The following is a 144,179-nucleotide window of genomic DNA, read 5'->3' on the forward strand; positions in this document are numbered from 1 at the left end:
ATGCACTTTTACTTACTTACTTTTACTTAATTTGCAATTTTTTAACTGGTGTTGAAAATAATCACTTCGACACCCAAACTTTACACATCCTATCTTTACACCGTATTACAGTACAGTTGACATGATACGACTTCCTGCATTGGACAGACATAAGTAAAGCTCATGCAACAGGATTGCAAAACAAATGACAGTGATCCTAGACCATTTTTCAATCAAGGTAAATAGAATTAGAACTAGAAAACAAATTTCCCTTTTTCAACTTGTAAAAGCCAAGGTTTTCAAAGGCATCACAGCCTTATTCTCAAAGAATATTTCAACACAGATGTCTGCACACATTTTGTGAGAGATAGCTGGTGGAAGAAATCACTGATTTTGTAACGGTCAAAATGGGGTGAAACCTGCTGGATCACAGCCACTAATACAGTTATTTCATGCTTTAAAATCACTCCACATAGATATTCCAAGTATAAAACTGAGATGAATTATTGCCTTTCCCGCAGTAATGTTAACTGACTCTTTTTTGGTATAGGAAAGAAGAAAGCAAAACTTCAGCTTCCTGAGTTGACTAACCATCAACAGAACAGCACTTTAATCTTCAGGCAATCATTTTATCATGCATTTAGTTGACCTTTCCCATAAATCACAGCTGAGTGATCTGATCGAACTCTGCAGGATGTGGAAAAGTTTGCTGTATAATGCAGAGTACCCTTTATGTGTTGGGAAGCATCTCTGTGCTGGCTGCTGCGTGTTCTTTCTCCCATATACCCAATTTGCCTGCAGATGTGCACTGCAGCTGACAGCTGTGTTGGTGGCTCAAATAGAATGAGCAATTGCAGGCAAACATTTCTTGTTAACAATTACAGTTGAATAGTGATCTGAAGGTTAATTTGGTAATCAGTGAATCTGCAGTAATGATAGCTGCAATAAATTATAACAACGACATTTATCATTGAATCAAAAGAAAAGGATTTTTTCCATCTGAAGAATGAATATCTAAGCATGAAACATGGAACAGCATAGTGACAAATAAAATAATGTATACATTTCAACATTTTATTAGTTTTATCTATTATTTATGTTTATCTATATTTTATATATTACATCCATATTGTGTCATCTGTGTGACTTTTATTTTAAAGAACATTTGGATGTCTGATCTTCAGACACATATGGGATATATATGATTTTTGAAAACTTAATCAATCCACAAGATGACATATAATTCTGTCTTCCTCCTTTCAGAGGTTAGGGTGCATGCATGGTCAGTCAGCAGGTGCACATTTAATGGGTCAAACTCTTGTGGACAAACTTCCCCGGACCGTCTTCCAGTAATTTATTTGAAGGAACCTGTATAAACTCCCCTGAGACAACAATAGCTAATTTCCCTAGAAATATTTAAAAATAATAATAAAATAAACTGAAATAACTGATAAAGAAATACACATATTTAATATATGAGCATTGCTATTTTTAGTTAACTTAACCACTAAAATATTCACATCAATAATGATCATTTTATATACAACCAAGCTCCATCGTTTAAGCCCAATGACTGATGGGTAATCTTGCTTGACATCTGCCAAAGTTATAAACCCTTGTTCAGTTCTTCATTACACAGTTCACAGTTCCCTTTGAAATGTTCTGCTCCCTATGGTTTGGAATCTTAATGTGTCTGAACTGAGTCTACTTTTCAGGGAACTACTAGGTAATCGGAACACACCCTAGGCTCTTACAAAGATCACTAGGGTTCTACTGTCACTCAGGGACATCACTTGGCTTCTGCTGTAGTCTTTAAATAGTTGTACTGTAGCTGTCTGTTGTAGCTCACAATGGCATCACTAAACTTCAACTGTAGCTCGCAATGGCATCACTTGAGTTCTGCTGTAGCTCACAATTAAATCAGAGAGATCTCTATATACTATCTGTAATGCAAGTTTAGCCCAATAGAGTTTTATTCATATTTTATCACGTCTGAGGAAAATGCTGATATTCCTAATGGCCTCACCTTTCTCCTCAGTAATTATGCCTGCATTATGTTACCTACTTGCTAGCTTGGTAAACTGTTAGCCTTCCTGCCTTCTAGATGCTGTTGTCTGGTTGTGGTGTTCTCAGACTTAACCACTTGTACATGACTTTCCATGTTGTTATCACAAGCTCACAAGTTCCATTTGAAGGTGAGGTCATTCTCAGTGACATCACTAGAGTTCTACTGTAGCTCCTAAGGACATCACAAGCTTATGACATCACGGGTTTTCTACAGTTGCTTACAAAAAAATATCTGGAATTCTGCTTACTCTCTCAATGACATCATGTGTGTTCTATTCTGCTCACAATAACATCACTTGAGTTCTAAGGTAGCCTTCCATCACATCACTTAGTATGTTTGTTTTAACTCTCATTACTCATAGTTATAGGCCAAGTTCTGCTGCAGTTCTCAATGCAACAATACAATTAAACTGTTACAACTCAAGTTTTAAAGGTCCCATAATATACTGTTTTTCATCAATTTCACACAGCTGTCAGAGGTCCAACAACACTGTATTCGAAATGTATTGCCCCAAACCCATCCGTGGTCCTGAACTTCAGCTGTCTGAAAGTGGCTCAAGTGAGCTCTACTGAGAGCAGGCTGTTTCTGTGCCTGCACCTTTAAATGCTAATGAGCTCCGTCTGTCAGCGCCTGCCTTGCCTGCTACACGCCCCTCTCAGGGAGAGGATGCCGCTTACGCTAGCGGTAGCATGCGCTAATGTTTACAGTGGATGTATCACTATGGCTCGCCGAGATGCTGTCGTTCAACTGGTTGTATAAACTTAATAAGCCAACACTCAGGAATTTGTGTGTCCACCATTACATGAGAGACTCCCCACTCCCCAACACAACCACCAGGCTCCCATCCCCCACTGACCTGCAACAGGTAGCATTTAAAAACAGCTAGCGAAAGCTGTGTTTGTCTCCAACACAGTCTCCAAACTCTTGGACACTGTTCGCATAGTCTCTGTCTCCAGTCTGCACGTTTCCAGACTTTTTACCGTGACAACCAAGCTCCCTCCTAATATTATTAACATTAAACTCGCTTTAAACGCCATTGCATAGCGGACTGAAGTGGAGCTAACTAGTTAGCCAATTTCAAGCTGACTTCACCATACTCGTGGGCAACTGTAAATACTATCAGAACATGGCGACACTTACCTGTGGCTCGGGTGCAGTTGCTGGGTCCCGTATGGTTGGGACTGATCCTTTTACGAGGGTCAGTGTCGAGGCAAAGCCAGCTTTGTACTGACCCTCGTTACTGAAGCAGTCCGATGTGAAGTGGTTAGTACACACAAACAGACTCACAGGAACCATAGCCGGCACGTTGTCGTTAAAAATGAAACACAACCACTGTCTCTTCTGTTCTTCTGTAGCTGGGACAGAATATAGGCACTTATGTTGATTTTTACAACCAACAACAGAGCAATTTGTGTGTCTAGCTCTGAGCGACGACATTGCGAAACACTGCTATCTTACCGCTGGACACACCGAACTTCACCTCGGGGATGAACGCCCCGCTCTCGAATATCTCCGGGGAGAGGGGGGAGTGTTTTCGCGCAGAGGAGCCCGGCCTATGCAAATCACTCCTGTCGTTACGTAACGAAAGGAGCTGAATCTGAACAGCCTGTAGGAGCCTCGTTTTACCAGTGGGTGGGCTGCAGAGACCATGCAGGACTCGTTTGCTTTCCTCATTCTGGGAGTTGGTAGGCTCAGGGAGGACCAGTTTATATATGTAGAGACCAGAGAAAACATGTTTTTCATAATATGGAACCTTTAAAGTAGCTGTTGGTGATAACAAAAGTGTTCTACTGTCACTCACAATTTCATCACTAGAGTAATGACATCACTAGTGTTCCACTATAGTTCTCAATGACATCACTAGTGTTCCACTATAGTTCTCAATGACATCACTAGTGTTCCACTATAGTTCTCAATGACATCACTAGTGTTCCACTATAGTGCTCAATGACATCATTAGAGTTCTGCTCTAGCTCACAATGTGATCACCATTGTGTACCTATCCACCTATCCAGGAGAGATTCCAGAATGAGTATAGGAATGCTAACATACGTAAGTGCACATACACACAGTAAAATAATCGCAGCACTAAAATTACTGTGACCAACATATTTGCTGTAAGCATTTAAAAATATTTCTATGCAAATATATTCGGTAGTTGAGTGAATCAATGAATAAATGGAATTTTAAACTTAAAAGGAAATTATATTTCAAGCTTGAAGTAATCAGTTGGTATGAAAATTCCTTGCTGCATAAACTGCATAAATCGGTGCTCTTGTCAACAGTTCCAACTGGGCATTATTTCAAGCCCCACTCCAGTGTGAGTTGCTATTTTTATGATCTTTCCTGACAACGTTTTATAATTTTGGACAAATTACTTAATTTTGTGATTAAACTTTAAAAATCTAAGCTGCTGCTAAAATGGAATGGACTACAGTAGAATCTGTGACTTTCATCTCATCCACCAAGCTTGGCTTCTGGTGTTGAAAGAGTGGCGTGGCACCTTTAAGAACAGGCCAGTTTGTAGTGAGTGAGTAAAGAGCTAAAGTTGGTGACTGAGCTCAGAGCAGACAGCTGTTAGCCACTGGAGCAGACGGAATGTTTAGCAGTGAAGTTGTCTAGTGGCATTAAATGTACAGTACAGGTTACAGTTTGCCCATGAATAAACTCTGCAGCTCTTTAATACACAAGAAGACATCATGTTTGAGTGACAGTTATTGCTACCACTCCTAATATCAATAATGATCCATGCTAATGATCTTAATCATGCTGAAATGGCAGTCTGGTATCAGTGGTATAATGTTCAACTATTTACCACAGTCCATTCTCAGTTTGAGAAAGAATGTTAATCATTTAACAGTTAGAAAAACTGGCTGGAGTGGAACTTTTCCATTCAGTAGGCCTGTGCTCAGCAGCATTTAGTCATCTGTCCATCGTGTTTACAAAGCTGCTGTGGGACGTCAAGGGAACGTTCAGTGATGTAAGGTCAAAGGGGCATCATTGAGTAAAATGTTTTGATATACATACTGTACATACACACACACATACACATACATACATACATACACACATACATACATACATACATACATACATACATACCTCAGCATTGTTTCCCAGAAGAACCATGCTGATGCTCACACGCCAGCAAATGGGCATTACTTAACTTGCATCTTTGGCACCCAAGGCTGACCCAGATCAAACCAGGCAGTTTGTTTATCTGGCCTTAAGAGTGACCATGAGCCTCCTGCACCATGTACCACACTTTATGTGTAAACATACTCTGAAACCTAGTTTACATTCAATATACCACATCAAGGTCATTATGGGACATGTAGGCTATATATCATAGGTGGCGGTGAGCACTTATTCAAAGGAGGAGTGAAACACTCAAGGGCAGCCTGGTTTTTCCAACATGAGCCTCCTCAGCCTCTCTTGTACTAAAGTTCTCAAATAAACATCGTCCAGAACAGTTTTGTCTATCTGAAGGACATGACAAAGTGAACACATCCCTTTCTTTCTGCAGTCTTTCCCATTATACACATGGGGTGAACACCATGCTTGGATCAATACAGGCCCCATTAGGGACCCCTATCGGGGTTGGCTTCTCAGCATCAACCCGCCCACCCCGGTCAGCGAAGAGACCCTACAGACCCACCAGCTGCTATGGCACTCGTCCATTCCGCTCCATCGAGCTACAGCTCCTAAAGGTGCATTACGTGCATTACTAACCTTTCATGCATTCTAGCTGAGCACTATTATTATTACAGTAATTACTGGATACTGTGCAAGGCGCATATATCAGCTGCGTTTATCAAAATCAAGCTTCCTGTGAGAGGACAGCCAAGCAGCTGTTTGCCAGTAGGACCAGACTATTATACATTCAGTCTAAGAGTTGCAATGAATTGTGGCTGATTTCAGAGGTTTCTGAATGTTATCTGCAAATGTGTTTGTGCAAAATAAAGCAGGGAAGGGACAGATGTTAACAATTGCTGTTCATTTTATGAAAATCTGCAAACGTGCACAGTCTAATCATCCCTAAAGGGATGGCATATCATGCACGTTATAGATCAGTTTGTAAGTAATCTCCAGGCAGCGCTTCCACTACAGCGACTGCATAAATACTCATCTATTGTTTTGTTTGCCCGTCTCCACTCACCCAAGCCTTTGGGATCCTCCATCTATTCATTCGCCATGAATAATGTGCCACATCTCATGTCAGATGGAAAGATAATAGTGTCACAATGCTGGCCCCACATCTCCTGCTCAGCACAATTTACAATAGACCATTCTGTGATTTCCCAGCTACTTCATGCCTCACATTGCTGCCCAGTGAGATGGTGATTTGCAGAGAGGCACGTCCTGACCTTACACAGGCATACACCCACTCAAATCGTTCTTGTTGACCTCTGACTGCTGGGATGCTACTGATCAGTCCGGATTAGACTGGTTCATTCACTTCCCACAGTTCTGCTGACAAGATGCCCAATACAGTTTTGCCTTACACACAGAGTATGTAATTTCAGCCACTAGACGTCTTTCAATCAATACAACAACAAAAGACAGAGTTTGAAGATGTTATGAAATAGCATGGGATCATGAGAGTTTGTTTTCTGCCCAAGTCAAAAAATAGGCTATACAACACAAGGTCTAGTCCTTTTTAGACATTTTAATGTGGAAATGTTAATGCCTTTAAGAGATAATCACTGGCTGTTAAGTAGGCTACAATTTGAACAAACTGCTCTTGATGACTCAGTTGTTCAAATTTTAGTGCAATGGGTTAGCTTTAGGCCTATAATGAAATTAATATTGTAGGAATCACTCTTGACTTGGCATTTAGTTCCTGCTGTCTTTCATACTATATTTGTAAGAGTGAGAGAACTGGATATTTTTGATGAGGGACAACAGCATTGTTAACATTTATAACCGTGACACGCCTGAATATTTTAAATCAACCTCTCTGTCTTAAAGGGGCAACATTCTTTACTGTACCATACTGATAATGATAATGATCTGCAGAAGATTAGAATTGTTTATAAATTTCAATAACCTTGTGATTTATTGATTAGGTATGAATTTTCACATATTACATATGTGGTTATTCAGTAGCACCACTGAATCACTGCTTTGTGGTGAAAATGTGACTGTTGAGTGGTGTTGCAGATGAAGAGGGTTTTTATAAAACTCATGCAGTCCACTTTAAGTTTGAAGCAACCCAAACACACAGCACTTGTAATTAGAATGAATATCAACACATAAACTGTTTTTCCAAATGTCACTGCATTATTGCCACCCAAGTGAATCTGTTGAACTTTTCCACAGATCACTCTGTGGTGTAACAAAATTCATTCAGTCTGATTACCAATAGAGGCTGCTCTGCAAACTGTTGCAAGTTAGAACAATGGCAGCAGATGCTGTAGACTGTTATACTGTATACAGCACTTATCCTCACTGATATTACAACAAGACTATAACCATTACAAACAGGAATCACACAAATCAAGTCTTTCAAATGCTTTTGTTTTTGCTGCTATAACTGCATTTCATGCTCTTCACACTGCTATTGGCTTAAGGGCAAAATGTACCGGCTCCTATGAACCCCCATTACTCACACTCTATACCATGTGCACAGTTACAATGTGATACTACCTGGCCCAGGTTTGCTTTGCAGTAAAATTAGATTTATAAACATAAAACTAAACTACTGAAGGTAGGACTAGATTTTACCACAGGGTGTTTCTTTAGATCAGAGCTCCATGATAAGGTAACACAATTGATCCCATCTTAAAGCCCTCATCATGTCTGTCATACTGTCCTGCTGCATATCCCATAATGAATTTTTAATCAAATAATAAAACATAAAACAGTTTACACAACATAGGCAAGGAGCATGTGGTTCCAACACATTATCCGCCACCCAGTTCTTTTCTTCTACAGCAGTTTTTGTTACCTTCTTTCATTATTTCTGATTATTTGTGTTTAAATACACTTTGCACTTTTCATTTTACTCTAAGTTGGATCATCTCATCTCATATTAAATCATTAATTTTATGCTATTGACAATTGAGCAAGATTTGAGAGCTAATTTCAAACACCAAAGTATAAGTACCAAGTATATGAAAAACCCTCAAAATATCAAATTGAAATACTATACCTACATTTTCACATTTTTAATTTCACATTTAATAGCAGTGATAATTGGTATAGTTTTATTTGAGCAAACACTATAGGATACTTGTAAAAAGACATTCAAAATATAGAGCATTGAATATGGGACATGTGTATGCAAAGATGAAAGAATAAAAGAAAACAAAATAAAATAAAATGAGACAATTTGCTAAAAATAGCATAATAACAATTAACACAAACAAGACTCTATGCATGCAAACAGGATAAAAACACCTCTTTCCATTGTTGTTCTGCTTATAATTATAATGAATCTATATACTGTAATAAAATTTCCATGTAGTACATTAGTTTATGTGGTAGAATTCTTTAAGAGTCTCTTCAGAGTTGCACACAGGACTGAACTACTCTCAGCAAGCAGCAAGCAAATGGCAGCAGTACCATCACTCATTCCGTTCCACTGTGTCTTTGAAGAAACCATTGTATCTGCCAAATCCATCAGCCTTTCCCACAGAGGCATTTGCCAGCCAGTGAAACTGATCATCTACCTTTGGGATTGCAGACCATAGCACAGGGAGCCATATTTTACTGCCTCCTTAAATACTTAATGCAGGAAGGTGCCACAGGCCTGGACATAAAAAGGACCCCATGAATCCAAGGCGGCCAGGCCACTCTCAATCAGCCCAAAGTATCCTGAGACACTCTGAATACAGACATTTGATGAATCAGACTGTAGCTGCAACACTTAATCAAGATGAAATTTAGCCAAAATGGCATTGAAATAAAGCTGCGGCCAAAATTTTGGCTTGGTATCCATGTGAATTATGAGCATGTTGGACAATTCTGCACTACATCATATTGAACAATTCTGCACCTCGTGATTTTAGTCAAATGCCAACATTCTGTGTACTGAATGTGGTGCATCAGAAATCAGTGTTGTGGTGTCAGATGCTCATGCATGAGACTGGAGCTTACATCCTGTTGAAGTTTCAATATCACACTAGTGTGGTCTGTGTCTTATCCATTCACCTCCAATACATTAAGACTGAATTGGGTAGAGATGTTGCTGTTGGATTTTTTAAAATGCTTTTTCAATATTGTGACAAGTGCAACCAAAATTCTATTAAGCTCTGTTTTACATGGGTAGAATAATAAATCTCAGGCACACATCCTTTCAGACAAATAAAATCATAAGTCATTTTTCGGGGTAATTCGGGTGAGCTGACCCTTAAAATGGAGGAACAGAAAAGTTCACCTCACTGAAACACTGTGCAGTCCCAAAACATTATGTAACTCCAAATATCAATATACATCACCACAAATATGCATACAATCCGACTGATCATGTTGTCATGTCGACTTGTCGAGGGCTGCATTTCCACTAATTAATCAATGATGCTGTACCACGTAGTTCTCAGTTGCTGGGCAAAAATGTTGGCGTTTTACATTTCTGCAAACCACAGATATGTTTAATTTGTACATTTCATGTGTGTCATTTCGACATTTCAACAATCCATGTCATATCATGTATATATTACACATACATGAGCTGACGTTCATGCCAGGACATGGAGGGGATAGTGCTGGTGTGAACAAGGCGAGACATCTGCCAAGTGAGAGACCACTGTTTAAGGCAGAGAGTAAAACCACTGGATATTTTTAAGCAGAACTTGGGACAATTTCCAGCTTTTTTTGTTGCAATAAAACCTGATGTTTTTCGGTGAGATGTTGGGACAATTTCAGGACTGTTTGTGGTGACAGAAACAGGTGGCTATAGGTATTTATTGAAATCAAAGTAAACCTGCAAACAGACGTGGGCCACAAACAGAACATCAGTGTGGATGTTTCTGCAACACTTTTTTTCATGGAGGAGTGGCTATGTGGCTTTGTTTCCTTTGGCATGACATTTGATTGGACAGCGTGAGAGCCTGAGACTGAACCTGAAAGTGGTTGTCTCACACCAGAAATGTCAACTTACACATCCAGCAGACGGAGAACTATTAATTTGATTATAAATGACCTGTAACAACAAACGAGACCATCAGCAGACTCGCAACAGACCACTTTTTTTTATTTAGTTATTAATTAATAATAATGCATTTTATTTATTTAAAGGCTCCTTTCAAAGCACTCAAGGACACCACACATAGCAACAACAGTACATCAAAAAAGAAAAATAGGAAACATTTTAGTGCAATTATGAAAGATAAATAAATAAATATATATGAAGAAGGGATTACATAGTGCAATAATAGAGTATAGGCAAGGGTGTGATTGAATGATTAGTCTGATACAGAGTAAGCCACTCGGAATAAGTGTGTTTTCGGGCGGGATTTAAAGGTGGAGACAGTGTCAGAAGTGCGAATGTCTGGTAAGAGAGAGTTCCAAAGGCGGGGGGCAGATCGGCTGAGAGCTCTTGAACCCATGGTGGTTAGGTTGGCAGATGGGGCAAAGAGCTGGATGGTAGAAGAGGATCGGAGAGTGCGGGGAGGTGTGTGGATATGGATAAGTTCAGAGAGATATGATAGTGCCAGGTTGTGAAGGATCTTGAAAGTGAGGAGTAGAATCTTAAAATCAATGCAGGATTTGATAGGGAGCCAATGGAGTTGCTGCAGGGCCGGAGTGATGTGTTCAGTAGAGGGAGTTCTGGTGATGATACGAGCAGCTGCGCTCTGGACCAGTTGGAGTTTATGGAGTGATTTCCGAGGTAGACCATAGAGGAGAGAATTACAGTAGTCCAGACGGGATGTAATCAGGGTGTTTACGAGAATAGCAGTGCAGGTTGGTGTAAGTGAGGGACGGAGACGGTTGATGTTGCGTAGATGGAAGTATGCAGACCGGGTAACATAATTGATGTGGGCTTCAAAGGTTAAGGTGCCGTCCAGGATGACACCCAGGCTCTTTACCTGAGGTGATGGTGGAAATGAAATTTCCTGAGAATGTGTCCAAGGGGCAGAAGATAAATAGTGAACAGGAGGGGGCCAAGGACAGAGGCCTGGGGAACACCGCTGGAGACTGGGGAGGAGCCAGATCTTAGGTTCTTTAGTTGAACAAATTGGGTGCGACCAGTGAGGTAGGATTTCAGCCAAGCCAGAGGGATGTCAGTGATTCCAATGGAGGCCAGTCTGTCCAGGAGGATGCCATGAGAGACGGTGTCAAAGGCTGCGCTGAGGTCGAGGAGAACCAGGATGGAGAGTAAACCGGAGTCGGATGCCATCAAGAGGTCATTTGTGATTTTCACCAGGGCTGTCTCAGTGCTGTGAGGGGGACGAAAACCGGACTGAAATTGTTCAAAGAGGTTGTAATGAGACAGATGCGTATTTAGTTGAGCTGCAACAGTTCTTTCAAGTATTTTAGAGAGAAATGGCAGGTTTGAGATGGGACGAAACTTGTTCAAATCATTCGGGTCTGCACCAGGTTTCTTGATAGTTGGAGTGATTGCAGCAGTCTTTAGTGATGATGGAACAACACCAGAAGTCAGTGAGGAATGAATGATGTCAGTTATGAGAGAGGATAAGGCAGGCAGGCAGCTTTTTACCAGGTAGGTAGGTAGGGGGTCTAGCTGGCAGGTTGATGATTTGGATTTAAGGATGAGTCCGGTTATTTCAGAAACAGTTGGTAGTTTGAAGCTGGCAAGTGGAGAGCTGATGGAAAATGTGGGCAGAGAGTGCAGAGAGGATGTAGAGTTATTTGAAGCAGTCAATGTCTGGTGGATGTTTTCAATTTTGGCATTGAAGAAGGTCATGAATTTATTGCCCTGTGTAGCTGTGAGTAAGTGAGGTGGTAGAGCATCATGTGGTTTCAGGATACTGTTGATGGTTGAGAATAGGGCTCTAGTGTTCACATCCGCTGTCTTGATTAAGGTTGAGTAGTATGTGGTTTTGGCTGAAGAAAGAGCATCCTTGTATTGGAGTATGTGATTATGGTACATTTCTTTGTGCACTGCTAGGCCGGTTTTGGCATAAAGGCGTTCCAGACAACGGCCTTTAGTTTTGAGCTGGCGTAATGCTGGTGTAAACCAAGGAGCAGAGTGGGCAAAGGAAATAGATCTTGTTTTCAGAGGTGCAAGAGTATTTAGCAGTCGATGAAGTTCAATATTGCAGTGGGATACCAGTTCATCTGTGGTGGATAAGTTGTCTCTACTGGGAAAGTCATAAATTCCATTAGAGAGGGCCGACAGGTCAATATTTTTGATGTTTCGAAATGTGATAGAACGAGGCATGTTGGTCTTGGATAATCTTAGATTGATATTGAAGGATATTAGCTTGTGGTCTGAGATAGGCAAATCTGAGGCACAACAGTTTTGAGGGGTTACACCAGGACAGCAGATTAGGTCAAGAATGTGTCCTTTGGAGTGTGTCGGAAAGTCAATATATTGCTGTAGTCCAAAGCTTTCAAGGCAAGAAGTAAAGTCCTTTGTAAAAACATTGTAGATGCTATCCAAGCGGATATTAAAATCACCCAGCAATATTAAGTTTGGGGACACAGAACATATGGTTGTTAAGAAGGCAGAGAATTCCTGAATTCCTGCCTTCCGGAAGGCATTATTCGTCTTGCGTGGTCGATAAATAGTGGCCAGAATAGTTGGAGTTGGGCCCTTGATTTCCAGAGCAATGGACTCAAATGAGGGGTACACAGGCATTATAATGGAGGACACTTTCCATTTTTGGTTGTATAATATCGCCAGGCCACCCCCTCTGCCAGAGGTACGGGGTTGTGATGAGTAGACAAATCCAGGGGGAATAGTTTGATTAAGGTGTGAAAAGTCATTAGGTTGCTGCCATGTCTCAGTCAAGCAAAAGAAATCAAACTTACGGTCATTCAGTAGATCATGGAGTAGAGGTCCCTTGTTGGTCAGTGAGCGGATGTTAAATAACCCAAAGGTTAGATTGCTGGTGGGAGGTTTGGTGTTAGCTGATCTGGTTGGATTAACAAGTCCAGTCCAGTTAATCACAGCAGTGGAAGTGACTTTATGACAGCCAGTAGGAGACAGTGGACCATGGTAGGGGCGTTGAACCATGGAGAGTGTCAGTACCTCGGTTGGCTCCCAAGGGGAGCTTGTGGCAGACACAGTACTGTGTGCTGCAAGAGTAGGTGGAGAGGAAGAAGGCTTCAGGTGGGGGGCGTGGCAGGTCAGTAGTCAAACGGAGCGGAGCAGTGGTCTGGACAGCATGCTGGATGTTAGCTGCTACTGCTGTGCTACTGAGACTGTTCGGGGGAAGTCCGTCGGTCCGGAAGAGGGAAGGACGGTTCCAGAACAGGTTGAAGTTATCGATAAAACCAGTGTTGTGGATTCTGCAGGCAGACTGGAGCCAGGTGTTCAGACTGAGGATTCTGGAGAAACGCCCAGCTCCACGGCTGAGAGTTGGGAGAGGTCCGCTGAGCCAGACATTCTTTCCACAGCTGTTTAAGAAGCTGAAGAGGGCATTAAAGTCCTTTTTAGTCAGCTCCGACTGCCGACGAGCCGTGTCATTGGTTCCAACATGAACTAGAACCCGATTAATGGATGGTGGGAGAGAGCACAGTAGGTCGGGGAGCTTATCAAGGATAACCGGCACCATGGCTCCAGGAAAGCAGTGTGTGGCTGCGTTGAAAAAGCAAATCTTCCTAGTGATTGAGTCTCCTATGATGAGTGTGGTAGGAGCGAAGAGGGGACGAGGAGAGGATGGCTGTGAGCTTTCAGTACTCTGTGTCCGAGCAGGGGAGTGCTTTGGCTGAGTAGTAGCTATGTATCTCGGAGAGGTATTGATAGCTGGCTTGATGTGAGGAAGAGCACCGGAGCACCGCATTACAGCATCCCTCAGGATCCGGCGCCGCGAGGAGGAGGTTTTGGACCTGGATGAGAGCTGCTGGTTCGGGCCCAGGCAAGGAATGTTATCTGGATCAGCAGGCGTCGTCATCGGGCGAAGAGGAGCAGCAGGCGGACCATCTGGGTCAGCAGGCGTCGTCACCGGGCAAAGAGAAGTCGCAGGCGTTGCCATCAGGTGACGAGTAGCCGCAGGCGTCATCATTGGGTGATGAGGAGCCGCAGGGGGGTCATCTGGATGAGCCGGGTCGTCAGCCGACAGGGCTGCATAGCAGTTTGAGAGGTTCAGGCAGGGCGGAGAAGCAGACCCATCTGTGTCCCTCTTTCGACCGCGGACCAAAACCTCGGTCCAAGGCAGCTGCTTGGGCAGGAGGAGAGTTGTGGGCCAGCAGCTGGGTCCCAAACAACCGTGTCCCAGAGGATTGCACTGAGCGAAGCGATCTCTTTGGATTGTACAGACGCTACATCTATGAAGTTGGATAGCAGTGACTCTTTCTTCTGGAGTTCATCAGAGAGCCGTCGGATATCGTCTTTGAGGTCAGAGATCTTTTTGTTTGCTTGCTGTAGGAGTTCATAGTCTACACCGGGCATGGTTAGCAATGTTGTTGTGGTTAGCTTAGCCGTGATGCTAACAAGCGACACTGGTCAGGCAGTTAAACTCTTAGATCAGTCCAAAAAGTCAGGCGGAAAGAGAGTTTCCTCACTGTTTGTGTGTCCTCAGCCCAGATTTGTAAAACTGAGGCTGTACGCGGCTGAGAATGTCCAAATAATTTGCCGCAACAAGAATCTGGCACTTGTTTCTCGGTGTGTCACAGTTTGGAGTTTCGCAGTTAATGCCTGTACTCAGGTCCGATCACATATAAAATCACATATAAATACACTACCTCATCGCGATCCATCCTGCAATCTCTCTGTCACTCACCTCCAAAACAAATGCACACGCCGCCGGCACGGGCTAACAAAGATCTTTACAACAGTAGGTGCTGGTGTCGTACCACTTTTGTCAAAAGGGGGCGCTATAATCAACAAAAACTGAACTTTACACTTTAAATTGTCTGTCTACAGATTTAGCATACAGTGGACTTCTCAGTACCTTTGGAACAGATGCAACCTGTAAAATAGGATTGAAACTAATGGTTGCTTCGCTTAAACCAATGGTGCTTCATTTATACATAAAATATATAAAAAAGAAATGAATAAAAAAAAAAACTAAGGAAAACATGACTTCTTCTTTAATGTGTTTTTTTCAGACAGGAATTCATACATTATTTGAGCTTGATCACTGGGTAAACTTCCACACAAAAGATTGTATCTGATGATGTAACACCACTGCTGTTTAATAATTTTCCTTAAAACCAGATTTGTTGTTTATTTGCCCTTGTAACTGTCACTCAGACTTCTTAATTACCTTTGCCATAATCGTTTATCCTGAATTGACAATCAAATCGGCTTCAGATGGATGCGAATAAGCTGTGCTGAAAATATGATGTTTACCCTTATAATGATGAAACCTGAGAGAAGATTAAGCCGAGAGACGGTGTTTGATTTTCAGATTATTTTGTTGACATCTGACACATAGAGCTGGAGTAGCTTTTTACTCGGGCTTACACACGACATTAAAGGGAAAATCAAGGCAAAGTTCTGTTGTTTTTCAAATCAGAAATTAACCCATTCTCCTTAATACTGCAGACAGTGAATTTGAGCAGTTTTGATGTTGGATAGCTGGGCTGTAGGAGTGTGAAGCAGTGAGATTTGGGATATGAGTGCAGTTAGAAAGCTGTTGTTTTAGCTTTGTTTATTAAATTAACTACTAATAAAGCTAAAGTGCGGACTCCAACCTCCAATTTGTTAACTTTATTTTTCACTTTGTGTCAGGAGCATTCTGGCTTCTGCTAACTAAAAATCAACTGCTACAAGGGGCTGATGATGTGGCTGCACAGCGCCCTGCAGTGTGTGTATTTTTTTTTCCAATTAATTATTTAGCAACGCTTGACATTATGGTCCTTGTAATAAGTGTAGATATTATGTAATAAGGCCTTATAAGATGCTTTTCAACATTAATATGTCAATAAGTGTTAATATTAACATAATAGACACATTACACTAAGACATTTATAAGCACTTAAAAAAGATACTTGTTAACAGTTTATGGACTGCTTAAGAACATCAATAAAAGCCATTTGAGTGTCTTGAATAAACTTCAGTGCATCAAAAATATTTTTTTTAACCTTTAAAAGGTATTTTCTCATTTTAAATTCTGGTTGCTGCAAAAAGTATGTAAAAAGCAACGTTATGTAACTGTTTTAAATCAAAAATAATAGCTTCAAAACCATATAATCTCAGCCACCCCTATCTCATGCTTCTGCGCTATGCAACATCAGTGAACAGGTAGGATCAGTTACAACTCTCTACGGATGTACGTAACACACAGCACCAGCTATTGATAATTTTGGTGAAACTGGTCATATTTTATCGAGAAAATGTTCTCTGGTTTTCTCTGATGTCCTGCGGCTGCTCTGCCTCAACCCTGTGATTTATGGAGTTTCCTAAAAAGCAACCTGTAACTATTACATAATGTAGCTGCCAGTTAGCTCTGTTTGCCGACTCTGCTCGGAACACTGCTGGGGAGTGTCTCTGTTAGTGTGTGGGCTTTTTTTGTGAATGTACCCGAGTCAAACCTTTGTGTAAAAGCATAATTACGACGAAAAAGCCACTTTTAAGATTTACCGTAGTTTCGTTTTTGGGTCAAAATCATTTTCAATTGCGTGCTAGGGGCAGCTGTATGGTAGCATCAAAATCGCTATTTTTAAAACAATAAGAAGACTCGACACAACATGAAACTAAGAAGGTTTTTGAACAACTCACATTAGCAGTAGCTTGCTCCCCTTGCCACCATCCTGCCAGTCGAGATGTGTCGATCCCCGAGTGCGGCGTAACATGGAGGAGAAAGCTCCATGTTAAGCTCTGGCTACTGCTTCTGCTAACGTGAGTTGTTCAAAAACTTTCTTTTTAGTAAACTCTGTGTACAAAAACAATGTTCTCAATGCTCGTGTTCATGTGTAGAGACCCTGGTGATACTACGAGCAAAGTTTCATGTTTTGTTGAGTCTTCTTAGTGTTTTAAAAATAGCGATTTTGATGCTACCATACAGCTGGCCCTAGCACGCAATTGAAAATGATTTTGACCCGAAAACGAAACTACAGTAAATCTTAAAAGTGGCTTTTTCGTCTTAATTATGCTTTTACACTTAGGTTTGACTTGGGTACATTCACAAAAAAAGCATAGGTTGCATTTTGGCGAGAGTTACACTTTAACATAGCTATCACAGCAGCTTTGGACTGCTGGAAGGAGGAAGTTTTGCGATCCTGTGCAGGAATGAATACCAGAACCAGAGTTGGGCGAGTGGACAACGGAGACTTAGAAGAGAAAAAGAGACGACGACTGAGCGAGAAGCAAGACATGGGAGTTTTTAGTCGTTGGCAACAGCTTCTCTAAATAAAAGGTATTAATATTAGCTGGCTTGCTAAGTTCTACGTCTTGTTGTGTTATACTCGCTTGATGTTTGGCAGTGTTAGTAAAGCTGTCAACTCGCTAGTTTTTGATCATATGCCAAGTCAGCCTATTTCAGCAGAGGTTTAGCTGGTAGCATCTTACTGCCAGGTGTTATTGTCTCTGGTTCTAGTTACGTTACCGTAGCTTGACATTACTTCAAGACATACATTTTCAAAGCGTAACATTGTTATGGCATGCTCAGTTTTGTTTGTAGTTAGCACGTAAAGTTACATTACATCTAATAAATTGTTCAGTGTCCTCTTCAGTCTACACCTCTGTCATGATGTCAGTAGAAGCCATGGACACAGAAGGTAGGTGTTCTGAGGGGGCTGCAGCACCTCCTAAAAGATGCCACTATAAAAACCATCAATTGATTTTTTTTCACCAAACATTTTTTTCACTAAAAAAATTGTGATGTGTGATTGGACACCACTTTCCTGTCCATTTTTACACAAAAAAGAAATACATTCATGTATAACATATGCCAATTTTACAAGAAGGCCCAAATAACAATGAATTTGTCACAGTCAGCATTTCAAAGTTCATAAAGTTTCTCCTGTCTCAAAACACGCTCAAAGTTCAGCAGTTTTTGAGGCAGTCTGGGGACTTTCTCTCCCTCGCCATCTCCTTGCTGTTGTTGACTGTAACTGCTCTGAGCTATAATATGTTGGTGTTCAGAGTTGCTGTCTGCTGTAGTACAAAACCTCTCAAATTGTTGAAAAGTGTTTAATAACTATTGACTTTATGCTATCATGGCCATTCAAATTAAAACAAAAAACATTCATGTTGCACGTCATTTACTATGATGACTGACCACTCAGCACCCCCAACTGTGACTGACTTCCAGCGTTCTTGGTAGAAGCTGCTGATCCTGGTTCTGCTATCTGCTCACCTGTTCTGGTGCGCAGATAGCAGAACCAGGATAATTGAAAGTACAGTACAGCAGTAGATGTTTGTATTCAGTGCATTCCAGAGTGTGTACAGAGCTGTTATAGCTGAGCATAATGCTGCTGCCTTGTTGTTGATGCTATGTTTTATTATAACATATTTTTTTATAGTAGCTCAAACCAAATTCATATGACTTTTCCCTTCTTGTGTTGTAATATGCATGCCTAAACCACGACAGTAATAGGGGTCTGGCATCTTAAGTTCACACAAGGACTTAAGGTGTCAGACTATATTTTCTTAAATAAACCCACAATGAAAAAAAGCACTATATTTGTAACTTGGTCTGATTAGCAACAACACTTTTAATTAAACTTTTCAACACAATCCACAACATAATGAGAATGGATTGATGATTGATGCTCTCTTCCTACAAGCTAAACTTTTGATGAAGCACCAACTCCTTTTTTTGGGATACAGGGCCCTTTTCCCTGGAAATGACCTCTATTTTTCAACAAGACAAGAGCAACAGATTATTCGTGAAAAGTCTCCTTTGTTGCATCTGTAAAAAAACACATTATATTTCCTCAGAGAATTCACTTAAACTGTGAAATGCAAAGCCTTTGTTTTCTAAATGGGTCATGATCTGTTTTCCCTGTGGAGTCCAACAGGTAAACCATTAGTCAAGCCTGCACGTTCCTCCTAATCAATTTACACAGTTTACAACCATTCATCTCCATATCCCCGTTTGACTTCTATATTAGATGCAAAATGTCAGATACTGTAATAATGGTGATGCAGGGTTCAGGATTATTGCAGAATCACCAAATACAAATGATTTCTCTCTGTTATCTTCCTCTGGCAGTCTGCCGGGTCCATCAGTGTGTTTGAGAGATGAAGACATTTTGTAATCTGATACATAAATATCCAATATGTGATATGTAATGTAATATGTAATATGCTCATCTCCCACACATTCAAAATTCTATTAAAGAAATACAAACACAGCTACAGTAAGCAAATAGGCTAACAGGCTGGGCACACTGGATGCGTGTGCAGCACTGCTGTGTGGCATTACCCTTGCTTTTCCTTTCGGCATCCATGTTAACAGATTAGACCGTTCACACTTGATGCATGAGAAGCGATTCTCACTGCTGCGTCGCGTCATCTAGAGATTCTCTCTTGCCCAGATGTCCACTAAATATATTTCAGTAACACGTTCAGTCCACAACACAGTGTTCCATGCATAAATGGTAACAAAATGGGTTCATAGCAGACACCATTATATGTCTACATGGGAGATCCTGAGATGGCAGCCATTTGATTGACAGTTTGTTTGATCAGATAGGAGCTTCTATACCTGCCAATGAGTGATCGTGCAGACAAGTGACCCACTCTCTCTCCTTTCTCCTCTCTCCTTACACACCAGCCTTTGGATGATTGATGCATCATGTAGACAATACAATTTCAAATCCAACAATATATAGTTTATATCAGTTTTTAAAGCCCTAAACTTGAAAATTATGCAAGTTTATGTAGTGTTATGCGTTTTGTTCTTAGAATAGGCTATTTTTTTTCCACCAAAGCACTTGTTTTGAATATTTTATATGGTCATGGTTTGTTCAAACTCCTACAGCTTATAACCTTTTCAAAGAGCCCAAAACCATGCCTGTACTCCACAGTGTTCACCAACAGCTTTGAATTTACTTTGGGCTAGACCGGAGCCCCTTTCACATATGAACTTTGAACAATATAAAAAATCAGTTTGAGGGCTTACTCAGTCTGACTCACCAGATGAAGACTGTTGGTATTAGCCTGCCATTGGTCAACTATTTCAGTTGGTATTTTCCTCCCTTATGCTATTTGCGTATTACCATTGTCAAAGTCCCTGTTTTTACAGGAAACAACAGTCACAACCTGGTAGCAAGCAACCTACATGCAGGAAATAGCAAGCTACTCTAACACTAACCTGGTTGCTAACAGTATGAAAGTAAATGAGCCAGCAGCTGTTACCTTTTCTTTTGAGGGGATTTAGCCATTTTGAAGAGGCAATTTGTAAGATATGGCCAGAATTTTAGGTGGATGTAAAAAACAACATTTAAAGGATGTTTGAACGCATTTGTCAATCACCAGAAAATTAATACATGACAATTTTGATAATAGATTAATTGTATATTTGCTTGAATGAGCCAGCTGACTTTTCTCATCCTAGGTTTCTTTGACAGTAACAACTCAAAGGAAGGCACTGATCTGGTCACAGATTAAGAGCACCTTATTTAAACATGAACTTTGATGTTTTTCAACCAGCTTGTGTGTAACTGTAAAATGTGTAACTTCTCTCCATTTTGCCTGCACCCAAAAATCCGCCAACAGCCCTGGGATCGACCATCTGGACTGTTGGCGGATTTTCCGGATTGTTGTTCCGCATTTTTGAACGTGGGTCCACGGACACAAAGAGTGTAGCTGGATCGAAAGAGAGAGAGGGGCAGCTCGTTCTATATCTTTTAGGGGCGTCTCACCAAACTCTGATCAAACTATCTAAACCAGGCAGTGCTGATCAACTAAAAAAACAAGATTATGTTACCACACTGCTTATTCATGCCTAAAATGTTTCAAAAACATTGTTTAGCTGCAATAGAGAAAGATCGTGAACTGGAAGTTGCCACCATATTGTTTCTGCATTGCAAAAGGCAGAGGCTGAAAAAACTCTGTACTGTACTGTTGCACGTTTAAAAATATTTGTGTCTTTCTGCTACATAGACAGCATAGTTGTAAGCAAGGGCCATCTTCCCAGCAGTGAAATACTTCTTTAAATACTGACTATTAAGCTAAGTATCCATGTTTAGATTTTAAAGCCAGGCCTTAAGACAAAGCCCCGGGGAACTATTTCCTTCTGCACTTTCAGAATCTCACTGCAATACTTCTGCAGATGATCTCACCATATCAGCATGATCAGACTGTGCAGCTCCAGTGACTGAGAAGTGAGGAGTAGCCACAGAGAAACACATAGAGGGAAGCCAAATTCATGTGAAAACCAAACTAGGGTTTTGCAGAGACAGTCGTGCAGCAGGCTTGGAGACAGCATGTTGAGCCACTACTGGACTTACCAAAATAAATACCAAAACTGCTGAAAGATGTGATCAGGAGAAATCCATTCAAGCTCCTTCAAGGAATTTGAAGTTCTGGAAGATTAAAGTACAAAACTGAGAAGTTTTGAGGAGTGTTTGGACAGTTCTGGCTGTCTTATCATGTATGCATGTACAAACAAGTATTTCCACACGGTATCACAAGCAAATACACATACAAACCTCAACAGTGGCTGTGAGTGTAATCCAGGAGAAAATGAATAATAGAAAATACACTGTATCAGGGAGAGGAAATCTGTGAACAACCTTTTTTTCTTTTCTTTCACAGAGACAAAGACATTGAGGGGAAACAAAAACACTGACTGTTTAAATTCTGGTTGATAAATAAATAGCAGATGGAATTCATGTTGATCGCTGACTGCTCTTCCTCTATGACTGGTTCTTCTTCCCAGTAGCCAGCCCAGTATTTCTAATAACTATGTCCATATTGGATGACCCTGCATCTCATGATTTGTTCAGTGCCAATGTATAAAGCAATGCAGCCTTTATGTAGTAAGACAGAGAATATGGTGTGGAAGTCAGCATGGTGGGAACGGGTTGTCATATGTAAGATCTTCAGGGATCTAAATTCTGGCCCCGTCACAGACCTGCATAACATCTGTCTTTTTATAAACTGATTTGCTCATGTTGAATGATGTTATTTTGACGAGCAATGCACTCTTATTTTGAAATAAAGGCAACATTAGGAGAGACTCACAACTATAATCGACATTCATGTATAAGGTAGGTGCGTATCGAAGATTCCCAGCATGCACTAGGGCTACAGACTTGTGAAAATGTTGTTTTTTCTAATGTAATGTTTTGCCTTATGCACATCACTCAGTTGTTGTGAATTTAAGCTAGGCGCTACTAGTTAATCACATCCTTTGACCTTAATTGAGAGTACTTGCGAGTCGCAATATCTTAGCTTACATATATTGTACCTATGAATTTCCTCTGGATTAGATTTAAATGTATGGACAACTTCCAGAGAAATATTCATTATATACAGTCAGTACTGAAAGCAAGTGGATTACATAAAATGTACTATTCAAATGACAGTTTTCCATCATAATGTCATATTAAATGCCATATTTTCTGTTGCCATTGTTCTGATAATAAGATAGAAAAAGATAATGGCCACATGTGAAAAAATTTATTTGAATTCTGGCTTTTCTTTCGTCAAAAAACCCCCCAAAAAACGTAAAAGTTAGAGTTCTGAGAAAAAGGTCCCATTGGCCCTAATTGTCTTCCTTATTTCTCGAACAAGAACAATTCTAGTAAAATCTCAAGCTAACTTAAAAAGTTAGAAAATTCCAGACACAGTTATCCATGTAGGATGTTAAATGCTGAGGACAGATCTATAAAGCTCTTATGAGAAAATGATAGTCTTCAATTTCTATTTTTGAAAAAAAGAAGCATTCTTAAATCACACAGCCTTTGTATGGAATGAAATCAGTTGTGGACTATAACCTGGACCTGACAAAAACACTGTACTGTACTATACTGTATGTTTCAAACTAAAACCAGGCTAAAATATTCACAATGGTTTTGGTAGCATTTATCACTGACTAATATAACTAGTGTTTGCCTCAACTAAAATGTTTGTATTTCTTTGAATTTGACAAAAATGTTGTTTTGAGTGGACTAAACATTGGCGACAAATAGGAAAGATATACAGTAATTGACTAAATATGACCAAAACTGACATTGTCTTCTGATCGCTGCAAAAATAGCTGATAAAATGGACACCTAGTGGATAAAACAAATGACAAAAACACAGCAAAGGACAGCCAAAACTTCTATAGAGATTGTATTATATTTCCAAAAATATATGTACAGTCTATTACAAAGGTTACAAAGCAAAAAGAATTGTCTATGTAACAAGAAATTGTCTAATTAAATGATCTTACAGTTCTGCTGCTGGGGAAAATACTTTTGACCAGTGAATATTCTCAATACTTTCATCACAGAAAAATAAATAATAAATTGACAATTTGTATTACTGTACAACAAACTAAAAGGCAAATCAAAGCAACACCAAAGTAAAGATGGAAATCCTATCAGCTGTCTTTGGTCCTAAATGAAAAATTATGTACAACTGAAATCTTGTGGGTGACAATAATTCATCTGCGAGATAGAAAAATATAGTGCATTTTCAATGTATTCAGAGCTCTCTACTGAGTAATATGTGTAAAAAACAATATAAATAAAATGTACAAGTTTTACAATTAGAACATATACAAAGATTCCCTCAGATCTCAGCTCTTTCTGACACAATCAACAATGCTGCGCTCTTTGGAATTATCCACCACCTCGCCACAGTGGTGAAACTAATTTCCAACTGCTGAACCACAAGATATGAAAAATAACTTCATTCTCTATCTGCTGTTCTGATTCCAACCAAGTCCTCTACATCATTTCTTTTTTTTATTTACTTTTTCAAACATTTTTTATTCTTTTTGTGTTTTTGTTGAAATAGAGTTGCAACAAAACTTTTTTTTCTTTTTTGTCCAGAGTTGAGCCACCTGAAGTTTAAAATGTGGATGAAACAAGTTGAACCAGACAGTAAAGTGACTGTTGTTGGGGAAGGTTACAGGTGATTTGGACATTGAATCGATTGTATCCTGGCCTTAATCTCAATTTGGCTCAAACCGCTGTTTCCCCAGCACAGGAAAAAGGGGACAGAGGTATTCAACCCTGGGGTGTGAGGGGCCTCCAGGGGCCCGGTTTTAAAATCAGAGCAGGGAGTGGGGTTGAGAGAGAGTGCTGCTTGTGAACTGGGGAGTTTTGTGCTGACGAAATGACTTTATGCCGGTACTCAATTCAAAGGTCTGGCAAAGGCCCAATTGCTGAGCTCTGCTGTATGGATAAAGGGAGGGTGTGTGTGACATGGGTTCGGAGCTGGTTGGGGCTAATTCCTGGTATCTCCTCACAAAAGGCGTGTCCCATGGTGAAACTGGAAGTTCACATCCAGACTTTGCTGGATCATTCCAGTTGATGTCTAAAAATGACATGCATCCACATTAGCTTTTCAGGTCATTTTGTCAAAATCTCCTGTCTCCTGTCTCCTGTCCTCGCTAAGTGGAATACAGCTACATTTTGTTGTCTGTCAGTTAGCAAATGGCAAAAGTGCATATGCATCCTAGTTGTCAGAATGAAATGTTGGCTGCTAATGTTTCTGCAAACCACTGATTTGTTTTGATTTGAATGTGTCAACATTTATTCTGGTAACTAGGTGGCTTATCACAGTCAGCGCCTGATTAAACTGTGGCACAGATAGAGCTTAGTTAGTGTGCTGAGTCTCAACTAGTTACACCTCCTGGATTTTGTGATAAGTTATGAATCGTTAAAACAAAGTCAACAGGTAGTAGTGCTGTCGTGCTGTGTACGTGAGGTCAGACAATGGAACAAGTACAAAATAATTCATTGATTGCAGCTCATCAATATTACCTGTTAAAAGGCAGACAGTTCTGACACATCTGTGCCAATGACAGTTAGTTGATGAATAAATTGACAGAAATTTTGAATTAGTGAATATTTTCTGTTTTCTGTAGTCCTCTATTAAAGTTCATTGAATAATTTTGAACATTTTGAATGTATGTGTTCGTTGCACCTCAAATCATTATTTTGTTTTTATGATTTAAAAGTTTTTGGGCAAAGCAAACATATACAAATGAATGAGAACAACCTGTTTTTTTCAGCTATATTGCATTTACAGTGAGTGACCACAGATAGGATTATGCCTTAGTGTGGACAGAGGACCAACATGGAGAGAAAAAGATGTGTTCTGGCTTAATGTGGATGCAGACTCAATGGAGAGAATGAAGAAAGCCACTAATGGTTTTACTGTTCGTCAGCGAGCTCAAGGTCGATTCCTGACACCGTTATGGTTTTTCTATGCATTTGAGATGAAAAAAGCTGAAAGAGATGACTGCAGCTTTGAAAATATAGATTTATCTCTCAGGTTACAGCAGCAGCAGTAAAAGAAGACTTTGTAATGGTTTTCTTCGGCTAACACCACTCCTCTTTACATGACAGCTGAACAACTGCATTTTGCCACCAAAGAATACTGCACTAAAACATGGAAACTTTCTCTCTTTTTTTGCATTTGGGGTGGAGACAGATGGCACTGAAAAGGTTGATTGGCTTTTAGCACGTTCTGCAAAGCCCCTTCCACTCTGTTTTCCACACAAAGCTGTATGGAAGAAAAGAGGAGCAATCTTAAGAGACACATTAATGCATGTTCCGTCACATCTATGCCTGTGAGAGATGAGTGGCGGAGATTCATGGATAAACCAAGGAGCTGCGTGGTTGTCTACAGAGCCGGTGATGGTGGGATTCAATAGCACGATTTGACTCAGGCTCCGTCGTTTGGTCCTACACTCTCAGACCCAAACCCTGAAGAGGCTTTGTGACTTCTTGGTGTCAGAAGATGATGTCAACATGACTAATTGGCACCTTTGTAGCATTTCGATTGGTGCCTCTTTAATCTCTTCAGCCACTCGATTCAATATCTCCACACCACGTTAGATTTTCATCAAACGTTTAGCATATTATAGTGGCAAAACACAACATGATTATTTCATTTGATGACTTGGCACGGCAGTTTTCCGAGCACATTTCATACCATTTTTAGGTCAAAGAGGTACATTGCTTTCCTTTTCTGGTGGTGACTGAATCTTTCCAAAGGGTTTGTCTCAGCACAGCACACACATGCGATTAAACCTAGCACCTTAGAAATCTCAGGTGAGGACCATTTCTACCTGGTAATTATTGCTCTATTTAGTCCACTTCTTCTCCTTTGCTGACTGTGTCACTCGTGGCATTAAAACTGTATCCATGCACTTTACCAAGTTCCAGACAAAAAGACATCACACAACGAGGAAAATAAAAAAAAAAACATAGGGAGGGAGCTTGTCCACACTTTAAATGAACCGCATAAAGCATTGCCATTGAAGTGCCTAAAATAGTGGCAATACTTAATCTAACACATTTTAAGGCAGTATTACATCTACACCTTTCCTGGATCCACCCTTAAAAATTGTATTTGCAGCTGAAAACAGACACTGTGTGCAACATTTTAGGCAAATGATGGCAAAACAATTTGCGGTGGCTTCAGTTTCAGTACAATCTTTCAACAGTGCTGCAACACTCTACTCAATAACCAAGTAACAGTTCTGTTTCCTGTAGTGAACACAAGACAAAGGATATTGCTACTCAGATATAAAAGTCTGGTGATTCAAGAACAACTCGCCTCAGTGTTGCACTCATCAGAAAAATCCTTAATAAAAAAATCTAAAACCACTTCAAATACCCACTCCTGTAGGCTGCAAACAAGCACGTGAGGATACCATTTTCACTTCAACAGCACATGAAGGAAAACATGAGTCACTGCAAACAGTTCAAACAGTCCAGCATGTGTCAGCACAAAAAGTACCTTTGAATCTGCGCCTAAAAGGTTCCCTCTGTGTTTGGATAATAGTTTACCCTGTTGTCAAGTCCAAATAGAAGAGAAAAAACAAAAACTTCTGCTGGGGCCACAACGAGTCACTGTGGCAGACGGAAAGAAAATTAACAAAAAAGGAACAAGTGAAACCACAGCAAGTAGACAAAGTTGTTTTTGTTCTGTTTTAAAGGAAATCTTTAGCCATGGTGTGCATGGAAATCATTCATTAAGTTAAAGAAACGTAAGAGTCAAAATCCTGCCCTATGCGCCATTTGATATGTGGTTGAGTTCGTAAGCGCTTCTAAAAAAACAAAAAGAACAAAAAAAGGAAGTCGTCTCGTCCAGGTAGTTTCTTTTTTTGTTGCTGTTTTTTTGCCCTTTTCCTCTCTTAAGTGCCCTTTAAAGAGGCGGACCACAATCCTTCACTGAGGAACAAAGGAATGATTTCACTCTAGACACAGCCAGAGGAGTCAGACATAACAGATGTCCGTTTACTTTGACAATTATCCTAGTTACGTCCGAGGCACTGCTCCAGAGAAGTTCTGTTTTTGTCCGATGTGGCCCGTCCATCACACCTGGACACCCGTGCCGTGGAGATGCAGCATCTGGGCTCTCATAGTCTGTATGCTGCTCATGATCTTTTTCTGATGGCCCACCAGCGTGATCCCCAAGCTCATCACGTCCCTGGAAGACAGGACAACGCATCAATCAATGCACCGGACCACAGTAAGGGGCAAAACAAGTGAGATTTATGGCCTCAGCTTTTTCATTATTGAGAGTAAGGGGTCTACAAAAGGCAACACAGCAGTCCTGTTTATGAATCTCAATAATAAATTTCAACATCAATTTCAAGGATGATGAAGCGAAAAAAGTATGATCTGAAGTTTTGCTCTGTTCCTTGGCAAGCATGTTTGGAAAGTTTATTTGAACCCTTGAGCAGTTTATGGAGATGTGGAGACGGATGTTGACATCTGATGGTCGATGGAAGGTCTGAGTAGCAACTCAAGGGCAAGCCACAGTCTGGGCTCATGCTCACATTCAGCTGCTCTCAACGGGTAAGAATGCAATAAACAGCACAAGGGTTCACACAAGTTCAAGACACTGAATGTGAGGACACACTTCATGAGAATGTTTGACATGGAATGAGGGGAGACATTGAAATGGTTGTTGACCACAAAACATCAAGGTTGCTTCAGACAGCTGCAGCTGATTCAGGACGCTGCTGCTCGAGTCCTAACAAGGACCAAAAAAGTAGATCACATCACTCCAGTTCTCAGATCTTTACACTGGCTTCCTGTCTGTCACAGAATAGATTTCAAAATGCTGTTGGTTTATAAAGCACTGAATGGTTTTTGATCTGCTGCCACGTTATGAACCATCCAGACCTCTGAGGTCATCAGGTACAGGTCTGCTTTCAGTCCCTAGAGTCAAAACTAAACATGGAGAAGCAGCGTTCAGTTATTATGCACCACATATCTGGAACACACTCCCAGAAAACTGCAGGTCTGCTCCAACTCTCACCTCTTTTAAATCAAGGCTGAAGACCTTTCTGTTTGCCACTGCTTTTCACTGAAGCAATTTCAAGGCTTTGAACTGCACTGTGACTTTTACTTTCTATTCTTGTCTCTTTTTAACCTGTTCTATTTTAGTTAATTTTCCTATTTCTTAACTTGTTTTAATGTTTTGTTTCTTGATATCTTCCTATTTTATTTATTTTTAATGTATTTTAAATGCAATTTTTAATGTCTTTTAATGTAATTTTTATGCCCCTGTAAAGCACTTTAAGTTGCCTTGTGTCTGAATTGTGCTATACAAATAAACTTGCCACGCCTTGCCTTCATCCTGTGAGAATTTAGATCAGTCATAAAGCTAAACTAACATGCAGCTCTCAAATAACTGTACTTGTTGGTGTTTCTGTTCATGTTAATTATGATCTGAAAGAACAAATAGATGAAGGCATGGCTGCAAAATGGGCAGAGAATGGCTTTCAAAAGAATATGCAAGTCATTGTTATTTTTTGACATAAAACACTGTTCAACCAATTCCAATAATTTTGGCCTTGTTTTGAAAGTGTTCAGCTACAATCAGCAAAACATACTTTCTTTAGATGTTTACATTTAAAACCAGCCTCTGTGGGGAAGAGTGTTGGATTTTATTGAGGGTAGTTTAATGCTCAACTTAATAATAACGATACAGTAAAGTTATAAATAAGGGAAGAAATACAGGCTCTAGAAATGTTTCAACTAATGGCCTGATCCTATCTGTAGTTTCGTGTAAAGCTGAAGTAGACAATTCTAGAGAAAGACAGGTGATTATTGAGTCTCATTGTCAGGTCGACAAATACTTGACCAACCCAAGCATCAGTGTAGGTGATATCACAGTCTAAATGTGGCTGCTATTAATCTTCTCCACTGATTCTTAACCACTCGAGAACTTCATATCTACTTACTCGATTGACATCCTGGCCACAGACTCCAGGGAACTGTAGCCAGCTGCTGTGAAGTTGTCTCTGTATCGCTCCATCTTGATGGCTTCCAGCCACTCTCCCACTGTGCAGAAAGCGGTGAAGTCTGGTGTGCTCTGATCTAACAGTGGACTAATTGGTCTGCGGGATGAGCACAGAGAGATGTTTATGTCTTATGTAAAAAGGAAACATTCCGCTGAAAGCACAATCAAGCAGGAGACAAGACAAAGCGTCAACCAAAGGCATCCAACAGTGAAGCAAATTGCGAGAAGGGGAAAAAAGTAGTTGATTGGAGTCTTCAATTATAAGAAATTCACAAAAAGATTGAGAATGTCAGCTTTTTGTCTCTGAAAAGTATTTTATCTGTAATATCTGATTGCATTCACTCCATACAGTCTCCATATAATAGTGCTTTTTTAACCAGCTGTAACCTCTGAGTTTGAATCTCACCTCAGGTAAGTATGTTCTGACTGCAAATAGAATTCATCTGACAAACGTTAGACTGAGGTTTGGAGTTCCCACTGCACTTTAAAGTACCAGGAACTCATTACAGCGATTGATTTAAAAGCCCTGCTATTGACCATAAAGTCATGGAAGGTGCTTGGGGGTATCGATCCCCTGGGATTTATCTTTCATCTCTGAACTACAGAGACTAAATCATCCACCGAACACTTTGGATCATCCACTAATGTGCTAAAATAAAAGTTAAAATTCTTTATTGTATGAGGCCACATTTAACATGATTCACCTTAGGGTTTTATTTCCTCACCTTGTACATGTTCCCACTGGGGTCTTCAAGGTGTTAGGGTTGCGGATCATCTTATCAAGGATGCCAACTATCTGATCGAACTTGGGGCGCTCGGCTCTGTCTTTCTGCCAGCAGTCCAGCATTAGCTGATGCAGGCCTGGTGGGCAGTCCATTGGGGCTGGAAGACGGTAGCCCTCCTCTATTGCCTTTATGACCTGGACAATGCAAAACATATTGAGTCATTAGTGTTAGTGTTAAGTATAATTCCTTACCACATCCCTTTGGTGTCAGCCATTATTACCATTAGTTAGTACCCTAACCCCTAAGCCTAACCCGAACCCCTTACAATAACTCATTAGTATCAACCTTTAGTATCAACCAAACATTAGCCCCTGAGCCCAAACGTTTAGTTCCAGCCTTTAAGTATCAACCTAACCCTAAACCATGACCCTAACCCTTTCGTATCAGCCTTTAGAATCAACCAAACCTTAACCCCTGACCCCAAGAATTTAGTATCATTTACTAGTATTAACCTAACCCTAACTCTAACACCTAACCCTGACCCTAATCATTTTGCATTAGCCTCGAGTATCAACCTAACCCTAACCCCAACCTCTGATGATAACTCAAATTCTTCAGTATCACCCTGACAACTCTAAGCTATTCTTACAAAGTGAATAGTTTACTCCTCGCCATGCACATTCTTCAATCATCAAGTTTGTAAACAGAAGTGTCAGAGCTTAATCATTAGTTGGTTACCTACAACAGATGTTGTGCATTGAGGAATAAAGGGCCTAACCAGATTTGATGACTATGTGCCAGTTTTGTCACAGTGAATGGGAACGAAGCAGAAACATTGAAGGTAGCTACACTGATGAGCTTTGAGCAGTAATTGTGGAGTGACAGGTTTCTCACACCCCATTACCTCCTCAGCCTGTCAAAAACTGTTGTATAATATCTTCCTGGCTCCAGAAGACCTTTGTCAAGTCTGAAAAATGTTACTCACGTGATATCACACAGGTATACAGATCCAGCCATTTTGGAACCATTCTAAGGACTAAAAGTCAGGATTTTTGCCTCTTTAGCATCAATTTTGACCATTTTCATTTAAATCTGTTTCTCACAAGTCCCCCCAACTTTATGGAAGTGTAACACTGAATTGTTGGAGAACCTCTTAAAGAAATTATGCCTCGTATTAATCATGTTCTCCATCATTTCTAATAACAAGATTTACCTCTTCAGAGATCTGGTGACACAATGACACCAGCAGACTAATCATTTAGACCACCCATTTGGAAGAGAATGTGAATGTACATGGACTTCACCACAAAAGTTATTTGCATACGGTAAATTGCATGCATAGCTCTGCAAGATCTAGTCGATGGCAGAGTATAGAAGCTAAACATTAAACCTTTTGGAGTCATTTTAACTTTCAAATAAATGGCTTAAATAATATGACTTACTCAAAAGCTTACTGTTAGGTTGGGTTCTTGAGCTATGTGATCTGTTGTTAATCTTTGTTTAGTCTAGTCACCATGTCCCTTCATATCAGCAGGGAAGATGTTAAGCAAAATGTTGAGGTGATAATAGCAAAAACATAAATGAGCTTTCATTTGATGGTCATGCAATTTATTCAGCTCCGGCATGTTACCAAATCAGACCTTTTTTTTTTTTTTTCTAATTTACTGATCCTGAAAAGGTTATGCATGCTTTTATTTTGCCCAGCTTGATTATTGTTTTTCTCCACTCACTCTCAAAACAATCTCTTGCTTTCAGTACGTGCTGAATACTGCAGCTAAGATTTTAACCAACTCTTTGAAATGGGCTCATATCCTTGATATCCATCCTTGTCTCTCTTTACTGGCTGACAGCAAGTCTTATAATTGATTTCAAGATTTTACTGTTGACCTTTACAGCACGATGCCACAGTGTATACTAAGTTGTTTCCCTGGGATTAATTTCCCGCATTTGACTCAACAAAAAGCTGTATTTGGCTCCGATAAATAATAGACAAGATCTTTCTGCAGAGCCTTTAAAACTAAGCCAGTGTCACTCCACATCATGCATGCAGTTTAGCAGAGAGTTCATTAAAAGTAAATGCTGTCAGAACAGTAAGTGCAGCATGCACTTTGATTTTAAGACCCTAGCTCACCTTTCTTTACCGTGTGGATAAGGAGCTGTATACGTTTATGCATGTGTTCATCAGGTATTCCTGTCAGGACTGCTCAGACAAGAATGAGTCATGGAGGGAAAAGGTGTCAAAACACTGAAACTGTTAGGAAAAATGCAAATAATGTTCTCCCTCCAGCCCCAGAGGATGTTTGCTGACATCTTGACAAAGTGCAAAAATTTCTGACATTGATGTCTGTCAAGAAGCAAAGCCTCAAAACATCACATTTGCCACTTTAATGCCTGGCCATCTTGTTTAGCATTTCTAACATCTGATTGTTCAATCAGCAGGCCTCTGCCTTGGAGCACCGGAGAATCTTAATCATGTTTAGCCCTGATGCTGTGGGTGCTAAACACCAGGCGCAGTAAAGCCAGAACTCATTTGCCTCCTGCCATCAATCAAACTGTGTCAAGTGTCCGGCAATAAGGAACAGCTTCAAGTGGTTGGGCGTAGTTGGACTCCCTCAGTGGGAGTTGGCATTGAAGCAGCCAAGAGCACTCAGAAAACGGCAGGTGAGTCAATCATGATTGCAATTTGTGACATCTGTAAAAAGAAGTGTGGGAAAACGTGTTCTTTGAGGAAGAAAACTGTGGGCAATATCAGGTGTCAGCTCTTAGAATTTACTTAATAGTCTTGATCTTGATTATAAATCATGTTTCTACGTTTCTGAAATAAAATGAGTTTTATCCTTCTGCACTATGACGTAATTACAGAACCTAGTAAACCCCAAATCTCTAAAATTCCATTCCAGTTCCAGTGCACTGACTTTCATCACATCAGCAGTCAGGTGGGAGTGGGACGTTGAAGGATTGGGACTGTTTGTGATGTGTGTATTTTTTTCTTTGTTTTGTTTTTCAGTTGTTCAGAGCTACATGGGCAAGTTGCAGGAACTAAAATATCTTGCTTTGACTGAATTTAATGACTGCCCCCTGAGCAAAAGATATCCGAGACTTGGATAGGAGCCAGAATGTTTTTGAGTCTTTTTTAGACGTCTTTTAAACTTTCACTATTAACATCCTTACATGGTTTAAAAATAAAAGTTTTTACAACCTCATTTAGGAGATCAACTTCAATTCAAGATGTCCAAAGGACAACTTCTTGCGTTTTAAAATTCAAGTTTTTATGATGTCTTTCTTGGACTCACTTCAGTAAAAGTCACAGGGTGGAATCAGCCTCCAGCCTCAACCTCAGAACATGGGGCAGACACTCTACCAAGTATGCTACCATCCTGTAGAGTACCATCCTGTCATTTACTTTCAGCTTAATTGAATATGATGTCTTAGTCATCAAACCTTCACCAGGGAGGCTATTGTTCCAAGTGAGATGACAATCACATGCTATTTTCAGAATCTATCAATTATCAATTAATCTATTCAATAAAGTTGGGGGATTTGCAAGAGACAGAAGCAGAAGAGGCTAAAATATCCTGACTTTTGGACATCCTACATTACCCAGCTTTTCATTAGATGCTTGTTGACTGGTAAATGTCAATATCTTTCAGACTACACACCTCCAACACAGGCTTTCTGCTAAAAATGTTTACTTTCTCAGTCAACGCTGAGTTGATCCTGTTGACATCAATATGACACCATCAGCCAGAATTACAGGAAGCCACATGGACCTTTTTTCATAAGTGGAGTAGTTCTAACGGTGACCAGTAAACTAATCTTGATGTGTAAAAATGGTGAATTGACCCTTTCAAATCAGAGCGTATCTATGTCTTTATACTGACTTCTATGTCTAAGACAAAATAACTAGTGCAATGCAATCTGCAGAATATGCATGAGTTGCTTGCTGTGTAATTGGTTCAACACTGCTGCTCACAATGATTCACATTACCATAAGTCATTATAAACATTTAAAGAAGTTTTCTGCATGACAAGTATTTTCCACTTCTGTTATTTATATTAATATCAGCATCAAATCCATGTTCTCAGGACTTCATTTTTACACATGTCCCATTTCACAAATGTTTCTCCTTCAAATTGATTCAAATGGCATGATTATAGCAAGACTTCTTGAACTAATTAAGCCCAAGGTTACTGTCCCCGCCAAGCTGTTCTCATGGGGGTCCTGCAAGGAAGCCCCAAAGACCACAAAACCACAAAACTGAACTGAAAAGATTTTGTGCGTCATTTTCTATGTTTTAGTGGGGAGACTTCAACAGGAATAATTAGACTTGGACGACTACTTGTATGGAGCCATTTTATGTTTGGGGGTGACCCTTTAACTCTATCTCCAACTCTGCCTTTAATCAAACATGTACAGCAGCATTCCCAAATCACTGACAAAGGTCTGGAATGAGAATCTGCACATGAAACAATCTATTAAATGTTCTGTAAAATGTATAAATGAATAATGTCTTCATATACACAGATTATGATCCTTTGTAATGTCTTCCGTAAACAGAATGAAAAACGTATAGTGTTAGCAAGTTATTGACTTCATATCAGGTAGTAACTCACGTCTTGATTGGACATATCCCAGTAGGGCCGTTCCCCATAGGACATGACCTCCCACATGACAATGCCATAACTCCACACGTCACTTGCAGAGGTGAATTTACGATACTGTATGGCTTCTGGTGCGGTCCATCGGACGGGTATTTTGCCACCCTGTTCAGTAAAATTCAGGTCAGTGGCTGGAGTAAAGATCAAATTCATTACATCCTGCAGCTTCCCCTAAAACATCAATTAAGACATCAATTAGTTTTACAGTCACACAGGAAAAACAAACAAACAAAAAAAAAAAAAAAACAAGAAATAGCTTTCTCACAAATTTAAGTAAATATACTGGCACTACTTTCTCACAAGGCACCATTTGTGTTGTCTTTTACTGGTTTTAAAGGCTGCATTACAGTAAAGTGGTGTCATTTTCTGAACTTACCAGACTGTTCTAGTTGTTCTAATACTTGTCTTTACCCACTTAGTCATTATATCAACAGTACTGATGATTATTTATCCATGATCTATTTTTTCAAAGTACCAATAGTCATATTGTGATATTCAGTCGTAGTAATTAAGAAGTGGTCTCGGGGAGATTTCAAAATATTGTGATTTATATTGTGTATTGTGTAGGCTACAATATAGCCTAAAAATGTAACAATATAACTTCAAACCATATTGCCTAGCCCTAGTTATTAACAGCTTATTACTTTAAGAAGCTATAGTTAGACTATGGGTAATAGGAATTAAAAGAACTAATGACCTTTTATGAATGGCTTGAAGACAATTGTTTCCACTTTTTTATATTTGGATGTGAATATGTGAATATTGTAATATTCGTTATAACTTGGCTTGTTATTCATGTATGTATGTATTTTTTTAATTTGTTTATTCATTTAGTTCATCTAAAAGTCAATTACTCATTTTAATGCCATTGACTTGTTACGTGCATTCTAAAATTCAAAATAATTCAATTTACAATGATAAAAACAAAAACAAAGGAAAGATGCAATTTCTCACGTTTGATAAGCAATCACTTGCACATTTCTTGACTTACAGTTAATTGACCATGACAATATGTGCTGATAGTTGATTTTCTGGCCATTGTATATGTAGTAAACTTGGTGCTGACAGTGTACAGGAAACTAATATATTTGGTAAGTCACAAACCAACAAAGGTGATTTCCTAACCTGGCAACCCAACAGTTCTTCTTATTACCTGCTTATATGTAAAGCATTATTCATTAATTAATCCTTTCATCATCATAACCGTTATACAGCATTAGTAAATGATTAATTAACCATAAATAAGGCATTAGAACTTATAAAGCCTTTATAGGGGAGCCTTGTCAGAAAGTTGTATTGAAATATAACTTGTTTTGCATATTAAAAATGGTGCTTGGTCGTGCACCCGAACTTCTGCTCCATTTTCATGCACCGACTGTGACTTGATCAGAGAATTCAGACAGGGCTCTGGGTAGAGAGAGTGAGTGCTTTAATTGACTCACAGTTGTTGTGTAGACAGCCTCGGGATCGTCGTCTATCACCCTTGACAGGCCGAAGTCCGACACTTTACATACAAGATTGCTGTTGACAAGGATGTTTCGTGCAGCCAGATCTCGATGGACGTATCCCATATCAGAGAGATATCTCATTCCTGCTGCGATGCCCCGCAGCATCCCCACCAACTGGATGACTGTGAACTGACCATCATGTTTCTGCACGGCACAGAGAAACACAGGCAGGTCAGCCATCTTCACTGACCATGAGGGAAATGTAGGTCACAGCACTGCAGCAGCTCTAGCACAAGATTTATGATATTTATGTGATGCACAGATCCTGCTGCAGACTGCCTGCTGTCTGGGACACTTTCCAGCCAATGCAAAGAAAAGTTAGAAAAGATGCTGCTGCTTTGAGCCTCATGCTCTATGAAGGTGATACTCACCCTGAGGAAGCCGTCTAATGAGCCGTTCTCCATGTACTCGATGACAATCATCACCGGTTTTCCTGGAGAAAAAAAAAGATGAACAAAAAAGAAAGTGATTAATTGATACCTGGATTTTGTTTGCTTACATAATGCTTCACAATAAACAACTGCGCCAGAACTGCCTCCAAGTTATTATTAGCTGCGTGTTTCATTGGCTTTTAATTAAAAGTTACCATCTGTTCATTTTATTACAGTGTCTAAATGAGAAAATGTTAAACAGGGAGTGTGGCTAATTGAATCAGATATAATGTCACTCTAACTACAGCGCCTTTACCTCCCAAAGCTAAATATACTCAGATAAAAATGATCTTACAGGATTTTTAAACTGTCTCATGGCATTCACAGTTTATATTGTAGTTTTTGTCAACTTTTACAGAGGAGCAATAGAAAGCATTCTGACTGGAAACATCACAAACTTGCACGGTTCATGCATGGCCCAGGACAGAACGGCTCTGCAGTGGGTGACTAAAACCCTTATAACTCCTCAATAGATATCTTCCACCAGTGCCTATATTGGTATTTTTTGCTTATTGTGATGTCATTTCTTCAAATGCTTCATATCCCTGCAATTTGTATAACCTACGATACAAATTGATGTAAGTCAATGAACAACAATAAAATATTTAAGTGTTGACATTTTGTCATAAATTTAAAAAAATATAAAAATCTGACATTTTCATCAAATTTCGCTACATAAAAACTCAGAACATATAGATCCAAAAGATTTCTAAATGTAGAAACAATCCATGACTTATTTTTGTTTTGATAGTTTCATCTGCAATGGAAATACTCCCTGTGTCTACATTGGTATTTTTGCTTGGTGTTATTTCTTGGGTTATCTTCAAATGCTCAATATGCTCACAACTACAAAATATACGTTAATCAAAATTACAAAACACACTATGCTCAGAACTACTGTTTCTTTCAGTCTTTCTCTGACATTGGCCTGCTTCTTTGCTCCACTCCCAGCGCTCACTGGCGTCTCACCACATCACGTGACGTAATGATGTCATCATGCACATACAACATAATTAGATGGAAAATTAAATATTGAACATCACTGATACCCAACCACAGAGCAACACTGATATCAGTGAGGAGTCTGTTCACCCTGCTGCCATCTGACAAAAGATACAGAAGTATCTGCTGCTACGGAGCAGCTTCTTTCCACAGGCTGTGAGGCTCGCGAACTCATTTTCAATGATGCACAACCTTGTGTTGTAGAATTACAAAAACACATTAACCTTGAGCCTTGATGTCACATTCAAGTGTGATTACCTCTCGTCACGACCCCCTCCAGATGAACTACATTAGGATGGTCGAACTGGCCCATAATGCTAGCCTCGCACAGGAAGTCCCGCCTCTGCTTCTCCGTGTAGCCCACTTTTAATGTCTTGATGGCGACCGACACGTCCCGTTTTCCAGGCAGCTTGAGCCGGCCGCTGCACACCTCTCCGAACTCTCCTGTGTGGGATGAAGCCATTCATGAGTGAGGGGCGGGTGGGTAGAGAAAAAAAATCAAGCACTTCACAATGACAAATTTATTAGTGTATTTTGAGACAAAGCAGCTGTGCAGTGGTGGAATACAAATTGGAGTGCGACATCTTGTTATACTCAGGGGAGTGTAACCGAGACCTATAATAAGACATGCTAGAGATGCATACTGTCATTGACCGCCTCTGTAAAACCCATGTGGCAGCAATTTTTCAGCTGCGGAAACCTCTGTGGCTGCCTCTACCAGACGCAGCCCACACATTAATTGCAATGAACTTTTTCCCCTCTTTGCAATTGCACTATCAATATACAATGCATAAAGCTGTGTCTCCATTCAAGGTGTAAATATTTGGCTGTCAGCGTGATATATGAGAGCACTGTGTAACTAAACAGCAAGAGCTAAGAGACAGAGGATGGGCTCACCTGCTCCAATAACCCGCTCAATTTTAATGCAAGAGGCGTCCAGCTCCTTGGCAAATTGATGGACAGCCCTGTTTGGGTCCTCGTAGGTTTCAGGGTCAATGTAGGTTTTGGTGCCTGGAAATTTGACTGTAGAAAGGTAAGAGGATTACTGTTATGATTAAATATGCACACTGCGCACCAGTGGATGCTTGACAGGCAAACGATTACTAAGACCAGTGATTCAGAGGGAGTTGCTGAACAGTCAGCAGCCGGTGTCAAAAGGCTTTTCACAAAGGAAAATGGGAAGCAAAGATTTGAGTAACCCGAGCGTGGTGCTTTTTTGAGGCTGTCGGTTACCTTTCACCTCCCTGCAGCTGAGACTGCCTCACTGAAAGACATGTCTCATGTTGTGTCACAAACTTATCAGGCCTGGTGGTCTTATTCATATTGACATTTCTACAATAAAAAGTAGGGAAATTAAATAAGCTTGTGTGAGGAAAAGTGGGATACTAATTCTTTTGTTAGACTGATGACTCCTGAAAGACATTTAGGATTTTATGAAAAAAACAAAACAAAAAAACAATCCGTTCAATTTCAAATAACACTGCTGTGGGAAGAGTTCATGAATATCCATGAAGTAAGAGAGGAGGCGGTTTGTAGAAAATAAGAAAAACAAAAAAAGGTTAGAGAAAGGCCAGCGACAGGGTGCAGGGTTACCATTTTGCAAAGTGCTCCAAATTAACAGCAAATTACAATATTATGGACTGTTAAGTGAGCTGTCCACTCATGGGGGCGATTACACTATGCATTTTAAATTCCACTGATAACAATATAAACTGTCAACTTTAAAATTTAATGAGATAGTACAGGCATAATACACTGGGTAAACGCTGGACCAAAACAACAGAATAGAATAGTGAGCTCATCCAGCTGGAGAGACACTTATTCTCTGCATGGAGGACAGGCATGGTGGCCAATCCAACAGTATAAATACAACAAACGCATTGTGCTCTGGCGAGGGGACGCCGGCAGCTGAGATTTCCCTCCACTTGCTCCTATAATTGCTTCGTCCATCTGAGATGTCAGTGGATCTGATAGGAGATGTCTTATCACGACTTCCTCGCCACTACATGGCAGACAAATTGGGTCTACATGTTGAATTTGCGCAGTATCTCGCTTCTGTCACTCTGGCAGCCTTTCGTCATTTGATCTAGCATGGTGGATCCTTCCATTAAGCCTGACACTAGCCTTGTTTGTGTTTTCTTCTAGTTTCCTTTTTTTCCTCCAGCTGGTGGGACCTGTGCTGCTGAGTTGGATCCGTCAGGTACTTAGCAGTGGCCAACCTGGGCTCAGCAGCTCTGCCTCAGCTTTAGTCTTATACTTTGTGACACCTGTGACCCTTTGTTTCCAAATCAGCAGTTTGCCTACAGCGCGGATCATTACGGCTCCACTTGGGGAGGCTGTCTGCAGCTGTATCTCCAGGGGCATCATTAGGGGTGGTGTATCAGTGTTAAAAAAAACCTCTTACTGATAGAAGGCACCTAGAAGCAGCCCCTACGACGAAGCTAACTGATTGTAAACCAGAAACTCTGTCGCTCTCTAAAACCATTGGAGTTATGGCTTTTTTTTAAGAACACGCCTTCCTCACGGGTCATCCTCCTCTCCCTCCTTGACAGCTGTCACTTTCATGCATTTGTAGCCTGCTAACTTCTTCATCTCCACATACTGAGACTAGCCAATCAGCAGCAGATGTTAGCCTGATTGTTACCGGCTTTGACTCAAAGCAAATGAACTGCGATCAAATAGCCCTGCCGGTGGGTGCTAATGGGTTTTAAGGCACCCTTCCTGTTCAGTATGCAGTGATTGAGATGTCTCTATCTGCGTGTGTATATATGCTATATGTGTTTGCATTTGGGCTGATGAATGCAGGCACTCACACTGGAAGTAGAGCTCCTCGTCTCCCTCCTGATCGGCTTTGCTGTACCCGCAGTGCCTGCATGGGGGGAGAGGAAGAGAGTGGCAGAATAAACTGATTGTGCGGAGGAAATAAACTCCCTAAATTACAAGAATTTTAATGCGGCGGCTAATGCCGCGCATGACAAATCTCTTATGAAACCCAGCTGAGCAGCAGGAGCTGTGAACCCAACAGCCTATGGACTAGGGAAGGAGCTTGAGTATCTAGTCATGTAACATATCAAATAATACATGCACTGTAAAGGGCTGTTCAACACGTCTTGTAATATTAATTTGTAATATTAACGTGTTGAAGGTTGCCTCGAGCAGGTGATTTGCTGCACAAAGTTGGTCTTTGAGCATTAACTGAAAAAAGGGGATGGCGTGGGAAGGTGATATAAGCCACAAGTGATGGACATGCACTTACTGGAGATGAAACATGTGCAGCATGTCTTCACTGTTCATACTTCTTACTTAAAATGCCTTTATTTAATATCTCTTCAGCACAAACAGCATATCTCAAACTCACAGACATGTATTTTGAAATAATGTCCACATCCCAAGGATACCAAAAACAAAATACATTATGCTAAATGATTGATACATTTGTATGAATGATTCAAAAACATCTATTATTTTAATTTCATGTAGAACATTCATATTTTACTTAAATATTTGAGATCATATAGCGTGATATGGCACATATTATAAACTATTTCATATTTTAACTGCTGATGAAATGAAATCAAAATGAAATACAGAACATTTCTGTTTCATTTTTTTTCCCACCAGTTTTCTATGAACATGTCGATGATCTCTGTCAGTGCTAACCAGTGACAAAAACACTGTATTTCCTGTAATTACCAATGTTTCACCTGTCAAATGGTTTTAATGTGAATCAGCAGCAGAAGGAAATGTTGGCTTTGCTGTAACTTGATACAGATCTGATAAGAGAGTGAACTGTAAACACTGACACTTATGTCAATGAGATAAGATTCTAAACAGTAACATGCTGCAGTTAACAACACTCCAATGCCAGAATGGATGACCCCACTGCTAACAATGAAAACTACTTTATAGAACGGTAATTAAGGGATTTACATAGAATTATATGGCTATAGTGAAAAGGTGCAGACTATACATAGCTTCCTTCGTCCTATAGGGTTCAAGTGCAAGGCATGCCATATTTTTGCCAGTTAGCTATTTTGGGCTAAGGAAAAAGTAAACCTTTCTAGTATACTCTCCATGTTCGACTAGGGTTTGCATTTCTAATAAAAGTTTATCACGGTATGAAAATGATATTAATTTTTGCATGTATGTCCACTGGTTTCAAAGGAACAGTTCACCCAAAAAGGAAAATTCAGTCATATTACCTTACACACTTTTATAAGCCGAAATCGTCACTGTAGCTGCGAAGCTAAAAGTGTAGCACACACCCCATCTGAAATGGGTGCAAGAGCTTGATTGCACATCAAGGGGTTAAATAACTTCTTTTCAAATCAATTTCCGTTCTCGGGGCTCCCAGAGACTTGGATGAAACCAGGTGAGCTGTATGGAAATATTTAATTTATTAATTTTTTACATTTTACAACAAACCCCCCATTTACTCCAGTTGTTGAGAAGAATGATGCAACACTGTTTTGCTGTGAAACTCCAGAAATGTTTTGTGGACTACAAAACTTTCCATCAGCATGGAAAAGAGTAGACAATGAATGAATTGTCATGTTTGGGTGAACTTTTCCTTTAGACCAGATGACATTCATAATTATGGTTATAAATGGGACGTATAATATTAAACAAAAGGGAGATTTTGTAATCATATGGTTTTCTTTTCTTATTGAGGAGCAGAGTGGGAGTCGTCCAAAGGTTTCCAAAATAATAGTCCCACTCATCTTCTGCATTGACAATGTTAAGTGACTGACAGTTGGAGCACTTGGATGGGCATTAACTCCAAACATAGAATCAGCAATATTAGATTTACAAGGTGTTTCAGAGAGTTTAAAAGACACTGAGAGGGGAAAAAGTATACCAGTGAGTTAGCAACGGGCTATATTACATTTTGATGAAACTGCTTCATGAAAAACTCTAAATTAAGAGGCAATTAGTGGCATTGTGTTTTGCATTGTCTGCATTAACTTCTAACGAATAAATCTAAACTTGATTGCAAGGCAAGTTCTGAAGTTATAAAGCCCATCATTTCTACATGATTTGTACACAGATGTATGGATCTTTATCTTCGATGGATTGATCGGAGATACTGCTATGACTGGAAAGTGATAGTCACACCAAAACCTGTGGGATGTGTGTAAGGTCTGTACACATTCTGAAGTTATGACTAGTGTCGTCAAAAAAATTGATTGATCAAATAATATTGATCATATGTAATATCTGAAACGGTTTCAATACTTATTTTCCACAGTATCGACATACCAGAACTAGCTACATTTTTTGCACCCTTTTTCAAGGTACTGTCTTAAACTTAGAAATTTCAGTATCGTGACAACACTAGTTATGACTCAGAGAAAAGGTACCAAGTATTAACACTGTGCCACTGAAGACTCCTTCTGATGAACGCACCATTTAAAGCAAGCTCTGATTAAATGCCATCGTGCAGATGAAAACACAGATGAAATATGCGAGGGAATGGTGATAATGACAATGGGCAGGGTGCTTTGTGATGGTGGAGGAAAACATGTGTGCCATACTTCATCCTGCCCTCAGGATCTCACACACTCACACACAGGATGCAGAGCCAAAGCTCTCTCGCTATGGGGTACTTGTCTCATAATGGCTCTGCAGAAATAGCTTAAAAATTTTGCCGAGGCTGGGAGAAAAAAAATAAAAAAAGATGCATCACAACCCATTAGCACAGCATGCCACGAGATGATGGGTGCACGTGTGTGTGCGTGTGACGACTCCACAGATGTGGAGGCCTGTGAGTGACAGAAAGGCTAATTGACAAGCGCAGACTCACAGGAGCGGAGAGTCAATGGGGCCCGCGAGAGCGTACCTTCTCCCGATGATGAAGCCGAACACCATGAACACCAGGATGATGGTCCCCGCCACGGCTACCACCGCGATGATGATGACGGGGTTCTGCTCGCTGGAGACGATCGCAGCTGATGAGATGGACACAGACACAAACACACACACAGACAGACATTCAGAAAGACAGAAATGCTCAGTGTGAACTTCAGCACATCAAAGACTACAATCTGCAGGACATAATTGAGCCGAATGAGAGGCGTGGAGATTGATAACCCCCCCCTTTCCCTCTGAGAGAGTGGAGGAGGGACGCTTCTATTTTTGAGCCATCCTTATACACACGGCTCTACTGTTTCAGAAAGTGGGCTTAATAGTCCCAGACGGCGACGGCGATGCCCTTCATCTCAAACAAAGACACATTCAGGTTGGATTGTTTCCCATTCAGAGCTCTCACGGTTCTCAAACTGTTTGCGTTGACAAACTGCCGATTGCTCCGAAGAACGGCTCGCCATAGCATCGTATAAAGTCAATGCGAGTGGTGTATGAGGGGGAAAATTCATGCATTTTAAATCAAGTGGATCTGTGCTGTATAAATGAAAGAGAATGATTTTCTTGTGGCCTGTCTCAGGAGGAAGGGGGGTGGAAAATGTTGCAACATTTGATCAGCTGTTACTCAATCAAGCTTCATTATCTCACCAATTTTCTATTTTAGGAGGAATTAAGAGAATTCAACTGTCATATTCCACACTTTTCCCTCTCGAGGCTGTCACAGTGGAGGCTAGTGGTTCACTGTGCCGGTCAAGGACACTTTGACAGCACTGCAAACTTGTAACCTTGTTACAGGACGCACTCTGCATGTGGTATGAGTAATTAATGTGTCCTTTTATGCACAAATGTTGGATGTAAAGTGGGTGGGGAGGTTAGATGTCGGGGTTCTTCACAAATTAAAAGGGGCTTTTAAATTTAAAAATGCACAGAGAATAAAACATACAAAATAAAATAAAAAAGTACAAGGTACAACTTTCATACACACCAATTAACACACTGTGTGTAATTTGTTTGTGCTCAACTGAAACTGAAAAACCACAATTTATGGTTTTATGGGGTGTTACAAGCTGAAGCTATTTTTTGGCGAACAATTTGGTGCAGTGGCTGTGGGCTGCAGCCAAAATCACTCCCTCGCTCGCTTATTCACTGCCTCCTATATAATAAACACTAAATAGTTTACTCTTTAGTGATCAGTAAATTGAGAGATTTTGGACACACACAAACCCTAATAATTTTGACCCATCCCCAACATGTAAAGAGTTAGAAAAAAGTAGTGTTTTAGATGGCACTACAAACACATTAAATTAATATTAATATTCTAAGAGTCAAATAAAATGTCAGACAGTAAATATAGTACAATATAGGAAATGTGGAGTTCTCTCAGACACAGCCTTGGTGTCACAATAAAATTGACACATTTGGTACCATTGTGCCTGTACAGAGACGAGTACAAAGACCTGTGCTAACCAGCAAAATCAAGTGGACCTTGATATGTGAATTGCTGTTTCTCAAAAAATAGTTAGGCAGAATAAGTCCCCCTTTACATGGTTGTTTATGTGCAGACTAAAGAAACAAAGTAAAAACATATTAATTATTTATTCATCTGATTTTAAGGTCACAATTTCAATTTGATTTTTGATTTTAACATGTTTATGCCATTGACTATGGAGTCTTGATCTGTAATGATAAAAGGGTTTTATTTGTTTAGATGCCATATGGTCAAATTTATCTTTCACTGTCTTTGTCCACCTGCCTCAAGTCATTATGCTAAGTTAGGCTAACCACTTCCACATAGGCACAAACATAAAACACATTCCACTTATCATCCCCACGTCCCTCCACACACTGCTACAATGGAACGGAGAGGAAGGATGGCAGGTTAACAAGAGGATGCATTGGTCATTTTGCTAACAAAGGGAAAGGCATCCCCCCTCATTCCCTCTCCAATTGCCTGTGCTTACAATGCTAGACATCATGATCCATAACAAGCACCTCACAGCAGCATTCCTCAGCAGAACTTAAAGTAACACAGTGTGACACAGGGCAAAGCTAATGTACCTGATTAGATGTAAATGTCTTTATCCTCATGACACTACAGTTACTACTGATTTTTCCAATGATGTGTTTTTTAGCATAAAATCAAAGCAATCTCTGTTTGCTTTGCTTGAAAGCAAATAATTTCCCTGGGTTATTACTACACAAGCTGAAAACATTAACAGGCTGGGCATACATTTGGAATTGAAAGTCTGTGTTCCAAAATGATGTGCTAATATATGGCTGTGGTCAAACTCTCCCTCTGTTAGTGGCTTGCCATTGGTGCATTTGGAGACAGACTAATACATATATGCTCTGTGTTGGTTTATCATTAAAAGAGGTGAAACACTATCAAATGCAAAGCATAAGAAGAGGGTTAGGGTTAGGAAATAAGTAATAAGACAGATAAGTCCTTCAGCTTAATTTCCTCCATCATTTAAATATTCAGTAATATATCCAATTCATAAATGCTTTAACATTTTTGCTGTTGCACTTTCACCTTCATACAGATTTCACTTAAAGATTACTTCTTTTTCTCACAGATTAGAATCATATGTGTAAAATACAGTAATTACACAATATTAATACATTAGAGCCACGATGCAAAAACTAAAACAGGAAATCTGTGATCAGTATTTTCTACTGCCATTTGTACTTCATGTTCTGCCTCATAATGCATGAATGAGTTAAGCTGCCCACAAAATATTTTAAAAATGACTTATGTAACAAAGTGTTTTAAAAAATGTGCCTAAATTAATCTGTTGTGTATGAAATGGGAGATGGCTCCATGTGAAAATAAAGTGTAAAGTAAAATAAATTTAAGTTTTTTTATGAGAGAAAATAAAAAATAATTATATATACGTATATATATATATATATATATATATATATATATATATATATATATATATATATATATATATTATTTTTTATTTTTATTTATGTGTGTATATATATATAGACAAAAATCTGAAAAGCTCTCATGACCAGCTCTCATGTTTTTAAGATGATCCCTAACATCCACTCATCATTTGCGTGTTTACTGTCAAGTCTTTAAAATTCCAGGCTTCAATATTAGATGCAGATATTACTGCACATATTCAGATGTTTGTATCAGCAAAGAACCACTTTTTTGTTCATACCTTAATAATGTATTTGTCCCAAACCATACAAATGCACAACTAAGCAATAATGAACTAAAAAATAGTGTACCCTTGTATTCTGTATACATCCTACCTGTTGCCTCTTCTTTGGTGGTTATCTCTAATCTGGGGCCGTAGGTGCCATATCCTGCCTCTGTGAAGGCCCTGATCTGGAACACATAAGCCGTACTGGGCTTCAGGTTGTTCACTGTGGCTGATGTGGACTTGGACCTCACTGTGGAGTAGATCCGGTCCTTCTGATCCTGTACAAGGGGCAAATCATATCTTAATCAAAAGAATTACTTTTTCACCTTTTTCACAAAAAAAAAACATTCAACTACTGTGTGAAAGTTATAACAGAGTCCCATTGAAGTGTTCTAATCTAATGTCTTTGCTTCAAAAATACTGCAGGTATACTTCAGAAGATGTAATTACCTTCACTTTGTAAATTAAATGAATGCAAGACTTAATTTAATAATGTTTCATCCAACTACATACAAAGTGTGGCAATTTAAGATGAAACCATTTAAATTTGGCAGTCATTTTAATATTCAGGATATACCTTATATCATGAGTTCTAAAAGAGTGTATATCTTTTTAAAACATGCCTTTATTTATAATGTTCCATACTTTAGTGAGATGTCTTTCTATTTTTTCCTATTTAAGTTTGCAACCTGAACACTTGATAAATTCTGTATAATGTTCATTTTCACAGCACTAATTCCATCAGTATAACAAACTCACAAGTCTACTGCTCTGATACTGTTTTCATTCAGTCATTATCTTCTGCTGATGCTGATGGAGAGTGAAGTTTCACAGTCCACAAAACATTTCTGGAGCTTCACAGCAAAACAGTGTTGCAGTATTCTTCAGAATAACTGAAATAGTTGACTCCATACAGCTCGCCCAGCATAATCCAAGTTATCCAGAGATTCCAAATTGATTTTAATAGACACTACTTTGAGAAAAAAGTTGTTTTTTTTTTTTTAACTTAGTCGCTATAGTGAAGATTTCGGCTTAAAAAGCTACAGTTTTGTAGGAGAATGAGACACTGTTTTGCTGTGAAGCTCTTTTCATCAGCCTGAGGGTGAGTAGATAATGCCTTATTTTTTCGCTTTTGGGTGAACTTTAGAACCTTTAATGCAAGTGGAACTGATGTGTTAGTGAAATCAGTATTTTTGTTAAACTCTGCTGTTAAACTGTGGAATAAGTGCTGTGAACATATGCATTATGAAGAAATTAACATATATAGCACAACAATTTCCACCCTCATCATTTTCTTCTTACTCAGCTTGTATTTAAAATACTAGCTTTTATTCAAGAATTTAGGGTATTAAAGAATTAAATTCATTTAATCAGTTATGCTTAATACTGATTGTACATGACAGAGCATCTCTAATTTTAATTGAAGTGATTATGTTATCATTAGGCAGCCTTAATCATAGAAAACATAAACACATATGAAATCGTCTCCATCAAGGAATCCATTTGGATGCACAGGCTGCACGCATTGTGTACTTAGTTGTTGATCTGTAAATGTTTTGCTCGGCAAAAGCCCAAATGGAATGCCAGGGTCTGTTAGGGGTGTAGTTGTTGTTTCCAATTTTCCACTTTTACAGCTGGGCGGACCACAGCCACAGTACGTGACATAGGAGACTGATTCGCAGCGGCTGTGGCCGCCAGGACTGGCATCAGAGCTCTGCTACCAGCCTTTGATTTGCTGGGTTAAATTTGCTCCATTAAATCTTGCTGTAAAAAGCTGATGTGTTCAGACTTGAAACACAGGGAAGCAGCGGCATAATCTATGTGCAAGAGGAAAGGAGATAACAGTAACAGATTGCTAATTCTGGCAGTGCGGCACCACGGATTGTGTGTGTGCTAACATGTGCATGGGGGTGGCTGTGAAGGACTACAGCCTGATTAAAATCTTATGAGCATCTCATTCATTATTGCAATTATGAGACAAAGAAGGTACTTGCAGAATCTTGTGAATTCCACTCACAGCAGCATGCAGATAGAATACGAAATGAAGAGTCGGCAGAAGTGAATGTGATGATGATGGAGGGAAAGGGATTCAGAAAGAGACAAGGACACAAACAAATCTAGTAAAAACTCACTTTTTCGTAGTACTTGATCTCATATTCCGTGATGACACCGTTGGGCTGGTGCGGCTCCTGCCAGGAGAGCTGGATGCTGCGCTGCTGCACCTTCTCCTTGATGACCTCACTGACCTGGGACGGGGCTGTTTAGACAAGAACATGTCAATAAAGGGAGGGCAAACCCTCTCTGCACGCACATGCATACAGCCAGCCACTAATCAGCTACACCCATTCCTCTGCCTACGCTCAGCAGCCGTCGGGAGCTAACGAATATTCACACAGACGCTTCGAAATGTTTACACCTCATGATCAAAATTTCAATTACAGTGCAAACAGCGCTAGATAGCGTTACCCCAGCCAGTGGATAACTGCAACATGTAGATTATGAATGACAATTCAGTTCAATTAATTCCAACATTTCCAGCGCAACAAGCAGGCACTTACTCTCCCTGATGACACAACTATTCAGAAAGCCTCTTAGAGGCAGAGGGCTGTACCTGTAACCTCCTGACACCAGTCTTATGCACACAAATTATCTCTGGCTCTTTGCATGACTCATTTGAAGTGTCTGGCTGCATGGGTTAAGTGCTACCACATTTAGATTTGCACGCACACACATATAGACACACAAAAACACTCACACTGAGTTATATTTTTAGTTGTTATTACCCATAGGTAAATGATGGTATACCACCATCATCAAGTTACAGCTGTCTGTTCCCCCTGATATGAATGATTTTGTGTTTGCGTTGGGAAAATAAGTCCATTGGACTGGCTTTGTGTTTGGCCAGTAGGCGATATGAAGGGGTAGGAAGAAATAAAAAGGATCGTCAAACAGCCAACAACTGTGTGCAGTGTTTCCCACACATTGTGAATTTACTTATTGTGGTGGTGTGGGCCGCAGCGTGTCATATATTTATCATATATTTATTTATATTTACTGTGACTCACTTCTTTTTCTCCAGAGTTCCTCTGTGCCACGCAGCAGGTTTCTGCGAGCAGGGTCTCTCACTCACACACTCATCTACGAGCTTACAGCAGTACAGGCTGTTACTGTCTCATTTGTCAACGTTTATATCATGCTTTTACTGTTTCATCTGAGTTACATTTTTAGCGTTCAGCAGCCGGTCCTCTCACTACGGAGTATACCCAGCATTTCACAAAACACTCCGAAATAAATTCCCACGTCTGTGGACAGCTGTGGACTTGTACGGGTCGTATGAATCCACACATGGTTCAATGCATACTACAATGAGCCCAAGTAGAGCCTAAACAGGGGTCATAACATCAGCAGCTACCTACACACAAGTTGATAGCAATTAATCAGCCCACCTTAAGTTTGACAACTTTGACCATGAAGGTCAATGTGTGCATTATGCAATGATGGTTGTACGTCTTGATTGAAAAAAACAAAGTTCTAATTCAGATTTTATCTACCTGGGCGGACCTTAATTACCCTGGGCAAATTGCCCAAGTATAGTTTATGTATTGGAAAAGCTGGTGTGCATGTACTAGTTTTTCAACATATGCACAACATTTTGATTTAAAATGGTAAAAGAATAATTAATTCTGCAAATGACTAAATAACCCTTTAAAAGTGGTTCTTTATGGTATAATTTCAAGAACTCACTTGAAAATGGAAAAGAGCCTATTTTTACTAAAGCTCTCGAATTATGGTGCCTAATATAAAAAAATGGAACGTTTTTTGAAGCACCTTTATTTTACTGTCTGTACTGAACTTAACAAACCTTTATAGATCCAGCTTAAGCCAACATTGGTGCCATGTACTGTCTTAGTATATGGTCTATCTTTTATTGTATTTATACTGCCTTCTGTAACTACCGTACTACTGCTATGACTAATGTAGCACCAACTACAGCTACTGTTTCTGCATTGCACTGCACTGATTAAGCTACTAATAATGCAATGGCTACTCATGCTACTGCTCGTGCTGCAACCACTCCTGTAACTACTACTGCAACATCTAATTTTACAGCTACAAGCAAAGCAAAGTAGACTGATCTGCAGAAACCTTAAATCAGGGGTCAAACTCAAATTAGCTTGGGAGGAGAAGTGGCTCCGGGCTGGCAGTTAGAGACCCCTGACTTTTAAATCAAATGTAATTTTAGTAAAGGACAACGGTTCTTGTGTCCACTGTTAAAACTGCATCAATAAAAATACAACATTGACATGTTTTCACCTTATCACTTTGATATGCAGAATGTGTTAACAAGCAGCTGCCTATTCACACAGCTTCCTGACACAGAGCAACATCAGCATTCTTTCAGATTTTTGTGTCTGCCCACCTGGTAAATAAAAGAGCAATGTTCATCTTTTTGTTTTGTCTCAAACCAACTCCTGAGAGAGAAAGAAAAAAGAAAAAAACATTTCTGGGTCCTTAGATGCTTAAAGCTCCACAGTGTTTACCAGTAAGTTGCTAACTTTTTCAAACGTTTATAGCTGGGCACGTAGCACACAGCGAGTTTGCTGAATTCAGCTGCCTGCTTTTGAGACGCAGTTCATGAGACTGAACCAAAGTGGGAAAGTTGAGGCCCTTCACCCAAAATAATCAGCTTAAAGATGCTAAAATGCTATGTAGAACTGACAGACTATGATAATAGTCTACTAATTTTGTATTGATGTTTGTTGTTAGGCAGTGACCTCTAGTGGTTGAAGTAATAATTGCAGCAGCAAAGGAGAAAGTGAAGTGACATAGTAAGTAGAAGAGTGACAAGCAAGCTACCATGGTCATGTTGTTTCGGTATGAGAATGTGTTGAAAGTCATTTAGTGCAGGTTTGATGTCATAGTTTCATGACACAAGTGAAATATCTCCCAGTGTGGTTTAAAGTAGTTAAACAGGTTTCTAATGTAATCCATTTTTTCCTCCCATTTCCTCCTATTGTTTTAATTTTTGTGTGGTAATGAGTGCCTTATATGTCCTTGTCTGATAACATTATTGTTGTGCTGGCATACTTTTAGACTTTATTTTTAGGACTTAGTTATTCACAGAATGACAATTGTCAAGTTGGAGATTTTTTTGCTACTAGCTCTGCAGCTATGACTTCCACTTCAGGTACGCTTCTATTACCTTCATCATCCTGATTATTATCACAATTATGTTTACAGCACTTTTCTTAAAGACCCTTGTGAGAAAAAAGAGCTTTTTGGCCTACTAAACCTCGCCCCTAGGAGATGATGCTGTACAAAAATATGCTCAATGCAAATCTGCACTCTACACAGCCCAGAAATCCTTTCTGTAAACACACTGTGAAATCTTGATGACTCATGCTGCTCTTGGGGCAAAACATATTAATTAACATGTCTTAGCAAGTTTGAGAAGCTGTCCTGGGAACAACTTGAACTCCAAGGTAAAAGACACTTGTCAGAAGCTGTACCTTGATTTCTGTTTTCTGGGTCATTCACAGATCAGAGAATTTACATTAAATAAAATGTGAAATCCTAAATGACAGTGTGACAATATGAATTTTGTTTAAGGAATTTACAAACGATGAACACAACATTATACCATTTGGAAGTGTAATAGTTTCAAAGATCTGCATATTGTACAGTCTTAACCATGAGTCAAGCGACAGAGATATGCTATATTTCTTTTAATCCTGACTAGATACTAAAACCCTTTCCTGTACTCACAGGAGCTGCTGGAGTGCTGAAGTGTGGGTGCCATGCTCAGTGACCCAGTGGTAGTGGGCCTCTGTAGCCTTAATGCAGCCTGACCCGAGATTGTTTTAAGATGACCTGCCACTAATGACTCCGTCTGGATTAAAACCTCATTAGGCCTCATCGGCATTCCTGACAGTAATGCTCACGACAGCAGACACCCAAGACCTTGTCAAAAACCTGCTGTTGTGACATGTCCCCTCATAATCCACCCAAAACACAGGAACAATGTATCTTTTCTCAGCGCAGTCGGCCGGTCAAAGGGACGATTGAGTTTTGTCTCCCGAGTCACAACAAGCAGTTAGTACAGCTTAACTTCATCCAATTTGGCTGCTTTCTCTGCCCCCATGCAGACAGCGCTCTTGAAATATAGACCTTTCTCTTCCCGATCCTGAATCTGCTTCGGCTTTATGGGCACTAAATGATGCTTCTTGTCTGTGTTTACTGCTTTAATCTGACATTTGCTTTCATCCCCTGCAGATGTCTTTTTCTACCCTGCATGTGCAGAGAGGAACTACTTTAGGATATACACGATATTTACAATGTTAGGAACTTCTTCACTTTGGCACAAGGATATGTTTAGTTTCACATTGGCCCAGTGGTCTGTTTCAAAGCTTATGACCTGAACTAGGAGAGTGTTTTATCTTTAATAATTATGTCTTTTTGAGTAAATATAGTAACACATTAAGATATTGATATTTTTAATGTTAGATTTGCTGATGACGCAGTGATATTTGGTTTGATCACTGATGATGAAACAAAGCATCATGGATGAGTCTGTTGACTGGTTGTCACGTTAGTTCTCTCCAGCTAAATACAAAAAAAACCTAAGGAAATTATCTATGATTGCAGAGCTTAAAGCAACATTATGTAACTTTTTTACCCTAAAATAACAGCTTCGAAATCAAGTTAATGGTAGTGTCTTGTAATAGTGTGAATGGTGTCTCTGTCACAGTCACTCCGACCCCCATAATTTGTTTCTGCACTATGTAACTTCAGTGAGAGGGTAGGATCCCAGTGTTACATACATGTTTACTTCAAGATACAAGGTTCCAAGACATAATATTGCTATGATGTAATGTGCTTTGTTTGTAGGTAGCACTGAGAAATTGTTCTGGGATTTGTATTTACAACAGTGGTGTTGCACACTGGAATTTTTCTTGTTTTCTGCTTCTCTTTTTTTTTTTTCTTATGAAAGAAGCACAAAACCAAACACATCGATTTGCCCCAAAGCTGCTTGTGATATAATCTGAATTCAACTCTTTGCTTTAATCTGTATTTTTTCTTATCATAGAGACAACATGATGTAGACTGGTTCTATTGCCAAGTAGTACACTTAGTCTTTTCTGCCTCATACTTTGGCCTTTTACTTCTTCCAGTAAAAGTCTTAAATGCCACGCATGTGCATATGAGCTGTACTAATTTAAAAAATTAGGAAGCATTCATTTGTAAAAATCACACACTTGTCAAAGATACATGGTTTTCAAGTAGTATCAGAGATATTGTCTGAGCCAGCGTGCAGCATGATGAGCTACTTTCCCACACAGCTTCTTCTCCCTCCAGAGTGCGACGTGGGCCCAGGCACCAGATCTGCCTCATTTACCCCCCTTTGGCCGGTGGCTAAAGTAGCAATGACTCAGCCCCGGCCCCGCCACATCCTAAACTCCCTTACAGGTGACAGAGAGCTGGGGTCCTGTGTTTCCACAGAGATCATGAGATCAGTTATCAGCATTAGCAGTCGCTGTGTTCCACTGGCTAAAAGGTGATCATTCATGGAAGGTGAAAAGCAACCATTCTTGATTTCTCAGTGCTGGAAGGAAGACCAGAGTTGAGCATTAATTCTATGAAAATCCTGCTCCTCTGTCTCCCCTGCAGATCACTCAGGCAGCACTGTGTGGCAGCCATTAATGACTGACTTGATATCATGAAGGCCAGAAGCAGTCAGCCACTCTCGGACTTTTAACATACCTGTGGGGCTTCGCATGGTGGAAAATTGTATAATTGTTATGCCAGTGTTAAAGAGACTGTTTGGTAAGGCATTTGTGCATTCATTTTGCAATATTAGAAAATGTGTTAGTGACCCTGAAAACCTCCTCCTGTAAAGCTAACTGATCCAGAAGCCAGTCGCCACCGTGCTCTGCATCTGAATCTGTTATGAATACATTAGACAGTGCTTTTTAATATCCTCTTCTTTCACTCAGCCGGCAGATTTCAACTCAGAGGCGAAGAGCAGAGCGGAGGTAGTTCATTACATAAGCGTCTTTCTCTGCCTCCATGCTTGCCTCATGGACCGAAGCAATGCTGTAAACGCATATATTAATTACTGCTGTTTTAAGACGTGTATCTTAGCGCCTATGGCATCATCTCTGTTGAAGTGTACGAGATCTTAGAGGGTTTTAATTTGAACAGGAGATTACAATGTCTTCCTGAGAAAATAATATAATTAAATAAAATCCTTTGTGCCTCATATGGTCATATAAACAAACATAAAGCACATCTTTTTTTTACAGTGGAAAAGAAAGGAAACTGTGCAGACATTAAGGCACAGGAGACTTTTTTTCATTTGGAACTGGGTTCTTCTGAGCAACTACTGACACTGTGTGCAGGATAAAAACAAATTTGACACATTAACAAAAGTCCCTTTATCATCTTCAGGCTTTAGAATCTATGTTAACATAGTTAAAATCCTGCTTCGTCCGGCTGGCTCTGCTCTCCATCATATCAAGTACTTCAGACAATGACAGCGATTGATGCATTTAACATACTGTATAGGTCTAATCAGCTTCTCCTTTCATCACAGTGTTTACAGTTCAGGGGAGTGTGAGTTGTTAGAGAGAAGCCTTTTTCACACATCATCTCCAGCAGCCTGTGAATCAAACGCCTGCCGACAGTTTGGTCAAGTGACGAGGTATGACATAATCAAGATTACTTCTACTCGGTGTTGGGACTCCCATAACAGAGCAGAAAGTGACTGCTGGTAAAGTTCCCAGTGAAGTGCTATTTGCTTCAGCATAGTTACATGTTGTAAAAACAGGCAGGCAGTCTGTCAGGAATAATGATTGGAACTGATTGAATTTTTTTGTGCACAAGTGGTGGAATTCCCCTTTAAGATCAAGGCTGGGCAGTTTGGTTAACTTTTGCTCATGGTTAAATGAAAAACCACTTTAGCCGTAAATAAAGACTTCACTCAGGCTCAGGAAAATTGCTTGCATGAGTTGAGAATTGGACGTGGGTCGCTGGATTCCAAGGCAGATGTATCGGAGCAGTCAGCCCCCCTCTGACCTCCACACCCTCACTCTCCACCACTTTGCTTCAGTGTCAAACTGCTGCCTGCTCATAGAGCTCTGTCTCTCCCTGCATGGAGAATGCAATTTGCATTTTAAGACAGCGCGATCATTTCAACACATTTCATGCAAACCTGGCTGTTTTTTACAGCAGGAATGCCTGTATGTTTGTGCCTGTGTGTGGGTTTTTATTTGCCTGTGTGAACTCAGTAAAAATGGTGTGTGTGTGTGTGTGTGTGTGTGTGTGTGTGGGTGGATGTTTATCTGCCCCCAGCTACTCTCCACCTGTCTGTGGAGCTGGCCAGACTGAAACTAGCTTGCAGCATAGCTCTAAAGGCCGTTCATCCACTCAGTGGGCAGTGTACCTTGAGCATTCTTGAATTAAAGGCAAAATTCCCTTTAGTGACTGAGTGCACTCTGAGCATGCACAGTGAGTCACAGAGTAGAGGATGGAGGACAATAACAGACCCAGACTCTGATGAACATGAGGGGAACTGTCAAAATTGGTGTGACAAGTTTCTTGCTCTTTGGTTACAGAGCCAGTGTCACGCTGGTGGCATTTAGACAGCACAGCATTGCGTTTCCGCAGCCGCTGCCACGCAGTGCCACATCACCTCTGTTTAGACCCAAGCAGGGAGGAAAAGAGAGCACTAATGCAGTTGGTAGCACTTTTCATTGTGTTTGGGAACATGGCTCTAACTTTCATATGGACAAGACCCCCAGAATTTCAAGCTCTCGTCCAAAGCCATGGACCCAATTGCCCCTACTACTGCCATACTGGAAATGTCTGGTGGCCATCGACAACTACTGATGACGTATGAGGGTCTTGAAGGTTGTCCCATTTCATAGGGGGAGACTTTAACCACTACCCCTTGTAACCCTGTTCTGAGGGGCTAGGGGGCACTCGAAAATGATGAGTAAATGACTATGTGCAATGCCTAAGGCATTCATCATAGTGAGAAATTATCATGTGAGTATGATTAGCCTCTTTTATCTCACTAACTTGGTTTTCCTGAACACATACTCTGCTATCATCAAGCTTTTAATGTTAGCAGCAGGCAGCTGCTTTTAGAGAAAAGGTCAGATAGAACCTGAACTTGTTTGTGTCCCCTCACCAAAACTCTACTCATGGACTCTACTCTTATCTATATTATCTAATCTGATCAATTTAATTCCTTTATAAGCTCTCCAATGGAAGTATCATTTAGATTTTGTCCAGACATAACTACAGTTACAGCTACAGCTACAGCGTGTCCTCCCATCAAAGGGTATCATTTCGGTGAACATTTTGATAGCCTGATGATTCCTATTCACCGCCAACACTTCAGCTGGGTCAGGGTTACCCTTGAACCAAGTGTGTTTGAAAATAGAGTTTTAAAGAGCTTGGCAGAGGACACAGCGTTCACTGCATAACAATGCCGGTCGAGGCAGGGACACCTTTAGTGACCATGCGGGGAGGTCAAAGGCGGCTCCGTTTGAAAGCAATTAGTTAGGCCTGATTTGAAGGAGACCTAGGCTCGGTCTTTCATGTTCTATAGGGCTGACAGCTCCAGAGGTGGTGGGATGATTATTAATACGTATCTGATGCTTTCACCACTGACAGCTCAACACAGCCATCAAATTTCCCCTCATTATTTCCCAGTTCAAGGACCCCGCTATCATATATTCATATCAATCCTCGGCAACAACAGTGAGGTATCAAATCCAATTCTCTTAGCCTCAGAGCTTTTTCTCTTAAGTGTAACAGTCAATAGTGAGGTCTGCTAGAGACGTGCTTATCAAATGATGCTGGGATGTGTTTGGCCATAAAGGAAGCGCATTAGATGTCAATGAGAATTTCTCCAGCTAATAGAATCCCTCCTCGAATTCTCCCTGCGCTCAAGCAAGTAAATGTTTTTTGGTGTGTGATTCGCTGAGTGCATCACCCACACCTAACAGCTTAAGTATAGCTCTGTGCACTGCTGTGAAGCCAGGAATCAGAATCACAGTGGAAGGTCAGTGGGGGAAATTGCTTTCATGCTACACTGACATGCACACACAAGGCGCACTGTGCATGATTGCCCCTCCGATGCCTTCTGACAGGGAGTTCATTTTAACCCGCAGTGGTGTTCAGCGCCACACGCTCTAGTATAATATCAAAATGCCATTCAGTAGTGTAACAGATGCAGAAATCATTGGTCAGCTTTGTTACATAATTGTTGAGCGAGCAGGGACCCCGCTGATTGAAGAAGCACTCAGCTTTATGTCAGTGTCCAAATTAGGGAGCAGGGCTGGCAGCCTATCATCAGCGCCTCTTAGCACACTCCCTGATTTCTTCAAGTCAGCTAGAATCGCCATATTTATTTTGCCCCATGTAGAGCAAGAATAGAGTCATCTCCACTCCATCGTAGCATAACCAAAATTTACATAATCATATACCAGGAATGGTGAAACAATGGGCACTAAAATGCACCTTGGGGAGTTCCTTTCACAAATGGACAGATTTACATGACAGCACCCAAACCACACTGACAGGACTCAAGGCTGGCAGTTTCCAGATTTTCACAGAAAGCTCTGCAAGCTAGTATTTGCCAATATATCCAGAGATCCAGAGAATTCAGAGATTGTGCTCTCATGATATTAGGGCTACATGGTAAAAAAAAATAGCATTACGATTGTTTTGACAGATAAAAAAAAAAAAAAAATTAAAATCCTGATTTGTTGGGATCTGTACCAAACAAACATCTGGAAAACAAGATGTTAGGCCAGAACATCCCCAGAGCACTACAGTACGTCATTATAATGCTGTTTGTCTCACATTTTACCTTGATCAAAAACTTGCAGCTTTTGTGATTTGAATTTTGCACTTGGCCATATTGCAATTTTCAATAGTATTTTGATCAATTGTGCAGCCCTGCATGATATCAATTTATAGTGCAATATCGCAAAATGTTCTGGCGATTCAACTGATAAACTGTCAGATAAAAAAAACATGTTGGAATGTTTTGGATAATCGAGGTTTTCCAAAACAGCCATTCTGTATGGCTGTAAAACAGTCCTGAATTAAATGAAATATTTCATGAATATCACTGGAGATACAGGGCAGTACAGCATATTCTCTTGACAGATTTCTATTGTCAATTGGTCCAGTTGGTCTTAAAATTGCCCAAGAGGCCAATATTTTCTGTTGTTTGCAAAAAATGGGGTTGTCCAGTGGTGAGGACAGTTCAAAGACTTCCATAGATAGAAAGTGAAAAATCAAAAGGACAATGTGTACAGCCTGTTTAAAGAGTCTAAAGTCTGACAGATATATAGATGGGCCAATATTACTGGTCGATATTGGCCTATCACAGATATACCTGTATCAAGTATATTCTTTGCAATATGTGCCAATATGAAAACTTGTTTAGATTATAATGCTAAAAAAGATGTTAAGTGGTAATTAATAATTGTTAAATTCCCAGTGAGGTTTACTCTTTCAGTGCACTGATGTCATGTTAGACAATAAATGTTATTGTTGAACTGTAAAATATCCTGCCTGATAACCATATTTGACGGATCATTGCATGAAATGTGTGTATATCAGCCGATGTGTCTTTATTGGGAATACTGGTATTAAAAAAAACAATCAAATATTGGTCAGGCTCTAATAGAATCCCTCTATTCAGTCTCGCTGGACCAATTGAGATCTAGAGGCTAAAACTACTACAGTACACAGGAACACATGTGACCACATGTAGTCAAACCACGGTGATTATCATACAGAGCTTGTTGCCGGTTGCAAATGTACGTTTCATCTTTTCACAGAGATCATAAAATATGAGCAGTAGAGCAAATCTAATTACAAGCAATCAGCTGAAACATATTTCAATTATGCCAGGTGTGAACTGTCATTTCCTCCTCTGTCTTGTAGAAAGCGTCATGTTTTAGAAGGTCATAATGAATGACTGGACAGATGGGGAACAGCAATATGACTCAAAGGACAATGACATGGAACATAAACTAAATGTGTACTGCTGCTTGATTGTGCCAAAACTGTGTATTTACCACAGACATAAAACTGAGAGTCTCGATTTAAAATACTTAACCGTTCACATAAGAAACCAGGGGCCCAGTTGTTTGTTATAAATGTCCCAAACACCAAATAAAAACATTTGTTGACTTATTCTGGCAATCATAATTATGGTGACAATACACAGCAGGCCAGCATGTGTGTGCAGGATGTAATGTGATGTGGTGAGATGCAGGCTGGTTTCAGGGAGGTCGCTGGGAGTAAATGACAGGGTCAAAAACAGAGGAAAAGCTTTGAGCGTTTGTAAATAAACCTCAGTTTTGTTCGCAGACCGTTTTCCATCTGAACCCACTTAATCAGAGTAAATCCCAGAGAACTGCCCAGCTGCATGATGCACAGCCTGATATCCTCATACTTAATTGCTGAATTTCCAGGGATCTGCAGAATTCATTGCCCAGACAGCCTGATGAAGTCATAAAAATACACCAGGCTTGTCCATTTCCCTTTTGATGGTGTGTTATAATGATGCTATCCAACCCCGGCTCAGCACACGGACTGTCGCAAAGAATACACTGTGAAACAAACAGGCACAGGCCAGATGACAAATGAAAGCACTGGTACTTGTTATAATGTACATGCTTGGCTTTGCTTATCCACTGCCTTGCTGACCTTTTTGCTACTAGCAGCTGCAAGGCATGTCTTTTCAAATACATGACCAGGGTAAGCAGAGATATGCGTTTGCATACACAGTGGCTTTATCATTTATCTTAATAAAACAAAGACCGTGGAGTGAAAAGGCACAGAGGCGATTAGGGCGAGAGCCCGGCGTGGTGACTCTGGATATTTACAGGAGCTGCTAAGCAGCCAAACGGTCTTCCACCTCTTTGCTTCCCTTAAATGTCAAAGCACAGCCTGAGGGCCCCACGCTCCAATCTGAAACCCTGATTGGACGTCTGAGCTCTACGGGGATTGATAAGTGAGATAATTCACAAAATGAAGTGTGCTGTGGACCGATGGCGCACACTGGTCACAATCCTGAGGCACTGCTATTATTTTGAGGTTTCAACCCCTATAGTCACACTTATCTGTGGTTTCACACAGAGGCAGCTGCTCTCAGTCCCTTATCAATGAGTAATCTAATGTTTGGCATCTGGCATGAGAAATATTAACATTTCAAATTAAGCCCAACACCGGTGTTTGCTGAATGTGGGGACATATGATGGCTGAGGACTGGCATCATAAACATCCATTTATTATAAAAATACCTCTGTCATCAGGAAGATGATCATATTAATCAGAGCTCATATGCTCTTTAATCACAGTCTTGGACAGGCTCCATCTCAGGGAAATCATATCCACGGCCCCTCCAGCCGCCTCTCTCTAATTTTGTACAGTGCAATCTAGTCCAACACACTGCTGATTGCCAACAGATCCAGGCCAGGCCTGCAGCTCTCCCAGACACCATGCAGTTAAATCAGATCAGAGCCCGACACCAGGCAGACAAGCACTGAAAATGACCCTGCTCATACTGCTGCGGACAGTTGTGCAAGGTGTACAAGGTCCCCTGACGCTGTAGTCGGGTTGCTGCGCACCTTGAATCTGTCAACAAGTTCACTGCTCTTCCAGATGAAGTGACAGCCACACATTCCAAGTTTGGTTACCTCAGCACTGCCCTGGTGTTTTGATATTTCATTTTGCAAGAAGACAGAAAACAATCTGCCGCACAGCAAGTGGGACAAATTGGAGAGAGTGCAAACACACCTTGTGTGTAGGGGGATCACCTTCATCTCCAAAGTGAAAATAAAGCAGTCAGAGACAAAAACAACTGAACCCCCCAAAAAAAAAAAACCCTGTTTAAACCTCTTCAACCCCACTGATCCTTTGGTACAAGCTGTGTGGTTAAGTAGGTGAAACCTACAAACCATTATTTCAAATTCTGGTGGAGAATTTTCCAACGATATGAACTACTTGATATGTCAAAATGATGAACCAGACATCAAGAATATTTACATTAGATGGAATGGTTCTCCTCCAAAAAGCTCATGTCCCCTGTGTGTCAGCTGGTTTGTGCTCTTGTGATAAATTGCATTTTTTAGGATGTAGATCATACGTTATCTGGGGTCACTTTTTTGTAGAGAGGCCAAAATTACAGTAGTTGTGTGAAAATCATCTTTTAAGACCTTGTTATTTAGGTGATAATAGGAACACAGCAGCAACGGGGTCAAGTTGTATTTCAGGATACTTCATTTAATTGAATACCTGATCAACAGAGAATCATTCAGTAAAAACTGATTGCTTGTTGGCCACAAATATGGAGGACTGAATCTGCCAAACTAAAAAAAAATGAATGACTCAATAAATTAATTAATATGCCAATAAAACTATATAAAAAACAAATGTAGGCAATTTGTAAAATGTGGCATAATACATTAAAAAAATAATTCATAAAAGCAAATCAAAACAGACATTTATGTTTAATAAATTAATTAGTGCCTTCCTTTATTTTTAATATTGTTTTTGGTGCATTTAATAGCATATTAAATCAACTGATTTAATGAGTTTATTAACTTTTGATTTTGGCAATTTTAGTCTTCCACACACAAAATGTTCTGTACTTGTTGATTTTGTTAATATTGTGTGATGATAAATGAAACATATTTGGCTGGGTTTTAGAGAGCTGGTCTGATAAAACAAGCCATTGAAAGAAGCAATCTAAATATGTCAACTTGTTGCTGTCATGGATGTTTTCTTGCTATTTTCTGAAATTTTTTTGAAAAGCGTTAGTTGCATCTGTACATACTGTATGGTTTCTGCTTGAATTGAAGCCGTTCTAGCCCCAGGACCTAAGGCTCCCATGCACAAGTTAATAAAATATATACATGATACTACCAGACTGTGGAATAAAATAAAATAATTTCAACAACCTTAGAGACACTTAAGGAGAAATTAAAGTCAATTTTATTGTGCTGAAAAATCAAGAAAGGAACTTCTCTAATGAAACAGTTATGTCTGATGCCCTTGATTCTACCTCATGCTGAAAGGTATTAATGCTTAGGTCACATTCACAGCAGGTATATGCTCTGACCTTATTTTTGTATAAATCTCACACAGATCCAGTAAATGCCTGCTTCAAAGCTCCGCCTAGTGACACCTTATTCAGCCTGAGACAACTCAAACTGGATGGTGATAATGACCTAACACTGGAAGTATAGATCTCATTTGACGGCACACTCAGTTTGAGTCAACCGAGTGCATCTGCAGGAAATGGAGCGGCTCACAGCCGAAGTAAATGCACCTGGTGATAAGGGATAAGACTGGAACGCCCAGCCGACTCAGCAGCAGCCCTGTAATCAAGGGGACGACCTGATGCCAGCAGCTGCGCTCATGATGAGTAACCCCCGGGCCAGACACTCCAGACAGGCCTCCAGCCAGACGGCATGAGGGAGAAAAAAAAAAAAAGTCTCCACAAAAGCCTACTTAGTGGCTGACTGTAGTTTGAGGATTGGCTTTTTTTTTCTGTCTGTCATCAGCGGTGAGCTCTTCTATCACTCATCTGTCTGCCATGAGCTGACTTGATGTCTTCTTTATGTGCAGACAAAAAGCAAATGACAGGACGTGAAGGGAAGCAGACGGCAGCGCTTACGAATGGGCGTGTCGCTTTACACAAACACATGCAAAGCATATTTGTCCCGGAGGAATACCTTACAGTGACGTGTATCACTGCAGAGAAAGTGTAATGACTGACCTCCTGAGCCACATCGTTTCTTCTTTATGTTCTCTTCACTTATGGAAGCAGCTAAATGATTATGATTAATGATTGTTAAGCACAGACAGAAACAAGCAGTGGCTCCATCTCTGTATGGTTTATGGATATCATGGGATTAAAAAAATATCTTTTGAAATGATTTCAAAGTTGGTTTGCCACAACTCAGTGCTTGCAACAATCTGTTTGGATCACATCATAACTATGATTGATTATCAAGCATCATGTAAAAGCTGTTCGCAGAGCTAAAAAGAGTCTAACAAGAGCTGACTATTCCCAGACTCAGGACGACACAGTCTGCCCTCTAATCCTCCCAACAGTTTTCAACTGGAACTGCGCTGAGTGATCGGCTGCTTGTAGAGACAAAGCCAGCACTCAGGTTGCCCGGCTGAACTCAGCACAGATCGGCCCCCAGCTCCCTCTGCCCTACAAAGGCACATCCACTGTCCTTTGTCCCACCTATGCCTCCCTTCACCTCCAGTCAACACTGGCTTCCAGGGTGAGTGACTGGCCATAATCGCCAGGCAGAGTCAGGTTCACTGCATGGAGAGAAGCCTGGTAATGCTGTAACACCTGCTGCATAAACAAGAGGTGTTTCGCACACAAAGCAACGTCCAAATCCTCTCTCCAATTTATGGGGGAGATCATAATGATTCCAGGGATGACCAGTTATAACCTTTGACCGAAGATAGAGAGAGTTGGGAGATGCTGCTGTTTGAGTTAAAGGTGCAATCTGCCCCGATGCATCTGCAGTGTTGGCAGCTTTCAGAGAAGTGCCTTGCTTTTGTTGCTGCACTTCATCACTAACTGGGCAGCTGTCCCCATGGGCCCCAAAAGCCCAAGGTCAGCTGTTTTCATTATTTATATGGTGATTTTGATTAATTTTTACCACCAACTTACACAAACAATATGAACTAAGGCAAGTCCTGCATTATAAGCTAATGTGGTGTTTGTCTTTTTCTTAAACAGAGAAGACCTTTAGTTTACTGTGCTCACAAAGGGGTGGCTAATGAAGATAACATCTCACAGTATGTATAACTTCATATCTAAATTAGGCCTGTAACCTTCTTTATTTTTAATGCAATCTATTGATTATTTTTTCCAGAGTGAATTAATTCCTTATTGTACAGAATGTCAAAAATGTCACCCCATTGTCCATGAGCCAGAGGAGATGTCTTCAAGCTATGTACTCCAATGAAGAGTCCAAATATAATCAATTCACAATGATCATAGGTTTTGGGCAATATATAGGTGTCATATCATTATTAGGGGTGTAACGATTCTCCAAATCCCGGATTCATTTTTTTTTTAATTTTAAGATCATCATTTGATTTGATTTTTAATTTAAGCAATTATTTCAGCACTGACGCTATGCCTATTGTTAGACAACAGATCATTGGTTCTATGCCCTGACAACTGTGAGATTAGGGTATTTCAACAACAGCTTGACTTTATCTTGGTGGATTTTTTTCATTTTATCCACATTACTGATGATTATCAATATTTTCATTGTGTTAATATTTTGTTATTATGACTAAGTACCGCTAGTCATCCCTACAATAGTTTCTCGATATCGATATTGAGGTACTTGGTCAGAAATATGGTGATATTTTATTCTGTAGGCCAGTCCAAGCTTTTATGAAGTACTATTGATGAGATTTCAAAAGATTGTGATACATCTGTTTAGGCTGAAAAGCCTAAAACTATTTTGATATTATTTTAAGGACTTATCGCCCAGCCCTTAATGATCGTGATCTCCAAAGACATCTGTTTGACTTTTTCTTGTGCTATCAGAAAACCGCTCACATGCACGTATACAATAACAGTCAAAAATGTTTCAGGGATTTAAAACATCAGAGTTCCACAGTCACGCAAGGAGATACTGAATCATAGAGGAGAAGCAGACTAGAATACCTCTCAGCACACAAGACTATTACAGTCAGGGTCGTGACTTTCACTACTTCTCCCACTGTTGCTCTCTCCACCTGTGCATAAAACCCACAGCTGACAGCAACATGTTCACTCCACCTCTCAATGGGCTGCCAAAAGTCTGGGAAATGTAAGAAATCACTTACTCATGGCAGGCTGATGAAAAACTGTGAATATCCAAAAAATGAATAACAATATTTCATCATAGAACATGCTGTATTCAGTGTTGAGCATTTTCCTTTGAATTTCATGTATGCATCATAGATTTTAGCTGAAATGCTTAAACACCTGCAGCTTCTTAATATGTTTGAGTTATTTTCTGTGAAAAAGCTGTGTGTTCATGGCAGCGTGTGTGTGTGTGAAAAAAACATCATTTCTCAGCAGCCTGAGCCCTGGCTCACTATCATTATAATGATGTCATTATTGTGAGATAATTAGCCTTGAAAATGTATCTTGGGAAACAATCTCATAGCTTGTACTTCCTCCGTCGAGTAAAGCACCTCTGTTTTGCTGCCAACTATATTGGACTTGATAATGACTCTTTTCTTCTTTGGCTGCTTACAGAAATTTACTTCACAATACCCACCGTGATCACTTTGCCTTAGTGCGGGTAATACAAATAACAGACACTCTAATGAGATGTCAGAGATCATCAGTGGAGCTGGGGAGGAAATAACGGTGATATTGAGAAGGACTTCAAAACAAGACTACGAACTGAGCGGCATAATACGCCCGGCACACTCAAGGTGGCACCTCGTGGCATTAAGCAATTCCGAAAGGTAGTTTTTGTAACAGCTCTATTAGCTGTATAATGTTTTCTCATTTTGGCTGTTTCATGGCTTTGTGGTAAGCTTATGGAGGACCGCTTAAAACGACAGAAGCAGGGAATGGTCCCATAAAACTGCAAGCTGAGCAGATGAATCGCTCTCCCTGCTGGGTAAGAAAGAAGCCTGTGGAAAGTACTGTACCTCCTTGAAGTCAGCAGACTGATTAAGGTTTGGAAATTGGCCAGATGTAAGAAAAAAGAAACTCAATCTGTACTTAACTACGTTTTTCTTTTGCTGGGAATCATATTTCTATTTTCTTTAAGAAGGAATGGAAGCAGGTACAGCCCAAAGAGAAGCTGTCAAAGTGGTTCTTTACGGAGAAGAAATAAAAAAAAGGAATATAAAGCGATTTCTTAATCATTCCCTGCTGCAAATACCATGCTCTGGTCAAATAAATTCTCAGCCTCCACATGGAAATAATCAGCAGTCAATGCCTTGAACACATTGTGTTGTCTCCGAAAATGCTCAGCCTAACGTAACTGCCATTAGTCACACAGAGACAATTAAAAAAGGCTGCCCCCGTCTGTCCTTTGTAAATCTGTCTGAATTGCCTTAATCCTTCACTATTAAACTCAAGAATAGTTGGTAGAACCATTCATATCTATATAGGCACTGTGCTGCAGTCGAGCAGAGCTGTGAGGATTCGGCCCCAGAAAGCAGCAGCAGGGGGTGGGGGGGGCTGTTTGTGATGCAGATTCCCTACGAGAAGAGGACCACCAGCAGAGTGGAGCACAAACACACACATACACACTCATACAGTATGTCGGTTTGTCAGTTTATCAGGCTGAGCCGAGCCTTGTAATACAAGTCAGTGTTGTCCCCTGTGGATGTGATGGAAGGAGGTTTAGGGTTTTACTCAGCCGTCTGCTGAGGTGTCAATCTGCTTCAGCTGGCAGGAACAAGCTAATGAAATAATGTTATTATTTTGGTGTTAATTGGGGCTGTGTATCAAAATTCAATGATTTTTTCAGAACAGACCTAAATATGTCCGTAGCACCAAGCATTGCTGTTAAGCACTGAAACTTCGCAACAAACGTCTGGTCAGATTTATAATCTTATTCTTTAATCAGGTAAAAGAAAGAACTTGTAAATAACTGTGTTCCCCAAAGCAGTGATGGAGTGTAACTAAGCACATTACTTCAAGTACTGTACATAAGTACAATTCTGAGGTACTTTCAACTTTATTCCAACAATTTTATACTTCCACTTGACTACATAGTGGAGGCAAATATTGTACTTTTTTCCTCAATACATTTATTTGATAACTTTAGTAACTAATTACTTTGAAGATTGTTGCATCAGAGCCAAAGCAGCACCTTTTTTAAATGTATCTATTTATCAACAATCAAATTAAATAAAACACAGATTCTGATAATCACAAAAATCAGCCAGGCTAATATATACATGAAATAAATGTATAATGTACTTTAACTTGAACTGTTGATATTTTAGTACATGAGATTATGACTTTTACTCAAGTACTATTCCTACGACTGACTTTCACTTTTACCAAAGTAATATTTTAACTTTATATCTTTACTTTTCTTGATGACTTTTATATGCTTTTTACAACACATTGGTACATCGGTATGAAAACTGGCAAAAAAATCAGAATAACTGGCCAAGTGTGAAGGACTGGTTCACACCAGAAAGTGGCACAGCAGAGTTCATCCATGCATCCTCATGAAATAGGTCGTGCTATAGGCCTTGTGACACAGTGAATATTTGCAGGATGAATTGGCGAGCTAATTGCTGATTTGTAACTAGCTAGATGCTAGCACTAATCAGTAACAGGATCGTTGTTATTGTTGTTATCGTATGATCGTTGATACTTGGCTTTGTAACTGTAAATTAAGATGGCTTCCCTTCCTCCAAAAGTTCAACTTGACACAAACATTTTGCACAGATTTCCTTGTGCGGCATCACATCCTCCCCAGCTGTAGTGTGTTCACCCTGCTGCCGAAAGACACAGAGGTATCCACTGCCGTACCAGCTGACTACAGAGCAGCTTCTTTCCTCAGGATGTGAGACTCCTGAACTCCTCCTCAACACTCCACCATGAATAGTTTATTTATCCGACTGGTTTACTATTTATTAATTAGGCTGTATAGTTTTGTATTTTCTGTGTGTATGTAGCTTAGAGAATTAAAAACAGAAATTTAAAAAATTGCTACTTGGATTTTCTAATTGACCTGGATAAGACGAAATACTGTAAAATATTGATAACAAGCAAAAAATATGGGCCATCAGCAGCTTTAACCAAAAATGTTGTGTATTTGTAGGAATCTATCAAAGCCTGTGTTTGTCCAGTCATCAAACACACACTCACACAGACTTGTGTATACAGTATGCTCATACAGAACGTTGGATAAACCAGGGTGATTATAGTTTTTAATTAAAATGAAACCATCACCAGCCAGGCAAACTAAACCTAGCTTAACTTTTCCCAAGATAATTTCAGCTAACGTTAGGCCTGCATGGCAGTTATTTTACTGACTGACAAAAGTTGAAATTTATGAAAAGTTTGATATAATTCTTACAAATCTGAGTTAACACAAAGTGTCTTACAGACGGTTTCTCTCCTAACAAAGTCCAAATAGGATAACAGCGCCATGTATATTGGGCCAAAGCAGCTTAAAGTCGTGTACCAAAGCGAGTGACAGAGGGCTCATAAATTGAGAGATGAAGCCCGACATCCTGATTAAGGCATGCAAGGTGTCAAATCATTGTCAGCCTTTGTATATTGGCCGCAGGATTTGCCATTACTGTAATTGGTGATTTCGGTCTGATAGGCAGCGAGGGCGACGAGGCTTAAAACTTAGTGGGAGAGCCCGAGCCAGAGTTTGCTTTTCAGGGTGCTGAGCTTCTCCCAAACCTCATCCCAATTACCCCGGGAACAATGACAAACAGCAGCTTTTGCCTCTTTGTGTCAGACGTCCGGTATGTTTACTCAGCGTATCTCCAATCCACTTTGTCACCAGTTAATTGGAGAGCGGTGAGTTATTCTAATGCAAATGGAAGACATGTTCACACAATTTAAAGCAAGCTACCTTCAGGTGACAAAATAACAAAAAGTGTGTTGACAGTCACAGCAGCACACAATGCATACACCCTCAGTGTGTGGGGGGGCACTGACTTTATGCACTCATCTCCAGCGGCTGTCAGATGCTTCACTTGGACTTCCAGACTGAATTCATCTCCTGTTATCAACTGCAATTTAATTTCAGCCAGAAAGCCGAGGTTGTTATCAGTAATATGTCAGATTAACAAGCCCATAATGCTGAAATACATCCAGCCAATGCATTAAGTCACTGAATCTTGCAAGCTAGATGTAATTTAATTCTGCATTGTAGACAAAATCAAATCACGTCATGACATTAATAAGTGATTATCTCTCTTCCTGAGAAGTGTTTATACAAAAAAGCCAAACCTGTTGAAAACACAGGGGTCTCTGCAGGCCTCTCATTTCATCTCTCATCTAGACATCTACTGCCAATGTACACTGGTCTTAACACATTGTGACATAGTTTTTGGCAGCACTCGACAGCGAGTCACCAGCGTGATAGGGAGATGATTTGGGGGGAATTTACAAATTTAATTAGCTTGGTCTCTAAGGAAACAAGCTCTTCCAACTTTCATTTAGATGTAATCTTTCTTCAGAGAATACACGGTTCTCACAGAAGAATAGCTCTTCTCACTCCCATTACTTGATGACAGACACTGGCTGCTTAGTTCCAGAGAGTGCAATGGCAAGAAAAACAGTGATAACAGCCACCCACCATGGAAACAAAGCAAAAATGTGGATGAATTAGAGGTGTGAAGGCAGACAAAATTCACATGTTTGGGCCAGGGCTTGTTGCTTTTTTTTGGTACTGAGGTGGTAACGAAGCAATCTGGGAAATATAGGAAGTCTCTGACTGAGATAAAACAAGATAAAACAACTGAAAACATACCAAAATAACTTTGCAAACTACACTTCTTTTTCTTCTAACTGATAGAAGCAAATAATCTGTTTCCTAAAAACATGCCTTTCTCCACACCCACTTGCCTGCAAGCTGTTTCTCTGAAGGTAACTGATCCATTTCCAGCTTGAATGCGTTGTACTTTTTGCCAACAATCTCTGAAATCACAAGGTTAAATGGGCAATCATTTTTTTCACAGCAAGACTGTGCTTCAGTCAGACCCACTAACTCTTTGTCACAGCTGTCCAAAGATGCAGCAAAGTGAGCAGAGAGGACGGACGGGTGAAGGAGATCATCTGATACAAAGGGACTGAGAGACTATGTAAAAGCTCTTGGCCGTGTTACCTTGTCACAGCATCCCTTACGCCCTCACTAACTTCCTCTAGTCCAGATGTGAAGCCCATCTGCTCCACACCCAATACCAATGTCCTTTTGGATGCTCGGCTGCCATAATCTTTTTACTGTTGTTTTATATCAAATAATTAAAAGCAGCCTACCAGATGGTTGTCACACACTCCCTCTCCTTTGATAACAAAAAGGTTTTGCACTGGTTTAAAGCATCAGAAGTACAGCTGAGGAAGCTAGCAGGTGTGCAGGACTAAACTAAGTCATGGTCGGGCCCTGAAAGAATTCAAGGCGACAGCTTTGGTGGGTCAAAAGGTTGTCCATAATTGCCAGCGGCCTGTTTGAGTGGAGGCAAATGGACTCTGGATTTTTTTTTTCCCCTTTCCTTTTTCCAAAGCCAAAGTGGTCTGCCACAAACTCATTATGATTTCCAAGTGTGATGATCTGAATAAAAGGGGAGGGGGTTGAAGCAGGGGGTTGAAGACATAATTAGTTTTCCTCACTGCAGGAGACAGTGTGCTGATGAGACAATGAAAGACAGAAAAAAGCCGAGCTGTCAATCTAGCCCGATTCTTTCATCTCACAAAGCACCAGTGAGTAATGCTCGCAGACCCCCAAAAAATCCTCACACAACCTGCAACCACAGTGCACAACCATGTTATGCAACGCAAACCTCTGCCAATTCCACAACCATTAACCATTTCTTAGACCTCGGGAAGGAAGAGAACGGGTTCTAGCAAACATATTCCAGGTCATGCTCTGTCAAAGTGCTAGAAATCAATATAAATGTTCAACACTTACTTAATATACCTGACATCATGTTCCATCTTTATGTTTTAATTACTCTGACCATCAAGAATTATTTCCAGAACAAGTTCTTCAAGAAATGTGAAGAATGAGACCCATTAAGCAAGCAGCTCCCTCCTACATACAGCTCTTACTGGAGAAGCCTTTAAGAGCAGCATTTAAGTGATCATGAATCACATGTGAATGAATAATCACATGTAGTGCGCTCTCACACACAAGGATGTAAACTCCTGCTGCCCCATTGCCCATTCTTACATTGTATCTGTGATATGGCCTAGTATCATTTAAAAGCAAATAGGATTTCAAGGATTGCTTCACCCAAAGATACAAATTCAGTTATTATCTACTCACCCCCATGCCGATGGAAAACACTTCACCCCGATGGGTGAAGTGTTAGTCCACAAAATGTCCTAAACAACTGAAGTTGATGGGGACAAAACAACATCCCCAAAATGTCCCCGGAAGCCCAGAAATCAGACATTAGTTACACCCATTTTAAGCCGAGATCTTCATTGTAGCTGCTAAGCTAAAAGCACAATCCCATATGAAGGGTGTAAATAACCTTTCAGACCAGGCAAGTTGTAAGGAGCAATTTTATATTTTTTATTCATTTGTTTTTTTATGTTTTAAAACAAGTCCCCATATACTACAGTTATTTAGGAGAATACTGCAAAACTGTTTTGCTGTGAAACAATGTTTTGTGGACCACGCAACTTCACCCGACTTTCCATCAGCATGGGGGTGAGCAGATATAGACAGAATTTTCATTTTTGGGTGAACTTATCCTTTGAAGTATTAGGATTAGTCCTATTTGCCTGAAATCTTTAATACATCCAGTAGCAAACCACACATTCAGATAATATATTTGTTATCCAGGCCAATACTTCATTGTCCAATCGTTCCAAAACGTGTCTCAGAAGCAAGGTTATGTTATCAATGGCCTCCACCAACTCCTGGGAGTAGTACAGAAAGCAAGAGTGATAACAGCAGAGTTTGTGTCAATGTAATACTGTTCTATAGCACAACAATAAATGATTAACAGGATGAAGGATTTTTATTCCATCTTTCACTTTATTCTAAAATTTTACTTTGATAAATGCAGGCTCAGGCAGATGTGGCTGTTTCCATTGTGAGATAGATGAAATGTTTTTACTCTGGCTAACATGCTAACACTCTGTGGTCTCCAAACAGTCCCTCTGCAACACCAGACAAAATACCATCGCCTACAGGATACAACGATCAAAGTTTAGCTATTGACTGGGGATTGCTGCTGTTCTGTGTGTGTTCTGTGTGTGTTTTGTGTGTGTTTTGTGTGTGTGTGTGTGTGTGTGTGTGTGTGTGTGTGTGTGTGTGTGTGTGTGTGTGTATTTTGTCCAGTAGGGGGAATTCACTGCTATTGGGCACCTACGGCATGCAACCCCGCTTGGCTTTTATTACCCTTGGAAGTCCTTTTAACTCCTTCGGCAGGAAATGAAACACTCGAATGGCTCTATTGCAAAGTGCCCGAGCCATTTGCAGCCAGGGCCGTGACATTCCCGAGCATGTGTTCCATATAAAGAGAGGCTCTGGGAGTCACAGGTGCATGCTGACAGGGTGTGTATGGTATGTGTGCATGTGTGAGTGTGTGTGTGTGTCTGTGTGTGTTGTGTGTATTTGATTGAATGTATATGAGAGTGGAGAGGGAGTGGAAGTGAGTGAGTAGATAAAGAGAGCGAAGGAAAGAAAGTATTTTGGTGTTTACTGAGGCCTTACAGTCACCCGTGGGCAGTAAACAGAGCTGCTGCATTCCAGAGCCAAAGCCAGCTGCCTTCACTGACCGGTCAACGCTTGAAAACACACAGGGCAACTTTAAATATGGAAGCTGAAGTTCACTTTTCAGTTAGAACTTTTCAGGGAGGAAAACAACACAGTTGACTGATTATTTTTCATTGGCTGTAGCACTGCAACCAATATTATCAATACAAAAAAATTACCTGTTGATTACTTGATGATCAACACATTTGAAGGGTTTTCCATTGGCATGGGGGTGAGAAGATAATGAAGATAACTTTTCCTTTAAGGCTGTAGCAGAAACAACCCAGAGTATATTGCCTATGAATTTAAGTTTTCTTTTGTAACTGTTGAAAGAAAAGAATACATTCTTCCTCTTACATAGTGTTGCTTCGATAAGCGATTATTATAGCCCATCCCTGGTTGTTATTTTTGTTTGTTTTTGCACCTGATGCATTTTTCTGATTTATTATGCCTGGCAGCAAAAAAGCTTCTGGCTTCCAACCTCCTTTATTGTTATTATTTTGTTTGTAGAAATGATATTTTCCAGAAATGAAACTTTGTCACAAGCAGTTTAAAAAATCATCTGCATTTAAAGACAGATGATGAATGATGGGGTGTGTTGCTCCGCCACAATGAGGACTTTGTTGCTCAACTCGAGAACAATGTGTGTGTGTGCATGCGTGTGTGTTTTTGTGTGTGTATGTGTGTGTGTCTGTGTGTGCTGGGTGCTTCACAGCACTGTTAAATATGTATATTCTCATCGCATCTCTTTTGTTCTCAGGTCACACTGTTATTTGTCCCACGCTTCATCTGCCGCAGCAGACTGACTACCTTAATTAGTGGCACTCACTGAGAGACATTAATAAGTGTCCAACAAACCTGAGATGGAATATATTAGAGTTCCATTTTTGTCGACAGTGACATTTCTCATCAACTACCCCTCAGGTCTGTAATTTCACTGAGCGACTGCTCTCTGCTCGTGATGTGTCAGCCTGTGGTGGTGGCAGGGAGGCATAGAGGGCTCATGTGCTCATACTTTAATCTGTTCATGGACTATTACATATACATGGAAAAAACAGTCCAAATTTAGAGTGGAACATGTATCAGTCCATTGCTCTTTTATCAAGGTCAATTGATGCCTCTTTACAAAAGCAAGCTCATTTTAAAAAACACTGGTTGGTTCATCCAAATTACATGAAAAAGCAGTTTATTCAAATATTTTGTTTTATTTTTCCAGGTCTTAAGATTCTATTTATTTACTTCAATTATTCACTTACTTAAATTTAATACGTTAAAGAGGTCTTCTTATTGAGATCGGTATGTCTTATGTATGAAGATGAAAATATTATTTTAAAGCTTAGAAATACATGTGGATAATTCACTGATACACTTAATTTTTTTCCTTAATTGTGAAAATGTATAAGTGTGACTGCAAAATATATTACAGATGTGATTACAGAAATCAAAGTACAACCTTTTATAATGCTCCAATGAAATAAGAGAAAGTAACATGATATATTGTTATTGTTGGAGCTCGTTCCATTTGTATGCAGCACAGCATCTGAACACACTTTTGCCAAGTTCAGTGTGAACAGGAGGTACAACTAAAGTTAAAATGCTCTGTGACATTGTGATTACTGTATTTAATTTCTACTAGAAGCAGAGGTAACTTGGTAGTGCCGTAATAGAGCCTTAGAAATAAACAACATACTTTGCCATTCCCTTGTTTGTTTAAGTTTGTTAAATTTGTCAAAGATATCTCAGATACATTTCTACTTTCACCTCTATACAATACAGGCGAATGGAATTTTGTTTGTGGTCATCTAAGCTGTGAAAAATTACATCTTATTTTTCCAGAAACAGTGTCTCTTGTCTCTTCCTGGTAACTTGACCAACAGTTGCCCCCTTTTGTGGTTGGAATTTCCAGGAAACTGCAAAACCTTTCATAGCTAAAGGCTCAATTCTGACATTTAAATGCCATTATTATTTTACAATAGATACCAGTAATTTGAAGAGGAATTGTCGTTCCACTAAAATGTAATACCACATACAGTATTACAAGGGTATGACGACTAATTGAATCTTTCACAGCTTTGTCTTCTGTGTTCAGCTCTTTGCTGCCAGTTAAAGGAAAAAAAGATGAAAACTATGTTTGATGAAATAATTATCCCCATATTAAGTCATAATGAGATAAAAATCATAATTATGGAATTGAAAGTCAAAATTATGAGATAAAAAGTTGACATTATGAGATACAACTCATAATTATGGGATAAAAAGTCATACTTACAAGATAAAGAGTTAAAAAACTGAGATATAAATTTATCTCAGAATTTGCAACTTTTAGTCTCAAAATTTTGCCTTTATATCCCATAATAATGATTTACCATGGTATTCTTGTTATTCATTTATTTATTTATTTATTTATTAATTTATTTTAATCAAGGCTGACTTAAGTTTTGTTTTTCTTTAGCAGAAATGGGCCTCCATAGTTCTGAGTAGCATTCTGATTGAGTTTATTTCACCACTGTGTAAAGACAGATTTGGCCTTGCCGACACTGATTTGACACTGATTTGTGCTTTGCACATGTAATTCTGGTTCATCATTTCATCCAGAGTGACTGCTAGAGACAGAATGGATGTCTTGCTTTCAGACAAATCAACAGAAAGATCTGTGAGGTGAACTTGCAACCTTCACCTCATCGGACTGTCACTCTGACCATTCAGCCAGCCTGTCGCCAACATGTAAACATGCAGCGGAGTCTAGTCAAATACTTCAGTGCCTGAGCTTCCTGCAGAGACATCCTTATTTATTTACACAAGGGTTTATGATATCACGAAATACACACACACAAATGTAATATCCCCCAAACGTTGATAAGTGCAACAATGCTCAGGGAAACTTGTTTAGTGGCCAACTTCTGCAGAAAATGAGTTGTCAAATGTCTCGGCTGATAAATGAGAGCGGCTGACATCCATGAAGGAAACAGAAGTGATTTTAGGAAGGTAAAGGTCCGACTGAGAAGCTGAGTTTCTATGTGGAAGGTAAACACCAGACTGACTGCCAGAAAAAACAAAAAAACAAAACAAAAAAAAAACATTGCCTCAATCTCTTTCTGCTGCCTCGCAGAGGTCTGAATAATTAAAGACGTGTGTGAGCCTGCTCCAGGGGAACACAGCCTATAGGATAAAGTTGAACGTGAATCAGCGCTCCCTTTTCAACTTCCACATATTCCCAGATGAGCCCCAAACATCAGAATGTTGCAACTTTTCAGACAGTTTTCAGAATGAAATAATATCGCTCTCTGCAAATGTTCCAAATTAATAACACTGCATCCAAACACAAACAAACAGGGTGGGAGACAGAGCTTCTGTGGAAACAAACACAAATTATCCACATAAAATACAAAGAGTCACAGAAAATTAATGAAGAGATGCTGGGGTTGCAATCATAATAATAACGGTAAAACTACGTACGTACTAAGTACTACTACTACTGTTAAATAAATCTGTTGAGGTACAGTAAATTTATAGTTGGACTACGAAACTTTATAACCTGGATTCATCAAGTTCTTTGATGTGATTTTAATGTCAGTTTGAACTCTTTCTCTCCTTTAAACATGAGATCTGAGTGAGTATTTCAGTACCAGTAGAACACCAGTACAACCACCTTTCTTCAGCTGTTGGAACAAAGGAACAAAGATCTACAGCTATTTCTTTGCATGTGAGTGTTTCAACTGCACGTCTTCAATCTTAAGACAGTTTTTGCTGATGTCTTGCTTTTCATTTGGTCCACAACTGGATGCTGACTCCCTTTTTTCTGATTCTCTGGAATATTTAGTTACATGATGCAGGCTCTAGTACAGAGCTGTGGCAGACAGCTACATGCCTGTGATCTACATTAACGCACTATACCTATTATATATGCTTTATATCCCTTTAATGCTTGATTTATTAAATCACAAAGTAATTTTGTGTTTATTTTAACTCTTCAACAAGTAAAAACATTTTTTTCAATTATAGTTATTTTGAAGGAGTTAGGTAAAGGGTATATTCTGCCTCTTGGTAGCATATTTAGATAAAATGGTCATATTTTGATCAAGACACTATAATCTTGCTATTTAAATAAACGTTTTTTTTTTTTTTAAAGTACTTCTTTTATGGTTGAAAATATGTTTTACCTGTCTGGTTTTTTGGGACTAAAAGGATTTATTCCAGAGGCATCTCCTCTTCCCTCCACAATTTTGAATTTATGATGGCACAAAATTTCAAACATATCCATGTTTGACCCATACACTCAATACTGGGCTTTTATTACATTCACCAACCAGAGGCCAAACTATCAATTTTGCAAACAAGATTTTTGTGTGTATGTGCGTGCGTGTTTTTGTGTGTGTATAGGTGTGTGTGTGTCAGCCTCCTCCCCCCATCCATGTCATGGATTTTCTTGAAAAAATAATGTGATTAACTTAATTAATTTCACGAGATTTTAGTTGTACTCAACGCAACAACAGGCGTTGAGGCCCAAATTCATAACTAAGAAAGTATTTGGAGTACAGCTGTAGGATTTTAACATAGAAGACATAAAAATGGTCAAGTATAACTGATAGGCATGGAATTACTTTACATGTTTCTTATTGTCAACAGCTCCGCATTATAAAACCCAAATCAATAATTTTTCAATCTGTCTCTCAATACTTTCTGACTTCCTTAACGTGTGGGTGAATTTACTATTTTTAGTGGCAGAATGATACACATTTGACGTTCTTCTGAGTATTTATGACAGCAGGATGTGTCTGTGAGATTGAGTTAAAATAAACTGTGTATTCATGGTGATGAAGGAACATGTCACTCAGTACAGTTGATGTCTTTTAGTTTTTTAACAATAAGCTAAATAAGTTTTTAAACAACCATGGCACAGAGGAAGATGTATGCACACAAATATGTGCTAGGATGCATTGATTGTTGATTTAGGTCTTTTCATACAACCTGTCGATAAGAAGAAAATTACAGATGCTGAATATCGACACAGTATATCGGCCATTTGCAGCTATCAGCCCTCTAACGCCAGGTTCAGACAGGACGCGGAAGTGCCGTGAAGCGCCGTGAAGCGCCGCACACGGAAATTCTCGCGCAAGCCACAGTCCTGTTCACACCAGACGCAAATTTCTCCGCGCCGGTCGGCAAACAGCTCTGCTCCTCGGCTGTTCTGTAGTCGCACTTGGAGCTGTTTTTTCACTACGGGTAAGTAAATAACCGCACAAAATTATAACGCCATGTTTTCCTGACAACTGTAAATGTATGTCCACTTCATAGTAATGAGTATTTTTCTGTCAATCGGGGTGTTGAAAATAGTTTTATTTCAAAATTTATTTTGAAAATCGACCGGATTCTCTCGTTGTTGCTTTGTTTGACTTCCTGCCTGGTTTGACACATTCGGTCGCGGCACGCGGAGAAATTAGACCAGACGCCAAAACGAGGAGCAGAGCGCCGCGACGCTTCCTATGTGAACGACACCATTGGTTAACATGGGTGGCGAAAACGAAAATGGCTCCGCTCCTCGGCGCTTCGCAGCTAATCGCGGCGCTTCCGCGTCCTGTCTGAACCCAGCTTAATCCTGTAGCCTACTAGAGAAGGCCTATTCTCAACTACAGCCCTGCATGCAGTCTGCCTGTGTCCTTTCCAAGGCAGTGAAACAGCCTGTTCCTCTGACAGGCTTCCTGCACCAAGAGAAAGGACTGTCCAATGGCTGCGATAGGGACCAAGTGAAGGGGAAAGAGGCAACGCCAGCTTCTATGAGGGAGGGCTCATTCAAGCAGGGCAGATTCGGGGGGATTTAGGGAGCTCGTCTGCCAGCAATAAAAGGCTGAAACAGGATACTTGGTGAGATTAATTACCTAGATAGGCCACGATAATGCCATTTAAATGGGAAAGTAATTAAAGTGCACCTTCCATGAAAATTATTCATTGCTGACGGATTGGGTGACAGACAAATCAGGAGGCATTTACAGAAAAGCTACAGGTTAAGTGCTCCGAGCTGCTGCTCTGAGACCACCACAGTTTTATTGCAGCTGTTGAATCTTACTGCTTTGCCCAGCTCTCATCAAATTACTGCGAGCATGTGGAGCGGGGGGGCGGTGAAAAGAATGGGCTCCCAGGTAACGTAAAACCGGGGACAAATGCTACAAAGGAGGATCCGCTTAACTAGAAAATTACACTGGCTGGCACTGGTCAGTGGGGACTGCTCAGAATCAATCAATCCTTCTGTTTAAGGCCACCATGGCAGATTAGAACACAAAAAGGGATAAATCAATGCCCTTATTGTTCCCCAAGTGTTACTTTCACAAATGCACCGAACAATTTCCATTTAGGGGTTATAAAGTGTCAATAAAGTGGCCATATTGATTACCACTGAGGAGCTGGGGTATCACTTTGCACCCCTGAACATTTAATATTTTAATGATCATCTTTTTCATAGAGGTAAAATATGATCAAACTCAAAGCTATCTTCCTTCCTTTCACTAAACTGCTGGAGGACAGTGAAGCAACCAAACAAAATGGGAATATTTGATTCTCACACAATGCAAGGGCACCAAGGCTTTTCAGATCAAAGTGAGATGCTTAGCTTACATTCTTATGCGCCTCTTCTTTTTCCTTTTGCATTGAGATACTGTACTGAAGGGAATAGCCTGTTGTTATCTTTGAATGTTTAAGTAGGTTTGTACTTGAGGGGCACTGAAACATCATCCTACATTCACACAGTGTTGCACAACAAATGAAGCGAAGAATGGCTAAAAATAAATACCAAAGATAACTATGTTGGCTGATTTTGAAAATATGTGAGAACTGTATCTTACACAAAGCCTTCAAATGTAATATAATGACTCCTATCTTATCATGTGTGTATAGTCATGCACGTTTTGGAATGACAGCCATGGAATTCTTGGCATTCAGAGACAATCTAGTCAAACTGAGTCAAAACTATGTGGACATTCAACTCATTGTGTCCACAAGATGGTGTTTTTCCATGTTGGTTTCATGTCTGAATAAGTACCCAAGTAACTGTTTTACAGACAAGTCATGACGGCAACCTTAAGGGACCATTGTGTAGAATTTAGGAGGACCTGCTGGCAGAAATGCAATATAACATTCATCATGATTGGTCATCAGTGTATAGTTCAACACATCCTCATACATAAATGACTGAATAGGCTGATTGCAAATGACAACATATATCACCATTCCCATAACAGCTTAATTGTTGCAGTGTACCAACGACAAGCGTAACGGACAGCCGTCGAACCATCACAGTTTGGTTAGGTCTAGGCACAAAACTACTTAGTTAGGTTTACGAAAACATCATGGTTTCAGTTAAAATAACTACATTATGTAACTCAAAGTTATGTTACGTTGCATTGTGTTGCGTAACGTAAAATGACTTAAGGTTTCACACTGGACACAAAGGACAGTTTTTTGGGTGAAAGTTGTGTGTTTCTGGACCCATTCATCCACCCGAACTCCTCCCTATGCTGACTCATTGCTTTTTATACCACTTTGCCTGACTTCCTCCTTCGCTACTGTAATAATAACTACAGCCACTAGAGGTCGACGTAATAACGTAAAATGGCTTTATAACATAAACTTCACTGTGAAAGAAATAATTATAAATTATCCCAAGCATCTCCTTTTCTGCATTATAATCTAAATTAAAAGAAATTGTTTTCATATTGCCGCATTTTGTATACACCCATACTGACATATCTGTGATAGGCCAATATCAATCAATAATATCGGCCAACTAATTTATCAGTCGAGCTCTAGTTTGTATAGTAGCCCTGAACAGACAAACCAAACACTGGCTCTAGAGAGGGCAGTATGCGTTTTTCGTGGCCACCGTAGGTTTCCCTACATGTTTCGAAAGGGAGGGGTGAGGGGAGAGGTGATGAATTGGTTGCAATCTACACGCTCACCATAAGATGCCACTAAATCCTACACACTGGTCCTTTAAAATATGCAGGGTGCCAAAGGGAAGGGTGTGGTTGGTTGTAGCGATAGTGTAAGAATTTTTTGAATTTGTGAGGGGGCCATGTTGCAGCTAAAACAGGGTATTAAGTTGTCCTTTAAGGCTTCACTGGCAAATCCATTTCATAATCCAACATTGATGCGGCCTGTGAGATATGATAAAAGACTCCTCTATGCTCCCTCTTGTGTAATAGGTTCAAAATGTTGTGAGAGCATTGTGGTTCTTTCTATAAATGTCCTGCAATGATGAAAATGTTGTTATTGGAAACCTTGTCAATATTTTAACAGAGAGATATAGTCAGCAATGTTACATATTCCATGTGTCGAAAGGGCTTTACACAAACACAGATGTAAGATTTGAAACAACGTCTTTATCTATTCAGAGGTTTTGGAATGACGGCCGTGGCATTCTGAGGCATTGCTAGTCAAACTCACCACAGTCTAAATAATGCATCCGCCTAAGTCACACCCCCTGTTTTCTGCTCTGACTCACCCATGGAGCCTGTGAATACTTGAGCACAGCTCAACTATTATAAAAGTTGCTATCTGAGAGTAACAGCTTTGTGCTGCTGGCTAACACAAGCAGTCAACATTACAATTACAATTTCCACTAGCTCCACCTTTTACTCATTTTATTGTTTATACCTCTTACTGATCGCACCAAAACCCCATTTCGATGGTCTCAAGCTGAATGTGTACACACACACACACACACACACACACACACACACACACACACACAGGTCCTGTAGTCTTTCCCATAACTAATTTCAAATCCTATTTCTGTGCCCTTCTCCACAGTGATTTTTCTGGCTCAGAGATGTGAACATCCGCTTGAATAAATATTAATGGTTATTCTATGAGCAGTGCCCACTCACAAGTGTGCTGGAAGAACAAAAGGCCTTGTTTACAAGTGTGCTTGAGGAAAGCTAAGGCACGGAGGGCCTCCTAGGGCCTCCAAGGGCGGTTCTGTGACGCTGTTGACTTACAATGGAGTGCTGATTGAAACACACCCTTAACTTCCAGCATACAGCTAAGGTGAAGGCGGCGAAAATCCTCAACATGACGAAATTTCTATTCAACGGCTGCAAGGATGGAGCTGGAGAAATCAAGCTTAGGAACTCGCAGCCTCTACTTAAACTCATTTAAGACAGAGCTGAGAGGTAATTAGGTTTCTGGGAACAATAAGCACTCAGCACCTTGTGTAGTTCCAGCCTTGCTTCAGACATTTCCTTTGGTGTAATTAGGGGAGGTGTGAATTCCTCATCAGATGGATCACCATCTGCATTCACACACTGCGTGTTCATTCCCCGAGTCCCCAGCTCAGAGCCTATGTTCATCCTGATTATCATGCAGGAGGTCGACATGGGAAGGGATGGAGGAGAGGGCTTCCCTTTTTTAAGGTTCTTTCAGTGCTACAGTGCTGCAGCACCTCACCACACAAAGGTTAATCAATTCTGAATGATGAGCCATAAAAGCTTAAATAATGCAGTCATTCTCTAATGAGTGGTCCTGCATGCTTGCTCAGGAAGGACCGATTGTTTTAGGAAGCTCCGATGTTCCAATTACAAGGCGCTCAAGCATTCCCTAACTGCCCAGAGAGCGCTGGACACAGTGAGGGTCCAGTGAGCAGGACATTGAGCCCCACAGCAAATGGGAAACAAGAGAGACCCATCACTGACCATCAATATAAACCTTATTCTGACTATTGAGTGGCACATCAGCCGAAACCTAGAGAGTACAACATTATCTGTATCTGTATCTGTGCTCGGAGTGGGCGGGGCTTAACCAGTAATTGGGTTGTGCTTAAAAAAAAAGTTTTTTAAAAATTTGAATTGATAAACATCAGTCAGCTAGGATTTTCCTTCATCAGGAGTACAGATATTGACATATTTAACGAAGAGGATAAGTGAAAAGTACATTATCTGATACTCATTTTTGTCAAGTACTGGCTCATCCCTACTGGTGAGTGTTGACTGTAGTTTCACGGTGAATTCTGTTAGATACAGCTTAAAAGTTCCACAAAAAGCTTAAGATTTTTTTGTCACATGTAACAAAGTAGTTTTTGTCCCTAATTGAAACCAAACTGGCCAGGAAAGAGTCATATAGGTAAAGGCAATTAGACATGATGTTTTGTGGGACTTATCCTGCACCATAGATAGAAATTGATTTTAGTCCACATTTCATAAAGCAACCATAACAAATGTGTGACTATTTCTCTGCACATTTGATGTATTCGTTTCATTGCTTCAGTAATTTCAGCATTCAGATAAAGTTATTATTCTGTCCCAGAGCTGCCCTACCATTAAACAGATGGAGTGGGTCAACCTGCCTTAAAGAGCCGCTGAAGGAATTTGATTAGTCTGGGTTTCAAAGAGGTATTTTAGTATTACATCATGGTCTGTAATCTTTCAAAGACTAGTCCATCCTGATACCCCACAACCGTGAAATCAAGGCATCTTTGTAATTATTGAAATAAAATGTAACAAATGTAGAGATATTGGTGATGGATACAAACTATAAGATATCCACACTAAATGGAATTCATCCAAAAAATTATCTGCAACCTGATCCATCTGGGCCAATTCTACTGATTATAGTGTTATCACATGTTAAATGGTGCCACTTACTCGAAATAATAAACATGACACCATCTTGGCCAAGCACGCCACTCTCTTTCACAATCGCTAATGGCAAAATATTCCACCGGGTTAACTGAGTAATTGTCTGTTGTCAACATGCCACGTATAATTATGAGCGACTCTAAAAGAGCATGTGTTAATTGTTTTTCCGGGTTTTTCCTGCAGGTCGTCCTCTTCCCACCATCCCCGTGTCCTTGGCCTGACAACCCCTCGGCACATTCCAGCGCGTGTCTCTGTCACAAACCCAGCATCACGAAATACATCATCCCCAACACTACATCCTGCACACATCCATTCAATTCAATGCCTCTCTCTCTCTCTCTCTCTCTCTCTCTCTCTCTCTAACCCTAACCCAATAGAGAGGTATGTTTCTATGTGACTGACTAAACCACTATGAAGATGATGTAAAAGTAGCAGGACATGACTGGCCATCACAAGGCAGAGGGCAGGTGTAGTTTTCCAGAGAGAGAGGTAATACACCCAGCTATATCCAGCAGCCTTCTTTGAATCACCATAGTCAGAACACTCTTTTGGGCCAACTGTATTTCATGGATGCTCAAGCATGAAAGAGGAATCTTGTTGGGTGGATCCATAGAAATAATGAATAAAAAAGGCTTCAGAGTTTGTCACTGCAAAATACAGCATTTTAATTATGGTTGATTCCCTTGAGACTAAGCTGCAAATACAGTACTAGCTCTTTAGGTACCACTGGGAGTCTGCATCATTGCTAAGCTAATAATGTTTGCCACTATGGTGCTGATATACACATTAAATTAATCTAAGTAATATGCATACTGGATATATTATGGATCATATCCGACTATGGTCATTAATGCTAATGGAAAATCATTACCGCAGTTTGCATATGAGAGGGTTTCAAAATTAAACTGCCAATCGCCATGTTCCTAATGTCTAATGCTCTCTCAACTGGAGCAAAGGGGGATAGACTGGGGCTGTGCATAGACTGGTGTGAGCTCAGCTTTTAAAAAACAGGTTCATTTATGGAAATAGAAATAGAACATATTCACTTTCTGCCAAAGATTCAACCCCATGACCTGTGGGCATTAAGTGTTACATAAGTACAAATCTAATAATATGGTTAGACTAGCTTTGAAAATGCTAATACTTCTAAGGACTGCTAATTAATATATTGTAACTTGTATGTTCAATTATTAAATAGAAATGGAAAAAAAACTAATATTTTGCTCTGTTAAATGCTGCTCACAGTTAAGCATCCGGCTCGAGCAGTGCTTGTCACCGTTAGCATGTTTCTGTCAGTGGTATCTATTAGATCTAAACAAACAAAATACAAAGTGTTACCAAGTGAGCGTTAGAGGTGCTGCTATATTTCTGAACATAAAAAATAGCAAGGAATGTTGTTTCCTCCTGCTCCCAATCTTTATGCTATCGTAGGCTGTATTTCCCAAAATGTTAGACACACTATTTTTTTTTAAAGAAATTTGCAAACATCCAGAATAGTTCAGAAGATGTAATTTCCCCTCCCATAGCAAGTCAACCAAAAAGCACTTTTACCTCACAAAAGAACATTGTAGAGAAACTTTCCAAATGTAAATCAAAATTATCATCTATTATAAGTGTTTGATGTAGGAGTCCTTACCTGCTTGACCAGTAGCGATGCTAACCGCGGCAAACAGCCTCTGTGTGCGGCTCAGGTCTGACACCCCATTGACAGCCTCCACCTCGAAAGTGTAGTTGGCGTGGGCCAGCAGGTCCATGATCGTCACGTAAGTGTCCACTAATCCTGACTGTGCGGGAGAGTATCCCACATTGGGCCCACATGGAACACACTCTTCGGGTTCCCAGCTGCAACGCCTGCATATAACCCTGTAGGTGACATCGTTGCGGCCACCCGTGTCAGCTGGCGGGCTCCATTCCAGGCTAACAGTGGTCTGGTTGATGTTGTAGACCAGGTTCTGCGGCGCTGAGGGAGGTCCTGTCAGAGGTGGACAAGTAGGAAGCCAGAATTAAATAACTGGGTGCCAAGGAAAGTGACAGCCAAGGGTGTGCATTGACTGGATCTGTGCTTTCACTGTTCTCTCAGAGAAAAAAACACTATAGGACATGCCAGCTCCAGCCCTAGAGCCAAGCACTCACACTCAATTATAATAAGACTCAGAAAAAAAGTACAGGTACACTGAAAGGAAGTGAGCTCTGGCAGGCACCAAGGTCAGTCTTAGAAGGCTGTGAAATCAAGGAGTATAGCCCAGAGTTTCAAAGGGAGGATGATTTCATGCAACACTGTTTTTATGTCACTGTTTTTATGAATTACCAGGACAGCGCACTCTTCTAACCCACCTATTAACCCTCAATGCTCCATCACCATCCTTTACACTATGAAAAACATTTGATTACGAGATTTTACAGTGTTGGGGTTTTTTAGTTACCACATTCAAAAACATTAAAGAACTTCTAAAAATGATGAGTTATCCCAGCGTGCACTGCATTTGGCTTAAAATTATTTAGAAAATCTTCTTTTTTCATTGCTTTATTTTATGTATCAAAGCACTTCAAGCGCAGATTTAATGATTATGCATTCGCACTTATCCTGACTTAAATTAGCTACTAGCAGTAAGAGGTGTGATAACATGGCAGGGTGGCAAATTAATGATCAGATCTGAAACAAAAAAAAAAAACTAAAAATGAAGGCTTATTGGAATCTATTTTAAATGTAAGTTGACAGTAGCTGACCTCAATTTTCTTACGTTTCGTAAACTTATTCACAAAGCTTATTTCAACTCTTCTTATGGCCACTTGAGGGAGAAAAAAAAAATAGTAAATGATGGCCATGACAAATTTGCTAGCACATTTTTGCCTGTGGACAGATTTAGTTGACACAGCACAGACACCACATTTGATTCTGACTTGTGTTTTGCACCACCTGATGAAGGAAGTCCAACACTTCCGTTCGTGCAAGATTTTTTTGGCCTCCACCCACTCCTGAAATAAATATCTGGCTATTTAGCTGCTAAATGCTAATCTATGTTCATCAGCTAGTTACTATTTCCATTCATCTGCTGCGGTTGAAAAAAGAGGCTGATGAGAGCGAGAGAGTGAACCAAAACAGGAAAGTTTATTGACGTAAAAAAAAAAAAAACAATTAGCTGATAGATGCTAAAAAACAGATTATGCAAATTCACTTTTGGTTTCCTACCATGAGAGACCCTTTTGAAATTAAACATGGTCATGTAATCCCTTGTTAATATAAAAATAAACACCAGTGCAGCATTAAGGCAGCCTGCTTCTTTTTATTTGAATTTTAAACCAACCTGATGCCTTTTAACAGTGTACTCATGCATGCAAACATGGCTGGTGATTCATCCAGATGGACTAAGGGCTTTGTTTACATAACGATTGTTAACAGCATAAAATCTGCAGCTGCTATGGAAATGATTCAAACCTGGTTACATAGTTAGCTTAGCAGGGAATCAGAAACCACAGACAGCCACTCTCTAAGGTTTCCTGTTCTCAGAAGATATACAACAACCAGCTGGAGACAGCGGCTTTACTGGGTTTCCCTGGAAAGGTATATCATTTAGACAGCAGGACACTTAAAGTTAATGCCCTCCAAAAAAAAGACTCACCCACAGAATTTATGAACAAGATTTAAACCTGGATTATCACCGTCCTGTAACTGCCATATACAATTTCACTTGACATACAATAACAACTAGCTCCATGTCATCAACAGTGCACAGGACCACAGACCGTTTGCCAGTAAACGTTCACGTAATGGCAAAGAGATTAGCTCATCTCGTAAAACAATGAATAACAAATTACTGCTTTCATCTTTCAAATTCCAGGCTGTTGGCTTTTATGGCCCAGATGTAGATATAAATAAACTCCCCCTAATGCAGTAAAGATTATATGACTTGTATTCTTTGTTTATGGATGTGTTTTAAAACATCTTCATTTTGCTTTCAGCTAAATTTAAACGGTCCTTTTTTTCTCAAGAAATATTCTTTGAGGGAATCTCGGGGAGAGACCTCTCAACTCATTAAATTTGTCACATTAACTAACAAAATAGGTCATGCATATGCATAGAGCCAAAACTGCAATCACAATATTCGGGCTCATTAATACAGCACTTAGTTGTTTTTCCCTGTTCCACCCATTAGAACCGAGGGCTCAATGGAGACATCCATATTCATGATTATCGGGGAAGATAAGAGACAGACTGTGGACTGGCAAGATGAAAGAGCCACCTGTGGCAGGTGAAGTGGAGACGAGTGACTGCTGATAGCGCCACTCGACTCCAGCCTTGGCACTGACACTCGACCCACACTCTCAATCTTCATCGCAGACAAAGGGAAGGTGTGCCTTGGCACATACGCACAACAACACCCACGCACATGTGCACACATCACCCCCAGCTCCCATCTGACCCTCTGAGATCTTTTATTCTAGCATTTCCTTGGCGACGGTAAGTGATGATAACATCTCATTTTGCTTGTGCTACTCTCATTGGGTCTCAGGTGCCACAGATCAAAGCGGTGATTTCTCAACAATTAGACTGGCCCTAGATCTGTGTGACCTTTGTGTTTTGTCATTACCCTGCAAGCTTTGTCTTTCTTCCAGAAGAGACCTCAGTCTGCTTTAGACAAAGTGCGTATTGGCTCATACTGACAGTGATAGTATGCAAACCACGGATATGTTGAAACTTTACGTTTCCTTGAGTTTCATTTTATTTTTTTTATTGTGACAATGCTGTCCCTATGCTCTGGTTAGGTTTAGGCACAAAGAACACTTGGTTATGGTAAGAAAAAGATCATGTTTTGGCCAAAAATACCTGCTTTGGTTGCCAGAAAGGCTGAAGGATGTCACAATGTTCTCACTAAAAATATCCAGCAGTTTCCCACTTACAGATGTTAAAACGCAGTCTCAAACTGTGGTCAATGGCTTGGCAGCCCTCTTGCCTAGCTGTAACTCTACCACCATTCCCTCCACCTCTGGACATGAAAGTAAGCTCATACACAGTACATGCAATGTGAATGTGATATGACACATATTGTAAGAAAGTTAATATGGTACGTTTGACACGTACAAATTTGCATGTTTGCAGAAATGTTAACTGCCAACATTTTATTCTGCTGACTGGGCTGCTGAAACAGAACTGGGCCTTGGTTCAACAAGTTCGCAAACCTTTTTCTACCGGACAAGCCAATGTGTGCATACCTGCGAAAGTAGGCAGAGTTTGAGCTTCTCACAAGCTTTCTTTCCTTTTTGTCTTGTTACATATGTACACTGCCATGCATGCTTTTGAGGAAAGACTGATTTGTCACATGAAGACTTCAAAGACATGCAAAAGACAAATCATTATTTGAGAGTTCTTGGAGAGAGATGAAGGCAGAGGTGAAGGCTATGTAACCTTCTCAGTGTGGCCACTTAGAAAAGGTATCCACATTTTTACCTTAAGATGTGGTGACACATCATATGACCCAGTTTGTTTGAAGCATACTGAACCTGTCTCCTCTTTCTTCTTCTTCTGCTCTGGCGTCACTTTGTTTTGCTGAATATGTTCTGTCTGGACTCAGGAATATGAAACTCTTCTGCCCCCACTTCAGCTACAGCACAGATTTACGCCACATCCTGAGCCCTCTGCTGTCTGTCTGCTCATCCTTATAGCTCAAGGGCTTGTCGTTCTCCCTCTTCTTTTTACTCCTTTTTTCTGTCCCTCACACCCCCACTCTGTCTTATCTTTTCGTGTTCTCTCCTCTCACCCCTCCTCCCAGTCAAGTTTCATTTCACGGATTAGCCTGCCAGAGCCCCCACAGCCTGAAATGTCTCAATCACTTGCTAGCTTCCCTCCAACACTGCCACTGTGACCAAGCATGAGTGTATGTGTGTGTGTGAGAGAGACAGAGAGGGTATTCTTGTTTTTGAGCATAAATATGGAATAAGTGCATGCACAGTTTATGTTTCCTGCTACATCATTTGCAATGCTAACATGGAACAGATTTTAAAGAAGAACCTGTGAATGTGTGGAATAATTAAAGAACTCCCATGTGCAACAGTGGTGAGAACAGCCTTCAGCTACATATAAGTATCCACTACACCTAATAATCTACCATATAGAATACATAGTAACTGATCATTTTTAGGTCATGTTTCAAAGCCCATCTCCACTTTGTGCAGAGTTGTGAGACCTGAGCAAATCCAAGCTTAGGAGAGAAGAATCCGGTGCTTATCGGCCTTGAGAAGCGCTCCGGGCTGCCTTAACCCTCCATAGCCTATTAGCTGGCTGTGCTCTAATTGGGGAGCTGTGGGGAGAGGGGCGGCAGGGGTGAGTGGTATTCAAATCACCCATGAGGTAATCCTCACTCTACAAATGTGTGTTGTGACCCCGTGACCTAGCCTCTAATGATGTGGCTGCAGCAGACCTGTATGAGGGAAGCCATGCAGAAGAGAAGTGCTTGAAGAAGAGGTTTTTCAGCTGAAGGGCTTCCCAGTGCTGCCTTGGTGCTACACTGAATTCAATATCTGTCATAACTTGGCATGTCTTGAGACAATACGTCTTAGAACAATGGCCTAATCCATTGTGAGTGGATAAATCGTGAGTATGATGTCTTTATACAAACTATTAGATGTCCTTACATGTGGTGTTTTGTGATTTTTGTTGTGAGTAGCTGCAATACAGATTTGCATGGTCTCCTCTAATTACAATGTGAAGAAAACAGCATGCAGCAATTTTACATAGAATTTACATGTGCATGACCAGGACGGGGACAGAGGCTTCGTGTTGTGAACAGTATCATTTCCAATTTTTGCTTACAAAAAATGACAGCACAGCATTCACATCTGGTCATTTTGTGTGCTTTAAGGATTGTTTTGGATTATTACAACTTGGGTGTTTTATTTCAGAATTCCACTGATATGTCAGCATTTGACTCACTTAAGCAAATGATAATCAGGGATGAATGGATCACCAATTGGGCAAAGCAAGTGACTGCCCAGAGGTCAAAGACCGTTAAAGGTGCACTATGTAGTTTTGAGGAACATATTTTGACTCAATGACTGATTTTTTTTTATGTCTAAACAAACTAAATAAACAAACTCTCTTCATTTTCATAACTGAATAAACAAACTGAACTTAAAGGACGACACAGTTTCAAACTGTTTTATTTTGTTTATATTTGCTGGACCCCGCCACCTTCCTAGGGATCTTTTTTTTCTGAGAACAGCTTGTTTATTCAATTAGGGAAAAAATATTTATTTCTTTGTATTATTACCTCATTAATATTGTAAATTCTGAGTTTGTATCTCTTCTCCAAAACTACATAGTGCCCCTTTAAGACCCAAAAGGCTCCTACTTTAACAACAAGTACTTTGTGATAATTTGATAAATTGCTAATTTCCTTGGTTCACTAACGCTAAGAAACTAAAATGGTAAAGGCATATGGAGGACTGAAACTGCCACAATCCAAAATAACTAAAGAAATAAATAAATGACTTAAAAAATAAATTAATATGCAATTATGTGAACCAAAAATAATTTTAAATAAAGATAAAGGCATAAATGTGGCATAAATTGATATTATTATTTAATTTGCCTCTGTATTTATTTCCCTTTGTATTAATTAGCTACCCTATTTATGTACTTTCAAATGTAATTTTCCATTATCTTTCTATAAATATTATCAAAATAAATGAGTTTAAAAATTAATACATGAATAGATAAAATGTAAGATTGAATAGGATGACATATAAATGAATTACTGCCTATGTTTGTTTTAAATATTAATTTATTATTAGTTTTTAGTGCATTCATTTCATTAATAATTAATTAATGAATTCATATTTTTTTTAATTTTAGCAGTTTCAGTCCTGCATATGGACAAACCTGCATTTTTAGCTAAATCATACTTATTACAATAACCTATATTATACTCTTTGCATTTTATCTACATGTGCTTGATGTTCCGTATTTTGTCAAACTCTAGATATAGGATCTTAACAAATGAAATTGATTAAAATGATGTTGCCTTCAATCAAAATATAACAAAACTAGAATTCCTGGTCTGTGCTTCAGTCTGTCCCTACATTCTGCAGCTCTTTCACAGTCCCCTAGCAACTCGAGGAGGACGGACCCTCTGACGGACATCAACTTGTTGAGGTGGCACATTTTTAAGGGGGGCGGCGGGGACTGGGAGGAGAAGACGACCGCTCACAACTGCCCTTTTCAGCCCCTAGCTTGCACCAGCACTGCACACAGCTGTTGTGTGATTGATGCCCACTCCCCAACCTGTCAGCAACTCCAGTCTGTGACCTGCCTCTGGAGAAAATGCCTCCCATGGCCGTCCACATAATCTCATATTCTCACAACTTTGCATATGAATGGCATGGACAAACATTCACCAAACAAAATCATTTTTCCTCCCTCACCCTCTCAACACTTACCACATGGGAAACAATGTATTGGAGCTATGTTTTTGCAACTTCTTCCCTCATCTTTATTCAGGGTGGATTTGGCTTTTCATGTCCCCACATTACATCTTCATCTCATTTCCTCTCAAATCCTCATAGACACATTCTTAATCTCTGTGTGCCAGAGATCCATCTCACTGTTTTGCTAAGGCCTACGTTATGGTGGCTTTACAAACCCCATTTAAAAAAATCTGTCAATCAAGCTATTTGTTCAGGCACTGCAAATTCATTTTCAATTACTATTCACTCCTGGTCTGGATAAGGCTTGAAATCACAGTGACGATTGGTCACACTGACTTAATCCAGTGATGAATGAGGAAATGCACGTACAAAAAGCTGTGCAAAAATTGTGTCGGGTGAATGAGGAAAAGGGTGAAGCTATTCATACAAGTTAAAAATACATATTTACATATAATGGTATGGGGTCATCAAGTGTAGACCCCGAGTTAATGAAAATGAATAATGGAAAGTGTGCATTAGGCAACTTCAGTAATTACTGCACTACTTGGCCAAGGTGATTACCCAGAAGGGAACAGCCAGAGGACACTGCAAAGAAGTGGGAACTTTCTCCTGTTCTGCCACTGCATGTGAGTCTTGCCCTTGATCAGTGGGAGATGTTAAAGTGAAGCGTTAACATCCGATTAGGATGGTTGGAGGAGTGAGTAATGGACCTGTCTTTTAGAACAGGATCTGTATGGTTGCCTCCGTGATATACACAGAGATTGGTGGTTTGTGGCCACTGGCCGGCCTCAAATTTACTTAGCTTGACTTTTGTCCTTATTTGCGTCAGGCATTAATGGGAATAAACCAGAGCAGAATCACATCATCAGGCCATTTCCCCTTTTTCATGTGTAAAACTACTGTTCTAGATTTGCTAAAGATTTGTTTGTGCCAAGAAATCAAGAAAAATGCCATAAAGCTGTTGTGTATCAGGTTGACTTAATATGTATTGATATGTGGATAAGCAATGTCTAGCCACTATTTTGGGTCATTGATCCAGTTGGAAAGGGGAAGACTGAAGGGGCATGACAACTGATCAACTGATGACTGATCAACCATAATTTCTCAAGGTGTCACGAATGGTCAGGTTCAGACAAGGTTGCAAAATAATCAGTAGACATGGCTATAAAACAAATGTTTGTTTAAAGGGACTCTGTGGAACTGGAAGCTGGTTGCTAGTTTATAGCCCTGTTCACACTGCACTTACAAGGCGGGAATCATGCGCCAATATTCTGCCTCATTGTCTGTGTGAAAGTTACAGAGGCAGAGAAGGGGGACAGTTTCGTTCCGCCTCTGATCCGCCTCTGGAGGTAGTATCGGAGCTGCGTGACGCGATTCAGAGCAAAAAACTTTAACTCACATGTCTTTGTCGCCTTCCACTATAGTGTTGTTATAGTTACTGTCTCTGGCAACTTGTTTTGAAAAAAACTTTCCCCCAGAAAACAGCATCCCTCCCCGCGAGTGAGAGAGTCAGACAGCGTCCTGTTTACTGATGGAGATTATGTAATTATGTAATTTAGAGTGAAAAATGTAACTTTGTCACTTTCCAGGATGCATGGTGGGTCAGGATCTCAATCACAACACATTATAACAGCATCCATATGATTATAAACAGTCAGCGGGTACATGTTTAGATTAACAGGTGGACACTGGAGGAAACATGTTAAAACACACGGATGTCAACATCATGATGTGTACCATCATGCCTCTCTTGGTTCCGCAATGCCGGCATGCTGTACGAAATGACACACTGGAGCAGCTTTACTAATGTTAGCTACTCTATTAGCAGAGCAGAGAGAGGCACTGGGCCAGGCACTCAAAATGTGCATAAAGTAACATTGTTTGGAAAATCTGACCCAAGTCCTCCACAAAGAAATCCACAGGCTAGAGCATAAATCCAGCCCACTATTTTAGCACTGGGGCAAAAAAGGAAACGGCTGACTCTCTGGACAGTCCACTTGCTACCATACTGAGGGAGCAGATGCAAATGCTGAAAACATTTCTTTCAGACTTTCCAAGCATTGAGAGAAAAACGGCCAGTCAAAATGCAAATAGAAGGCTGATGTCTCAATGATAGATAATGTTTGTGGGAAATTGTCGCTCATTAATAATGAGAGAGGAATAACTTTCTTACATAAGTTATGATATTAAAACGTTTTCTTGCAACCCTCTATTCTAATTAAAACAGTTGGCAAGATATTTTCTCCTGATAATATATTTTCACTTTCATGTAAGATCAGCAGAAACATTATTTTTCCGCAAAAGTGGAATTAAAGAATGTAAGAAAAGGTGCGACAAGAGTTTGGGGCAGGCCGCGACAGAGATGCTGCTCGACGAGCTGCTTCACACACACCCATAAATGACAAAGAACCATTTTTCATGTGATATTTACAACATTAACTCCAGTCTGTATAATCTTCTCTTTGATTCTTTGATTTAATGCATAGACAAGCCAATGCAGCACTAAAACATTCCACTACTTGCATAATATCTCACCAGCAGTCTCTCTCTGTCACACACACTCACACACACACACACACACACACACACACACACACACACACATACATACATTAGGGATTCTGACTTGGCCTACTTTAGGTGTTCAGGGAAAAAGCAGCAGGATGTGAGCGAGGCATGCTGATTTTCCCCCATAAGCATGTCGGTTTTTGTTGTTTTTAATCAACAGAAAACGGTACAAACCACAAAATGAAATGTTAATTTATCCGCTCCCTTTCTTAATTTATATATCAGAAAAAGAATGACAGAGGTATGTAAATAGCAACCACAAGCCTGTGGGCCTTTCCAGTCTTGTGTAACTTACATTATCGGTAGAACGAAGACACACAGATAAGGTGCAGAGATTATGTTTACGGTTGCTGTTCACCTCCAGAGATAAAGAAGTGCTAACATTGCCCTGCTGGGGTGTGCCACTACCCCTGAACAGTAGCTGTACGCAGTGGGAGGGAAAAAAAACATCCAGCAGCACCTGGAATGACCGTGTTTTAGAACGGATTTAGAAGCAAATCAGCTCCACCCTTCAGTCTGAATCCCCCGGCCTGTGTAAATAAGCCATCAATGGCTGTCACATAACTGCTACACTGGCCAGGACAAATGAAGATGCAGGGTGCTGCCTGGGCTGCCGCTGCTGACTGTAATTGCAATCTTTCAGACGGGAAATGGCAAATTGCTCCTCTCATCATTAGCAACCAGCTAAGACAGAAAACAGACACGCAAGCCTGCAAACATAATTATAATGACATACTGGGAGGCAGAGGAACTGCTTTGGAACACATCTGGGGCTTTCATGAGATCACTGCATACACACTGAACAGGTCTGGCGTGGGCTCAGGAGTGTGTTTTCTTTCCCTTGCATGTGTGGCTGTTTAAATTCAGATCCCACCAAGTGATCTGCACTGTGTTTACCTAGCCACGGTATGGCAGACTTACTTGTGCAGGCCACAGATGGAGGGTCAGAAAGGGCCCGGTAGTAGCCATCCTCACAGTCACAGCGCCAGGAGCCCTCGCGGTCGTTGAAGCTGTGTGCAGGACAACGAGAGCACTGAAGGTCCTGGGAGGAAGACTTGTAGAAACCACGACCGCATGCTGCAGAAGGAAGAAAAAGAGAATGAGGCTGAGGAAAAGAGAGCCAATAAAAACAAATGTATAAACCCTGGACAGACATGTAGGGATCTGATATGATTCATCAGTCAGCCCCAAAACTCTGCATATTGAAATTACATAGAAAAAACATGTGGAGTGTGGTGCTTAATCTCACAATTTGTCATATTAATTTTTGTGAAAAACTGAGAAAGGGCAGTAAAGAGTTATTTAAATGAGTCAGTGCCAAAACCTTTTTTAACAATGAAGCTAAGTTTAGAGGTAGGTCCCTGCACAAAATCTGAATTTGTGTAGCAGAACTTGGTTAGAGTCTATCTAGGCCAGATTTCATAATAAAGTCCCTGTTCCCTGAGCTACATACACACACAAAACAAAAACTATACAAACTAGTTGATGAATAATAATCAAGTCAGAAAAATAAACTATTCATGATGTAGTGTTGCGGATGAGGAAAGAAGCTGCGCTGTAGTCTTGTGGTACAGCAGCAGATACTTCTGTATCTTTTGCCAGTAACCAACATTAATAAAGGGTGAATTTATAGTTATAACTATGTTGTAATACAATGCTTTATAAACCATTTATTGAGCAATTGCAAAGGTTTATAAATGTCATTTTCAACTCCATAATGGCCATCTAAATGTTAGAAGACCTACACAGTATTTATCAAACATTTACACAGTATTTATCAAACATTTACATAAGTATTATGAACATCAGTTATACATTTACAATGCATTTGCTTAGTAAATGGTTTAAAAAGCATTGCATTGTTGTTACATTGAAATAAATATGAACTATTGTTTAATAAACTACAAGTTTACATTTTATTCGTGATGGTTATAATAGAGTGATACAAACCCTGCTTCTGTCTGCAGATACCAGATTACTGAGCAGCTTCTTTCCTCAAGCTGTGAGACTCCTGAACTCATCCTCAACTATGAAAAGTGTTACCACAGGGTTATTCATTAATTATCTAATTAGTTTTTGTGATTGCTTATTTATTTAAAGTATTTTTGGCTGTGTTTTGTTTGAACAGGATTATTGCCTGGCTTCGACATTAACTGCTCATGCATAGGGAAGTTAGCTCATATGTTAAAAGAAAAAACATGTTACATTCTTGAAATTACTATTTGAAAATTTACTATTTTTGTGCTTTTCACACTGGTGGGGGCCACAGCTCATCTTTACCCCTGGGCTCCCTAATAGATTAATACGGCCATGGTGGAAAAAAGAAAAGAAAACTCAATAGATCTGTGAAATTCTCACAGCATTTTTTATTTAGTAAACCTGAGCTAAGCCTGGTTCACACAGGGTTATATTCACTGTTGATCTCAGCAGTCATTACAAATCACTGAATGTCTCGAGGTGATATTAGTCCTGTGCAAACAAAGTCTGAACGCTTCTTTGCTTCACACCTGGATTCCCATCATGAAGAGGGCATGACAGAACAAACCGTTGCGTTCACATCTTACAGCAGCCAGTATTTGAATGATCCTGCCCCCCCGGGCCTCATCAAGCAAGCTGAGCCATGAAACGGCATGGCAAGCCTCATGTTGAAGCATTAGCCCAGGGATAAACTGCAACCTCTCACTTTGAGAAGAAAATAACAAGGCTATTTTTATTCTGATGAATCCTCAGGTCACTAAAGAGGTCTGACTTGTTTATAACAAGTCCTATCTCTGAGACCAAACATTCTTCAGTAGAGCAGAGAGATAAGAGTACACATCCAACTCAAGCACATGGATCATTTCAACATTGTACCTTTGACCAAGACGGTAAACAAACCTCAGACTGATACGACTATCAAGAGAGACTCATCACTGCCTCTGTTTTGAGACAGTAATTTAAGAATTAATCTTAAATCCAAAATAATTCACAGATTTTTCTCACATCACAGCTGATCCTCTATTCCCAAAAGAGCCATAAAAGCAAGTAATGAAACAGCAAACAAAATACAGTGATTCATAGCAACCTCGCCCTGAATCGCATGCATTTGTCAAGTTAATGTTTAAATATCACTAAGGAGTAAACTATATATTCCAGGTCTGGCCGTTTTAGCCTTGAAGTCGACTAATCTGTTGTGTGCAAAACAGAGCTAAGCCTGGTGAAAAACTGCAATCTAGGGCCACCTGATTTCTTAAACAACCTGCAAGAAATCTATAGTTCTGTGAATAGCTCTGCATACAAACTATCAAATTACACCAAAAATGCATTTTTCATGAGCCACTGAGGAAAATGAGCAATGATTTTCATACTGGGCACCCCCCATTACAGATCTCGCTTCTGCTTCTTTTTTATTTCCTTTTTCCGGGGGGATATATTGGCCACCACCCCCTGTGACAGGTCCGGAATAAGAAGGATAAAGGCATCCGAGTTTTGTTGTTCAACCACTTCCAGAGCGACACGAAGAGGAGGCTCGGGGTATCCCCATTCCAGCTACATGAAAGCCCTGTCATTCTGCATTTATTGCACTGCCACAGCCTCCTGGAACAAGACCTTTTTTCCATGAGGGAAAAGTACATGATTTTATCTCTAATCTTTCTTTACCTTTTCTAGCCAGTAATTGAAAACAGAGCCATCAGGAGGCTGCAAGCGGTGGGTTTGAATGCTGACCAGGCGGAACATACAGAGTATACAAGTGCTTACTCATCATATTTAGCTGCTTTTTTCCTGTATGTACAGTTGAGATGAACATCTGACAAACAGCAAAGGGAACCATGTCTAGGTGCAGAATCTGATACGCAGTGTAAACACTCCCCTGTGGATGTTGATAATGACACTGAAGGGCTTTCTCCAGCAGGTTAAAGACTGGCTAGATCCCGTCTAAGACCGTGATTTCTCCCACCATGCCGAGCTGTTTAAACATTCTGATAAGCCAGCGTGTCTGTTTGCCTTTGGGTTTTCTGCGAGCTCCTCTGCTGGGTGGCCAGTGTGCAGAGTGGGAAAGCCCTGCAGGGACCGGGTCTATCTCCCATCGCGACCACCACTCCAGCAGACCAGAAGATCCACTGGGGGGGTGCTTTGGAAAGTAAATACAGCTATACTTGGAAAATCTAATTTATTACAACGTGACTCTTATTTTCAAAGCTTTAAAAGCACTTGCATTTTCTTTGCATTTTCTCCCTTATTTACTATTTGAATAACCAAACTCAGGGTACCAGCCAATAACATATACAACTGATCTAACAACGTTTCTCTTAAAGTTGTGTAAAAATAATTTAGATTATGCGTTACATAATGTAGGCTGGAAACTAGAAATCAAATCTTCATGCAACATAGTATTAGCAGCCTCTACGAACACCACGGCAGTGCTGAAGAGACCAAAGAGAACGTTGATGGAGGAAGCTAAGAAGAGAAAAAAAGCCAGCGACCATCAAGAGGCAAGAGACAAAAGTCTCACACTGGCTTAAGTTGTTAGCAACAGCTTTGCTAAATGAAAGGCTGTAGGCAGACGTAGAGCTGGACTTTGCTATTGAATAGTAAGTAATATTAGCTGGCTTAGAGCATGCATGTTTACTTCAAGACATATGTTTTCAAGACATAACATTGTTGTGAAGTGCAGTTTGTAGTTAGCATGTAATGCTACATAACATCTGATAAATTGTCACAGAAACCTGGGATTTATATTTTGCACAGTGGTGTCGCCAAATTGCACAAAATATGAATTTCAACATAATGTTGCTTTAATATGACCAGTACGTAATGGTCAGTGTTGGTTCCCATGCTGATGAAACTGTCGACTTGTTAACAACCTGTCTGATCACCTTTCTTGCCCCATTTCAACTCACTGTCGCAAAATTGCCAGGTTGCCCAATCTCAGACATTGACTGAGGTGTGTCCAGTGTTATCATAACTGACACAAACAAACTATAAAAATAAAACCCTTGTTTTAATAAACTGAACATGCCCTTTAATGCAAGCAAAACACACTGCATATTTTTTCTATGCTGTTGTCAGCAAAGCGCATGTGTTTATCAGTGCGTCCGACTGGCTTTGGCACCCGGAAATGTTTACAGAAGCAACAAGGCGGCAAATGAGGCCTCAAAAATCGAATGCCTGCATGACACAGGCAAGTAAGTGTTTCTGCAGCACTCCCCACCACTGGCAGTGCATTGAGTGACAAGTACAAACACAGCCATCCCGACCCAGCATTCCTGTCCCAGCGGCAGCAGCAGCAGTATTACAGCACACACTGACTCGCTGCTGGCGAGTTTTCGTTCCTGGCACCAGATGCTGAAGAGAAACTCTTCTTCTGAGACACCGAGATGGGATGATAGCAAGTGAGAGGTTCTTTGTCAACTGTCCCTGCAGCAACACTTTGCTTCTGAGTGGAAATATCTACAAAGCAATTACACCAACTCAGATCACCCAGTAGCCTTCTTAACTGACAGCATGACTAACACCTTACTGTCAAACACTGACGCATAAACATGTTTAAACATTGCACTAAAAGACTCTTTAGTACCTGCACAAGAGGATGTAGTGCTCAACATCTAATTACATTAGTAAGGATAAAGTGCCTAATAGTGACTCTTTGAAAAAAAAAAAGGCCATTTATGTAAGTCTGGTCTGCTTCTGCACAGATAAAGGCCAATCAATGCCTTGTGCTTGTAGACACGAGCCTGTTAAAAAAGCTCAGCATCAGACACAACAGCCGGCTTATTTACGACACTAAGAAATTAGTCAGTCCTCAGAGAAGTGGGCCGAGGTTAAGCAGAGAGAAAAAAATACAAGTCTTACATTCCAGCCAGCTCCTCGGCAGGCTACAGAGCCAGCATCTGTAATTTCCCTTCCAGTGGTCAAGCACTTTCATTCAGTGATGTGTGTGGGGACAAGCTGCAGTCAGCAATTTTACACAGAGAAAAAGGGAGCCTGAGAAAGGAGAGGTCCTCAGAGAAGTAGGATAGAGATAATCAAACGCTCCTGCGACTGTAAAGTCTCAATCTCAGCACACACTGGCCCAAATAATAAAACAAAGTCTCCTTATCTTATGCAGACATGCATACACAAAAAAGGGGGAAAACCAATTTCTCTATTTTTGTAAGATCTTGGTTTATTTCTCTTTCCTCCGAGCTGAGCTTCTTAACATTCTTGAATTACATCCAATTTCGCTCACGCTTTGGCAGTGTCATGACACTCCGGGTGAGGGACAGCGAGGGAGGTGAGAGAGCGCCAATGACTCCTTATGCGACAGCCTGACATATCCCTTACTGGCCAAAATAGAAAATAATCATTTCCCTTGTCTGGGGGTGACGCCATGGCACTTGGTGGTTTTTTTTTTTTCCCTCAGTTAATCTTGTGCCTTTGCAAACAGATCCAAGTCCAAATTTGCCCTTTTGGGTTTCTGTGTAGTGTCCTATTTTCTGGGGAGGGTTAGTTAACCGAAATATGTCCATTGCAGAAAGAATCTGTCAAGTATCAAATATGACCAGGAATGCTTGGTCAGAATCTGTGAGACCCTTGTGGAAGAGGGGATCACAATATTGTGGATCCTCCAGGCTTTGCAGATGCAAAAGGTATTTTTAAAGGTTTATGGATACCAAGCAGTAAAATCCATTTTTTATTTTAGTATTGGCACTAAAACTCAGGTATCATAGTAGTCTCACATAGCCAGGCCTATCTCCACAGCGTTCTGTCAGGGCTAGAGCTGGCTCCAATACTCATTCTGGTAATGGGAAAAACGCAATCACATGTGTCCTGGGCAGAGCTAAACCCAGGGTGCAGCAATGGTGCCCTGTCAGCAAAATAGTGTCAGGGGAACTTGTTTTTCACATGGGGAGGCGAGCCCTGGCATTAAAATGGCTAAATTCCCTAAAAATAAAAGGAAGCAGATGCTAGCTTGTTCACGTTCATATGGTTAGCAACCAGGTTAGGGTTACAGTAACGTGCCAATTTCAGCGTCTAAATTGCTAGCTTGGAAGTTGCTCTTTTATGTAGCAACTGGGATTTTAAAAACAGTAACACAGAGACAATGCAAGGGAGAGAGTGCCCAGTGAATTCCTTTATGCCAACTGTCTACACCCGGTGAGTCAGACGAGTACCATAGTGGAACCTGTGTTGAAACATTTAAAATAATGCAAGTCCCTAGTGTTCACAGAACACTGGAAAACAATGCTTCCTGATCACTTTTAACCCACAAATCCAATCAAGGTTACCGTCCTTATTGTGACCGAAAGCCTCAATGTGACAGTTTTGAATCCGACCGAAAGATTTTACATCAGATTCCGACAGATCTGACTCAGTTTATACTACATTGGGTGTCTGCATAGACAGTTGTGTTCCCCAACATGCAGTCGGCACATTCACAACGCTGGACTGACCACAGATGTGGAAGGTAAAATGTGAACTTTAGGTTTCAAATATCAATATGTATTGTTTTGGCATTGGTACAGCGTCTCAGATATTAAACTGGTGCCAGGATCAAAAAGACTTCTAATGATACCCTGTCTTGGAGAAACTGGAAGTTGAGTTTCCTTACTTGCTTACAACCCACAAATCCAATCAAGGTTACAATCCTTATTACTACTAAGCATGGAGGAGTCTAGACGTCCAAGCAGGGCAGCTGGGATATTGAGTTTCTCCCCATTTGTCTCAATATTGCAGCAGACGGGGCTCAGAGTGAGCTCCAGTGTGCGAATGTGGAAGATTCCCTTTGTTTTTTGCAGAGGCCAGAGTGAGAATGACTAGTGTGGGCCTTTCTGTCTCCACAGTCCTAGCATGATGAGTCCTGTCAGGGCCGGGCCTACCCCCTTCTCCTGCTGCCCTCCCGTCCGGCCTGATTATGTGTTAAATCCGCCTGTGTGTCGGGATGGATGTGGAAAGAATGCGCGCTGAAAGGAGCCGAGCGGGGCCGCGGAGACCCGGAGAGAGCAGCCTGGAGATAGCACCCCATTAGAGTGATAAAAGAGGCAGAGGGAGGAGAGCAGCCGACAGGACCAACATGCAGGCCCTGCCACTGATGAATGCCAGGTGGAATGGGTCAAGCACGATAAAGGAAACAGTTTATTTTCTTTTTTCAAAAAAACACCATTTGTTTCTGTGAAACACTCGCCATGGCCGCTGCTGTTCTGATAGGGAAATGTCTTTATAAATATCATCTCTAAACACAGGCCTGGTATGATGGGAGTCTGTTGCCTATTGTTTAGCATGTTTCCACCAAGTGTTTTTTCCTTTGTCTGCGTGATTCAGACATCCGAAGCTTAGCCTGCCTCTATGCAAAACAGACCTGGGTATCCTTTGATCTCTAACTAATTTCTCAGTATTACAGTACATTATAGAGGGATTAAAGTGATCGCAAAATGTTACTTTTTTGCAGTACCTTAGTTTGGAATACAAACATGTTAATTCCTATATGCTGATGAGGGCCCATGGGACGTGATCAAAAGCTGCAGAAAAAAAGCTGATTGGTGATCCTGACTTCAGATTATTTTATCACAGATGTTTTCTACAAATCTTTTCTTTTTGTTCTTTTTTCTTTTTTAAATTTAACAAAAGAAGCCAAGATGAAAGGCTTACCAACCATGCAGAGCGGGCAACAGCCCCAGGCCCCCAGAGCTCAAGGGCCACAAAAGCTACACCACTAAAGCAGGTTATTGATAGGGGCCCTAACTTGAAAAGGGTCCTATGTCAAAACTTTGTTTTAGACTCTTCAATTTATGAGAGCTGTGGGTCTACAGTATGTTGTAAGTTCCTGTATTAATGTTTTAACCCTCAAAGACTCTCCTGTATTAATTTTGTTTATCCTACCATATTCTCTCAGGTGCCATACATCATTTATCTCAGGAGAACATACAGTTTCAGTCTGGTTCATTTAAAGTCCCAATTTGGCTTTTGCTTTGTCTCAGAATGGATTAATTTAACACCACCAAAAACGCCAGTGACCTCAGACTAAACCTCAGCAAGTTTTCTTTTGTTTTTTTTTAATTATAAAGATGCACTTGGAGGTTTTAGATTTACATATGAACTTTTGTCTACATCTGACCTTTTCTAAGCAGGTTCCAGCAAGTTATTATAATATTATCCTAAATCGCAAAACAGGTGTAATCCTATATTTAAGTCACTGACCATGTAGATGTGTCAAAAAAAAGTTCTTGGTGTAAAATGTAATAGTTAACTAAATCAGAACAGAGGACACTGAAGCAAACATGAAAAGAGAAATATATTATCCATTAAAAATGAGAAACAAAAGTAGCGTGGCTACAACCTCTGCCCATTGGCCCAGAGGTAGGAACTACATGGGTTTCTTTTACAAATCCATGCTGCTGAATGTGATGATGTAATCACGTTCATTTTAGACAAAATATTGATATAAAACAAAATAAAACACAAGCAGCCACACAAGAAATTTGTAAAATTGAAATAATTACTGAAGAACTGCTTGTTTAAAGAATGAGTAAACAAGATTGACACTGATTTGAGTCTGAGCAGAAATCTGATGCCAGCTTGTGGAACTTGACAATGTGCTGTAGACACATTTCAGCAGGATAACAAAACAGGAGAGCAATCCAGGTGTCGTGTCCAATGAGGAAGGAAATATTAAAAAGCACATGTTTTGTATGCCTGATGAAGGCCTTGTGGTCCATACATGTTTTTTTCTTTTACTGATTTGAAATTTTATTTTATTTTTTTTTTTAGTGAAGGACTTTTTAAAATGCATTCCTCGTATGACACATATTCTTATATTTGGAGTGCCTGCATTGCCTTCATGTTTATATGAAATACAACACAACTTCTATCTACATTGCATTAGCAACCATTCATCTCTTTTACTTACAAGTCAGCTGGTGCTGAATAAATATTCCTGATGCCCAGGTCTACCTGTGAAAAACAAAGGACTTCTCTCCCTCTTACTCATCTGATCGCTTCTATTACACTGCAATCCGTAGTTAATACTGCCATAAACATTCGCTGTCAGCTATTTCAAAATACCCTGTGTCTAGCTGGATGTTCAGACAACCATGAAATGCTATTTAAAAACCCAACTCCTGCTTTATGTTTTTCGGTTTTACTTTCAGGGCATACGATTAGGACCATGACCGTGCGTTCCGACTGTAGAGAAGGATGTCAATAGCTCACACAGAGCTTATTTCTCATGCATTAATGTAGCCGGGGGCCTATGTGTGTTGCTCTGATTAGATGTGACTTATGTTCTCTGCCTCAATAAATAGTAGGCCTTAGTGTGGACATTCATCAGGCTGTGTTTACTGGCATTTTCTGCATACTGAACTATGGCTGCATCTCTTTTATGGACTAAAGCCTGTGGTGTTTTCCTCTGCAATGTAAGAAGCAGTACGTCTTGTGAGTAATTTCACACGGGCAGGCGGACCTGGGGAAAATCTGAGCTGAGTATATTTCTTCGACTTGAAAAGCTCAGGACAGCTCAATTGATCTCATCTTGCAGGTGATGTGTGGACTGTTGTAGCTGCAAAGGTTTTAGAGAAATCAAGTGCACCTTGAAGGAAGACATGAGTTATTTATTAAGCTCACTGCAGTGCTGACTAACATTTTCTTTCTAGCTTGGCATAATCTAAATGGCATTTTAAAAAAGCATTTTGTTATGTTAAAGAATTTTAGTAGTAAATACTTGCAAGTATACTTTTTTCAGCCCTGTCACCAGGATAAAATTCAACATTTGTAAGTGAGAAACCTCTGAATATCTTAAAGGAGACCTCGGACCAATTTCCAGGCATGTTTGTGTCGACCAAAGCAGGTTCTTTAAGCAAAACATTTTCTTTTCCTAACCCTTACCAAGCGAGTTTTGTGCCTTAACCTAACCAGACCATAAGCACACAGCATCGTCACAACATAAAATAGTAAATCACTGCATCTCTTGCAAGACCCACCCTACTCTGCCTCTGATTAGCTTGCGTCTATCATTTTCGTACGATAGGTGCCTTCTCTCTGTAAAAGAAACAGGATAATTTCCAGTCATGTTTGTGGCCACAAAAAACAGATGTTTTTGACGGGAAGTCTGCACACGTCCAGCTGTGTTTGTGGTGACCAAAACAGGTATTTTAAGCCAGAACATGATGTTTTCCTAATCCTAACCAAGTGGTTTTCGTGTCTAAACCTAACCAGACCATAAGCAGTGTTGTCACAACATTAAATTGAAAATTGAACCTAATGTAAATTTTCCACATTTTCGTGGTTTGCAGGACCGCACATTACTCTGGCCACTGGCGTTGACTTTTTCCCTCCTCAAATACTGTGTGTTTTGATTTTTAGTCACAGATGCAACAAAAGAAGCAGCAGGTGTTTGTCATTTTTTCTTTTTCCTCTGAGCCTGTTGCACTGCTCAAAATCTTTTTTTCTTTTTCAATAAAGAGAGAGATGCTCAGCAGCTCGTTTTTTTTTCTAGCAGACATGTTAATCTCCGACCTATGAGAGACAAGGCGCCTATCCAGCTCCAGGAATCAGTGGCAGATCACACAAAGAGAAGGAAAAGAAGTGAGGCCATCCTGAAAATCTCCTCACGGGATGGACATAGAGTTTTGAACAAGCTCATTTCGAACACCTCCCGTGTGTTTCAGAAGGAGGGAATCTCGGACATAGCTACAATAAGGCCCCCAAAAAAGTGAGATTAATAGGAGCTGTTGAAACACAACTTAAAACGGCAAAAAAAAAAATCTGATGTCATATGGTGCTGGATCCTCCCTCCACCCCACACATACTTGGAATGGCTGCTACTGCACTCCACACATACAGACAACCGAGCCATTCATCCGAGGTACCTGTGCTTAGCGGGAGATAAGTAGCTTTCCATGAGAAACAAAGAGAAGATTAGCATTCCCTTACACTGTGTTGGAGGGCATGCAGCTTTGCCCTCTGAGCAGAGAAACCCCAAAGGAAGTGCCTGCTCACTTGTTCACAGCAAAGATCAAAGCCAGACACTGATTAAGTTATACTAAAATTGAAGCTAATGTTCCTGCTATGGTGCTATAGCCAGGCCATGCAGTTTGACATGAAAGTGGCACAATTAGGAATTAAACAGCAAACTAATGAACACCTGTTTTCTCTTTAAACCCTCCTGCTGATTTACTACATGGCTTTGGAGGTGGAAAATAAGGGCATTTGAAGATTAAACCCACATCAGTAAATTTACAGCCTCTCAATCAGCCTGAGCAGCAACTGTAGCTCAAGTCTACACACACTCCTTCTTTAAGCTATCGTGTGGAGTGAACTTTTTGAAATGGATTCTCAGTGACATGGAAAATGTCCCTACCTAATCGTCTTTTGTTTAGTTCATTTAACTCACACAGAAACAGGAGAAAGGGCCCTTAAGGCCAGCCAGGCGGCTACCTTTAATGGATGAGGTGGTCAGCTCTAAAAAGGGAGCCGTGCTAAAAGACATCACAGATGAGGGGAGGACTCTGCATGGTGGGGATGAAAGCACAGGGTCCAAAGGTCTCACCCATCCAAAGCCCCCTGCAGCCCAAGCGAAATCGGCACTGAAAATGTCCACAGTCAGCAACTGAGCATTATCTCTGAATTGTGCCAGTGCCTACCAACCCTCCTGATCCAGGCCCCTCCCATCCAAATCCACCACAAACAGCCCCCGCTCTGCTCCCAGAGCTGTGACAGAAAGGAATGAAACAATGTCAAACTAGCTGCTCGTCACTGCTGTGGCCTCCCCTGACACAAAGACATCGGCTGGGCCTCAGATGCCTACAAGGGCTTGTGCAGATCTGGATTACTCTTGAAAGAAGTAGTTCACCCAAAAATGAAAATTCAGTCATTATCTACTCACACCCATGCTGATGGAAAATCAGGTGAAGTTTCATTGTCCACAAAACATTTCTGGAGCTTCACAGCAAAACAGTGTTACAGAACAGTGTATTATCCTAAACAGCTGAGGTAGCTGGGGACTGCATGCAGTTTGGCTGGCGTAATCCATATCTGTGGAAGCCACGAAATCCCAAATTGATTTGAAAGACGTTATTTACACCTTCTATGTGCGATCAAACTCATGCACCTACTGAATTTTGTGGCTTTCAGGAACTTGGATTATGCTGGATGAGTTTTTAACTGGTGTTTTTTGTTTTTTTTGTTTTTTGAAAACAAGTCCCCATCTACTTCAGTTGTTTAGCAGAATGCTGCAACACTTTTTGCTCTGAAGCTCCAGAAATGTTTTGATGACTACGTACCTTCACCCTTTCTCCTGCAGCATGGGGGTGAGTGGATAATAACTTCATTTGATTTTTGGGTGAATTTGTCATTTAAAGGATTAGTTAATCTGAATAAATAAAAAAAATAAAATTTCCATAATATCAAGCTGTTCTGGTATTCTAAATTGGCACAAAGACAGGAACTTATAATGAATATTTTCCTGATTTTTGACATTTTATAGACCAAATGATGAATCAAATAGTCTAGGAAATAACTGAAGATGATGAATCATTTGATTAGCTCTTAAATTGTTTGTTCTCCCACTCTGGTTATGCAAACACTGGATGCCTCCTGTTGTGCCAAGCTGTCTTCATTTTAACACAACTCTCTGGAAGAAACAGCAGAATTTCCTGCTACTGACCCATCCATAGCACATTTTGACTTCTGCTTCCTCTGCTCTGGATGTAAGTGGGAAAAAGTGTGAAGTTATGTAATAAGTTATTGATTCTCCTTTTAAAAGAAGATTGAAGTAGTGAGCCAGTGGTCTAAAGCATCCCGGAGGAGCAGCTCCACTGACAACAGGGCCCTCCCTGCTGCCTCTTAAGGTGGCGAGACCCGGAGCAGAGTCACATATCACTTTCACCCTCATGCCACAGGGACACAAGACAGAACACCAAAGACATTGTCTTCTGACATAGAGTTCGCCTGTCTGATCGCATCCCTCTCAAGCAGTCAGCAGGCAAGCAATTACAAAAAAGACATCTGCGCCACAGTTTGGATAGCTAAAACGGGCAAAAGCTTAGAATTGCAAGAGGTATGGAAGCAGGGATCGATGGAGATGTCTGAACCTGTTAGTGCAAGTGGAGATGAGGGCCGCTGCACTGCGGGGAGGGCTCTTTTGTCATGCAGGGAGAGGGGGCCGGAGAGGTTACTCTTGTGGCGATCAGGGGTCAACTGCTACGATCATCCATCTTCCTTCTTGACAGTGTCCTGTCAGCCAGGGCGCTCATGTTACTGAACACAACAGACAGGCCTCCATTGTAGTGCTATGCCGGTCTGCAGCCATGTGTAAATGAAGTTAATATTCACTGACCTGATGCATGGCCAAATGTAGACCCTGGTGTCACCTTGGAAATAACGCTATCTGACACAAAGTGGTGGAGGTCCCCCTTTTGAGGGGTTAACAAAGTCACCTACCAGTATGGCTGACCATATGCCTTTTTTTGAATGAGGGCTATTTACTTGGATTCTGTCTATTCATGTGAAGCAACGTAGGGTCCCAAATGTGGACTGGCAGGTCAAATTCCAAAACCTGGATACTGAGGAGTCATTATTCCCCTGTTTTTTCTTTCCAACTTGAAAGAGTATTCAGATGCTGGTTGACACAAATTTCATCTAAAATTGCATTTTTCTTCATCAATCAATCAAAGTAGAACGCACACACACCAAGCTAGCTCATTTGCATCAAGGGTAAAGAACAACAATAAATCTTTTTTCACCTTTGAGTTTTCACAACCTGTTTCTGGCACTGTACAGCCTGTAGTCTACTCTAGTGTTGCGCTCTGTCCTGAGTGAGTGAGACACGCACAGAGAAATGGAGAAGACAAAGACATACATCCTGGAAAAGAGAATTCCTGTTTCTTCGGAAATTTTTAAAGGAAGGGGCGTGCATTTCATAAAATCTGCTGTGTCAAGTCTATCACAGGGCCACACCAAAGTCAATCACCATTGACAGGCTAACAAACATAGGGCAGCAGCATGCACAGACTCGCTACGGGGCAGGGGCCCTAAGCGAAACATGACAAGGTCTCAAGGTTGGCAAGTGTCCTTATTGGATACCGATACTCAATTTTTGTAAAAAATAAAATAAAATAATAATTCCAATATCGATATATTACAACATGTCTAGTACCCCTGACATGTCAACTGGTGTCGTTACAGTGTTACAGTACAAAAAATTTGTCTAGAGAAAACATATGTTTTACTGAATACTGAGAAAAACAGGGCTCAAGAGCTAAAAGAACCATAGGGTTTCATATACTTGGAAAGAATCTTTTAATACTGTTTTCTGAAGGTTTGTACGCCTACAGCACTGAACTAAGCCTCTCCATCAGCCCGCTTGATATTCATGTATGCATGAGTCAGTAGCTGTAGTTTATCAGCAGGGGTGAGAGACAAACCCATTACCAGTGACCAGACACTGCAGCCTTGGGTACTTCTTTAAGATCACCTCTCTGTGCTGAGATTGTGTGATCTGGATCCATCTTTACTTCATTATGATGTCTACAAATCCAAAACCAGTGAGAGCAAATATTTCTGTTTTCTTGACTTTGTTTCAGCATTCGGGCAGTTTATATGAATATAACTTTGAGACAAATATTAATCAAGCCAAACAAGTTTGTGAATGAGCCTCCTGGTGGACCATTGCATGTAAAAAGAGGCATGTGTACTTAATTTGATGTGCTGACAGGGCAGTCAGATCGCACAGAAAGAGCTGCTGGCCTGGCATGCTTTTGCAAGTGTATCCCAGGAAACAACTTCTTCTTGCTTTTACTTCTCATTTGAAAGTGTATTGGATGTGGAAGAAAAGTAAATACTCTCTATTGCACCTTGCCAAAGCACAGTTTCAAATATTCTGCCTTTTCTAATTGTAACTGTGATTTAGTCTCTACTAATGAGTAGGAACTAGATAAAGGACAAGAACTGCACTGGAATTTGTTGATATCTCAGGTCACGAGGACAAGTCTACATCTGTTCTCAGTAGAACACCTACAACTGAAAGAGCTGAAAACAGTTTAAATAATCAATGAATATCCCAACAGAAAATGTATCTTCAACAATTTTGAGAGGCAGTTAAATGCTCAAGTAATTTTCTAAGCACAAATTGGACAACCTTGGTGCCAAATGGCTGCCACAACGTCGCCATTTTTTCAACCTAAATATATGTATAGCTATAACCTAATCTAATTTTGTCCTGTTTTAGTGATAGTACACCAAATATAATTGGGTTTGGACTGTTGGTTCGAATAAAACAACACATTCTTAGATGTAGACATGGGTTATTAATATGTGGTAGGCATCTTACAAAATGTGTTGACATTATATAGAGCAAGCAATTCATTGAAAAATTAAAGTTAAATACAATAAAAAAATACATTAATTACATTTAATAATTATTAAAAAATAGTTTTAGCAGAGAATAGTACCATCACCAGAACCTAAGATGATGTCTTCAGATTGTTTTGTTTTATCCATACATCAATCCAAAACCAAACACACTGCATTTATAATAGTTTAACACAGAGAAAAGTAGTAAATGCTAATATTTGTGATGCTGGAACCAGAAGTATTTGGCAATTGATTTGACGTATGACTGATTGAACATTTTAGTTTCTCCAGATCTAACGTCTCTTCCCCTAAGTGATCAATATTAGGACACTGTCACTTGTATTGGTAGTAAGATTCTGAGCAGAGAATACCACATCTGTGTGTCTGACTGCTACCTGCCAGGCTGAGACAACAAGCAGGAAAAGCCCTGGGCTGTGTAAGAATGCTACTATTCACAGGAAGCAGACACTGGCAGTGACAGGACGAGCTCCCATCCATCACCAATTTATTTCAATCTTGAGTGATTTAGGTCTATTTGGGTCTCCTGTGGATTCAGCGCACACCTGTCATTTGCATAATTAAGTTCTGGAGCAGTTGTAAAAGACAGCCATTTGGTGTATTAAATTCACACCTTATCAATCAGGGGAGCATCAAGATGTATGAGGACCTCCTGACTCCTAGCTTCCTGGCTTCATTTGAAATGCTAAGTGCAGCTTTTTCTGCGGGGCTGGAGCTGCCTGGTGGCCTCCATAGACGTTAGCTGTCGTGGTCAGACCCCAACCGCTCAGCCCCATCCCTCAGGGGTTCAATCATCAATCAGTCTCCAACTAACTTCTGTCCAACACCCTGACAGTTAAGATGGATGATGCCAGCGTCTACAAGTTGCTGTATCCTCTCATTAATTCGCTTGTTAGCATGCACCACTAGCAGTGAGATACAGCCTGTTTTAACTGTTTTCCACCACATAGAGGCATCTCCCTCATTTGGTAGAGGGTCAACAGTTAATCATTTCTCAGGCACTGGTTACTTAGTGCCACAATGATGGGATGTGTCAAAATCGGACAACATACATTCCCGGGATTGAGTGAAACAAAGACGCCAATGTCCTCCCACAAGGGCCCTCTCTCTGTCTAAACGACTCTGTGGCTCCATTGCATCCAGCGGCCAGCGCTAAACAAGACCAGCGGATGAATGGGCGCTATTTTCACAACACGCACTTCTTCGCAAAATGAAGGCTGCGCAGGCTGCGGGGACACTTCAACTGGCCTTTTTCAACACCCATTACACTGAGACCACTGAACGCAGCGGGTGGAGAAGAAGAGTGACATTTACTGCTGCAGATTGCCACACAAAGAGTTAAAGAGCGACAGAAGGAGGGGGGGTGTAGGCCGACAGACAAGGGGTCCCTCTTTGCTGACGGTGATGAATGAGTGGATCACAACACGTTCGGCGGAGGCCTTTGCATCCACAGAGGGGGCTCCTCAAATGACATGACTGACAGCTCAACTCGCTTACTCCACCTGCACCCACCCTCCAGCTGAATATTTCACTCAGCGGCCATGTTATAATCATAGCACAGTGCAGATACTAAAATAGGACAGAGTCTGTCTTAAGGCATCAGCATGCCTCAAAAGAAGTGCCTGTCAAATCGTTCAACGCCTTCAGCGTCTGAAACCCTCTGCCCACACACCTTTCTCACGTCACAACTTGGTAGGCTGAGGATTAGGGTTAGGGTGAGTCCAACGCTTGAAAGGGAAACTTTGCCCACTTTCAACCAGTCTTGCATAAGGGATAGACAGATTATTGGCCTGGCCAATTACCTGGGCTGATATGAAGTATTTTTCTGATTGTCGTGTCAGTGATTTTTCTGTCAGAATGCTAATAAAATAAACTTATTTAAAAATGTACTACTTTGTCTCTGATGCAACATCCTCTCACACAATGTCTATCACAACACTATCTGATCACATCACAATTAATAGCCTATAATCAATAAAATAATATGAATTGTAACTAGTAACTAAATGTATCAAATAAATGCAGTGGAGAGGAAGTATGGAGTAGCAGAAAAAGGAAATCCTCAAGTAAAGTACCTGAAATTTGTACTTTAGAGCAGTAGTTGAGTAAATTGTACTTGGGTTCATTCTATCACTGGTTGTTTTAAATTTTGACCCTAAGATTATTAATTTTTACTGCAAATGAATATCGGTGTCAGATATCTGTTATCCGTCTCCTTGATTTCTGATAATTGGTAATGGTATCAGCCCGTAAAAAAGACATATCAGTCAGCCCCATTGTATCACTTCATTGTTGGTAGTATATGCAAATGAACAATGGTAAACATTTGCCTGTAAATGAAGCTAAACTAGCTATTTAGCAGATTTTAGGGCTGTTATATCAACTACAGATTGTACTTTTGCATTTTTGTCCACGGACACAGAAAGCATAGCTGCATCAAGAGATCTTTTCCAGCTGTGAAATACTTCCATTCCATTTGAGCATGTAGGGAGATTAAATCTACAGAAAATGTCTGAACTGTGAAAATGTGCTGTTTTGGTTGGTTGCGGTGGAGTCACAGGTGTGTGACAGCACTGGATATTTTTTAAGGGGACCTCGGGACAATTTCCAGCCGTGTTTGTTACAACAACAAAAACAATTATATTTTGGACGAGAACTCGGAACATCTCCAGCTGTGTTTGTGGTAATCAAAACATGATCTTGTCCTAACCCTAACCAAGTGTTTTTCATGCCTAAACCTAACCAGACCATAAGCACAGCGTCGTCACGAGATAAAATCAGTAATTAAACCTAAACAAAAGTAACGTTTCAACGTATCCTTGGTTTGCAGAAGTGTACACTGTCAACATTTATTCTGGTGATTGGGTTGCTTTCTGTGTGTACAAATGAGCACTCTGCACTTTCATCTCTATTCTTAAACAGTTCTTTGCATCATCATCCACTCTATGAAGGCACGCTTTTCACCCCATCTTTCACCCCGTCCATGAAGAACTGGTACAGACACTTTGTCCTTTATGCGAGTTCAGATCACACTTTAGACAAATTAGTTTGTTTGAACTCTTTATACTTAAGGTGCTGCATTGCCACCAAGCACCATTATAAAGATGTACAGTACTTTTACACCACTGAGACAAGCCAGTCCAAGGTCCAAATGCCAGGATTCCACATTTTTACCGGTCACAGCCACTTGGACTTATTGCTCTGCTGTTCGGCTGATAGAAATACTTTGAATAGCTTTTAGATTGTGCTGGGGGAAACTACTGAATGGACAATTTAATGTCAGTGGAGCTGCTGGAAGAAGTGCTGATGGTGCACCATGATGCTCATTTTATTTAGATTAACTACCCCTTAATACAAAGGCTTCTCATGCCTCAGTGGAGATAAAGCTCATAAAGGTGCAGTGTCAAGACTGGAATTTGATCCACGTACACATTACGGAGCCTTCCTCACACTTTAAACAACCCGAGGCCAGGTTCACCATGTTGCTGCCTCTATTTCGGCAATTGTTTTAGTTGACATGTGAACAGATTAATTAATAGAGAGAGGCAACAGTCTTCTGTTCTGAGAGCGTAATAACAAGAAAAGGTAGCTAAAATTACTTTGTCAAGTTAGAGCTATTGGTTGTTGCTGCATAGCTCTCTCTCTCTCTCGGAGGAAATAAATGTGGGCTTCTCTTCCACCAAAGGGCACAACTGGATCTCTCGTCTATGCATATTAAAATAACAAGAACAATAAGAAGGAGGTCCGCGGGGTTGAATCAGCGATAGCCTGCTAACATTAGAGACATAGCACAACTTGAGGCGGGCTGTGTTGCTCTAAATTACATGGCCTAATATATTTCATTAACACACCTCCCTCGGTGGGGTCCCTAATGGATGACAGCGTGGCATAAAAGCTCGTCTGCCAGGGACACTAATTTGTTCTTAGATGCATTCCATTCAATTATTACTGGCTGCTGCTCCTCGTAAGCTGCTTAGATTGAGGTTGCCCGCTTTGCCAAAAAAAAAGGCAGCCTTGGCTGACAAGGCAGGCCACTTAAGTTCTGTGACCTAAGTCACCCCTTCTAATCCATAGTGATTTTTATCTTTCAAGTCAGGTGGCCACTGAAAATAATCCTCTGAGCAGTTGAAGTAACAGAAAGCATGTTATTGTTAATTGTAGCGGCACGATCCAGCAGCACAACAATGCAAAAATGAGCCACGGCGAGGCTGTTATTTGCCTTCCTGTTAGGCTCCTTCATAAATATCCTGAGGCCTAAATGCCACAGTGCGACAGCTATTTGTTTCCCTCTCTGTCAGGGTCATTTGGCCACGGCAGAAAGATACTGAGAGACTGGCTGGACTTCCTCTAGACCTGTATATTCTGATGGTGATTGTCTTGGCTCCTTGCCAGTAGGAGCTGGAGCTGAGGAGCTAAACTCAAGTTATTATTTAATCCCAGTGTCAACAGAATCATGGCTATAAATTAAGGGGCTTGTAATCAATTAACATGGATTCCAATTATTACACTAGGGATGTTTGGCCTCAGTACTTTATCCATCTCTGCTGCCATCAGATCAGCTGCTTTAATCCCATTTGCCAACACAACTTCTCATTCATTCATTTCAGTCATTTACCTGTTCTGCATAATCAAATCACAAATACTCCCCAGTTTTTTGCACATTGTTTTTTTTTTTTTTTGGCACACCTCTTGTTGTGTGAAATCCAGGATCAGGACGCTCCTGACTGGTTTCTGAAGGTAAATTCAGTAAAACAATAACTTTGAGTCAATGAAATGACAACAAAGAACATGACAGTAAAGGAACAGGCACTCACGTTCACATGCGTCTCCTTTCTGATGAAATCCAGCCTTGCATATACATTTCCCAATGGGCACCAGCCATTCCCCTTCAGCGCTGCAGTGCATTTTGGGGGAGTTTTCGGCCTCCTCCTCGGCGTCGCTCACGCACATGCCCTCGACCTCCACCAGCGAGGAGAACTCAGATCCTGTCACGGTGTCTGGGAACGTGGCCAGGTTCTCAATGATAGACCAACACTTCTTGTAATAAACTTTGACAGAGACCAGGGCGATACACGCCCCTACATCCTGGAAGGCCAGGTAGAAGCCACGTCTGGACAGGGGGCCAATGATTCGCACTTCTGTATTCAGCTTCATCTTCCTCTCGCCCAGGTCGCCCTGGGTGAAGCTTTCATCTGCTGCAATCGTGTCAATTTTCACGTACTGGTTCTCCCGTAGGCTCCTGCCCACCTCTGAATCTGTTTCCTGGTAATACAAGTTGAACGTCTCCTTGCAAGTTCCCACCACACCGGGTAGGCTGTTACAATCCCTCAAGGTGAACTTCAATTCAACAAAAATTCTCTGGGCATTGCCCTTCTCTATCCAGTTAGTCCGAAGCCAGTTATTCTGATTCGGCTCCATGACTTGACAAACCTGGTAAGTGCGAATGGGTGTGTAGTTCTCATCCAAGCCGCTGATCTCTTCCCACTGAAAGAAAGAATACATTTGTAAACGAATACATCCGTGGGGTGTGTAATATTAAAGATATGGAAGTAGACATCTAATGATCACACTGGATGTGATTATATATATAATATGACAAAGGTAGATGAAAAATGGTCGTTTCAGACACAGTGAACTACAGTGAATGAAGGAAGATAGCGGTTGCATTTTGTTTATCACATAACCACATTTTAAAGGATGACTGTGCTCAGTTTATCTGTTTCTGCTCACATTATTTATTTAAAAACTTACTCACAGCCTGCTTTTAATCAGACCAGCAAGTTTTGGTGGTTTGCCTAAGGCCTTTGTGCTCTGAATGTCAAAAGCCGGGAGAGTTTAGTCACAAAAACAACCTCTTGCATTATTTTTCTTTTATTCTGGACTTTTGTGAGCTGGGAATTTTAGGTTACAGATCCTTTACATCTTGTTTAGGTATTATTGTTCCTCTCACAGATGTGGGACATCAGAGAAAGCTGGTAAAAATATAGACATGGGGTGAGTGTGTGTGCCAGCGATGCAGAGATTCTGCAGACTTACCCCATTGGGAGGATAGGAGATCCACTCCAGTTCTGTCTGCTGTGCCTTGGAGTCCAGCAGAATCACTAGTGACAGGAGAAGCAGGTGGTTAAATCTCACCGGGCTGGGTTTTACTGATAGGCCACACATCGATATCTATAGCGAATATAACCGTGACCTAATTTCTAGCAGCAGCAGCAGCTAAAGCAAAAAACAGTGGATATAATACACTGCAGCAGACAGGTCCTCCTGACGGCGGGGGAACTTTCTGGGAGACAAATGTAGACAATGACAGTGTGCACAAAGAAGGAAAACACACATCAGAGTGTGACGGGGATCACTGCGTGTGAGATTTAAGAACATTAATCTTTTACATTTGGGTTTATTTAACGCATCAGTTTATTAAAACTCAATTGTGGAGTTGTTGCGTTAAGGTCACGGCGGCGGCGGCGGCGGCGGCTGCTTCCATCCCGACGCACATACAGTACCATGCGCTTCAGCTCAGGAATAATTTTTTAACTACAAAACTACATGAAACCAGTTCACAGGCAGTTTGTTTGCAGTTTTTATCTGAGGGAGATTTGTCGAACCAGCCTGTTTTATGATCTGGGAGCGTTCGCGAGCGCAGCGCGGCACCACGGCGGCTTTCATAAAAATGAAGTTGTTCTAATAATATTTAATATCAGAGGAGAGCTCCACCACGAGAGAGGGGAGCAGGCAGGACGCACCGCCGTGATTAAAAAAAAATATGCCATGTTATATTTTACAGGATTCTGCCTGATAATATCTGTGAAACCCCGCATAAACATAGACACGGAGGATTTACGACTCATATCTGCTGTTACATCCAGCCCGCGCTCGGTTATTTCACTGTAGTTTCGCTGGTGAGAACATCACTACCTGCCCTGTGATTTTCTGTTTTACGCATATAACAATAAGATTAATTAAAACAGAATTCGATCAACTAAAAGTGCCAATTTTCATCCATTTGGAGTTATTTTTATCAGCCTCTTATTTTGGTGTTTTATAGCCTTGATTCTGGTCAGTTTGAGTGTCTGAGGCAGATTACAGCTCCGCATCAATCTACTGTACCTTCCTCTCAAGAAACAAGAGCAGACAGGACTGTTGGAGCCGAGGCCACTTTGGAGGAAATAACCTTCCGAAACTGCGTCCAGATAGACGGCTCACTCTCTCGCTCACTCTCGCACAGCCAGGCGAGCCTGCTGGGACGATCGATCCGCTGATATTACCCAGTTTGTCGTGATAGATTGTTAATCTTTAACGAGGCAGGCTAGTTATGCCGATAGTGCACTGGCGCTGGGGAGAAATAAAAACAAGAGCTCTTGCGTCTAATCCGTGTTGTACAGCGCTTAATTGCCGTGCGTAAAAACACCGAGAGGTCGCTCGCAAACAGCCCGGGAGCACAGCGCTGTCATCCCCGCACACCGGCCTCATCTGGCCACAGAAAACATCCACCTTTTGAGTTCATAAAGATGGCAAATAAAAAAACCTAAAATGCAAGAATAAAAAAGCCAAGCTCTGTTGTGCTGCTGTACTGCTTGTTTGGACACATCTCTGTTAATTCTGGAGGGTGTCTTCCAAATGCGGCGGGATGAAGAGTCCAAACTTTAAGAACTTACCTTCCTTCGCATTCTGTGCTTCCCCGCTGTCTACATAACAGCATAAATGAAGGCAAAATGTAATCCACAAACACGGGATGGACCTGGAGAGCATGGTGCAGCCGCGGATATCAATCTAGACCGTAACTCGCTTTGCCACCGTCTCGCGTGCTTCCCATTGACGACACTAAACCGGCTCTATGTACAACAATCCGCTGGTCCCCACTCAAATAGCGTCTGCTGCCGCTGGGAGGAGACTGTGGCTCCGGGGATGTCAGTCAGGTAGAGAGGCGGAGGCATCGTCCAATCGTAACGCGGGGCAGGAAACGTAACGGAGATGGGGAACCAATAGGCGCGTGGAGGTGGAGCGGTTTGGGGGGAATGCACGACGGAGGAAATGTTGTCACAACTCGGTTCAGAAATGTTTGGTTTTCTTCAGGAAAAGGCCGAGGGATGCTCTGGACACGCACACACACGCATGCACACACACGCAGGCACGCACACACACACACACACACACACACACACACACACACTACGCCAGGAGGATTTTTAGTGGTTGAAATAGAAGCTCTGAGAAACAGAGAGCTTCACAGTCTGAAAGTTTGTTTCAGTGTCCTGTTCGTCACAATCTGATACTTAGTTAAATGCTCATCTGTTCACAGTCATATCTGTTCTAACACTCACACTTTCATCCAAACACACATTTGTCACCTCTCTCGAGCCAGCAGAAGCATTCTGTTTTCTCATATTTCCTCTGTTTACTGACATATGACAGACTTCATGTTGCAGTGCTCACTGCTTCATAGTTCTGCATTATATTAAATACAGATTAAGACTCACTGTCGTGCTGGCAGATCAACTATGTAGAGAGGGCCAGCTATGTTGGTGGCCAGAGGGAGGAGGAGGTGGGGTGCTATTGGGCAGCTGTCGATGAGGGCCTCCACATGGACAAAAGCTTTTAAATCTTAGTTTTCTAGACAGACAGACAGACAGACAGACAGATAGATAGATAGATAGATAGATAGATAGATAGATAGATAGATAGATAGATAGATAGATTTTAAATTACTTTGATAAAGTATTTAGAATATACATATACTAACATAGATGTATGTATTATCAGATCAGATGTTTTTTTGTTGTTGTTTTATCTGATGAATAACATACTGTAACTTTAAAATGTACTACTTTGGCTCTGATGCAGCATGCAATCTGCAGAGTAACGTAACTTGTAATCCAATCCACTATGTCCACTATGATGAAGATCTGACATAGCTTTTACTTAATATGTGACATCATCATGATTATGGTTGAGGAAGAATTAATTTCCCTTACTTTATTTAAAGTACCAATACATTAATATCAAAACACTTCATTTCAATTAAAAGGTATGGTATTTAAACATTTTCTCAATAATACGTTTATCAGCAAAATATACTTTGTAAGTGTCAAATGTTTAAGTACCTGTTCTACAGTAAAATTTTCCATGGACTAGTTAATTGTTAATACTGATGTATCAGTGTATAAGCAGCATCTTACTGTTGTATCTGCTCGAGGTGCTGGAGGTTGAGTGTCAGCACCTCCAAAGGGTCAGCAGATAATCTGAGGGGTCATGAGCTGATAGATGGGAGACAGAAAGAAGAAAAAAAAAGTTCTGATGCACAAATTTGTCTTCATTTTAACCAATAATTGGTGGAACAGATAACTTATAGGCACCTGAAACATAAACAGAACCCCTAGAAGACACAAGCCTTGTTTGTAAGAGGTCACAAGCAGGGCCGTAGCCAGGATTTTAGAAATACTGAGGTCATGCCCCCCACCCCCACCTATCTATCGAGAACTGTTTAAACACTATAGTATAAATCTCTGCATTCTGACAGGACCAATAACCACCTATGAAATAACATCAGTGCCAGCACACTGATGAAAACTGGACTCAAATTCTGACAGAAGAAGAGGATAAGAACAAATATGGCCAATTATGACTTATATTAATTAAACCTTTTCAAACTTATATCTATGCTAAAACAAATGTATTAACATGTATAACACTTTATAAAAACTTTCACTAATAAATGTACATTTATAGTTAATTAGATATAGTTCAGTAATTTCACTGTTTAGAATCAATGAAATGGTTCATAAAACATTTATTAAGCAGTCCTAAAGGTTGTTAGTTAAGGTCAGTTTCAGCTCATCAAATAATGTTCATAAATGAACTACACAGTAATTATTAGCCATTTACATTCAAGTATTATGAACATTCACTGCAACTTTCCAGTAAACAATAGTTTTTAAAGTATTCATCGCCTTGTTAAGAGTGAAATAACTATTAACTAAAGTTATTTAACTATAAATTTGCCATTTTTTCTTATATTTACCCATTAAAAATACAGAGGACATGAACTCAGTGTCCTCAATGAGTACCCTTACAACAGGTAATAACCCTGTGTTTTATAAGTGTACTCTCAAATAAAGTGCTACCCTATCATTTGATAAACTTCTACATCTTTTATGTAAAATCTTAATCTGAAAAGTGACTACAGCTGTGAGTAGGGCATAGCTGCAGTAGAGGAGGCTGCACTTTCAGTACTGCACTTTCAGGACTGCATTTCTAGGACCTAGTTTTTCGCCACAGCACCACCCACTGAATTGGACAACCCCGGAGATAGAGGGTAAGATGTACGTATGCACAGAGACGAGCGTAAGATGGACAACAAATAAGTGTGAGCACTGAAAGTGAATAAAGTTTTATTTGATAGACGAACAGTTGAAGACAGAAGGATGACCATTCAAGTGATAAGTAGTGCTGTTACCTACTTGAATATTGAAGGCTCTCTCTCTCTGAGTCGTTGAGGCCCGATGGACTGGAGATTGGATTCAGCTGACTTATAACTTCTGTTCACATTGTTTTCTTTTGTTTTGTTCCTTGGTATTACCTTTAAAACTAAAAATAATGAATCAATGTATTATTTGGGTGGAATCAACCTTTAAACTATAAGAAATGAGTCAAAGTTTTATTTAGGTGGAATCAACCATTAAAACTATAAATAATTAGTCAGAAAGTAGTATGCGGGTGGAATACACCTTCAAAACTATAACAAAACGTATCAAACTAGGGTCCTCAAAGTGCAGTCCGGAAAGTGCAGCCTCCTCTACAGTAGGGGGCGCTGCGGCAAAAAACTAGGGTCCTGAAACTGCGGCCCTGAAAATGCAGCCTCCACTACTGCAGGAACATAGTATTGACAGCTGTCAAACAAATGTAGTATGACATTTTGCTTGGAGTTGCAGTAGAAGCATAGTGTAATCAACAGGTAGCTCTTGAAACCATTCCTATAGTTTAGTAAACGTATTCAGTTACTACAGAGCACTGATCCTTGACAGGATTTCTGCAAAACACAGCATAGTTTGCACTTAACTTTCCAGATGGAAAATCATATAATAGATGTCATATGCACTGAGTAGACAAATATATAGGAGGTTGAAGTACAATATGATACACAAAGATATGATCAATAACCAATTAAACAGTTCCAGACACAGAGTAAAGGCCTTTCAGTTTACCTCCTAGATCCTAATTGACAGTGTCTCTGATGTTCGAGCCAGTATTCGATGGCAATACATTAAATGGTGTTTCCAATGAGTGGAAGGTCACTTTAAGTAAGGGGCAGTCCCACTGAGATGGGCCACTGACAAGACAGGACCTAATTCATCACGGCTCTGCTGCTTCAGAGACTCTGAGTGTACAGATGGAACCATCGGGGGTCTGAAATAACAAAGATAAACACAAAAACACGATTAAAAAGTCTAAAGTTAATTTCCCACTTTCTTGGATGACTTGGCATATCACTTAAAAATTAAAGCGTAAAGTGGAGCTCATTATCCTTTTTATACATACAGCATTTGTTGCAGGTCACTAATTAATCTCCATTACCTCCCAACAAGCAAAACAGCTGTAATTATGGCCAACAAATATTGATTAATAAACTGTGTACATAAAAATGGACAGAAGCAGACAAGGACTTACTTCAAGGTTTATTTACCTCTGCTTTTTCTGTTTTTGTTTGTTTGTTTGGCCTGTTTATTATGCAAATTGCAGCTAATCCTTTTTGCCCTTGATACACAGGCGAGTCCTGCATCGAAGTGTATAACTAATGATTGTTGAATTAATCGGGATTAATGTTACCTTTATCATAAACTGTCTGTATGACACCTTTACTACACCAGTCTGTCAGAGAGAGTTTCGTTAAACTGTGTACACACACATTCCCCAGTGATTTTAGGTTTTCCATCAACAATATTTGAATATTCATTAGTGGTCTTGCCGTCTGCGGAGAGGAAGGAAGCCCCCCTGGTGGCTGAAAAACTCATTGTCTAAAATAGATCCAACAAGATTATTTCTTCTATAAATAAAGTGATCTTATAAAATATAAATGATGAATGCAAGACATAAATCTGAATTCTTTTATGTTTGATTTTAATAAATATATTTTAGAGCAGTCATGCGACATGGTTTGTTGTAACGTGCAACATTGTGACATGCGACATAAGTGACCAGCAATTCAGCTAACTATCTTTCTGTCACACAAAGAGCATGTGATCTGTGAGTATGCATATGTCAGTTTTTAATTTTATGTGTGCGACTACTAAATGGTTTAAAAGGGTATATGGAAAATAAAGCCTTACAGTAATATATATAATAACAATATAATATAATAATATATAATATACCCTACACAAATTGCTAATTCACTTTTAACCTTGACTTTAGTCAGAATATGACAAGTTGGGAATTTGTACAAATTGGACCTTTAAAGCAAGTATCTATTTATGTGTCTGTTTTTCAGCACTGACAGAATTTGGACTTATGGCCTCAGTATTTTTAAAACCCTTCACTGCACTCAATACAACATTGCTACCACAAAAAGTGACGGGTCATCAAACAAGACAATCAGACATGTTGTAAGCTAAATTTGCTCTTGTCTCTTCACAGGCTCTACTTCCCCTTTGTAACATTTTTTTTTTTTAAGTTGAGGGCAAGGTGAAGAGCCATGGACATCTTTGTCTATCCTGTTTGTCAGTGTGTCATTCTCTTAACACCCTGACTATCTTAACAGCAGCTCTAACAGCTTGACTAATGAGAGCTATCTCACTAAATTGGAAGCTGTCTGTTTCATCTCATTGTACCTAACCTAAACATGCTTGCCATGGCATCCTCTAATTAAAGCCTTCCTGTTAGCCTCATATGAAAGTGACACGAAGCATTTCGGGTATTATGTTCAGCACTGACAGTAATGAAGCTGGCTATTTTCTTGCCAAATTGATTGGCCAACAGGGAAAAGTGTAGGTGTGTGACATGTCCAACGGTCACCTGCAGGTGCATAGAGCTGTGAAACTTAGCTTAGCTCTCTGCCAGTGGAGCCTATTCCAGCTAATGTTGCTTCAATAGGAGCTCTGTCAGAACAGGCAACAATGACGAGGGAGTGGCTGAAAGAAGATGCAGCTGTTGCAAGAAGTGCTGAGTGTTCCTGCAAACTGTGTACTGACACACAACTGGACCCAGCTGTGGAGTATCACTGACAATGGACACAACTTAAATTTTGGATTTGCCACTCATTTTTAGATATCAATCTAACTTTTTGATTGGTAAAGATTCATTCATTTGATAGTCATCTTATAACACTGGGGTTGTAGAACAAAATGTAAGGTGTGGTCCCCTTGTAATACATAAGAAAACATACTATTTTTATGGTGGAGTGTTGGGAGTCCCACAGTCTTAGAACAGAAACTGCTCTGTAGTCTGGTGGCACAGCAGTGGATACTTCTGTATCTTTTGCCAGATGGTAGCAGGGTGAACAGACTATGGCTGGGGTGGGTGTTGTCTTTGGGTGTGTTTTGAGGTAGAAAAGTGTTTGTCACTCAATGACTTTGTCAATGCACCACAGAGTTGCCACCCGCAAGAGTGTTTGCATGTTGACCAACAGCACACGATAACCTGGTCAGTTAATATTGAGACAGTTTAATGACAAATAGACTACAGAGCCAGTTTTCACAAGACCACTGCTCAAACTGAAATCATCCTCCAGCTTGTCAGGCCTCCATGCAGCAGGATGAATTCAATTAGCATCCACTGTGCTTTGGAGTCGGTTTAATAGAAGAAAATTCAATTCAACACAACTTTATTTTATTTACCAACAACAAAATATGTAGTCCTATCAAGTTGCTAAAAAAGAAAGAAGAAAAAAATATCATAGTTGTAATAAAAAAGTTGTGTAATAAATAAATGTATATAATGTGAAAAAAATAATATTAATATGATCAGAAAAATGGTAATTTCACTGTACACTGAAAACAGTCAACACAGGACACAAGCAGAAAAAAGAACACATATCAAACAAGGCTAAGGGTTAGTCAGTCAAGTGTGCCAGCATAAGTTGAGATTAGTTCACATCAAATGTGATCAAGTCTCGGCAGGTTGAATGAATCACAACCAGCAGCTGCTGTGGAAATAAGAAAAACACATTGAAACACCTGCAGTATTATTTTATGCCCTGCAACATAACAAAGGCTACAGGGCCGACAGGATTTCAGAAATAATGAGATCATGAGTTCAAATTCCCCAAACACAAACTCCAAGACACCAAATAAAAAGTCTACAGTTTTTGAAAATTATTGAACTCTTCAATATTTATTAATACAACTTTTGTTAAATTATATTTTATATCAAATAGATTCTTCTAAATGCTTTGAACAACCTATTTTCACTACCATGAATATAATTCTTGTAGATGAAACATTAATTGTTTGAATGATCATATTTTGTTGAGCTAGAAAGGAGTCAAAATTAAATATATTGACACTCTATAAATAAAATAAACAAATGACCGGGACTGTATATTCTAACTGCTTCCAAATCAAGTGATGCTGAATAAAACGTGTTGCATACATTACATGATTTATCACATATTATATTTAGTAATATCCTGAACATGACTGTAGCTACCTTTGAGGACTATGAGGTCATGTCATCATCAGTGGTTTTGACCTGAGTTTGTCTTCTGTCCTGGGATGCTGATTTTATACTGTGGTTTTTAAGGATGAATTCAATAGATTTACAACCCAAAACCATAATCAACAAAACAGTTAACAGTTAAATGAAAAGTAAATGATGATGCAAAAGATTTCATAATTGTCAGTGAAAATTATATTGTTGCCTTGGACCATCATTTAGACTATGAGTTACTAGTTAGACCAAAACATTTTTACTACTAAGGTCCATTTACAACCTTTTTCCAGAGGAAATTCTTCTCATGTCATTGTCAGTGGATCCAGATTACACAGTAAATGATGGAACAAACTCAGACTTAAACTTCATTCCATTTTTCTTTTGTCAAACTAAAGAAAATGCAGTCAGATGAGTGTGTGTTTTCGGTAAAATTTTGGTAAACATTATTTTGCTAAAATCTTCATAGTGTCATGCCCATTACATTATTCTAATATTTATTTATATGTTATATAAATATACGTATGTTTCTACTTTATGTTTTATTTTCCAATATTTAACAATATATAGCTATGATTATTTTCTATAACTACTGAAAGGTATTCCTCTAATCTCATACCTCAAAAAACTATCCACCCCCTTTCCCTGTGGTTTTGGTTTCATCCAACAGTTGCCCAAAGAAATAGGTTTGCAGCAGCAGGTACAGAGGCACACAACACTTTGTTTCTCATCAGGCTTGAAGAAATGAAGGCTAAGTTGGAGCATTAACAGGTCAAAATAAAATGCAGTTAGTTATATGTTGATATGTCCTCATCTGTTCTCTTCTTATACAATGTGTGTATGTTTGCATGTCGCTTTCATGTATGACTTTGTACTCTATGTTCCTTAAATTAATTTGAGATTGTGGGTATTTTTATGTGAATTTATAGCCCTTCATTTTTTTGGATTTAGATTTAGCTCTTTTTCAAGAAAAGTTGCCGGCATAAAAGTGAGTGACAAAGTGGGTGTCATTTTCAATAGCCATAAGAGCACAATAATTGACATGAAAATCTCTCAATAAATATACAGTATTTACATTATTACAAATGTGGAGAGTTTAAAGTAATCCCCTATACCTATATATATATATATATATATATATATATATATATATATATATATATATATATATATATATATGTATATATATATATAATATATATATATATATATATATATATATATATATATATATATATATATATATTTATACTGCAATATATATTGCGGAACGTTTAAGTGTCCTATCATGGTTTTAGGGTTTAAGAGGCCTTTTAATTCTCAAAAGATTTGCAACACAGTAAGTTGAAAACAAGTATACTTGTCTATACTATAAATGAAGTAAACACACCCATAGACAAACATTAAGCATTTGTATTCCTTTCCAGGGAAATCTGTTGAACATTCATCCAGTGTCCTCATCAGCAGGCAGCACTTAACTCCTCTCACTGTGTTTCGTCCCTGCAGGCTTGAATTACACATCTTAGACAGTCCCACAGACTGCTGAGATGTGTAAAGAAGTTGGAAATACTTATGTACACACTTGTATCTTGTTCCCATGCACCTCTCAGGCTGTGTCAGTAAGTAGCTGGCAAGTCGTCCACAGCCGGTGGGGCTGTGTGCAGGCTGATCCTGGCATCCAGCAGGCAGGGTGGGGGCCGTCTGCCTGTCAGGCCCTGGAGAGAAACACCACCCGGAGCTTTAATAGCGACCATGAGAAGCAGCCCAGAGGCCCTGTCAAATGGCGGTTTGGTTGTGCAAGCAGGCAATTTGCTTCTTTTTATAGATTGGTAATATGGAATGGCCATCCCAGAGGAAATCTCAAGTGTTGAAAACTCAACTGGTATTGTTGTGGGGCAGCTCAAAGCCATTTGCACCTGACACCGTTTTGTTGATATAATCACATTCCTGCTGGAGTCTGTCTGCGACTGCAGTGAAGTTTTAAAATGCAAAGCACCGGAGAAAGAGTAATCATTCCACACAAAATTTCCCCTGTGTTTAAACTCACATGTGCCTTGGGTCGCAATTATGAAATTGGTTCATCAGGAGACAAGGAAGTACACGAGAAATCCACATTTCTTTGTGATCCAATTAGGAGATTCAAAAAGAGAAGTATGCAGTTGTATTTATTTAGCACATTTCTGTCTGGGATGTTGCTCCAGTTTTTAGTTATGTAGGTAAAGCAGCAGATTGGTGTGTTGCCTCTTAGTTAATGGGTCACAGGATGTGTGTTATCGCAACTTCAGAGTGAACAAGACATTATAACTAACTAATTTTTGCCGCAGTACAGAAATAAACTATTTTTTGCTATAATTACAGGAAAAAGAACAGCCAGACGGGACATGAGACACAAACAGGACTAACAGAACCGCAAATGACTCAACAGTCTCCCTGTTCATAAAACGTGTAGTAATTCCTGTACCTTCATTAAAGACAGCCATAAGTAAAGACAATTCTTTTAATTCGTTTGATATTTCCACACAAAAGAAAATTAATTAAAGCACTAATTAACCGGCCTGCTCACATAAGGCACTGCTTTTATAGTCCAATTTCAAATTATTCCAGGATCATGGCTCTTCATTCACTTTAAACTAATACCGTGGCTCTACACAAAAATCACTTTCAGTTAGTGAGACGTCACAATGCTGCAGTGTGCTGCTCTGATGAAGTCTCATTTCCTATGTCACTGCTCTTGTTAGTGCGGTTGTGGATTGTTAAAATCATTGTTGACAAATGAAGATAGCCAGATGTCTGCACTTATGGGAAACATGTGGTCACTTTCACTCAACATCATCTATATGCTGGGATGTGGCTGGCTCCTCCACCGTCGCTGGGCTGTTTGTTTATTTAGGAGTGATTAGAATGGCTTCCCTTTAGTTTGCCCAGCATCTCACAGTCGACATGTTTGAAAACAAAATCGGAGTGAAACATGAGGAGTGGAGGAAGGTAGTTTTAAGTCTGAGTGAAAATGTGTCAGTGACAATACATGGGCTATATAAAGGCTTCTATGTCATTATTCATAAAAACAGTGTATGCACGCAATGACATCAGGCTGTCATGCATATTAATAACTTGTTGCATGAAATGACATTACAGCTTGACAGTTTGCTGATGCTGGTATGGACCACAAAAAGCGGCAATACAAAAACATCATTGATGATAAAATAAATAATGATGTGACTAAATAATAATATGTCAATATTTTTAAGAAAATTGTATTTTAGTTAATTTCATTTTAATGCAGACATTTTGATCTCAAACTCTATTTTGATTTCACAATAGTATTCACAATTCATCTATTCATGACAATATTTCAATTCATCCAGTCATTTATTTAAAACAATTTGCTATGCTACATGATGTGCAATATTTTGCAGTTTTTTCATTAAATTTTCCACTGTGCGATTACTCCAGCATACTGTAGCTAGCATTTTATTATATGTAAATTATTGGCAATGATTATCTATTTCAATATTACTCAATATTATCAACACTCTAGTCATAGTGAAGTATGAGGCACATATCATTACATATTTCTATTACAAGTAGTTTTTCTATTTCTACACATATATTGTATTTACATTTGTCATTTTGTAGTTAAATGCACAGCTTTTACTTACTTTTTTTTTCTTATTATATATTCTCAGTTTTTGATTTTTTGTATAATTTCTCTATCCTGTGACATTTAATACACACACATTTCCCCCCTTGGGATCAATAAAGTATTTCTGATTCTGCAGCCTCGGGTTAGTTGAAACATTTTCAGATCAGGCCTATAGATCTATGCCTCATTTTATGGCACTCAGGGCATTTTCACTTGTGTCTTATCATGAGCCACATTCTCTAAAATTCACTTTGGAAAAATACCATTGTGAAATTAAAAAGCCTCTTGAATAATTTCAATAGTTTTTGCTAATTATTCCTATAGTTACTCATAATGTCTCAAATATTGATTCAGTATTGGCCATTTTGAGGTTCCATCACTCTGAAAATGTCAAGGCACAACTAGAAACACAGTTTAGTGATAGGATTGTACAGCTGCTCATCCAGCTATAAATCTCTCCTTATGAGGGGAAATAGGATTAACAAGGCTCGTGGGGCTCGTATTGCCCTGCTCAGGTACTGAACACATCAGACTGTTAGGTATACTGTATATCACCCAGATCCAAATGTAGCCACAGTGTCCAGTTACCTAACTGTCTCCCATAAATGAACCTCCTTGGTGAGAGTTCAGCATTCAGGGTGCAGGGTGAACAAGTCAGTTTGAGTTTCAATGACTTGAAAGAGAAGAAGGTGGCCCCCATGAATCTGAAGGATGCTCAGCAGAAAGGTGTTTTATTTCAGTGTTTCTTCAGCTGCCTGTGCTGCAACGCTGACAGCATCCAGTTTAGGTGATGTTTGGCCTGTGTCTCCCCCGAGCAGTCTGTCCAACGGCTGTCCCCCGCCAAGACACTGCCTTCAGCCACGCTGACTGTCTGGCACTCAAGACCCCTGAGAAATACACATCCACTTTTCTTTTTCACAATTGCTCTTTAATCAGCCGGCCGCACAATGGGCTGACCGATTTAGCATGCAGCTGTGGCTGTTGCAGGTATGGGGAAATTAAATTCTGGGTCCAGCTCCGCAAGCCAATGTCTGATTTTTGCTACATTTTGCCACTGGAGAAAAAGTTAAATTTAGTGCTTTTCTCTATTTTGTAACAATATCCAACAGGCAAAGGCAATTTTGAAATGACTTCATTCTGGTGAAGCACACAAAATTAGCATACTTAATGGAATGCAAATGTATTAATGTCCCTGGAAACACCAAAAACATGCAGTAAAGTCATTCACAACACGACATTTAAACACATTGCTGAGAGGCAAACAAAAGTCAGAATATAACCTTGAACTCATTCTCAGTTGTTTGCTCTGCACATCATCTGGACATTCTGCTGAGCAGGACCAGAACATGGTGCCAAGAATGCCATAATCAACGTTCTTTCTAATGAACATCTTTGGCTGTGTGGTGACAGCCTAAATCAACTTAAGTCTAAGATTAACAAAGTTCTGTAAATAAGAACTAAATTTGAGTCTTCCCACAAACTGGAAATAAGATTATAATATTCAATATTTCCATTCTGTTATTATTTGCTGAGGGTTCACTCGGGACAATCCATTATATTCAAACATGTGTGGAGGTTCCTTTGTGACTTTTGATTGCAGTATATGTAACAAAATAACCAACTGCTCAGTTCAAAGATCTGCTTGCTAGCTTTGGAAACTTTTAACCGTACATGGAATTCTTATTCGCCTAGCGAAGGGTGTCAAAACTTGACCCAAGTGATTAACTTTGGTTGCTTGAAAACAAGTTTTAACCATTTATTATTGTTTATATTGGATAAATCTCCAATGCCACAGTTCAGTGTTGACAGTAGTGTTCCCTGTATGTATCCTGGTGGAAAGTAAGGGTGCATGGTTGACTGGATGATGGATGTGTAATGTATCTGGCTATGGGAGGCCGGATTATGTCTCTCCATTACAGTTACAACCCAACTGCCAGAAAATTGTTGGCAATGTACATTTTTGCTAACCATGGATATGGTGAAACTTCACATGTATTTATGTTGCAAATTTACATTTCTTTAGGTTCAAGTTTCCTTTTTATGTTGTATTGTGTCTTTGTTTCACCTTTCACAGACAGGGGAATGACAGAACAGATGTCTAAGTACATGAGTATGCTCAGCAAATATTGAATGTTTTCACTCCATTTTGTTGAGCGAGGGTAAAGTAATGGCTATGCAATGCATCACTGCCTTCTGTAACAATCTGCAAAATGAGTCATTTTATTAATGAATTTGCTTTTGTGGATGTTACATAAAGGAAAAAATAATATAATATACATTATAATATTAATAATAATATAATATTAATGTTATCAAAATATAATATTTTGTTTCTTTAAATGTACCCTTACTCTTTCACTCAATTTGTAATGGCATTGAATTTAATGACTGGTTTTTAGGGCTCAAAACACAAAGTTTAGGAGACTTGATGAGGCTCAAGACTGATGAGATGCAAGATTTAAATACATCAAAATAAGGGACTGTCATGCACAAATCAGTAACAACAATGTAATGTTAGCTAGCTAGCTAGTTAACTGAGACATCAGCAAACTAGTAGCATATGTTTATAAAGAAATGGTCTATAAATGGTTTGAAGTATGCCTCTGATAAACCTTTGTTCGGAGGGCTTTGTAGCCTTAACACTTCCCCCTCTATCCCAACAAGAATCAGGACACCCTACCCCCCGGTATGAACGTGCAGTACAAAAGGTAAGGCTAAGTTGTTGGCTCAAGGGGTGTATTGAGATTGTACAGCTCTCAGGTAAGGTATAAAACCTGCTCACAGAGTTAGGCAAGTTAGTGGTGTAAATATTAAATCTCATTAACAGGTGGTAATGCATTGTGATTTGCAACAAGTTTGTCCAGTTAGGAGGGTTTGGTAAGAGGTAAGAGGGATTTATGATAAAAATATGAAAATGTCCTTGTAGTCTTGTAAATTTGAATGTAAAATAGTTTCTATTCCTCTCTATTACCCTTAAGTCACCAACACATGATGACAAAATAGCCACGAGGTCTGTCATAAGTTTTGTGCTTGTGCCCAGACTGAAGCACTACAGCCCACAATCTTTTCCCATATATTTGACTCCTAGTGTTTAGCCCATACAAAAAAATGTCTCCATTGTCCAAGAGTCAGGAAATGTGTAGAATCCTCAGCAGGTTTCAGTCAAGCCCTCAGCTCTTCACCAGCGAGGCAGCAGCCTTGGGAGAAACCCGCTATCATTATAACATCAATCGCCACTCGCCTCTCTTAAACTCCTTCCTCATCACCACTTGTTTCAGCCGCAGTACATCAGCACTGACTGAGCGGGAATATGGGAGCAGGTAGTCATCCTTTAACACTGGCTCCAGCCTGTGTGTATATATTAATGAGACGCCACTGGCTAGCTCCAAACTTTTAGGCTCGTCTCTGTCATTAAAACAGCCCATGTGCACTTTTGACTCCAGATTCAGTTCTTTTTGCCCTTTAGGCAAACAAAGGGGATTATGTAAGATTTATGGGGATCGGTCCACATCTAGCCCCGGCCCCTCCGCTACTTTTTATCTCCTGATTGGGATAATTATTGGTCGGAGGAGGTAGAACAGAATGCTGAGCGAATCATGGCTTTGAAGCAGGACGGACGGCACAATTCTGCCTGAACATGGACAAGAGGGGATCTGTCACTACCTGTTCTATGTTTTGAGCTTCTCTTTTGGTTTGCCAGTTCTCCTGCTTACATGGTTTGTCTTTTGCATTTTTGTTGAGTGTGTTTAGCCTAATTAACAATCAACTAGTAGTAGTTCAAATCATACTGAAAGAAATAATTCATTTTGGGAAATATATTTTTGTGCTTTCTGTCTGAGAGTGAGATGAGATGACTGATATCACTTCATGTCTGTGTTAAATATGGAGCTGGAGCCAGCATGTGCTTAGCATAGCTTAGTTATATATTTTGTTTCTTCACATAGGACAGAGGCAAGCTAGCTGTTTTCTCCTGTTTTCAGTCTTTTATGTGAAGCTCGGTTCTCCTTGTCCTGACGCCAGCTCTGTAGGCCTACTTAACACACAGACATGAGTGTGATCGCCATCTTCTTTTCTCTCTCAGAAATAAAGCAAATAAGTGATAAGTGATAAGTCATATTACTTCTTTAACATTAAAGTCTACATATAGCTGGTGACTTGCATATAAAATCTAGCATGTTAATGTTAGCTTTTCCTATTAAAGGTGGGGTGAGCGATTCTGGAGAAAGATATTCGATTATTGAGTCTCATTCCCAGGTCGTCAAATACCGACCTGTAAAATGCGAACTGTGGGAAGTGGGTTTTACTGAGGGAAGGAAAGTACAAACCTTGTGGGATGAAGTTTGTGTTGTTTCCATTTAATGCTACTTAAACTCATCCCACTCCTGTTAAAACTTTTTTCTATCAATACTGCTACTTGTTCTGTTGTGTATCATTTAAAACAGTTCATATGTTTTCCCCCATTCATACTCCATGCTGTGATTTATGAGTAACACCTTTCTGTACACTTTTTCTTCCTCATAATATTTTCACAGATCTTTAGCCTATCTTTTTACTTGACTTAATTTCAGATTTAATTTTGCAGATCTAAATCTAAACTGACACACAGTACGATCAGTGTATGAATAGGATGAGAGTTTTTTTTGTCTATGTTCAATGTATTTTATTGTTAATCAATGGCTTCTGTTCTTATGTTCATGTCTCCCTTTAGAATGGAGAACTACTGCGCTTCTGTTTCCTGATTTACTGAGTGCTATTTTTCAGAGAACTAATCACCTTTTGGTACAGTGACCGTTCTGCATAGCATGTTTTTTGACAGATGTGTGACACCCTCAAGCTTTTCTCACAATTATAGCTTGGATTGACCACTGACCTTTAAGATTTAGCACATGCTCCACTGAAAACAAATATCAAGCACTAACAGTATATCATTTTTATTAAAATGTAGAAGGTGCAGTTGTAGCGTTGAAATTTAGCCCTTGACTATGTTTACATTGCCATTAATATGCCGGTGGCATACTTTGACTCAGAGAGAGGTCACTGTTGCATGCCCACTTCCCAGAGCGACTGAATTAGCATGTGGAAATATGCCACTTGTTAACTTGTGTGACTTTGGGTTTGGCGGTGCTGTCAGAACCACAGAAGCAAGACTTTGTTTGTTGTTCTGTGATGTAGATAAGAGAGGGGGGGAAGGAGGGGCTGCAGTTCACACAGTCTGAAAGATACAGTAAAGAGATTAAGTTTGTCTGTATGGTTTCAAAACCATTTTCCATTTTCAAATGTAATAATGTGAGTGTGTGTGTGTGTGTGTGTGTATGTATATATGTCAGAAAATGAAAACAAAAATTCACATTCACAAAAAGATGATGGAAAGCATATTGTCCTTGGCTGACTTAATAACATCTTATCAGACTGTAGCATTTAGATGATCATAGCTATTATTTGAAGAACTGCAGTTCATGGCTTCTTTTTTCTTTACATTGTTGTAGATGTGAATCTTCCTATGTTAAATGGCTTTTAAACTGAACCTAGAGAATTGTTCAACTTCTTTCATTCATTTCTTTTTATGACTATGTACTGCAGTCACATATGCTTGAGGCTCACTGGAATTAGCAGCTTTACATGTTTACTTTATTTGCATACAACTGATAGCAACAGATTGCAGTGAACACTGTGTGGGTGAGAGACAGAAACCTCAATGGTCTTTTGAAAAACACATTTCAACTTGGAAGAAAACGGAGCCAAGAAAAGGATCCAAAAGGGAGGAGAGTTTAATAAGAAATCAAGCACAAAGGATTAAAGAGAGATTAAACAGAGATACAGGTAATTGGAAAAGCAATATATGAGAGAGGAGGAGAGATTGGGTTTTTTATACAGTCAATGAAATAATATGGAAGTAAAGATGAACAAATTAACACATAGGATTAGTTAAACATTGATTCTGAAATCTCAAAATGAACTTCATAAAAGAAGAAAAAGGAAACAGGAAAAACTTTTTGATTAATGGTAACGTTGTAAAGTAGAGCGGTAAAACCTTTGCAACCCTACTTTTAATGTGTTTGATAGAAGGTGGGGATTGAAACCACACATTTGTGATTATGTGAAATCTATCTGCGTTTCCCCATCAGCCAAGAAAGCCTGTTCATCATCCAGGGTCTGCGACTGGGTCACACACTCCCACTGAAAGAGCCAGCCAACATGTTTTATTACTTCCCTATAGTAAATCCATATGGATTCACACCTTTCAATCCATTACAGCTCGCTGTCACCAAACATATCCAGTGTGAAATAGTGTGAAACCCATAACCTTCCATGTTTCGTGCATAAATCCCTCCACTATGCCAATAAGCATTTTCAAAACGGAGCCAGTAATGGGTTTATTAAAGGCTGTTATGGGATGTCGGAAGGAAAAGACAATTTCAGGAACCAGTGCAACAAGGAAAAATATTCTGTTGAGACTTTTATTTCAAAATGAGAGAGATGCTTTATGAATTCATTTCTTGAACATCATATCACTTCATTAAATCTAGTATGGACATGCAACTGTTTAATTTAAATGTCAATTACCATGTTACCACATCATAAACATTCTATTTATATGACAGAGTCGGAGAAAAAAACAACCAGAATAAATGTCATTAGTAGTCATTATACATGTTTACAAAAAACAAAAAAGGATATATATATATATATATATATATATATATATATATATATATATATCTATATATCTATATATATATATATATATATATATATATATATATGTATATATATATATATATATATATAAAAATTAATTTAAACATTTTAAAAAATTCTATTTTATGTTGTGACAACAACACTGAGCTTATGGTCTGATTAGGTTTAGGCCCAAAGACCACTTGGTTAGGTTTAGGAAAATATCATGTTTTGGCATCAAAATACCTGTTTTGGTCACCACGAACACAACAGGAAATGTCTGGAGGTCTGGTACAACAAACAACATTTTGTCACCACAAACACCACTAGATATTATCCTGAGGTCTTCTTAAAAATATCTAGTGGTTTTCACACTTATACAAATACCATCTGTGAGAGTTGCTAGTAAGGTCGTTAGCCAGTTATGCTACTTATCCATGATTATGTGGAAACAGGAAATTAATACTTATTACTTACATGATCAAATGAGAATACAGGCTCAAATTAGTAATAAAGAAATAAACATAAAGAATAAAGCAACTGACACTTAGTAGTTAGCAATAATCTAAAGTATGTAAACTATAGATTCTCTCTTCAGAATTTGCATGTAGCTTATTTGTCAAACTTAACAGGGCTCTCTAGCCATAGCTGATTTTAGCATGGGTAACCACCAACTAGCAGGCAATGAGATACTAATTTAAACATAACAACATAAAATATCCCTTTAACATCAACCACAAAACAGCCAATTGAACAGTCCCTTATTTTTGGTTATCTACGCACACAACAGCTAGGTTTACTGGAGTAAAGTCTTTTTACAGCAACCAACAAGGGAGAGAGTTTGCTGCATTGCATGCCAGCTTCTGTTCACAGTAAAACAGGCGATTTTCACTACCTGAAATATCATTTCTGGAAAATAATATGTGTGGAGTGGATACATAATTGTTCACCTTTCAGAAACACTGCTGAGTGATTCTACATTACAGTTACATTTGATGCACATGAGCTCTGTGTGCATAAACTAAAGGTCCTCATTCATTTGAAGCAGAGATTTGCCAGTTTTCAAGAAGCTAAATATTCTATAGTAATATTAAAGCTATGGTCTACGATTTGAAAGATTGGTCATTATTATTAACATTATTTAGATGGTGGTTATGGCCCAATAGTACGACCTACACAATGTGAAGAGCAAAAGGAACCAAATAAATCCATTCTCTCTAGCACCTGCAAAACTGAAAAGAAATTGACCAATTGGTCAATTTTTCCATCCATTCCCCTCGCTCACTCTCCTGCTCCTGGTCACATCTGGTCCCGACCCACTTCCGCAACTTCGAAACTACAAGCGGACAAGAGGTGTGTTTGGCTCTGAACAGGTAATCTTTCGTCTTTATTGTGGATGTGGTGACACAGATAACTTTCATGCCGATGCTGGCTTATGACTGTGAAAGCTGCCGTTAGTTTGTTTCTGTGTTATTAGACGGCGTCGAAACAATTTGTGTCTCTGCAGTATTGTCAACACTTGTTTATTTGTTCGACGGAGACGTTAGCCTCTATGTTAGCATTGTAAGCTAAAATTGCTATCATGTTTACACCAAATCAGCCTATGTATTTGCTCGTGGCAGCTAAATGAAGCAGCAAGTAATGCAAGTAAGATGAATGAATTATTATTATTATTTATTTCTCCATAACAACCTCTTGCCCGGTCACTACTCAACTGTTTTGCCAACCCTTGCTAAATCAATATGATGGATTATCATATACGCGTTACGATGTGTGTATTTGTGTGTCTTATCTGTCATAAACAAGAGATTACGGTTTACGGGGCACGTTTGTGTTGCGGTCTGGTGCTACTCAAACAGCTGGGACACAGCTGGTCCGAGGCTCATGTAGGTTTAGTTTTCAGCAACAATGTGGAAGCGATCGTTATGATTAAAGCTAACGGCAGCATCTGTTAGTCTCTTGGCCCTCAATAACTTTTAGAAGTGGCTAACTTAGCTGTTGATAAATAGTAACTTATTACCTAGCTGTAACGTAACGTAGCTGTAACATGCTAATGACGTTACGCTAGCTTGGCTGTGGAGCTTAGCTGTGGACATTGTAATGACTTACAAGATTTACGTTAGTTTCAACGTGCATTGTAGTAACTTTACCTGTGAATCCGACATCGTTACTCCGCATTCAAAGCTGGCACTGTATTTGGTTTCTGCCGGCAGGCTTGTTGCTCTTGTTGCTCTTGTTGCTTGTTGCGGGAGGGGGTGTGTCGTGGGAGGCTCCGTGGGGAGGGCGATACGAGCTCGGAGGGGAGGGAATAAGGAGCACAGAGGGGAGGGTTGTGTGTGTGGGGGGGGGATGCTTTTTTCAGATCTTTCTCAGATCGTAGACCATAGCTTTAAAGCTACGATTGGTAAATTGCTTTTTTGGAGTGAGGTTTCATGAATTTACAGGTAATGTAAAGTGCCACTGGTTTTACCTTTAACAATCCCTTTGAAAAGCTTAAATAAATGCAAACACAAAACAGCAGGGCTGTAGCTTTCAGAATCCTTATATGATAGTGTTCACTATAGGTCACAGAGTTTATCTCTGTCTACAGGATATGACAATAGCCTTAGTCTGTTTGACTGAGATCAGACATACAAAGCTTTGTTTTATTTCAAAGGATCACCTGAGGGGAGCAGAAAATGTGGAATCAAGAGAATGAAGCAATAAAAAAGTGACAGTATGATTTGTGACTAAGGGGATAAATATGAGGACGTAGACAACAGACATAGGATGAGATAAAGATACTGATCACTTTATGATTCAAGAGAGGCTTATAAAATGCAGAGAAAGCTTGACCAGAGTCAGGATTGACAAGACAGGGAACCACACATGAATTTACAATAATTGGAAGGGCCACACTTCATACAATGTTATCAGATAATTAAATCTCTAAACAATTGGGCCTCACATCTTCTTACATGTCGGATTCAACATGTGTAATCGAAACTGCCACTTGGACACACAAAAGGGTGAGAAGAGACACAGATACTTTATTTCCAGACATATCACAACATCAGAGGATTATAAAGAACAAGAGAAGCACTTATTCCTCATTTCAAGAGCCTTGCTTAATAATAGCTGCCATATAACAAAGGAACTGTGAAAAACGCTCTTTATGGGTTGGAGCTGTTGTAAAGTTATATTTGCCATTAAATTGAAACCCTGTTCCCTTGACATAATAGATAAGGCATCTGAAATCATAATAAGTCACTTTAACAGCTCATCAACTTTACAGTAGCCGCTGGTGTGCTCGACATTTTCGTGGCTTCAGCGATAATGTTGGACCTGTCACAACTGCTGGAACATGAGTGACATCCCGTGACAGCTATTAAAACACATGGGCTCCTCAGCATCTCTCTGCACACATGTTTATGAAGATGGTGGTGGTGGTGGGGGAATGCATTGCTGTTTTAAAATGCTCCCTCTTTTCCCCTCGGTGGTTTTGCACAATAATTGTTTTTTCCACACCCTTGGGCTAGTCATCAGTGTAGCTGCCACATCACCACATGATATTCATGATAATCCCATTAGTCTCTCCGCTGCAGTGTCTTACAGTCCAACAAAACTTTTATGCACAATGTGATACAGTGGAAACAATGTTTTTAAATGTGTTGATTGCCTCCTTGGTTTCTTGTCAGGGCTCGGTGATCTTTCTAGAATTACAGCTTTTTTTCTCTATCTGATGACTTAAGGCTACAGTGGAGTGAGCTTGAATCCAAGTCGTGCACAGGCATGCTGATTACTGCTCCTCCTCCTCCCTCTGTGGTGAAGACATGTTTTCAAAATATATGTATGCAGGTCACATCCCTCCAACATGGCTTTCACTGGTCAAACAAAGCTGCCTGTTGTACCTCATATATACAGTAAAGACGCTTTTTCCCTGCTATACACGGCAGAGAAAATGTGTTTTCTCCACAAATACAGTATGCCTAATTGAAGTAGTAGTGGAAGCATTAGTACTGCAACATGAGTGTCAGCACTGACCACAGCTGGAGGGAATATTTGACTCTGTAATACAGCACTGAAGTGACTTTTTTTTAAAATTGTCTATTAAATAAATATATTTGGATGGTTTCTGGTAGCTTCATAAACTGGACTGGACTACTCTTAGCTATAGCTGTCGTTGGCTTTAACGACTAGCTGCCGTAAGCGAGTAGCTCAGATAGCCGTGGAGCTAAGTGGCCCTATTAGCAGACGGGAGTCTGCCAGCAGCACAACCTTGGATGATAGGGGAAGTCACTGTGGGGAACTTGGCACAGTCAAACGGCCTCACAGTGAACACGTCTGGACACCAGACTGGGACTGAATGCTGCCTCTGCGACTGACAGAGACCAATTGAAGACGGGGGATACAGTACAGTGGTGATTAACAGAGGCTCTGATCAGGACTATGACTGCTGGGACGAGAAGACACAGCAGGCGGGAAGAGGAGAGTCTTGCAGTGAGAGAAGAAAAAGAGAGTCAGACATCAGCAGCAGGTGAAAATGGTCTGTAGGGCTGAATATTTTCACATTTATTTGGACCAAACCAGATGATTGTCAAAAGACAAACTGAGGCTGTTTTGGTGAGTTTTATTGCGTTTATGTTGAGTTTGAAATAAGTGTGTTTTGTGAGTTAATGAGGCAATTAAACTCGTATTAGTTCGGTAAAAAGGGAGGAACTTGAATTCAGAAGAGTATAGTTGTATTTTTCTATGGTAGGAAAATAGGTGTAAAATATCTCCTTTCTTTACATTTTGTGAGTTCATTTTGTTTACTTATAGACTAAGTAGTGAAATATAGGGAACACTTTCAGTTAAAGGGTTAAAAAGTACAGTTTGAGAAGTGGGCTTGAGAGTGGAAGGTCAGCGTTTGATCCCCAGACCTGCAGAAAAAATCTTTACAGGGAAAGCGAAAAAAACTATCCCATCCCTCATGACCACCACCAAGCAGCCCCTTGAGCAAACCCCATAACCTCCACCCTCTCCAGTGGAGCTGCTTAGCAACAAACAAGTTAGACTCAAGCTGTATGGCAGAGCTTCAGTGTGAATGTATTTAGAAAAGAGGAACGATCCAAGGAACCCAAGGCAAGATTAAAAAGCCTATATTCAAACTTTTGAAAAAACTGACTTGTTAAAAACAAGCTGGGGATCAACCCACGCATATCGGCACATACAGCCTTCTTCAGGGTGAATCTTCCTTTAATTGATATCTGTTTTTTATTTTGTGTATATTTTTACAAGGTTCTTATTTATATATTGTTTTATGTCAGAATAAAACCAAATTAGGTTTGCCAATGCTGGTACAACCCTGATTCCAAAAAATGTTGACACTGTGTAAAAACAGATATAAAAAGAATGCAATCATTTGCAACAGTTTACGAAGTGGTCCCGAGCCCATGTAGTATTATCCTTTATAGAATCATGAGTTTCACAAAGTAAAAATACCCAAATTCCCAATCATGATACTATCACCTGTTACCAACAAACCCGTTTACCTGTGGAATGTTCAGAACCGGTGTTTTTGGAGCATTTCATAACTTTCTCAGTCTCTTGTCACTCCTGTCACAACTTGTTTGAAACATGTTGCTGCCATCAAATTCACAATAAGCATATATTTGGAAAAATCAATGAAGTTGATGAGGTCAAACATAAAATATATTGTCTTTGTACTGTTTTCAATTGAGTATATGTCAAAAAGGATGAGCAAATATTTTGGAATTGGGATAACATGGAATGTTTTGGGGTTATGGGCTTATGATATCTCTGATGGTTGCTATTATTATCTATTTAAAATGAACTGTTTCCTTAAAAAAAAGTAAACTAGGTTTACCCTAACCTGTTTGTTTATCTCATATAATCCTAGTGCCATGAGTGATTTCATCAGAATTTCCCTTAAACCAAATCTGTGGTTCCCCTCTTCTTCTTTTCTCTCTATCCTGATTGTTATTGTTTGTTGTCATTCAGATCCTTATCAATGTCTCTCAGCATTCTTTCCTTTCACAACCTGTCACCGAGACTCAAGCATGGAAAGTGCGAGGGGTGTGGGTGTGGATGCTCCAACTTTCCCACATCCCACCCACAGAATATACAAATATAGATGAGTTTTCATCCTATCTGTCCTCACTTGTCTTCATTGCAACTCATAATCAGTTGTTTAGAATACCACATGTCCTGTGCTGACATCTGTCACATACAATCATTCGTCTTTTTGATGTCTCACAATACTAAGCAGTTCAGACATCCCATCAGATTCCTGTCAACTTTATTTTTACCTGCAGTTTGTCATCACAAGAATTAGAGCACACGCATGGCTATAGATTCTGTAGCTTTCCTACCTCCCCTGGGATGTCATTGCAGGTCATGTTTTCCTGGCAAACACAAATTAATCCATGGACTTGAAGAATGGCAGTGGCCAAAATCTCCATAGAGCACTGTGGAATGTCGTGGTGGCTCACTTTCTGGCCTGTAATTGTAACGTCTCAAGTACAAATTCAGCTCCCGACCTTTGTTGCTCTATTTCCCACTTTCCTTTACATCTCTATGCACTGTGAACTGTCCAGTGAAGCACAAATGTCATGAAAATGATCTTGGAAAGGGTACTACTCCAGATGTGTTAGCAGGTCAAGGAAATATCATGCCTCCCTCAGAGGACAATAAGGGACACATTTTAGCTGTTGATGTCAGGGATGTCATCAAGGATGTTTTTGTCTGCTGGTGTTCCATAGGTCCATTCAAGACTTTGTACAAAAGCAAGAAGGCCTTTAATGATCCCAAGGGGACAATTCTCCAACATTTTGGTGACCTCCCTCCTGACCTTTTCCAGAGCATCACTATCGTGCTAAAATTTCAAGGTCTAACAGGTAGATCGACTTTAATAAGCACATTCATGCTCCTGGGAGAATGAACTCAGAAGGACTTACAGTTGTATTGATAAGCAGGCATCACTCACCCTCTTTGCCCCCTCCATCGGCAGAGTTCTTTTTCTTTTGCAGTGTAGAGTTATCAGTTATTCCTATTGTGTCACTGTTACCTTGGGATAGTGACCAGAGAAAACAGTGCCTTTTCCAGTTTTGTTTGTGCAATGGCATATGTGCTTCGTTTGTGCTTTATAAAAAAATTAAATCAAAAAAAAAAATCCAAACAGGTGGCAGACCGAATTGCATAGTAAAAGCAAGGCTATATTGGGATGGTGTAATTTTTCTACAGCAACTACAATGTGAAATCAGTATTTACTTCAGAACAATTGAAGCAAAAAAGTCTACTGTCTGTTGCCAGTTTAGCTTAGGAGAAATAGTTAGCAATGGGATATGTTTAATATAGGGAGTTTTGCTAATTAGTATCGTAAATGTTGTTTACTGGCCCTTAACCTTAAAGCTGATCCAAGGCTTTTTCTCTTCACAGAATGTGTAAAATTAGGCAACTCAGGTATCAGTAAATCAGCTCCTGTACCGTTTCCCTCAGTGTTGTTTCTGTGGAGGCCATGGTGACAGAACAAGCTGCTTCATCAGCATTAAAGACCTATCTTTAACGCTTTATAATAACCATTATTTAAAAATGGCAACTTTATAGTTAATTAAACTTTAGTTAATTGTTATTTCACTGCTAACTATCAAAACTGCTAAACTATCAAAAGGAGGAATGGCCTTCAAGTCATTTTTGCCCCAGGGTCCGCTAATGGGTTACTACGGCCCTGCTAAAATGGCATATTTGAAAATGATCAGTGCCAACTATTACCATTCATAACCACTACCACAATTATCGGTAGATAGAAGACAGTACAAAGATAATTATGAATTAGTGGCAATAACATTTCTTCTATTACTGACAGCTGGAACAAATAATAATTTCACTTCCATTTGGATCATTTTGCTGATGTGTTTGAAATTAATAATTGCACCAGAATATGCAAAATCTCATTATTC

The 144,179-nt window shown here is 40.0% G+C and overlaps 1 protein-coding gene across 2 annotated transcripts; it reads right to left on the reverse strand.

Annotated features, from left to right (window-relative positions):
- Window positions 1-23,337: 23,337 nt before the first annotated feature.
- epha7 (eph receptor A7) lies at window positions 23,338-119,054 on the reverse strand. Of its 2 annotated transcripts, none has more exons than XM_073492415.1 (17): window positions 118,934-119,054; window positions 117,315-117,379; window positions 116,093-116,762; window positions 95,877-96,032; window positions 85,603-85,938; window positions 48,979-49,103; window positions 46,956-47,124; window positions 43,663-43,771; window positions 40,637-40,692; window positions 38,721-38,834; window positions 38,082-38,267; window positions 36,762-36,823; window positions 36,325-36,534; window positions 34,838-34,987; window positions 30,224-30,417; window positions 29,440-29,595; window positions 23,338-27,674 (listed from the first exon to the last, which is right to left on the reverse strand). In XM_073492415.1, exons 1-17 carry the CDS (start codon window positions 119,025-119,027, stop codon window positions 27,560-27,562), a joined length of 2,967 nt encoding a protein of 988 aa, XP_073348516.1. In that variant the 5' UTR covers window positions 119,028-119,054; the 3' UTR covers window positions 23,338-27,559. The 2 variants fall into 2 exon arrangements, with proteins under 2 accessions (XP_073348516.1, XP_073348514.1); XM_073492413.1 differs by having other exon boundaries at window positions 38,721-38,846.
- Between the last annotated feature and the right edge of the window lie 25,125 nt (window positions 119,055-144,179).

Source organism: Pagrus major, chromosome 22 (assembly GCF_040436345.1).
Source record: "Pagrus major chromosome 22, Pma_NU_1.0".
NCBI lineage: Eukaryota > Metazoa > Chordata > Actinopteri > Spariformes > Sparidae > Pagrus > Pagrus major.

Bases quoted from the DNA above. Each gene is read 5' to 3' on its own strand.
- epha7 (XM_073492413.1), bottom strand. From the start codon at position 119,027: ATGCTCTCCAGGTCCATCCCGTGTTTGTGGATTACATTTTGCCTTCAT. The intron at 49,104-85,602 runs GTAAGGACTCCT...TTGTCTAAACAG, and splicing joins CATCGCTACTGGTCAAGCAG to CCCCGTCCCAGGTCAGTGAG. The intron at 27,675-29,439 runs GTAAGTAGATAT...CCTGTCTTCCAG, and splicing joins GTGGCCAGGATGTCAATCGA to GGACGTGATGAGCTTGGGGA.